The sequence below is a fragment of the Podarcis melisellensis genome, assembly GCF_964234715.1.
Source record: "Podarcis melisellensis genome assembly, chromosome: 2".
NCBI lineage: Eukaryota > Metazoa > Chordata > Lepidosauria > Squamata > Lacertidae > Podarcis > Podarcis melisellensis.
In genome coordinates this window covers 71,480,562-71,624,740 of record NC_138529.1, presented here as the reverse complement: position 1 = coordinate 71,624,740, position 144,179 = coordinate 71,480,562, and the positions used below count along the sequence as shown (strand labels likewise).

At 42.0% G+C, this 144,179-nt stretch overlaps 2 protein-coding genes and 2 long non-coding RNA genes across 12 annotated transcripts in view; 2 read left to right on the top strand and 2 right to left on the bottom strand.

Moving 5' to 3' along the window:
- Positions 1-661, bottom strand: part of DOCK3 (dedicator of cytokinesis 3) — a 147,936-nt gene extending 147,275 nt beyond the window's left edge. For 8 of the 9 annotated variants that reach the window (XM_081900195.1, XM_081900191.1, XM_081900196.1 and 5 more), the window contains exon 1: positions 306-410. In XM_081900195.1, the coding sequence (XP_081756321.1) occupies positions 306-342 (37 nt within the window). In that variant the 5' untranslated portion in view covers positions 343-410. Of the gene's footprint in view, positions 1-305 lie in introns of all 9 variants that reach the window. The other variant, XM_081900198.1, reaches the window with a different exon arrangement.
- A 55,547-nt stretch (positions 662-56,208) lies between these two features.
- Positions 56,209-129,015, bottom strand: MAPKAPK3 (MAPK activated protein kinase 3). The gene is made up of 11 exons (XM_081900345.1): positions 128,841-129,015; positions 124,276-124,657; positions 75,729-75,868; positions 72,629-72,693; positions 71,357-71,436; positions 70,814-70,940; positions 70,056-70,131; positions 69,622-69,746; positions 66,753-66,838; positions 61,451-61,531; positions 56,209-58,619 (listed from the first exon to the last, which is right to left on the bottom strand). The coding sequence occupies exons 2-11, from the start codon at positions 124,498-124,500 to the stop codon at positions 58,461-58,463; spliced, it is 1,164 nt and encodes a 387-aa protein (XP_081756471.1). The 5' UTR covers positions 124,501-124,657; positions 128,841-129,015; the 3' UTR covers positions 56,209-58,460.
- LOC309363899 lies at positions 62,480-70,786 on the top strand. Its single transcript, XR_014165630.1, has 3 exons — positions 62,480-62,873; positions 70,058-70,170; positions 70,369-70,786. It is a non-coding gene; the product is annotated as an uncharacterized lncRNA (long non-coding RNA).
- LOC309363915 lies at positions 82,255-103,176 on the top strand. Its single transcript, XR_014165650.1, has 3 exons — positions 82,255-83,218; positions 97,039-97,288; positions 101,711-103,176. It is a non-coding gene; the product is annotated as an uncharacterized lncRNA (long non-coding RNA).
- Positions 129,016-144,179: the final 15,164 nt, after the last annotated feature.

Here is a 144,179-nt window from a genome sequence, read left to right as displayed (position 1 = left end):
TCCTCCGACACCATCCCCAAAACGCCATTTTCTGACAAAGAATCAAGTTGGGCTCGCCGAGAGCCACATACACACACACAGAGAGATAGAGCGCCTCAAAAGTGCAAGGCGGAGGCAAGGCGCGCAACAGGGAATACGCATCAACGCCGCCAACTACCCCGCCCCCGCACTGGGAATTGTCATTATTCTACCTCGGGAGAGGCAACATCCCCTCCCCACCGACCATCCCAGCGCGCCGCGGGGCGGGGGGGGGTAGGGAAGAGAAGGAGCGGGGGCCGAAGGAGAAGTGCCCCGGCGGCACCTACCCACGCCGTATTTTTCCTCCTCCGTCGGGGTCCACATGCTGCCGCCCCCGCCGGGTGCGCTCCTGCAGCCGGCTGCCCCCTGCCAGAGCGGCGGCGGCGGCGCTCCGGAGCCGCGGTGCTCATGGGCGAGCGGAGGCGGCTTCTCCTGGTGTGCCCGGGGACGCTGCTCCGCACAGCCCCCCGGGCACCGCGGCTGGGGCGGCGGCGACGTCTTCCCGTCTTCCCACAGGCCAGGCAGGTGCGCGGGGCGGCTGCAGGCGGAGGAGGGCGAGGAGAAGCAGAAGCGCCTCTTCTTCCCTGGAGAGGCAGCGGCAGATTCCTCAGCGCAGGGCTCTCTCTCTCTCCCCCACCCCGCTCTCAGGTCGGCTCTCCTCCGCCTTTAATCCAGGGGGGCCCTTTCCCTTCTCCCGGCCTCCCCTTCAGAATAAGGCACCGGCAGTCCCTCCGCCGCCTCCTCAGCTGCCTCCGCCGCCGCTGCTGTTGTTGTCGCCACCGCCGCCGTAGCTGCTGAAGGGCTCGCGCGCCCACCCACTTGCCAGGCGGGCGCATGCGCGGATGCTTTCGGTGCCAGCCTTCCCGCGCGGCCTCGGCCAGCCTCTCCTCAGGTACCTGCTGGCGAGGAGAGGAGCGGGAGGGAGGGCGCGCGAGGGCGCCTTCCCCGAAGAAGCGCTTCTGCCTCGGAGGCACCGACGACGACGCCACCGTGAGGTAAGCTGGCGGCCGGGTGAACCGTTAAAAATCTATGCCCTCCCTTCACAGACATCATATGCACAAGACTTCGTCTCCTTATGAGAGAGCCAATGGAACACAGATTTGGGGAGGCGGGGGAGGAAAGAGAAATTAATTCAGGACATTTGTTTGTCGTGGCAAATCCTTAGATTGCAAAAGTTCCTTAAATGTCACTCTACGTGATAGCAATGCATCTTTTAAACCCTTGTGGGGAAATGCTGCGCAGCACAATTACCTGAATTTCCAGGCTGGCCCTAAGAGGAATAAAAGGAAAAGGGTCTCTTCGACAGGGCGGGAAGGCGTAAAACTACTTGCCTGAGGTGCTGTGGCAGCACAGGTGCCACTGGCATAGCGAGTGAAAACACCCTCTGTGTGTGATAGAGCGAAACTAACTCACCAACCAATGTCTAGAGAGAAACTGGGCACCCACAGTGGACTGCCACTGAACAGAGTGCCAGCACAGCGCTTAGTGTCTGGCATAAGAGCATAGCTGCTGGCATAGCAATGAACAGAGTATGGTTTGGAATAGCAGCATCTGGAATATATGGACAGAACAACAGCAGGCGCAACAAGAAGAGTTCATAATACAGTGTGTGGAATGACAAGGTCAGATGTGAAAGAATGGCTAATCTAGAATAAAATTGTAGGAACTGATGAAGAATGCATGAGTAGTATTAAGTGTAATGAAAGCATTTGGAGTGGAACTTCAGTGTAGTTGAGGGAATATGAGGAGCAATGATGGTTTGTAGAGTGACTCATAGGATTTTCAATGGTGCTGCCATGGTAAAGCTTATCTAGAAAACCATTATATTGGAGTTCTGAAATGGAATCCGACATAATAGCAGGGTGGACTAACATTTGAATGGTAATTTCCAGTGTGATATGATTGTTGAATGTCAGTGTTTGTAGAGTGGTGATGCCTATGAAATAATGGACATCTTTTTTGGAAGAATGACATCTGGGCTTATAACAACATAATGAAATGTCAGGATCCAGAAGAGGGTGACAATAGAGTGGTAGGCTGTAGAGTGGAAGAGCAGGGATATGACTGGATGTAGAATAAGGCAAATGATGACAGGATCTACAGTGGATTAATAAATTATAGTGTAGAAACAGTGTCATCAAGGGTGAAATTCTATGGCACCAAGTGGGATAACAGTGGAATAATAATAGCATCTGTAATTGAAATTACAGGCATTCTGTAGTATCCTACCATACAAGAAGAATTGGGGTTCAGGATTCCTTAATCTGTGTTTTTAGATTATGGATTGTGTTTTTCTAATAATAAATGTGTTGGTTTTTTTTAAAAAAAAGTAGTGGCAACATGCTGATATATAATGACATGCTCTCATCTCCAGCTTTCTGATTCCAAAAACTTGCCAAATTGGTCTGCTGGAATATCTATACTGCCTGCCATCCAATCTACACACAGTTATTATGACTGTACATAAAGCTTGACTTTATGAGGAAAATCTGCAGTTCTGTAAATCAATAGCCATAGTCATAAATAAAATAAAATATACAGTATTTAAACATCAAATAAACGGGGTCAGGAAGCCTTAATTCCTTGTCACCAAAATATCTTTGTTCCTGTTACCGCTTCCTACCTTGCCAATACAGCTCTCTCATATAATGCACATTATTTTTCAAGCTCCATACATTGTGCACCATCTAACTAGAAATACTGTAAAACAAAAACAGGTGCAGTGGAAGAAGGAACACCTAGAATTTTCCATTGACACTCATATATTTTATAAATGCCTGGCACTGAACTGGCCCAGGCCCAGTCAGTAGTCTGTTCCACTAACAGTGGACCTTTAATAGAATAAAACAGCAATAGTAGACTCCTACCCTGTTTTTCAGAGTACTCTAAATGTTGAAGGATGACATCCATTAAGCCTGAGCCTTTGAATGCTTTCTTTATCAAAAGTAAGGCCTACTGAGTTCAGTGGAATTTACTCCCTTATAACAGTTCTTCGGATTGCAGCCTTAATCTTTTGGAAGCTGTGTCAAGCTCTAACAGTGATTTCTGAGTGCAATGCCACCAGCACCAGAGTTATTTTCTCTGCAGATGTGTATGTTTCAGAAACATAAGGAGTGGCCTAGCAAAGGAGCTAGAGGACCTTTAACTGTGGTCATCAGTCAGTCAAGATAAGGCTTGTTGTTTGCATTAATAACTGCACAAATGTGATTAAGGTGGCCAAGTCTGCTGATGATACTAAATTGTTTAGGCTCATTAAAACAAAGAGAGATTGTGAAGAGCTCCAAAAGGACATCTCAAAAATGAGTGACTGCGCAGTAGATAGAATGGCAAATGCAATTCATTGTTAACAAGTGTAAACAATGCATGTCAGGGCAAAAAAATCTGTTTCACATATACACACATGGGATCTCAAAGGATGGTGATTGACCAGGTATGAGACCTTGGGATCATAATGGATAGCTTGATGAAGATGTTGATCTTGTGTATGGCAACTGTGGAAAAAAAGTAAATTCCATGCTAAGGATCATTACGAAAGGGATTGAAATAAAACTGTTGATATCATAATGCCATTATACACATCTATGGTGGGAACACATTTGTAATACTGTGTACCATTCTGGTAATCTCACCTCAAAAAGAATATTGTAGAGTTGGAAAAGGTTCAGAAAAGAGGAACCAAAATGATCAAGGAGATAGAGCAACTCCCCTTTGAGGAAAAGTTGCAGCATTTGGAACTTTGTAGAAAGAGGTGACATGACAAGATAGAAGTTTATTTCATTGTGTGTGCCATGGAGAAGATGGATAGAGAAAAGTTTATATCCTCATAACTGTGATGGTTCAGAATTTATCTGGTTAAATTCCCCTGGTGTGTGTCACCTGCTTACGTCAGCTTACAGAAGCTGGGCGGAGACAGAAGCTTTTAGAAGCTCAGGAGGAGGAGTTTTTCCCTGTACTTTCACTTCTTCCCTCTGTGTATCTGAGAGGGAGACATGTTTGCAGCAATGGCTGCCTGCAGTGACGGACCTTTGTTTGCTGTAATGTTTTAATAAAGAGCTGTAAATAGACGAACCTGTCTATGTGTGCTTACAAGAAGCAAGACTGCTTTACACGCTGCGTGTTTCTACTCTGCTAAAAAGCCGTGACTGAGAGAAGACAGCAGGGCTCCTTGGGAGTTGTTGCGCAGCTCTGGAGGAAGCGTGCCGGACCCGCTGTAAGTGATTGATGCGGATCGTAAAGCTGTCTGAGCTACGGCTCCTTCGGTCTAGCCCAGAGATCGATTTCCCCAGAATAACTCTAGAACTTGTTGAAATGCTGAATGTTGAAAGATTCAGGGCAGGTAAAAAAAGTGCTTCTTCGCACAGCATAGAGTTAAACTATGGAACTCACTCCCACGGGAGGTAGTGGTGGCCACTAAATTGAATGACTTTAAAAGAGGAATGGACAAATTAATTGATGTTAAATCTATCACTGGCTGCTAGCCATGATGACTATGCTCTGCCTCCACAGTCAGAGGTGGTATGCTTCTGAACTAGTTGCTAGAAACAGCAGGAGGTGAGAGTGCTCTTGTGCTCAGCTCTTGCTAGTGGGTTTCCCACAGGTATCTGGTTGATTACTGTGAGAACAGGATGCTGGATTTGTTGGGGCTGGTGCCTGATCCAGAAAGGCTCTTCTTGCGTTAACTTTTTTTGGTGTTATCTATAATCTTTAGAGCTTTCACATTATTACACTTGTTATGTGGTGTGGTGCTAGTGTGGTGTAGTGGTTAAGAGTGGTAGTCTCATAATCTGGGGAACCGGGTTCGCATCTCCGCTCCTTCACATGCAGCTGCTGGGTGACCTTGGGCTAGTCACACTTCTCTGAAGTCTCTCAGCCCCACTCACCTCACAGAGTGTTTGTTGTGGGGGAGGAAGGGAAAGGAGAATGTTAGCCGCTTTGAGACTCCTTCGGGTAGTGATAAAGCGGGATATCAAATCCAAACTCCTCTTCTTCTTCTAGTCTGCTTCTGCGCTCTAGTACATGCAGTTCTTAAATTATGAGAGAAAGGGTATGGGTCCCTTTAATGAAATCCAAAAGGCCAGATCCTACACCACCCCTGCCACCCCTGTATTTTAGCCACTGATTAGAGTCAAAGCTTTTGATGAATAATTGGTTTGGGTCTGATCCAAAGATCTTCTATCATTGATCAGTTGTTGAGAGGGGATGTGTGGATCCATTCTTCTGTCCCTGATTATCAACACTTCCAGAGCTGAAAGTGCTGATAGTCAGTTCAGAGCAGCTCTCAAAGTTTGGCATAAAATCACCATCACCATTATCATCTAGTTGCTCTCATCATGGGTCAGATTTGCTGAGAATTTTTACTAGGTCAGCAGCAATATTTTTGGCCTCCTAGTGTGCCATCTTTTAACAGCAACAAAAAAAATAAAGTCTTGCATACCGAAGGAGAATTATAAAGGATGCCAATATCAGAAAAAAATGATGGAGATGGAAAAACATAGCATGCTAGTGAAGCAAGGGGAAAGCATTGTTCCTGAGAATGGCTTTCATCCCACACAAAGGCAGGTGTGAAGATGGGCCTCCCATCTGTCCCGGACACAACATAAAGAGGAGTATGAAGTGGATCTCAAAGTTCAGGTAATGTTTATGTAGTTATTGAAATAATATTAAACTGCATAATCCAGATGTTGTGTAAAAGACCACACAGTGGCCTGCTCAGAGGTTAAGTGTGGGCAGCAGGTCAGACAGTAAGACAAATCCTTGAAGCTCCCTGATGGTTCTTCATGTGCAGACCAATACAGTCAAATAATAACAAACCCACAGCCATTCAGTACTGCTGATAGAAACAAGAAAATAAGAAAAATATGATTTCAGCCAATGCCTGCTGGTTTCAGACTAGCAACCAGCAGGGTTGTTTGTTTGTTTTGCACTGTAGCTTCTGAGCTAACTCATTGTGAATAAAAAAGATGCATGCAAAGTTTATTTAAGTAAATGGAATTTCAGCAGCAGAGTCCATATAGCTTTATTATAAGTATAATTGTGTAAATGTGTTTAGGTTTGACTAAGGCACATAACTGTTTTTACTCACTCCAGATTTTACCACTTTCACACCTTTGGGTGCAATCCAGGGTCTGAAGAAAGTTAGGCAAAGAAATAGGAGTCTGTCCTAAGTATAGAAATAACTAATTGTGGCTAGACACCATTATTCCCTGTGCCTTTTACTGCTGCTGCTGTTCTCCTAGGTGACTTCAGCATCAACTGAATCACACTGGATGCTTGATAGATCAAAGTGACCTCCAACAAGGACTTGACATCTTCCTTCTCTTTATCCCTGCCAGGGTTGCTATTTGCAACCATGGTGTTAAATCTACATTTGTCAAGATACTCTAACTTGTTGAATAGAACTCCAATAACACCCAGAATAGTTATTGATCCTTGAGCTTACTCAAGAATACAAGGCTATTCATACATAGAGCGCTACTCACGAACAATGTTTTTGTCAATCTTGCTTACGATTTTCTTCCATTTGCAACTAATACCAAATATGAAATAAGCATATTTGAATTCTATTACAAAACTTCTATTAAACGGTGTTATTTCTCAGCTATGCCTGTACTTTCTGAAATATAAAAGCTTTTTTGCAGTATTACATTGGATACAGAGGGCAGAAATAGAATCATCTGGAGGCTGTTTTGCCCATCCCACCAATTAGGCACTCATTTGAGAGCTATTTTGTCCAGAGGCTGATGTGGGGAGGACAGAAGTGGAATCACCTGGAAAATACATTATTTCAAACATGTAAAATGCAAATAAGAATTGCAACGAGACTTTTTGCTACATTGATCATTAAGCAATATGAACCAGATGTGGAAAAATTTCAATCCCCTAACTTTGGTATTCTGATACCAGTCGTTAACACCAATCATGAAAGTGCTTAACCATGCACTTATTGATTTAACTGGGCTTGTGCAATAAAGGATGGGGTGTGTGTTATAATGTTGGCTTTTAAATTCTCCTTATTACAGAAAAGACCAATTATGCATTCTCTAATAAGTGTTTTATTTTAATGCTAATTCTAGTTTCACCTTTGACCCCTTTATACCAGATAACATATTGATAGATATAGATTAGATACTTTGTTATTTAGATTTAATTAAGTTGCATTTAATGCTGTACCACAACAGTATATTCTCTAATTTATTGTATAAGGATTATACTCATTATATATCTACTTTTAACATTTTTTTTCCATTTTGAATACTGTAAAATTTGCTCAGTAGTTATTTTAGAAACCCAATTTAGGTACATATACTATATCCCCCCCAGCATATATGTTCTGCATTTATATAATGAACAGAATGAAGGGTACAGAGCTCAATGAGGTTGCTGTGGAAACCTATTCTGAATCTTTGTGCTGTGCTATGTCCTATATCATTTAGATTGGAAATGCAGTCCAGTTTAATAGATCTGCTGAAAAGTGCAAGATCCCATATTTGCGCAGAATTGACTTTAATTAATATGGTTCTACTGTAATCAACCAAAGTTCCTAAGACTCTGAATTTTAAAAAATATTTTGTTGCTATTGCCAAGTTTGAGCAAAGTAGTACTTATTTCTTAATTAAAGAAAGATTTGGATATTAATAACTTTCCGCCATTCTGTAAAGATACTTCATGCTCTGGCAAGCCTCTGGTATTTTGCTCATTCCTTCATTTCAGCTAACAAGGTACAGAATTGACAAAAGAATATTTGTTTTGGTTTTCTCACCACCCACTATTTGTTCTCATCAGCTGTTTTGCCCCAGCCTTCATGGAGTTCAGTCTTACCGTCAGCCTGATGAAGACACTCCATGTAGCACCATTGGTGCCCACATGCTTGAGGTGATAGGCAATTTTGTTTTCCTGGACTCCTCCATAACCAGCAACCTCCCCACAACTCTGAGATGGACAGGCATATTGGCAAGGGAGCTATGGCTTGCCTCTCTGAAAGGGTATGGGATAATGTTATGCTAATGACCAATACCAAGATGAAGGTCAGGCTTGCGGGTGAGATGTGAGGAAGTTACACCTGCCAGGAGCAACACCTCAATGCCTTCCACATGCACAGCATCAAGAAGATTTTGGGCATCACGTGGCAGGACAACATCTCAAAGATGTGCTCTCCCAAGCCCACATCCCCAGCATGTTCACACTTTATTGGTGATGCCTTCCTTGGTCATGTCCACATAATGGAAGATGGTAGGATCCCAAAGATGTGATCTATGAGGCCCTGGCTTCAGGCACCAGGCCCATTGGTGGACTGACTCTGCATTACAAAGATGTCTGCAAACATGACATGAATCTTGGCAACATTAACCTCACTGTGTGGGAATCTCTTGCAGATGACCGCAGTGCCTGGAGACAGTCAGTCAAGTTGTGTATCCACAGCAGTGACCAGAGGAGGAATGATTGCTGGGAGGATCGCAGAGAGAAGAAACACCATGGTCCACCTGCGTCAGCACAACTAGACACCTTCATCTGCCCCAGTTGCAACGAAGCATGACTCTCCCATATTGGTGTCTACAGCCACAGTAGGCACTGTAACTCTCCAACAGTTTTACCCAAAGGCACACTCTTCCTGAGACAGACATATGCCAGTCAACTCTTTGTTCTTCTGAAAGGCTGCACTTCCTTAATATTTATTTAATTTAAAATAAGAATTTTGGGATTGATTTCAGATTTCTGAGAATACAAACAAACTTGAGTTCCAGAATGTCCTTTGCTTATAGTTCCAACACTACCTTCTACCACTTAAAATAGTGTGTATTGTAAAGATGCCACCACCAATGCAATTTCCATGTCTCAGAGGGCTGGGTCACATCAGTATCGGTGCCACTGAATTTATTCCACATTGATTTAGTAGTGTGCCACACATGTGAATCATAGCAGGGAATACAGAAAATAAAGTTTATTTTCAGCACAAAATCAAGCAATCTCCAGGCACTAGTAGCTGTGTAATATAGGATTTTGCTATTTAGAGACATGGTGTTGAACTGTACTGTAAAGATGCAGCAGGTGTATTGAATTTTGCAGTGGATGCAAAGGTCATATAAAAATATTTTCTCATTTTTGTGCTGTCACTTGTGCCGCTCTCTTTCACATGTTAGTCACAGCAGTCTTGCTCCTAAATTAAATATTCCATGGTAGTTATTTTTAGATAAATTCTTCATTATCCTGGCTAGTACCCTGAATGTAGAAGCAAAACCATTCTCTAAGACCCTAGACTACCAAAATAAAACTGTTAGCTGTATAAATAATTTGTGTACCAATTTCACCAGCTCTCACAGAAATTAAAGAAAAGAAAAGCAGCATACGAGCTCTTTGCAATAATTATTTTCAGGGTAAAAAGATAAGCCACAAGGAGCTGTCCCTGGTGCTGGTGTGCACTAAGTTACTAGTGACTTCACCGAATATGTAACAAACCAATGCTGTGTATGTTAATTCTGCTACTTTGATGGAAATGGAACAAACAAACAAATAAGAGCAACGCATAATCTAATTGGGCAGAACCTTTAGGAAATTCTTATGTATTCCTGGGATCAGATATAGGCCTTCTGTGTTGCTACATACAAAATATTAATAAATGAGCAAAAACATATTTTCCTGCAATAGTAAAAAAACCATGTTATTGTTATTTGAAAAAGGCGTGTCTTTATATTATGTGAAATGTGGCTGATTTTTAAAAAAGAAGCTTACCATTATCTTGATACAATAATTGGCTCCTTCAAAATTTATTGATTGGCTTGATTGATCAAGAGCACTGATTTAAGCAGCATGTGGCCACCATTGGATCCAACCTTCCTTTTTGAATCCTGCACATAGTGACTAATAGGAATTAAAATATATTTAAAGCATCCAAGGCCAAGATAAAGCCCGTTCTAATTTCATGGAATATAATTAATGGCATCCAATTAACCCATCATACTTAGTCATGACTGACTTAAGTATTGATTTCTACTTTGATTAGGCCAGATGTGGAGGTTAAATGATTATGTCCATTTTAAAAATTTGTTAATATTGTATTTAGTGGATGGTGAAGAAAATGAGGTGGGGTTGTTGTTGTTTTTACATATTTTCTAAAATTCAAAATTAAGGGTTGTCCTGTTCCTGCCAGAAGGTTTGCTTGCACAACAGAACTTCCACTGCCTCTCTCCTCTTTCCCCATTCATCCCTTGAGCCCCCTCCCTAAACATGCTTCAGAAGGTTGGAGAAACCCCCAGAACAGATTTGGGGTGTGCCTGGGGGAGGAAAGGGAAGTTCCATTTCATCAGAGCAAATTCTTGTGTGAAAAACAAAACCCAAAACTTCCACTGCTGCAGTAGATTGTATTTGAGTGAAATCTTTATTATCAAAGATATCTACAATTTGATTCAGATGCACCTATAGTAAATAACTACTCTATCAACAGAAGGGGATAGTATGTCACAACAGTGCAGCCTCAACAGTAATTAGGCATCAAAACATTTAGATGACCCCTGAACTAAAAACTGGAAATTTGGTATAGACCTATAATCAGCTAATCTGTAGTCTTGAAATAAGAAAGTTCTGTAAGAATTAAAGACATTTCTGCTGTGGAACAGCAAGAATTCCCAAATATTCTGAATCACTTGATGATTCTATTGAGGGAATACAACCCGGATTGAAAATGACTACTACAGAATAATAATTCTGCACTTTGAAGTTGAAACAGATGTTGTGAATGAATGTAACAATACCTCCTGCAGGGCCATTTTACACTTAGATCCCACTATCTGAACGCAATATGATCTCAGCAAATCATTAGTTAGGTGAGCATTTGCATTACAAGTCAACAATTTCCATTGAATCCTACAGGGAAATTTCTAATGTGTTCCTGACCACAGAGTTTTGACAGGCTTGAAAGAAGCATTCTATTGTAGTAAGTAGAATGGGTTGTGTTTGGTTGTAGGATGTGTGTGGTGCCCACAACAGTTTATCGTGGTTGCATATGTGCCTATGGGCCCAAAATATTTCCAACCCCAGGTCTAGGATGTTGAAATAAATTCAAATAAGGAAAGAATGCATTCAATTTTTTGCATAGTAATTCAAGAGAGGGGAATTAGTTTGATAATTTTTGTGCACCTTTGTTTTACCTCTAGTGTTAAAACTTGACAGAAAGCTATAACACTGGAAGCTGACTTACAGAAGGTCAGGCTATTTGGCCATCTAGCCCAGTACTGTCTACTCTAACTAGCAGTAGCTAGTTTATAGATTGGGTGAGGGTGGGGAACCATAGGTATGAAATAATTGAATTTAAGAACTTATTAATATATCATATCATGTAGTTATATCATGCCCTTCTGCCAGTGAGTGTAAGATAGTATACATAGTTCCACACATGAAATTTTGACCTTATAACAAGCTGTAAGGTAGGTTAGGCTGAAAGATAGTGACAGGCCCAAAGTAACCCAGAGTGCTTTTTGGCCAAATGGGGATTTTGGAGAAAGGAATAACTGGAGGGCACCAAACACAAAGGAAGAAAGGAGCAGACCTCCAGTTATACCCAAGTGAGTTTGACTGAGCCCAGATCATTTCAAATAGAACTCTTTGAAGGCCTTCTTAGACCCCAGTTAGTTGTATTCTCCAAATTTTGTTGCACAAGAAACAGATGACAAGACTAGATTTAAATCTAAATTCAAAGCTATATACACCATGTAGCCCCAGACTAATGGTAATTTCCAAAGCAATTGGTGATATTTTAAGTGGAATGTAACAAATTTCCACAGAGCTGTGCAAGCTTCCCATGTGAACCTAAGTAGTTCTTTGGATTCTGGCCAAAATTTCTAGTAATAATTCCCTGCACATTTATTAAAAACCTTTAAGTACAAATTAATTCCAGTATCCAACACTTCTTGGGACACAAGAACAATGTTAAAGTCTTATGCAAAGTAGCTCTCTCCATATGCTTTCCTTGATTATTCACAAGTGTCATTGATAGCTCTTTTAGCTATCGATTATTCCCAGTATGTGAAATGGAAGTCACACATATCTAGCAGGATGGAATCCGAAACCAATATTCTGTCTCAGAGTGCAAGGTAACTTGAACTGAGCCATGGTGGTGGAAGTTGACAGTTCTATGTTTCTGAAACTGGTGGTAGAGTCAGGTTCAGGGAAACTCCTGTTGGCTTGGGCTGGTGGTACTACTTTGCCTACACTGCCTGCCTGTGGACTTTCTTGCTTTCTTCTTGCTTAACCAGTGTCATATACAGTATATAAACATGTGGGGGGAGGGGGTAAATTTAAACAGTTGTAACAAAAGTGACAAACGTTTTGCATACTCTCTGCTCCAAATGAATCCAAATGAAAATGACCCTTAAATACATATGCAGAAGTCCAGCTGCTTTCAACTGTGAATTATTTTTGCGTAACTGTACATTAGATTGCAGCCTAGAAATACTATATAAATTGTTGATTACAACAAAAGGAATGAGAACAAAACTGAAAATAAACAGTTTTACACTTTTGACCCTTTCAATTTGTATTATATCTGAGAAACACCATGAAGAATTTAGAGAAACATGACATACCAGCACATATTTATTGCTTAGAAAGATTTTCTTGTTAATGTATGGGTTTTATTTCTGTCTAAAGTTGGTTTTCCCTGGAGCAAGGTCAATATGTCAATTTGCTGTGAGATTGCTTGACCTTATTAGCCTGAGTTCACTCATAACAGCTGTTCCTTGTTACCTTCTAGAGAATACCATCTACAATTACAGTATTAAAGGAAAATGTAAGGATTGAAACTCATGTAGGGGCTGATTGGGAGCAGTTGCAAAGAGTATTTTAGTTAATAGGTCATCTTTTACTATCCTTAACCATATTTCATCCTGTCAAACTCTTAATTTCCTTCAGGAGAATCTGGTTGTCCTTAGGGAATAGTTTAGCATATGTGCCACTTGTCATATTTGCAGGTAATAGTGGCTGTGCACTTTTTCTGCAGTGAAGAAAGAGGGTGTAGTTAATGGTTCCTTTGAAGATGGAGTGATTGGCCTTTGCAAAACTCAGACAGATAAACCTAAAGTAATGCCATTATTTGATTAAATCTGATCATTACTTATGGACTTAAATGACTTCTTTATATGGGAAGTTATCCTAAGGTAGCAGTTCCTTAATTTCTTTAGGTATAAAGGCCATTATAGCTAGTGGCTAGAGAATTCAACCTGAGGAACCCGAGTTCAAATTCTGCCTCTGCTGTTGAAATTGGTGAAGACGAGCTGTAGCTCTGTGATAGAACATCTGCCTTGCCTGCAGAAGGTCCCAGCTTCAACCCCAGACATCTCCAAGCAGGGCTAAGAGACACACACACACACACACCCCTGTCTGAAACCCTGATGATCAGTGTAGACAGTTTTGAGCTAAATAGGCCAATGGTCTGACTTGGTATAAGGCAGCTTCTTATGGTCCAGTGTATGGTTTCGGGTCTATCACTATCTCACTGCCTCATTAGTTCTCCATCTATAAAATGGGAATAAAAGCCACTTACCTCAGAATGAAATGTATTTGATTTTTTTGTGGGAGAATAAAGTGAGTTACAGGATAAAGCTAGCTGGAAGTTAAGAACCTGGGCCTTTTATTCATTAGGCAAAGCAAAGTGTCCCCAAATGACATACATGGCAGAAATGGAAGCTGATGGCATTTTAAGCCCACAGTGGCCTTCTGAGTACTAGAATTCTGGCTTGACCGCTAAAATAGAGAAATGGTTGGTTTCTTTTCTGGATGAATTGTCATCTATTCCCTTCCACTCACACAGCACTATGAGTTGTATTCATGGAAGGGCACTCCATATGAAGTGTACTGAGCTCTTTCCCTTAACCCTCAGGTGGGTACATGGGTGTCAGGTTAAATGTAATCCACTTTGCCATCACCATGAAGGGATGTGTCCTAGAGGCCTGGAAAGGAGTGGAACCCCTGAATATGTCTATGTGAGGCCTGGAAAGGGCTTGCATTAGTGATAGTCATATTAATGGTAGCACCTAGCCACATTGTATATACCACAATATGTGTACAGTGGGGGGAAGTGGAAAGGGAAGTAAAGAATTGTACACAAAGTTCGAAGCTGAATGAACAGAGATTTTAAAAGGATTTTTGTGTGAGTATAGATATATAAAATATGTATAATTAAGAGGCTGACAGCATTAGAGTGACATACTTTACCACTAAATTATGACTTTCAGTTATGTTTGGGGAAGGTATACATTGGATTGGTCTCTTAGAGATTTGTGTTCTATTTCTAAGGGAAGCTTTCTGTGGCACAACTCTCCAGTCAAATATGGGGTGGGGAATTACTTAAACTCTTTCACAGTTGCTCACTTGCCAGTGTGTGTGTGTGTGTGTGTGTGTTTCACCACTTTTTTGGCTGATAGGTCCCCAAAGCAGTAAGTGACAGATTATTGCATTTAGTGATGTTAAATTATCGGGAATAATCTTTTGGAGAATATTCTCGAGAATATTCTCGATTAATGAGAATATTACAGAATTTTCATCTAAAATAGGAGAATATTCATTTTAATACATTGAAAATGATATAATTAGTTAATATACATGTTTATTCATGGGTAAACATGTTCAGATGGCAACCAAAAACTTCACAGATACTTTTATTCAATGGGACAATGCAGTGAATTCACATTCTTTGATTTTTTGCACCAAACTTGAAATTGAAAATTCAACGTGAATGATTCATGTTAATCAGTAAGCCTGCCACTAACCGTATATTTACCATCAACTTTGAATTCTAATTATGTTTTATATGCATGAAATGTAGCTTTTAAAGTAAAAGGAATATAAAAAACCCCTCAGGTCTGCTACATGAGTACGTTCTTTAATAAGCATATCTACATGGTACAGTATTTTCAGTGCAACACTTATAAAATCAATATAAAGTTTAAAATAAATGCTATTATTTCCAGAAAACACAAATAATCAGTAATGGCAAGTAACATAACATCAGAAATGCAAATTACTATCTGCTTAGACAAGTAAGGCAACACACAACATATTTATCGTTATCACTGATAAATTGTCACATGAAATAAATTTATTTTAAAAATAGGCTTTAAGGCCACTTCACATGCGGTTGGTTACACATAATTGTATAAAGCGTTAAAGCTACTTTCTGTAAAAAAAATCACACCGTATGGCCAAGGGTATAGAATTGCTAAGAATAAGGTCACACCAAAATAAAAAAAAGACTATTACATATAGCTGAAATACATATGAATTCAAATGTTCATCAAATTAAATGAATAGCATTTTTTAAACTAAAAAAAAAAGTTTTCTGTAGCTCACATTTCAGAACCGCCAATTGTTAATGACACAATGCCCAGTAATGTAACTGGATCAAAAAAAATTCATTATTCATTACTTACACTGGTTGACTTATTATTTACTAGATTTTTTAAAATGTGGGTTGTAAAACTTGTTCTTACATTAGAATTTACAGTTTGTGGAGAATATTCTCCAGATAATTTTCTAGCAGAGAATATTCTCACCTCACCTCACTTCACTAATTGCATTAAAGATATATGATAAAATACAGTAAGCCTGCAATTTACACAGGGGTTACATTCTGGGGATCATACGTAAAGGCAAAATTGTGTATAGTCAACACACACACTGGGTGCAATAGCAGGTGGGTTTGCCAAAGTCTTTTTTCCCAAGATACCTCCTTTCCGCCCCCATTTTATTTTTATTTTATTTTATTGCGAAGCCTGTGAAGCTGAATGTGTACATTAAATGTATGTAATTTCGGGCTTACTGTACAATCAAGCAATCTTCAAACAAAAAGAAAACAAGCTACTCAATAGTGGCATACCTATACAGTGAACTGTCAAAAATTTGATGGTCATTGAAAAAATTAGCCCTACTTTTCAACCCAATCACCATATTTCACCTGAACCTACAACTCTGTAGTTTCTAGTCCCCTCTCTCATTGCATTAGGGAAACCAGCAGACTCACTCATGATTCAAGCCCGTATCTGACTGGGGTTCTTGTCCTAACCCAAAGAAGCCATCACATAAAGACTGCTACTCCTAGAAGTTTCTGTGTTACAGGGCAGGGCTCAATGTTCCTGAGACCTCTAATATTTCTCAGAAACTCTCATATGCCTCTGGGCACAGCAAGCCTTTGCCCTGATCCATTTTATTTTATTGCACATGTTTAACTTGAAAGCCTAAATAAATAAATAAATCAAGAATGTGAATGTGAAATTATTTATCTGCATTAGGTTGTGGCATAATACTATTTGACGGGTGTATTTAGCACACAACACAAAACAGGTAAAATACTGATTTGTAATTAGATCAAAATCAGGTTAGAGATAAAAATATCATGCTAATTGGCTTGCTGAATGGCGCATAGCAGGAGAGCCCTGTAGGATACCTAGAGCATTGTCTTCCTGTGGATTTGCTGCTTGACAGTGAGCAAGTCATTTATTTGAAATGTAGCACTTGTGATTCTGATACAAAATAGGGAGTAGAGATATAGAAAGCAATCAAGAATAGAAAGCAATCTGATCTTTACAGCAAATGTCAATATAAGAATTACTCTCCTTTTTGATTTTATTTAAAAAAGAATCCTCCACAAATAATAAACAATACTTTTTAAACTAAGAAACAATTGAACAATGCAGACACATGTTTTCAGTTATATATAGGCTGAAATCAAAAGACTAATAATTAAGTGCTCACTTGCCTCTAGCTACTTATTATTCTTTTTAAAAAAAAAATAATAGATTTTTAATTTCAAGTAATGAAATACTTATGCAAGGAAAACAGAGCTTAGTGGTTGTATAGAAAAGAAAGAAAAATAGCGGCTGATAGTTGTAGTTTTAGACATTCCAAGATAGGCATTCAATTGAAAGTGCCTCTTCATAAGGTGCGATGAATTGGTGGAGGGTGAAAGCCATGTTCCAATTGTCTTAACAAAGTCAAAGTTTACCACTACAAATCAATATTCCTTTTGTGAAATGGTTAATTTGTCCATAAGCACAATGTCCCATACTTGTGAAATCTAGGCTTCAAAAAGATTTGCATTTAAAATTTCCGATTTTTCGGCAATCACTAATCTAGTTGCAGTTAATAAATGAGGATGAGGTCTTTATTGGTTATGTCCTATCTGAAGAGTAAAATAAGATAGTATGGCTAATTTGGGGTCTGGTTGTGGTGAGTGTTCCATCATTTGATTAAGTGTTTGAAAACTTTTTCTGAAAAGGGTATAATTTGGGGGCAAAACTAGCAAATGTGTACTAGAGAGCCTGGTAAACTGCATTCCCACCAGCAAAGGTTGGATGTGTTATGATTAATTCTATGTAGTCTGGCTGGGCACTTGTACTAGCAAAATGCTATCTTTAAAGTACAGTATTCAGCACAAAATAAAGATGCTCTGGATTCTGAAAGGGGTTAACTTCAACATTCAAACTCCTAGCTCCCTTATCCCTCCCCCCCAACCTTCCCAATGGAATAGCCCACACCTGTGGTTGAGAACAGAATAGTCTGTATTTTTCTTCATGAGCCAAATGCTCATGAGCTAAGGTTAAATTGGGGAACATAAACATTAACCCCCACGCCCCAGAAGCAGAAAATGTTCTACATGATTATATTGCAAACAAAAATAATAGAATAACAGCCCGATTCCTGTCTGTTTTGGTTATAGAGCTCATTGTTCTTGGCCAAACTTAGCGTTGGTAATTTCAGCGGGACCTCAGGCAGAGAAGAAGCTATCTGTGTGTTGTTTTTGCTGCTGTTGGGGTTTTTTGTAGGTGTATTTTTCGCCTTATTTTTCTTCCCTTTTCTTTTGTTTGCTGCCAGTTTCCTTCTTCAAGTTCTGTCTCTTCCTCTCTCCCCTGCTTGCTTATTTCAGATGTTTGCCTTCATTTGGTTTGCATCCCAGTTGATTTAATAATTTTTTAGCATTCAATTTTGTGGAGGCAACTTTAGTTACTCCTTCATAAGTTATTAGGATTTTGAATGGGTAACCCCATTGGAAACGTATGCCTGCTTCACAGACTGCTGCTGTGTAATTTTAAGTTCACATCTGCGTTGCAGCTTTCCTATGCAGAGATCCTGGTAGATTGTATTTTCCATTATTATTTTTTCCAGTGGTCTGAACTTTTTAAATAAGTCATGTTTAATTATGAAGGAGCTAAAACTCACAGTTTATTTGCTTTGGTCAGAGTGCATCCTGTTGATACGGCCTTCTTGTATAATGGCATCAGGAAGTATTTCCTTTATCCAGGACACAAAAGCTTCAGATAGGTTGGTGTCTCCAAAGCTCTCTGCAGCCTCTCAAGAGCATAGATTTTGGCAGCAGTCCCAACCTTGCACATCCTTGATCTGCAATCTGATGTCAGATTGAGCTTTGTAACAATTAGTCTTATGAGCAGTGGTTTTCATTTCTATATACCAGGTTCAAGGCACACACACAAAAGTATTGGGAAGAAGTTCCTACAAAATAAATCATTTCTGTAGACCTTAGCCTTGTGCTAAGTTAAGATATAAAAGATTAAAGAAAAGCAAGGGCACTAGAATTTTCTTCACATCTAGAGATGGATGCGCATGGCTGAGTATTTGAATGTTTTGACATCTAACCTCAACTGCATTAAAATGTCAAAATTGCTTTCTTTTTCATATGTTAAAACTATTTAAAATCGCACTGTTTTGCTGCTTTTGAATTTTAAATTGTGGTTGTGAACACATTGCAGGCAGATATTTCAGGCATCCTAAGTACTGTATTAGCAGCTTTGACTTGCTGTGTCAGTTCTCTCCTAATGATGTGTATGTGGTGTAGTGATTAAAGAGTTGGAATAGGGCCTGGGAGACCAGGGTTCAAATCCCCACTCAGCCACAAAGCTCTCTGTGTGATGTTGGACCAGGGTGATGTTGCACCTAGGGGTAATAAAGCCTTATTAACTATATTTCAATCTGCCACAGTTGGGGCAGATTTGTTTTTTTTTTTTTTAAGAATGAGCCATAGTAAATAACAACTGTCCAATACTCAGTTTTGCAGTGCTAGGAGTCTGAATGCTTTGAAATATTGGGCAATCACCCAAGCATTATTAATGTGCATCCTTGATTCATCCTCAATGGGCTTGTGCATGAGCAGCACTTGATGGATTGCACCTATAATATACTGAACTCATGGAATAGTTGTATGGAACTGTTAAAATGGAAATGATATTTAACCAACTTGGTGAGGGTAAAAGAAGGAAGACAGCAATTCGATACGTCTGTCAGCTCTTAGTCTCTTTTCATTAGAAACTGAGAAAATATAGTATTTGACACTAATTAATTTATGTTTATATTTGTAAGACTTGTATACTTGTAAATTGTTGATAAAAAATTTTTTTGCTAGAAAAATGAAATAAATTATAATAGAAATATTAACGATGGAAAATATGCGCCAGATGAAGGAATAATTTTCCAGTTTAAAAATACCTTATAGATAAATGCGGGGATGAGAAACCTGTAGCCATCTGGGTCTTGTTGAATTACAAACTCCCATCATCCTTTACTTGCCCGTTGAACTTAATTGGACCTCTGTATAGACACACACAGAATTGCTCTTTTGGAGGAGACAGAAGGTTATCAAATCTGCCAGTTGCAGAGAAAGTGGATAAAAAGAAATTATTATTTAGGGTTCAAAAAGTAATTCACATAACTACTATATGGGATTCAGTTCAACAGACAAACAGAACAAATTTTGATATTGCATACCATAGGAAAAAGTGCTTGTGTTAAATGTATATAATGTTGCCTGTACCCTAATACCCAGCAGCAAGACATTCCAGGATGCCAGCTGCCTATTTCAGTTCACACTAAAACAAAACCTAGCTCTGTGGCCTATTGAGCTCCTTCCTACAATATTACAGGAAACCTTCTGATGGAGACTTAAAATGTTTTGCAATATTTGAATTTATTTACAAGTACACCTGTAGAACACAGGTGGAAACAAGCAGGATAACACTTCTACAACCAGCAGATCCACAGACTCTAATCAGATGGCCAAAAAGTGATATCTGCACTCCCAAAGGTACCTTCCAGGGCTCAAAATGCCCCCCACCCACCCATCCACTCACTCTCTGTCTCATACTGCAGTTCCTTTTTGTGTCTCTGCTAAAAACCTTCCCATTGTTCACTTTACACAAAGATCTATCTTGCATCATCACTAGCTGGGAGAGGGGGAAGTATGAGTCACTTTCTCCAAAAGTATCTCACATTCCAGGGGAATCTCCATTTATTTTCTAGCCTATTTCCCCATTAAAAAATATGGCTGAAGCAATTTGGCCACAGACTACTGTTTGCCTGACCAAAGGTATGGTCAGGCCAACATCCATAACAGCATGGCAGACCTGGAAATGCTGCAAACAAGATGATAAGGTGTCAGAACACCTTTTTTTTAACAAGAAAAGTTGCACCCTTTATTTATTTACTTGGGACATAGCATAGAATTGTAGAGTTGGAAGGAATCCTAAGGATCATCTAGACCTAACCCCTGGGTGGGCTTGAACCAAGGTTAACAGCCAAACACACCGACCCATTATGCTGCCTGAAGTGATTTCTAGCTCACTTTTCCTTAAAAATAATTCCAGAGTGGATTCATGGTATCTTTGACATCAGTGGCATAGCGTGGGTTGTCAGCACCTGGGGCAAGGCAAGTAATTTGCACCCCCTAACCCGTGGATTTGCGTCCCCTAACCCTAACCCCCAGATGTTGCACCCAGTGCGGCCGGCCCCCCCTGCACCCCCCATGCTACGCCACTGTTTGACATTCCTTCACATGCAGAATATTCTGGCATTAAAAAACTGGACACACAATAAAAATGTACAGTATAGGTCGCAGTTTGTCAGTGCAACTTGGTAGTGATAAAGCAGACTTCTATTACTAGATATGATTATGCAGCAGGATCCTGTGTTATAGCCTCCTTCCTTTCTCTTTCCTTAATAGCTCTGGACAGAAGCCTCACTATAGTAGACACAACTAAACCTTGACAAATTACTCCCTTGAACTGCCAGCTACTCTGGATTCATCTTCACAGGCTGCAAGTGCACAGAGATTACTGAGCTGCTGCAGTACAAAAATGTGTTCCATTGGCCTTTTAGTGATCTAATTTAATCTGTCTGAAGCTTCAATAGAAATGAGGATAATCTTTGCAAATAGCCCAGAGACCCCAGAATACCCTACAGTGTTTGAAAACAAACCGTCTGTCATCTTCCCCTTGAAGCTATAACTTTCAGTGTTCCAGATTAGCACCGCTTTTAGAGCCTCACATAGCAATACTCTTTGTGCAGCACAGGTTTATTTCAGTTGCTGACACCTTGTAAAAATGACTAAATGCACAGCAGAAGGACAATGTTTCATTTTGTTTCCTCTTCCCTGTGAAAGCCAGAGGAATATTTTCTATCTCTCCTGTACATTGTCCCTATATACCATAGAGATGTCATGCAGTCCACTCAAGGGCTTCTCAAATTGCATGTTCCTGTGTCAGAACAATGCTTGGTTTAGGTTCAAAAGCAGAAGCAGGAGGATTATTTCCTCCTCATAGCTGATAAAGCAGGGACAGAATATTTCAGTTGCTGCTAGAGTTTGGACTAGTGCCATCAGTTACTAGCTCTGATCACAGCAAATTAAATCCAATATTTATTTATTTATTTATACTTGAGTAATTTATTAGTTGCTGTTCAGTAGGTTTCTCAAAGCAGCTTATAAAATTAAACAATAAGACAATTAAATAGTACACAATAAAATCGAAGTAAACAAGCAGAATAAAATGCATGCATAAAACAACAAATAGATTAAATACAGCAACTAAAAGGCTGGGCAAATAAATAGGTTTTCAAGAAAATGAAAACAAAAATAGTACCAGACAAGCACCCTGGGAAGTGAATTCCAGAGCTCACAACTGTGAAGACTTGTCTTCGGCCACTATCTACCTTACTTCAGAAAGCTGAGGGATCAGAGCAGGGCTGCAAAAGCTTATGCCAATATCTGAGCAGTTTCGATGTGGGAAAAGGTGGCTCTTCAGATTCACTGGTCTCAAGCTATTTAGGGTTTTATAAACCAATTCTGCATTTTGAATTGTGCTTAGGAATGGACCAGAAGCCAGTGTAGTTGGCAATGTATTCTCCATAGATTATTTACCTTTTAATTAGTGTACTGCTATATTTTGCAATGGCTGTCATTTCTGAACAGTCCTCTAGAAGAATCAAATGTGCTGCCCTTCAGATCTCCAGAGATAGATACCTGTACCAGCAGAGAGGACTTCAGGATCTCAAAACTCTCTCATCTCTTTGTCAAACTCCCAATTTCTGTTTTTCTCTCTGCTAAAAAAAATAAATAAATCCAGAACAGGTTGATCACCACCACCCCTGGTCCAGACAAACCACCAGCCTACAGCGCCTCCATCTTATCTAGACTAAGCTTCTATTTGCTGGCTGCTCTCCAGTCCATTACTGATTGCAGACAATGATTCAGCACCTCCACAGCTTCACCTCAATTTAATGAAAAAGAGAAACGAAGCTGTGCAATGACACCTCACTCCAGTTGACATAACTCATTGAATTCATGTAGATGTTAAATGGCAAGGGGCACAAAATAGTCATGGCGGAAGGTTAAAGCATAATTGCTATGAAGCAGAGTAATAGTCCTCCAGCACCACTCTCTGAAACAGATATCTAGGTAGGACAGCTCCAGATAGTCCAGAAGGATACCATGCTTGATAGTATCAAAGACCACTGAAAGACTTAGGTGACTCAACAGGATTGCATTCCTTCAGCATAGATCAGCTGTTTCCATGTCAAGCCCCAGCCTGAAAGTGGATAGAAGTAGATGTCAGAGTAGATGTCATCCAAGGGTCTCTGAAGTTGTCCAGCCATGACCTTGCCCCCAAAGTGCATCTGGATGACTGGTAAGTAAGTTGCAAATCCAGAGTGTTCAGTGTGGATTTCTTCAGAGTGGCTTGACAACTACCAATCTGAGTTGAGCCAGGATCACTACTACCCCATGTTACTTACACTTTGGAACTCCCTGCCTATTGATATCAAGCAGGTGCCTTCACTTTACTATTTTCGGCAAATGCTAAAAGCATTCTAGTTTAGAAAAGCCTATGCAGATGTTTAGATAGGTGAGGCAATTTTAAGCTGTTTCAGTATTTTAGCTTTTGTATATATTAAAATTTATTTTATTGTTTTATCTTTTGAAAACGCTTTGATATATTTTTTACAATCAAGCAGTGTATAAATTTTATGGAGTACATAATAAATAAATGTCAGGAGGCAACTGGTCACTCATACAAGCCAAGACGGTCAAGGGTTGAGCATCAAAGAGGAAGGCTGTATTCCTCATACTTTATCAATGTCCACATGTTTCAATAGCTGAAATTTACCCAGCAGTGCTAGACCAGACAGTGCTCAGAACACATCAAGGTAATCTGCAAAAGTGGTAGAGTTCATGATGCCACAGCTACAATAAATTTTATCCTCAATGTACTTGGCAATTGACTCATAATGGGATTCTGAGGGTTATGAATATCTTCCTGACAGCTGATAAAATTCTCAATTAATGCCCCCTCCATAAAAAACAACCTTTTGGATGGCACTGGGTGAGAAGGGCCATAGCTCAGTGGGACAGCATCTGTTTTGCATGCAGAAGGTTCCAAAATCAATTCCTAGCAACTCCAAGTAAGACTGGGAATTGCCCCTGCCTGAAACCCTGGTGAGTCACTTCCTTTCAGTGTAGAAAATAGCTGAGCTAGATGGAGCTATGGTCTGGCTTGATATAAGGCAGCTTCCTATGATGTGATAGTAGTAGGGTAAAGATTGCTTCATCACTACCATTTTTGTCATGGAGTAGGTCCGAAGATATGGGACGCAGGTGGCGCTGTGGGTTAAAGCCTCAGCGCCTAGGACTTGCCGATCGAAAGGTCGGCGGTTTGAATCCCTGCGGCGGGGTGCGCTCCTGCTGCTCGGTCCCAGCGCCTGCCAACCTAGCAGTTCGAAAGCACCTCCGGGTGCAAGTAGATAAATAGGGACCGCTTACCAGCGGGAAGGTAAACGGCGTTTCCGTGTGCGGCTCTGGCTCGCCAGAGCAGCAATGTCACGCTGGCCACGTGACCCGGAAGTGTCTCCGGACAGCGCTGGCCCCTGGCCTCTTAAGTGAGATGGGCGCACAACCCCAGAGTCTGTCAAGACTGGCCCGTACGGGCAGGGGTACCTTTACCTTTAGGTCCGAAGATGAACTCATATCTTTGTCCAGTTGTACTTACTTCAAGTTTTCCTCCTCTTACCAGTTTTCCAAGTTTCATTGCCTCATGCTCCCGAGTATACGAGGCAGCCAATTCAACAAAAGCACTAGCCATGCTGACAGGAAACTTCCCAAGAGCTTTTACAAAACCTTCTTTTTTAAAACACTTAAAAAGAACCCTGATCTCTCCTTCCCTTTATGTCTGTTTTGATCTGTTGTGATCCATTCCTAATCTGCACATTTTCAACTAGTTTGCTGACGAGTTGATATTGTAATTCTAAGTATGTTGTAGGATGCCTCGACTTTGATTTTAAAATGGAAGTGTGCAATATAAGCATTTTAACAGAAGATAATTATTGGCCCTCTATCCCTGAATACAGCAGCTATAGCAAGTTGAAACCGTACCGGAAAGTGCTCTGACTACTACAAAGGAGTAAAGAAAAACTCCCCCACCTCTGAATCACCATCCTTCTGCCCAACTGTAAATACTAAGTTAAGAGTGTGGCCTGCCACTTGACTTTGAGAAACCCCCATGTTTGACATGGTGGTCATGAGGTCCCAAACCCTGATGAGGCAACCTGGCCAGGCATATTGACGTTCCCATGATTAGGTTCAGTTTGTTTTGGAGGAAGCTAAAGAGGTGTTGCACAAATGAAAACCTGTGTAAAGATTGTTGGACCTTTTATGTATGTTCATTAAGCACAGTGGGTTTTCTGGTGATCATTTCTTCTCACTGGTAAATCAAATATGACAACTGAGTATGGAGAAAATGAATACATTTAAGAAATAAATCTTGGCAAAAAATTTACCCTGTATTCATTCTCTTCCATCTGTCAAAACTGTTTTAGTGCCTTTTCTCATTTCTTTGCTTTGATGATCTCTGCAAAACCTACAGTTCCATCAAGATCTACCTTTAATTCTTCTTCATGAATTCTGTTTGCCCTGCTTCCAAGGGATCTGTGGCTGCTACATCAAAGTATTATCCAACATGCTGTATTAGCAATCACATTCAAGTGGGTGAGCTGATGAATAATATAATAATAATGCATAGTGACATCATTGCTTAATGACGGCACAGCATCTCTTTGGAAAACAGTAAAATAACCATCAAAAAGGATGATAAATGGAATATGAAACAAACAAAAAACAATTATGGTTTTGGTATGGTGGCAAACCTAAAGCAAAGTGTTGGGGACAGTTTCTAAGATGGGTTCTGATTAAATCCACAGGCATTGAGCAAGCTCTAGCCAATCTCTTTTGTATTACTAACTTGACCAAGATTTCCAGGATGCCCAAAAGAATTACGCATTTAATCCAACAGAAATACACAAAACATGCCTAAATTATAGAAATCCACTGAAGTCTCACCCTTAATTAAAGAAAGCTAATGTGAACAGAAGCATGAACTAACCTTCTGTTCTGAAGAAAAAGGTAAAGGTAAAGGACCCCTGACAGTTAAGTCCAGTCGCGAACAACTCTGGGGCTGCGGCGCTCATCTCGCTTTACTGGCCGAGTGAGCCAATGTCTGTCCGCAGACAAGTACTCCCCTCTAAATTTTGGTCTGCACTTGCTAGTTGAATGCAAGAAAGAACCAACCAAAAAGGGAAGAATACTAAACAAAATATAGGCCAAAACCAGCCCCAATGATCACTATATTGGAAATCCTCAATTGAAAAGTTAATCAATGTAACTTTTCCATTAGGTATTGAAATTTTGTATTGATGTACATCAGAAACGAGCTTGCTTGGAAGGTTAGCACTGGGAGGTTTTTGGAATCGCACTGTTTATTCAAAAGTGTTTCTGTAATTATATTTGTTTCGTTACTATAGTCTACAAACCTGAGATTGTACAGTGATTGAAATTTATCCATATTTGACCATTATGGGGATGCCATATAATAAATGCACAACTGACAGGAAGAGGGTAGGAAAGTACGAAGAACAAGCACTTTAAAGCCCAGAACAGTGAGATCAATGTTCCTTAAGAGCAGGATTAGGTATTTAATGCAGCAGCATAAAAGGCAAAATGGCATATTACTGAATCTGTTTCTGAATATTTAATGGCAATTATTTCAGCTAATTCTTTTTATAGACCTGCATCTTTTTATGGTCCTGACTAATGAATAACATTTAGTTATTACTTACATTTGTTATCACCATTTAAAAAAACCAGTTACTGAGTTTTATAAGATACCCTCAGTGTTTGTTAAAATATTTATAGTTTTGTAATTTTAAACAGATTCCCAATATAGTTATTGAAAAACTGTATCTGATGCTCATTTATGAAAAATCAGAGAAATTGTTCATTAAATTACATTAATGGAAGAAAGTTTTTTTTTAATGAACAAGAAACTAAAGCACACATACATATTAAATGACACTAGTATAATTAAGGCAATAAGTTTCTTTTTATTATAAAAGCTCATTTCAACCATATAGAGAAAACCATAAATACATAGTGGGAGTTGGTATATACACAGGCAGTTTATCTATCACATTTAACTTCTGTGTTCCCTGCAAATGTGTAGCAGAATTGCAGAAATGCCAGTTTAGGGGGTGGGGAATGTTTAAATTGGGATGCATGCACATCTGAAAAATGAAGAGGCCAGAAAGGAAGCAAACAAATCTCAAATTGAATGTTGTTATTGTTGTTCATTTCACTTCTATACCGCATTATATTTTTAAGAAAAAATGTTTGGCACACGTTTAGATGGGTGCAAGCCTCAGTTGGTGGAATAGAATTTAATTAGGTTTCAGCTGTTGCAACTTAATCCTAAAAATGTAAGCATGCTTTAAATTCTATTTCAAAGTGATGGAGTTGAGCCCTCCTCTTTGTGCTCAATTCCCTCCATGCTTAAACCCTACCCTGCTGAACTGCAGCCTTAGATTGCTTATAAAGTTGATAAACATCAGCACCAAGCTGCTGGGTTTTTACTGATCCTTCGATGGGGGGCTGAAACACTTATTAGGGAAAACATGCATTGTTTAATGTCTCACTGTGACCACTTTTTATTGTTACAGTTTATAAATTGAGAATTCAATTAGCAAGTGATAAACTGTCACTTTTACACTATGATCATAACTATTTAGGCTGGTGTACCTCCTTGTCACATCATCACAACGTTTGCTATGCTAACATAGAGCAATGACAGGTGACACTGCACTCAAGGGCCACTTTATCCTCTTTGTTTATTTCCTGGCATAACAAGTATTAATACTACACTGCTAGTCTCTCCCCCCAAACCCCCCACATACAGTACTAGATATAGCAACATTTCCCACAAAGAAAACAGACACATAGAATTCATTCTGCTTCACATGGGTCTCCTTATCCCAATGACTCAACTGTCTCCATAGCTCGTTTACTTACTCTGTTGCATTTAAATAATGGTTTTATTGTTTGTCTTAATGTTTTAAGCAACATGCTCCTCATTTTTTCATCCCTAATTGTTCTCTTGTATTTTTCTTGTGTGTTCACTTTTGTTCTCATATGAGCAAGAGTTCTACATTCTGAAGGAATCCTACTTCCCTCCAACAGTTTCCTTGATTCTTCTAATTACCCATGTTCAAATGCTCTTGGACAAGATGGCACATTTCCTATTCAGTATACATTCTAGCTGAATTTTCATTACTGTAGTTTGAATAACTCCCAAATGTTCAACAGAAATGTGACGCTCTTAATTTTTTCTTTCCTTTTTACCAGTCTCTTCATTGTTAAGAAATTTCTTCTTTTGAAGTCAAATGTTGGTGGAAGAGCAAACAAATGGCCTTTTCCTTGAGTGAAAGAAACACAAGTCTCCAAGCTGTGATTAGTGTAAAGATCTGTTCCAGACTCTCTTTATTAAGAGAAGGTAGTTGTGTTGGAGAAGACCCACATCAGTCAGAATTTCTTCTGAACTAATCAATAGGGAGTTCTTACATACAGAGCAAACAGCTTCTTATTGGGATGACAAACTTGTTGCAACCTGGTTAGTAAGAAACCACAAGAAACTAGATTTACAGGGAAAACCTCTGAAGTTCCATACTTCTTTCATTCTTTCACTTTCTCTCCTACCATCATACTAACTTTATTTTTTACCCTCTAAGAGAGACGTGGTCTTAAGATCTTAGCAGGCTCAGGTCTGTTACTGACCCAGTCCTCTACATTCTGCTTTCACACTTGGTTCTTCTTTAGAGTGTGCATCCAAATTAAGTTGAAAAAATGGTATGTATTTTGATGTTTTAAAGCACTGTATTTTGTCCTTGAACATTTTTGAGTGCTGATGGTTGATTCGGTACTGTTTATTGGCCATTTGAAAACTAAAATAGATACTGGCCATTAAAACTAGCAAGTAAAAAAAAAAATAGCAACCTTGTACATTCATTTTGCTTATATGTCTTCTTCCTTTTTACCATATATGACAGCCACTGTCAGGGACAGCACATACACAAATTATATCAGGGTAAAATGTGCTCACTTTCCATATTGAAAACAAACTGCCCCAAACCATATTAAAACACCACCTTCTTTTTGGCAAGAACCTCCTCTTCTCCACCTTCATCTTTGGGCAGGTAATGCTTCATCACATCCTTGCAAATACCTGTAAAATACTCCCTTTTTCTTGTCTGTTACTCACTGGGCTAAGGCAGACTCATAAGTGAATTATCACAGTACAGTAAATAAGAGCTACTGACTCCTTCTGAGAAGCTGTCAGAGTTGCAGGGTGTAAGCAAGGACCAAAGCATGCTTTATGTTTGTTTGGCTATTGTTTGATGCTTGTGACAATAACCCTCACAGAACAAACACAGCCATTCAGATTGGTTATAAGTTTCACAATATATTAATTTCACTGAAAATTGGTAAAGTCACTAAAAGCATCCCTATTTTGCATTTTGTTTTATGGAGTTTTTGCATAAAAGACTAGTGCTTTCTGCCTGCTGGCTGCTATGTCAGGTTTGTCCTCTGAAACCTAAGATAGGCAGCTCTGGGCCTAGACTTCCAAGCCTCTGCTTTTCCCAGCTACACATATTTCTCATGGCACCTGATATCAATGCTGGCCCAACTGTCATGTTTCTTTATTGTGTACATATTTATTGTGTAGAACATGGGTAGGCAAACAGCAGCCTGGGGGCTAGATCTGGCTCAATCGCCTTCTAAATCCGGTCCATGGGCGGTCCAGGAATCAATGTGTTTTTACATGAGTAGAATGTGTCCTTTTATTTAAAATGCATCTCTGGGTTATTTGTGGGGCATAGGAATTCGTTCATTCCCCCCCCAAAAAAATAGTCTGGCCCCCACATGGTCTGAGGGACAGTGGGCCAGCCCCCTGCTGAAAAAGTTTGCTGATCCCTGGTGTAGAAGATGTGGTGTAACAAAATGACCACTAGAGTATTTGCATATACATACGGTAGTACCATTCACATGTGCAACAGCATAAGGAAAGATGGAAAGTCTAGACTCAACACATTATGTGGCAGGTCCCTGGCATAGTGGGTGGGAGCAGACTGGCTGCCTCATTGGTTACTGCTGCACAGCATCCCATGAGCACATCATTGGGCTTGGTTGGCTCCCTGGGGGATACACCTGCAGCACAGACAAGACGGTAAACCCGCTCCTATGGTCCACATCTGGGTTATACATTCAAGCCATTCAATATATAAAAGCCATTAAGTATTGGAAATGGGTAGAGGAATTAAACAGCCTATGGGGAGGGTCCTGGCTCATCATGCCTCTCTCATTTTATTTTTACATTTACATCCCACCTTTCCTCCAAGGAGTTAAAGTTCTCTTCTCTCCATTTTATCCTCACAACAACTCTGTGAATTAGGTCAGGTAAGAGACTGTGACTGACCCCAGTGAACTTGATGCCTGAATGGGGAAAACCTAGTCTAATGCACCACTCTGGTTCTCTTTCAGATCTTCATTTGGACCTTCATTTAGAATAATTAGTACAGCTGAGTCAGCCCTTAAGAAGCCCACTGCCATGCTAAGGACTTTTTGGGAGAGTAGGAGTCAGGCCTCATATATTCTCCAAGGTGTGCCCCCCATCTCATTGGCAGCTAAAAGTCCAAGCTGTGTGTGTACTTCAGCTCACACTGAGATTGGGCTAGCCTTGTCCCATGTAAAAACTGGTTCCTTGTTCTTGTAAATAGAGAAATTAAAACCTAGACATAATTTTCCCTCCAAAAGAACAGGGAAGTAATTTCACAATACTTTAAAGTCTGTTATAGACATAGTTCTCAAAAATTGGCAAGAGCATGGCATGTCATTACTGTATTAATCTTAAACTATTCACTAGTGGTCCTTGGACTTCACACATGTCCGTACTAACCTTAAAAGGGACATGTAGCATATGAGCAAGGTTCTTTTTTGTTTTGTTTTGCCAAAAGATTTTCTTGTAAAATGCAGGTGTTTGTAATAAAACAAGGAGAGATAGGAAAATTAATTAAAAATGTGAATTTCTTCTTTTTTTTCAGTTCACCCCTCTATGGATATGTCTTTTGAGTTTTTCCTTTACATAACTATTCCAAAAGGCTGGTTAAAGGACCATGAATCTTTCATTCCCTTTTTGGCTGCTGCTACTAGACCTTTATCCTGTTGGTTTTCTAGATTCACAATGCAGCTTCATTTTTCAGAGGAATCTTCAACCCTTTTATCTCTGCTGGATAAGAGCTAATGATACCTAACTATTTTGGTTTCAACAGTGACTTAAACAGATTCAGATTATATTTGTACCTCTGCTTTTACTTTGATTAGGATTTTCCTAAAGAATGAAAACCATTCAGAGAAAAGAGGGAGATATTTAAGTCAATATATACGATGAGAACTATCATTTTTATTTGATCAATTTCTGTAGATAAGAGTTAAGAAGATTTTACACCTCAAATGTCTTTAAGGAAAATGAGAAACTAAAATAGTTCCTCATTTCACATATAGAGCAAGATTGGTTAACTGTGCTTGTTATACAATATTTATAACCTGTCCTTGCCCTGAAGAGGTCATAAAAGCCTTAATATGATTTCCAGGTGGTCTCCCACCTCTCTCTTACTGCTTCTGGCTATTTAGGCATTGCAAATACCATCAGTATGCCGGGTATTTATTTAAAGGCATTTATATATCACCCTATAACCAAGGTCTCATTGTTTTCTTAAAACAATATAAATGGCATCAGCTAAATTGTATTCTAAGGGACAGTCATTGACATTGCACACTTATTTCAGGTTAATTAACCTAGAATATTCACACAAGTCTTTTCCTCTCTCACACTAACTTAAATTTATCTCACTATTCCACAAACAAATATGCACTTAAAATGAGAAACATCTATCCTTCTGTCATACTGGTTATACAGTATTAAGTATTTTAACTCCAGCAGAGTTATACATTTTAGTCCCAAGTAAGTATTTTCAAGAATCTGACAGATGAAATAGTCATATTGCCAGACACACTTGCTAGTGAGTGATTATTCTCATCAACAATGATTCCTGCTTGCAGTTTAATTCACAGTACTTTAGATATTGTTATGAGGGTCATTATATGGCAGTTATAGAATACTAATCTATCAATATTCTTTCCCAGCATTTGTATACTTAGGGGGCTGTTCTGAATGTGCTATATGGTTTTACCACTGATAGCCCTATTAATATGAGAAAACATGGTTAATAGACAAAAGCTACCAATCTGCATTTTGCTATTTCCTAAGAGAACACAGACCTAAGAAGTACTTAATAGCATCATTAATGCTGCAGTGCTATGCATCCTTACCTGGAAGTAAGTCCTGTTGAACTTGCTGAAATTTACTTCCAGTTAGACAGGTTTGCGCTGCACCTCTTTGGGCACATCCAGACAGCACTTATGAAATACATCCCCCTGCACTTATTTCCTGACAGCCCATATAAGGCAAGCAAGTGCACATGATGTAGCAGTGAACACAAACTGGATAGATTAGCAATAGGGAAAGGAAGAGATAGGACATACAGCCTGATTCTGTGCATCTCAGGCATTTAACACCCACCCACTCCAAGAATCCTGGAAACTAATTTACCCCTTGCAGAGCTACAATCTCCAGTCCAGCAAACTTAACAAACTACAGTTCCCAGGATTTCTTGGGAGAGGGAGTATAGGCATGCAATTGGGGCATGACAGGTGTGCCCAGGCACAGCTTAGTGTTTTGTTGTTGTTTGTTGTTGAAAAACAGGGATCATAGAGAGAAGGTGAGAGTGTGGAATAGCAACCTGGCTCCTTCAGCTGTCACAAGATGTGGAGAAGTGACGGTGGGGGAGAGGCAAAGGTGGAAAGGAGGAGGATGGAAGCAGACAGAGAGAGATGCAGGCAAAAGAAAAAGGTTAGAGTGGATTTGCTCTGCAGCCTCTGCCTGTGTCTGTCTCTGGAAGCGAGGGTTGTGTGATGGACTCCCATGGAGGCAGTAAGGGTTCCCTGGGACATTCCCTGGGAAGAGGGGTTGACTGTTAAGCCACTCTGAGAGGGGAGTAAGGGTCTCCCAACAACTCTCCATACCCTTAACAAAATACAGTTCATAGGATTTCCGGTTTTGTGACTTTCTTCAGAGAAAGGCTAGAGGTTGGTGCGCCGAGGGAGCAGCAAGTCAAAAGTACCAGGTTTGAGCAATGGAGGCAATGCTAGGTTTAGGGACCTTATCCTGATAAGTGAATTCTGCCAGTTTGAGCTTTCCTCTTCTTTTCAAAAATATAAACTTTAAACATGATTAACATACTTGGTAAATTGATTTATGCCTATAATGCATTTAATACAATTAGGCTAGAAAATTACATTTAGAAAAGAGAACATTAGAGTTATACATTACAAAAATGAAGACACAGTAAACATAATTAAAGGTAAAGGGACCCCTGACCATTAGGTCCAGTCGTGACCGACTCTGGGGTTGCGGCGCTCATCTCGCTTTATTGGCCGAGGGAGCCGGCATACAGCTTCCAGGTCATGTGGCCAGCATGACTAAGCCACTTCTGGCAAACCAGAGCAGCGCACGGAAACATAATTAAAACCTCTTTAAAACATTACTCATCATTCTACAAAAAGCCTTAAAACAAACATGGAAGGCATTTGTGGCTTCTGCTGGTAGCTCAGGTAGCATGGTGACCTGGCAGTTCTACAGGGGCCAAGAAACTGCGTGGTGGAACTCAATTTGATTTACTGGTTTGAATTAAACAATTAATTTACTGGATGTAGGCTTGTACTTAAGCAACAAAGAAAGATGAAGGGGGCGAGATCCTAAGAAAGATTATATGGATGATATTTTATCATTATTAATGAGAATGGGAGATGGTGGAAGAAGAGTGGGAAGCAAAAGAGGAAGCAGTGTTTTATTTCAAAGTCTGAAGATCAGATATATTTGATTTCAGTTCTAATCCGTGGCTCTCACATCAGTTTTTCTGCTGAGGCAAACACTTTGATTTCCTCTTACGTATTATTTTCTATGGGCCTGTTAAACACTGAGCTTTTGTGAAGGACTTTGGAAGGAAGATGTTTTTCTAAAGTGCTCTATCAATATAAATGGGAGAATAATGCTCTACCTTTGCGGTCAGAGGCAGCAATGCTTCTGAATACCAGTTGCTCAAAACTACTGGAGGGGAGTGTGTTCTTGTACTCAGATCCTGCTTGCAGGTTTCCCACAGGCATATATGGTTGGCCACTTTAAGAGCAGGATGCTGGTTGAGATGAGCCTGCTGGATCAGGCCAATGACTCATCTTAAAATCTCACCTTCTTAAGAAAAGGAAAAGACTTAGTAACTGAACAGATTTGTGAGTTATGAAGCAATAAGAATACATAAACTGCTGGGGAATTGTAATCCACATCAGGAGGGCACCATGTTGGCAACCCCTGCTCTAGTTGTTGGTGCAGCTATCACCAGAAGTGTGATTCATGCAGCATGGGCTCTTACTTTGCTGAGATGAGTTCGCATAGTATTGATTTGTCTTATACAAAATCCTTCCACAGTTTTTAGTGGGTACAGTATACTTGCTGAACAAATTCCAGAATTTGATTAAGCCCTCTAAAAGCTCAATAAATAGTTCTGTTTAAAAAGTATTTTAAAAATTGCAGTCTTAGGTTGTCTCAGGAAACAGTGAAAGACTCTGCTTTGTGGGTGGTGGGGAGTCAAAGCATTGGAGAGCCCCTGCTGTGGCTGTAGAGACTGACATGGGAGAGACATGTTTTGTTGCAGCTGTGGCAAGTGAAGGGGTCCAGTGTGCTGATGCAGCTGTACCATGACATTTCTTCTTTCTGTGCTCCTCCCAGAAGTCATTCCTCCTCTGGTCACTGCTGTGGATACATGACCTGACTGATTGTCTCCAAGCACTGCAGTCGTCTGCAAGGGATTCCCACACAGCGGGGTTAATGTTGCCAGCCCTCATGTCATGTTTGCAGACGTCTTTGTAACACAGAGTTGGTCTACCAGCAGGCCTGGTGTCTGAAGTCAGCTCCCCATAGAGCACATCCTTGAGATTCTGCCATTTCCATTCTGTGGACACGACCAAGCTGGTGTAGACATCACTGAGGGAGGACTGTAAACATGCTGGGGCTGCGGGCATAGAATAGCACATCTTTGTTTGAGATTCTGTCCTGCAATGTGATGCCCAAAATCTTCCTGATGCAGCACCTGTGGAAGGTGTTGAGGCATCACTCCTGGCAGATGTAAGTTGCCCACAACTCACTTCCATTCAAGCCTGGTGGACCTTCATCTTGGTATTCATCAAAAGTATTGTAAAAATTGCACTTCAGTATCCTAGAATTTCAGTGATGTTACTGCCAAACAAATTTTTATGTATAAAGATAGTGGCTTTGTTTCAGAGAAAAGAAGCAAGTATCAATGTTTAGAATAGCCTTCCTCAAGGGGGTTTATAAGCATTATCTATAAACCATTAATTTTGGTTGAAAGCTCTCTGGATATGGTTGATGCTCAATAGGGCAGAACTGTACTATTTCTAATGAAGCACTTACAAACAAGTTTCAAGACACAGGAGGGAAAAGTTATTAGGTGTACATGAGCAAAACAGCACTTCCTTTCTTGAGTGAATTCATATTGAAGATTCATTATTGTGATTGTTTCAGAGATCCATGTTAACACACACGTAATGGTTCTTGACTACTTCAAATCTTTTGCATCATTAACTAAACATACCATTAGCAGAGGATTTACAGCTTGCCTTACAGAAAAAAAGGAGTGTCAGTTTATTCATAAAAATTTATTGTGTGTTTTATTAGTATCACCTCTAAAAACAAATCTGTAACAAGTGCCTGACTTTAGTAACCTGAGAGGCTGCAGAGCCACTACATACTGTGAGCAGTTTGTTTCTGAACTGACCCAACTGTGATAAATGCTAACTTGACAGTAATTGGTGTTCTTTCCCCTTGTGCAATTGGATTGCAGTGTTGATACCAGAACAGATTCTTAAGTATGTTTATGCTGGATACTGACTTCATGTGCTTTCTAGGACCATGGTTCACAAAGAAACATTTAATCTTACTTTCATATCAACCTCAGAAGCAATGCTTTTCAAAGAAGTAAATTCATATTTTCAGGTTCAAATCATCTTGTGTCGATAATGGATGACATGGAACTTCTGTGCCCCCGGTTTAGATATAAACATTAGGGATTTGAGACACCTATCTCAAAATGGGAGGCAAATCTTCTAGCCTTGCATTTCCTTTTCATATTTGAATTAAAATAGTAGCACTTTGAAAGTGAATTCTGCACACTTGCCTATTTGTGCCACCCTTCTGCCCCTGCACCCCAAAATCAGCTGCGCTATTTCAGTTCCCTAAACCATTCCCCCTCTCTTTCCCTTGTTTCTGTAGGGGCACAGGAGCAACAGAGTTGGTGTTGGAAGATTCTGGTTACAGGTAGATCTGCTGTAATCGAAACAAAATAAAAAAATTCCTTCCAGTAGCACCTTAGAGACCAACTAAGTTTGTTATTGGTATGAGTTTTCATGTGCATGCACACTTCGTCAGATTGTATCTGAAGAAGTGTGCATGCACACGAAAGCTCATTCCAGTAACAAACTTAGTTGGTCTCTAAGGTGCTACTGGAAGGAATTTTTTTATTTTGTTTCTGTTTTGGAAGAGGGACGAATGGGTTTTTATCCCCTCCTACAACTCTTTCCCCCTACAAGAACATGCTAAAAGTGTGTTTCACATATGTGAAATTTTTCAGATTCATTTTTAGCACATCAGGGTCTCGCTCTCTCTGTGTGTATAAATATACAAAGAGACAGAAAGAGAGAGAGAGAACAGGTGGGCACTGACCATAGTATATTCTTCAGATATATATCTGCCCGTTCAAGAAGCAGTCCAATCTGTTCTGAGTTGCTCTGTCTGATTCAACTAGTCTTTTGGTTCTGAGGCACCTTTGTTAAAAACAAAGCTCTGTTTCATATCGTTCACTATTATGGGGAATCGAAAAGATGTGTTTTCTTTTTTGATCAATGTGGATGAAATTTGCAGGCATAAAGTGGATTAAGCTTGCCAACTCACAGAAAATACATCAAGGGATTTGGAAGCTCAATATGTTGACTTTTGGGGGGGGGGTCATCTCTAACTTTTTTAATCTTTATTTTGGGGAAGAAATGGAACTGAAATCCACAGCCATAGGCTCCTCTTCTGAGGGCAAGAACGCTACCAAGTTTCAGAAAGATAGCTGCAGTGACTTCCTGCCTCAAGGGCAGCCATTACAGTTGTAGACATGTAAAAAATGAATAATTTAACCTCATTATGTTTTGTGGGCTATTGGTCTGAAAACTGCTGATATGAGAGTTACTACTGGATAACTTGTTGGCACCCATCTATCTCGAAAGACAATGGAATGCACCTCAGGGTGTGTCAAACCACTGCATTAGGAACATAAAATGAGCTGCCTGGGGCATAAGACCCCACTTCTGGCAGCTGGAGACAGAGGAGCACATCTGCTTTGTGCTGGACCCAAGGCTGTGAGCTTGGGGCTTCCCTGGAAACCTATGGAGAAGCAAAATTTGATGGTGTGTTAATGCTGTGAGTTCCCTCATCCTATGCTTAAGCTGTATATATGTGTAAACAAACCCATATATCCTAAAGACACCGCAGTATCAATTGACCTTCATTCCAAGGAAGCTGAACCCTGAGTAAGTGCAGGAACCCCTGGACTTCACCACTCAGAGGCTGGGGTTCTGCACAACAACATAGTTATTCATACACGTAGAGGTTCTTCATTGTTTGCTATCATAGCCACCGGGTTCTGCCCAACTTTTGGAGTTCCTGGTGTGTGTGTGTGATGTCACATGCTCGATACACATGTGATGTCACATGGCGGGTGGAGGCCATGAAACCCACCGCAGCTGCAGGGAGGCCTAACGGGGCACATCACAGCCACAGGGAGGCCCAGCTGAGCCCGCTGCAGTTGCAGAGAGGCCCAAGGGATCCACTACAGCTGCGGAGAGGCCCAGCGCAGGCACAAGAATACAGTGGTACTTCAGGTTAAGTACTTAATTCGTTCTTAACCTGAAACTGTTCTTAACCTGAAGCACCACTTTAGCTAATGGGGCCTCCTGCTGCTTCCACGCTGTCGGAGCACGATTTCTGTTCTCATCCTGAAGCAAAGTTCTTAACCTGAAGCACTATTTCTGGGTTAGCGGAGTCTGTAACCTGAAGCATCTGTAACCTGAAGCGTATGTAGCCCGAGGTACCACTGTATAGAGGAGGGCCAGCCCCCTCCTTCAAATTTTTGGGGAAGCCCATAGCCCCTCAAACCCCCCCCCCCGTGGTGCATCTCTTTACTATGTAAACTCATGGTACCACAATTACTCTGATGTTGGGCCTGTGTCTTCTGCTGTAAATATGTGAAGTATGAAGGGGCACCATGCATTTTCAAACACTCATAGACACAATAGACGTGTTCCAGAGGTGTTTTGATATGCTTCTCTTTCATACATGTCAAACAGTGGTGTGCCTGCTATGTCACACAAACTTGTCCTTAGTTTTCTTTAGGGTTTCATCTTTTTCTCAGTTTTTCTCTGCTATCCAGCAGAAATGCACCTTGTACTTAAGTATTAGGAAGATGTAAGGAAATTACCTTTTGTTTACTGCTGTCAAGTGGGAAATGGAAGGGGAGATTTTCAGGAAGAGGAAACAAGCACCCATCCTTAACAGGAAAAAGAATGGTCTTGTATTATTCATATACAAAGTCATAAACATGATGTACAGGGGTATGTAATATTTTTTTTTCTTCTGTAGGGTTTGCTATTTGTTTTGTTTGAGCTTATTGGTACTATCACAGTGTAATTACTAAGATCAGAGGTAGGCAACGTAAGGCTCGGGGGCAGGATGTGGCCCAATCGCCTTCTCAATCTGGCCCACAGACAGTCTGGGAATCAGTGTGTTTTTACATGAGTAGAATGTGTCCTTTTATTTAAAATGCATCTCTGGGTTATTTGTGGAGCATAGGAATTCGTTCATATTCCCCCCCCCCCAAATATAGTCTGGCCCACCACATGGTCTGAGGGATGGTGGACCGGCCCACGGCTAAAAAAGGTTGCTGACCCCTGACTTAGATGGTTCCCAGACCGAACCAGAAGACATCATCAAAGAAAAGGCTGCTGAATTCCATAATAATCACCTCGAGGAAAAGAAAATATCTTTAGTTGCCATGGGTTGATTTCCTGCATACAGTTAGGCTGTTTCAGTCTCATTTAAGACAACTAAGGGAGCCCAACTAAATGTGACATTTATCATGTAGTTTTCACTTTCGTGTTGGATTTTTCTTTAATAAGTAGCTGACACAGGAAAGCCCAAGCTGGACTGGACCTATGGCATGGTGGTAGGGGTTTAACCCTTTGTCCCCAGTTTAGTCCCAGTTGGAATTTGCCCCCCCCCCATCTTCTGTTCACAATGAGGTGAATGCTCCCAAGGGAAACGTCTCACTGGAACCAATGGGGGTCTTCCTCTCATAGCTATTAGCAGGTACTGGGGGTGATTCCAATTGGAACTGCAGTGGGGGCAGAGGATTAAAGCCCCCCCCCAACTACACTACAGTCTTGATTCAGCTCCCTGCACAAGTTTTTATTCTATTTTAAAAATCAAACATGTGAGAGCAAACTGACAAATGGCATATTTACTTTGCTTTTGAGCCCACATATTAACTGTGTGCAGGTTTGCCCCTTTAGTGCTCGTTGGACTCTGCTGTCTGTTTAAGATGGATATTTGTGTCCTACACTCATTATTTCATTCATTATGTCAATTATTTGTTTAGTTTGAGGTTTTAATAACCTGATCTCTTTTACTTAGGCTTATTTTTCTGTTCCTAGAAATGCATTTAGATTAAAAAAATATTGCATTCACAAAAGCTCAGGGTTGGTAATGACCTTATAAAACAAGAACCAACTGACATTCACAAATATTGATTGTAAAACAAAGAGATTTGGAAGACTAAATATGTAAGTAAAGCCTATTACTTTTCTCAATAAAATAATCACCTGGTTATCTCTAGCAATTTAATGTTTGCCGAAATAAAAATAAAATAAAATTCTACATCTCCTCTGTCCTGAAAATATTACCTACCTAGTGAATTAAAATTCAATAAGTCTCTGTCAGGAGAATGAAAAGTAATTTAAAACCTGCTGGATTTGCATTTAGACTGACAGTTCAAATACACTTCTGGTAGAAATTGGTCATTATGTGATATTGTCTGATAACAGTGATGCATGTGGGAAATAGTTTGTCTTTGTTCACTACCCAGCGTCAGCCATCAACCCCATTAACACCTTTTTGGAACGATGGTAAAAGATTTAATGGAGTACTGAGATTGTACTTTCTTCTTGGTTTTCCCCCTTCGTTTATTTTGATGATTAACAATGCAATCCTGTGTCTGCCTGCTCAAGAGTAGACTCCACTGACTTAGATGGACTTCCAGGAAAGTATATATACGAATGGTGCCTAATTTATCAACATAGTCATCCTGAGCTAGTGCTTATTTGCTTGTGTGGCAGGAGCCAAAACAGATCTTCCACACATTCAAACAATGTAGTGTTGAATAAAGATGAGGGGAGGAGGGAATTATTCTCCTTTTATGCAGATAATGTTGTGGTTACTCTGGTGGGTCCTTTATATTCTATGAGAAGGTTGTTTCAATTAATTGATGAAGTAGTGGTGCATCATATTGTTGGAACACAATCAGCACACATGGCCCTGTATTCATTTTGCATATACAGCCAGGACTCCTGGGGCCACAGACGACTGGTGGTGTTAATAAAGGCCTGTGCAAAAAGTAGGCATAGCAGAATGAAACACATATTTATGTAATTGCTTTGCCAGAGTCTGTGGTCAGTGTCTCTTGTAAATTGGGCTTTAGGTGTTACATTGTAGGTTTCGTGAGTGACAACAAAACATCTAGTTCTAAACATCTTAGTTTCTAACTATATCAATTTTTGGACTGTACCCCTTGACCTCTTCTGTTATTGCTTTTACCAAACAGGAAATGACTGACTAGGGTGGAACCAATACACATATAAAAACGTTCTGGAAATGCTTTTTTAAAAAGCATTTTAAATGAATTTTCCATAAGGCTCACCATCACCATCTAGTGTCACATTGTATATTGTACTTAAAACACACTTAAAACATTTTATTTGCAGCTGTATAGCTGAGTCCCAGGTGCTATACAATACCAATTTTGTTATTGCCAGTTATTGCAACCATGACACTCTTTAAAAAACAACTTAAAAACCAGCAGCTTCCTGTCTTTTCCATTACAGTGTTTGTAGGGCAGTACTAACAAATGCTCTGCTCCGTAAGCTTCTGGGATCCTGGATTATTATTTTTGCAGCATTTTATTTCAGATCTGACTTTGTGATTGGGATACATCCATGGCTAATTTTAGAATCTGTCATTTGGTCTATTGATTTGAAAAGATAACATTGCATTATTCAGGCCCATACCTCTATAATGTCAAATTTTGATATGTCTGTTTATACTTCTGAATAACTTATGAATCAGCCCCAATGTTTTTCTGGCAGCATTTTGGATCACCGTTGTTTCCTGTAATTTTCCTGTTCGTTTACCATTTCTGCATTAATTTAATTCCTCCTTCTCTTTCTCTGGGCACTTCTGTTCTCCAAATACCCTCAAAATTGATGTGTATCCACAAGTCATTAATTTTGTTTTGTTTTGTCCAGTCAAAATAGCAAACACACTTGGGGGGGGCACATGCTCAAATCTTATAGGGTTTCATGCAAAATCACTGCAGAGGTAGAATGGCTTCTATGGATGCAACAGATAATCTCCTGCCTGTTCTCTCCTTTTGTGCCTCCCCTCAGGAAGGAGGAGAGGGAGGGGAACTTTAGTTGTGATTCCTGCACTGCTGAGAGTTGGGCTAGATGATCCTTGAGGTCCCTTCCAGCTCTACAATTCTATTATTTTTTTGTGCTCGCAGAAGTCATTCCACATGCACAATTTAGTTGGATACAACTGGTGGGTTTTTGTGATAATGCATGTTGTTGCCGACATCAGCCATTTTGCATTGTTCATTAAAAACCTCCCTATAATTGCATAGGCCATATACTGATCCCTTATTTTTGGCCACAGTCCTACAGAACAGGAAAGTATGCCTCCCCTCCGCCAAATAAATCTGTGTGTATCTGAATACACCACTGATTACACTGCGCTCCCAAGAACAGCTCTTACAGAAATCCTCCAGGTTGAATAGAGCCCTGATTTTGAAGTAAAAAAGCACAGAAACAAGAACACTCTGGTATCCAGGAATAGTCTACTCCTATGCCACGGGACAGAGAGAATGAGAAAACATCACTTGTTGTCACTTACAGCTCCCAACTAAAACCAGTAAAATGTATCATCATTGAGCCTGGACAGTTACTCTTCCCTCTCACAGTATCATACAACTATAAAGAAATTTTTAATGAACACTACATTGCTTCCAGTATTCTAAATCACACAGGGAACTTCCACGAGTATGGGAGACTCCCTGTTTCAGGAGATTTCCCCCCAGCTCATGTTCTTGCTTACAAAGAGCCGCAAACTAAAGCAACTACTCACCGGGTAGGGTTGCCATACTTTGAAGAGCAAAAAGGAGAACACATTTGCTGACTTCTACTCTTAACTATGGATCACTATGACAACTCTACCCATGATAAAGAGGACGTGCCCTGGAAAAAGAGGACATATGGCAACCCTACCATAGCAGGCCACATAACATAGATTACATGGGGACCAGAACAGAGGCAGATTTAGGGCAGCACAACCAGGGTGCAGGGGCCAAGGGGACACTTCCCACCACCTTCCCAAAGCCTAATTTCTGCTTGCCCAGCTTTGAGAAGGAGGCAGGAGGGCTCTAGGACCTTGCCAAAGCCTCACAGGTCCTTCCCAAAGCCCTGTGCTTCCCTTACCCAGCTATGGGAAGGCAGCTTTGGGCTGGGGGGCGTCCACCGCCAGATGCCAACTTTGTCATCTTATCTACTTGGGCAAGAAGGACACATCAGAGGACCCAGTGATGTCATCCATATTATGGGTTTATTCACCTGCTCACTTTTCAATGACATATATGCCATTGTATGCCAGCAAAGCCCTTCTGAATTCTACATAGATTAAATCATTCAGTATCTCGGGGTGGGGAATAAATGAGCAGAAATCTAATATTAGAAATAAGACTATCCAGAAACCAGCAGGGGAACTTTTCAGCCTACCAGGCCTTGGCGAAACTGATCTTAAGGTTGCCATTCTTGAACAAAGGAACTTCAGAGGGAGACTGCAGTGGGAAACCGCTGAAGTGCATTTTTCTCAAGAAATTCAAATCTATGATCTGTGACTTGAATCCAGATTGCATATTTTTTTTATCATGCTCCATATGTTAGTATTGCCAGGATGTTTGTGTTGTCGCCAGCTAGCTGCCACCCTAGTTCACTTTTACATAATTATCACTTCTGATCTTTTTGCATTTTGTTTTCCTCTGACCTCACTCTCCATCCATCTCCCCCTCAGCCATGTGTGTATGTAATGCCTGCCAATTTGGGATTATACTTCATGGATCTGATGAAGTGGCCTGTAGCCCACAAAAGCTTATACCCTAATAAACTCTGTTGTTTTTACTGCAATAGACCAACACAGCTAGCACTCTGAAAATCTAACCTCCTGCATTTACTGTTACGAGTAACAGTCACATGATGTGTGGATGTGATTGGAAGCAGAGAGGGGGGTTATTTTGGCAAAAACAATGCCTTCAATATGTATCCCACCTCCAGCTTTTTGCATCTCATAATTATGCAGATGAGTCATTTCATTAATCCAGAAAGGAGAAAAAAGAAGTTAATAAAATCCCTATTTCACAGCATTCTGTCTGCAGTAAAGTTGTCTCCACTGCTAGTTCCCCTGCTATTTTTTTAAAAAATAAATCAACCACATGGAATTTGTCAAGCACCACTACCTCAAATGAACTTCAATAACTGACTCCGAGGTCATCAGGTTCAACCTGTTGCCATTGCAGGAAGCCCACTACTACAGAACCGCTGAAAGGTGTCCAGCCTCTCCTTAAAAGCAGGGCTAGAGAGCCAGATGTTGTTGGACTCCAATTTCTGTCAGCCTTAGCCAGCATGGCCAATGGGCAGTGATGATGGGATCTGTCATTCAACAGCATCTGGAGGGTCTCAGATCCCCTAGGCCTACTTAAAAACTTCTAGCAAAGTCCACTAGGCAAAAGGTAACGTAAAGGACCCCTGGACGGTTAAGTCCAGTCAAAAAGACTGATCCATTGTCAAGCACCTTGCACCTCCCTAACATTTAGCCTAATACGTTTTTCTTCTAATTCAAATCCATTGACTTGGCTTCTACTCTCTGGAGCAAAAGAAAATAAATTTGGGCCACCATCTAGGTGACAACACTTCAAATGTTTGAAGATGACCATCAAATTGCCAATATTCACTATTGCCAGTAATACACTAAAAAGGCAATGCAGATGAAATATACAAGGAGAAAGTACTAGGAGAGAAATCATCCTAATCAGGAGCACAATGCAACTATGGAACATCTTCCTACAGTAATAACTGCAGGACTGGAAATGATTGCAAAAGTCACCCTAGTTCTTCGCCCAGAAAGCTGCTAACATTCAAAAATGGGACACTCACATGGGTCACTTCCTGGGTCTGAAATTATCTTCTCAGAATTGTTAAGGAAATTACCGTAATCGGCTTGGCAAACAGGAATGCATATGGGTTTACAAACTGAATAGTGACTTAGATATGATTCCTAGGTTGCTTTTAGCACCTTTAGATGATGACTATTGTCATAATCGGGACGCGGGTGGTGCTGGGACGTGGGTGGCACTGTGGGTAAAAGCCTCAGCGCCTAGGGCTTGCCGATCGAAAGGTCGGCGGTTTGAATCCCCGCGGCGGGGTGTGCTCCCGTTGCTCGGTCCCAGCGCCTGCCAACCTAGCAGTTCGAAAGCACCCCCGGGTGCAAGTAGATAAATAGGGACCGCTTACTGGCGGGAAGGTAAACGGTGTTTCCGAGTGCTGCGCTGGCTCGCCAGATACAGCTTGTCACGCTGACCACGTGACCCGGAAGTGTCTTCGGACAGCGCTGGCCCCTGGCCTCTTAAGTGAGATGGGCGCACAACCCTAGAGTCTGTCAAGACTGGCCCGTACAGGCCGGGGTACCTTTACCTTATTGTCATAATCAACATTTGTACAGTATAGCGCTTTCAGTTGTTCAAAGTTATTCACATGTAATCCTTGTAATCTTTACCAGAACCCTCATAATGCAGAATTAAGTCTGAAGCTCAGAGAGAGAGGGCAGCTTGTCTAAGGCCAACCAGTAAGTTCATGGCAGAGGTGAAATTTGAACTTCCTGATCCCAGCTCAGTCTCTTAGACTTCACCTTCCCATCCAGATGAACTATATTGTACACATCTATCATTTCATATAAGAAAAAGACACAATCCCTCTGTCAGCCTGGTGCTGAAGTGTGGTAATCAAACTGCATAGTAAGTGGAACTGATGGAAAAGCATGGAAAATATTGCAGTAGTCTAAAACCAGCTGTAAGAGATTATAAGTAATGCAATGATATGTAAGGGAGCATTTCAGCTTTGGAATCTATTGATGTCCTTTTAAAAAAAGTAATGAGTTTCTTTGCTAAAAGTGTCTGAAAGAAAAATAAAAGATTAAGCACTAAAATATGTAAGAAGGGCTCACATTTTAAATGCTTTTAGCTTATAACTTAATTAAAAGATTTACTTGAAATTTCATTCTGCACTCAGAGAAAATGCTTTAAGCCTGGATAGCAGACAGACACTATACATAACAAGTGGTTTAATCCCTGCTTAAAGTGCAAATCTTGCCATTAGCTATGGAGCTGCTATGGCACCTCTAGAATGCATGCAGCGAGTTGACTAAAGCTACTTCTCCAATTTTTAAATTTAAATTTTTATTTATACCCCGCCCTTCCTGGTTCAGAAAACTGAGCTCAGTGTAGCTAACAACAAATTTAAAACACTTAATTGTAATATAACATAGAAACAGCATAAAATACAGTATAAAAGCATGAATAACAATAAAATTCAAAGTTCAAAAATCAATTTGGGGGAAAGCCATCCAATAAACATTAGATAATCCCAGGGCTAGCTGGCTGAATTAGTCCTACTTAGGCCAGCAAGGAGGCCAAGGGAGAATTAGCTCTGGGGTCTCAGAGCGGGTAATCTTCATAAAAGGGAAGGGGGAGGGAAGGGAAGGGAAATAAAAGATCAGGCTTGGATTCAGATTAAAGGCCAGGCAGAATAGCTATGTCTTACAGGTCCAGCAGAAGGAGGTTAAATCCTGAAGGGCCCTAGTTTCATGGGACAGAGCATTCCACCAGGTCAGAGCCATCCCTGAAAAGGCCCTGGCCCTGGTGGAGGATAGTCTGACTTCCTTAGGGCCTGGGACCTCTAAACTATGGTTATTCATGGACCTTAAGGTCCTCTGCAGGGCATACCAGGAGAGGCGGTCCCGTAAATACAAATACAACCCTCAATTAAGTTGGGTTCAGTACAGCTTTAGCAGCAATGCAGTACCTGAACCCTGGTTATCAGGGCAGCTCTTGTAGAAGCCATCCTGTCCAACATTTGAGAGTTTTGTATTGGCTCTGTTTGCAGTATTAATATCCCGCCTTTCTATTAAAACTCTGATTACCGTGGCTGACAAGGACCTCATTGGTTAATATTTATATGATAATATCAGGGCTTTTTTTCAGCTGGAACTCACCAGAACTTAGTTCCGGCACCTCTCAGGTGGGTGCCATTGTTATTATAAGAGTACAAGAGTTCATGGTTAGTTCCAGGATCTCTTTTTCTAGAAAAATAGCACTGGATAAAATGATAAAACATACTGCAGACACCAAGGGATGAACATGCACATGTGACATACTCCACAGCATTGGTTACTTCTAGCCAATTATTTTTGTGTTCTGTATCTGTCAATTACATTTGCCTAGTAACCAATCACAATGTACTGCTAGGAAAATCAACTCCTTTCCGGAATAAATTAAGCAACAAATGATTAAAAGCATGTGAAGACAAATATCATTTAGTCTACTGCAGCCTTTGTTCAATAAATGAATGAATCCATTTGTCATTCAGAGTGCTTCACATCAAGTGAAAATGATGATAATGGTGATGATTATACACTAATAAAGCATCTAATATTTTAAAGTGCTGAACAGATATTAAAGGATAAGGCCCACAGGCTCACAATCTACTAGACACAATATGAAAGGGAAAAAAGAAGGGGGAAGGAAGAGAAAAGTAAGCACTGGAGCAGCTGTTCCTTATCTTGCCAATGGACGGAGTCAGACTGGTCTTTACCATGCCATTACATTCTTTCTGAGTCTGTTTGTACTTGTTTCATTTGTGTGCACAACAAGGTGAAAGGTATATAATATATAAATATTTGTATAAATATTTCTGCGAGGTGTGGCTGCCCAGTGGTCTTGATCCCCTGACCAATGGATGGGTCTGTGGTGTACCTTACTATGTGGTTGACTGTACTCAGTGGCGTAGCGTGGGTTGTCAGGACCCAGGGCAAGGCAAGTAATTTGCACCCCCTAACCCATGGATTTGCACCTCCTAACCCTAACCCCCAGATGTTGCGCCCGGTGCGGCCGGCCCCCCCTGCACCCCCCACGCTACGCCACTGGCTGTACTGCAAAGCACAGTGTTATCTTAATTTGCACAGAGGCAAATTTGTGTCGTGGGTCTGTGCCCCAGTACTCTTAAGAATGCCCTCTCAGAAGGGAGAAGCAAATACGTTTCAGCTTTTGCTTTTATGTGTCTCATTATTAGATTCTCTCTCGCTCTTTTCAGTCACTTCTGAAAATATTCTGAAATCAGAATTTTTACATATTACAGGACAGAGAAATGAAAATTAGAACAGACTATAAGGCAATTGATATAATAGCCTGTGCCCAGTTCCTGTTATATTTAATAAGGGGGAAACCTGAATGATGGAACCAGGACACATTTATGGGAACCTTTTAAAACTAACTACATTTTTATCTCATAAGTGTACATATATACACTTGCTGAGGAATTCATTCGAAGTCACATTTTAACCTTGCTATGGTAAAAAAATAAAAATCAGCCCAGTGGCTTCTGTTATCCTGGCTTCATTCCTTCAGAGCCACCGTGCAGGCCAGAAGCACATTAGAAATCTGCCTCAGCACTGAACAGCACATGTTTGCACAAGAGGCTGTTTAGCATGCCAAACAAAGCCTGTAATTCAGCTGCCTGGATGGAGTAACAGATTTTGCCACATTTCTTTTCCAACATGTTTAATCAAGTGTTGTGTGCAAATCAAATTTCTACGTAACCACAAGGCGGGGAATTTTTTTATCATATGGCTGAAGAAATGCTATTTCGAATGCTTTCAGCACAAGCGGGGGAAGTGGGGGTGGGTGGGTTAGTTGTGTTGTTACAGAGGATTTGCTTCATAATAGTCAATAGCAACTTGGTCCTCCAGGAATTTATTTGAATGTGGGAAGAAGAGTCCGAATCAATGAAATGTCATGCCGTGCCGTACTGCAACAGCTTCCTATGATTACCCTGACACTCCTGTCAGTTTAACACATATTTGTTCCACAATGTGAGAGGAGGCAGGTCTCCAGATGCCTCTTGACATGAAGGCATTTGCCTAGAGTGCACCAGCTCTGTGAGGTAGTTGTGTCCTCTTGAGGGGGAGCTTTAGGAATTGAGAGTGAACAAGAATGACGAATTAATGACAGTGGGTCTCTGAAGAAGAGCCAGCTAAGGGTGCATGGAGGGGGGCAGGGAGCCAGTGTATTATATAACAAGGCTATAGGTGCAGCTGTGACTATTTCAATCCAGAAATCAAAGTCCCTGACTCCTGTTTCCAATGTACATAAATATTTTAGGTCAGCCTTTTTCTCTCTCTTTCTGTCTTCTTAGAAACCTTCCTCTTTTTTTTCTTTTAAAAAAACATGAGCCCTGAAAGAGAAAACAAGTGTAATTATTTCTGACGTACAGATCTTTATTTAGTAAAGTAATGCTTAGGGGCTTCATTCAAACTGGGATACATTTTAAACACACACACACACATCTCTCTGCCTGTATGCTGGTCAAAAAATTGGTGGTTTAATGTCTGATGCTTCCTCAGATGCAATGCAGCAAATGTGAAGATCTAATTAGGTAAAAGCATAGCAGGGTTAGATGAAATGGACCCAAGAGGATGATGAGAAACTAAGAGGAAAAATGAAAAATCCTAGTGAGAAAAATAAATTCATTTCCTTTCTATTGCACCAACCATTCCCCTATTATGGAATGGGGTCAAGATGCAGGTTCATCATACACCTTCTTGCTCTGCTTTCAGTTGCCTCTTCTTCTACAGGAAAACTGTGACGGTGAAAGAAATGGGTACTGTGCATGTCATAAAACATAAAATTTAGAGTGTTAACAGTGCTGATTTCCAATTTACTTTTTAATTTATTTTATTTTTTAGGTAAGTCATCGTCTAACAGTCATAATCAAACAAGGCAGCAAATGATCACCTAAAGATTGTTGCCAAATAAAAGATTGTTTTTATCAAAATTAGAGTTACTATCAGATTTCACCTGAAGCAATATGGTTGAAGTGAATTTGAACAGTCACACAAGGCATTCATCGGAGTTTTCAGCAACACAATTTTTTAAAAATGAGATTAGTAATATTTCTGACGTGTGTTCACATACCTCACCTTAGAATTCCTGTTTGTTTTGTACTAGAATGATGAAGTCTTGCAGTGTATTTTTCCCTTCACAAATCTCCCCTTAGGACCAGTACATTAACATCTTAGCTTGAAAAAGTGAGCTTTCTTCAGCTTTATTTTCCCACCAACACATTCTGGTCTAATTTTAGCCTCAGAAGAAGCTTCTCTCCCAGGTCTACCCACCCCTTTTCACATTTAAATTATGTTCCAGGTTTTAAGAATGCAGGCATTTTGGTCGCTAAGCAATAAAGAGCAACACCCCCTCCAAGAACAGTCTCCCAAGCCTCCCAGAGGCATAAGAAAGGGAATTTCAGGAGAGCTGTTGTGAACTAAATACTCATTGCATTTAATTGCATGGACCTGAATAAAACTGATCAGCCAGAGAAACAACTGGGGAGCACTGATGACCTGTATTAAGATATATAAAGAGATGGTTTCCACATAGTTTGTAATGGTAATTATTTTAACAGAAATAACTTTTTAAAAATCTCATTAGTCTTAACATAGTGAAATTCAGCAGAAATCCATTTCACAGCCACTCAGATTACAAGATAGCTTTTTGAGCTGCTATTGATTTTTATTTTTTTTCAACCTCTGATCCCCCTCTAATTTTCAGTCCTTGGACAAGTGCCACAAGAGAAGAGTGAAAAGGAGATGCCTTGACTCCACCAAATACATTACTAAACATTAGGCAGAGTTCAGCTGGACTTGGCTGCCAGCCTAGGAAGAGAAAGGCCCTGCTTGTTTTGCTATAATTTAATTTTTCATCCCACATGGGATCAATTAGGTGCAATTCTTGGCCCTTGGAGTGTTTTGCAGCCATTCACAATTGTACCTAAAGCTAGGGGATCCCTGAAAGAGAAAGTGAAGGTGTCCTTCTTCGGCATCATCAGTACTGTTTCAATGTGAGGTACCTCAGAAGGCAAATACGGCCAATGCAGCCTCCATGTCATGCAGGGATTCCACATTTTGAGGGCGAAAGGCCTAGCCAGTTGCTTAAACTGGGTTTATGGCATCTTTGTACCAGGTGAGCAGCCAAATCAGATTAATATGCAAGACTGCAGCCTGGATGTTTTCTTCTGTTTGCCCCCTTTGCTATGCCTAGCCCAAATATTTTGTCATGAAAAGCTGCTTCTCTCGGTCATTTTGGGCAACTGCTAGTCAATATTGCCATGGAATTTAAAGTGCTTGATAATCCCTTCTTATTTTGCAACTACTTTACTTAAGGACTGGAGACAGATCTAGGTAATAGCATCTGCTCCTTTTTATATTTAAAGTTACACAGGGCAGAATTCCTGAAGGGGCAAAAAAGTTCTCTCTCTCTCTCTCTCTCACACACACACACAGAAAATCTTCCCCTTTTCAAAAGGTAACATATAGAGTTCAAATTTCCTTTGGGACTCTTAACCAATAAGGTGTGGGAACCGGAATTTAGTGTCAGTTGCAAAATTGGAACCAACCAAACAGGCCTTCCCGTGTGTCATCAGTGATTAAAAGGCTAATGATGCAGAACAGGATTGTCTATGTAGGTGATTTTGCAGCAGAGCTACAAGGGTTTCAAACTCCCCATTGTTTAATAATAGCCATTTTAGGGCCTAAATCGGACAGTTAGAATCTCTGATCTGTAGTAACTCAGATGCAGAGTTGTATTTGTGTCTGCAGGTCATCCCAGTGTAATGCTCATGGAGAAATGTAGGTAATTGGTTCCATTCCCAGCACGACCATTTTGCAGCCAGCTTCAGCTGGCGGATCTCAGGCTTCTACTTGAATACAAAGTAAATATTGCATACCTAAAGTTTGCCCACACCTCCCTCAAGATTACCATTAAGCCAGGGATCAGCAAACGTTTTCAGCAGGGGGCCGGTCCACTGTCCCTCAGACCTTGTGGGGGGCCGGACTATAAGCCACCCTCCACGACTCTCCCCTCCCTTTCTCCACAGCACCGGATGAGCCCTGGTGGTTGCTTACCTGTGCCTTGCGAGTGGCAGGGGCTGGCGGCAGCAGGATGATGAACAGCACACGAAAGGGCTCCGGAGAGGGGCTGCTTAAAATGTTGGCCGCTCAAGCGCTGCTGCTGCTGGCACCAACAAAGTCCAGCCCCCTTCCTCCTCTAGGCAGGGCTGGGAGAAGCCAGGATGAGGGAGGGAGGAGGCGGCGCCACCATGTGAGATCCAGAAGGCAATTGGGCCTGATCTGGCCCGTGGACCTTAGTTTGCCGACCCATGCATTAAGCTATAACTTACATTTCCAGAAATAAGCATATTGTGATTTAAGGCATAGTGGATGTGAGATAGCTCTCAGGCAAGTCAGGCCACTGGTGTTTCCTATAAGGTGACTCATCTGCCTAGTCTCATGGAAATGTCAGGTCTATTTTGTTTTTTATTTAAAGATATCCAAGGTCTCACAGTGTAACCACAAGGGGGGTCTTTTCATCACAGCATATGGAACTTTGATAAAAGACTGTGCTCAGCTTACAAATGACAAGTTTCTTCCCAGATATATAAAAGTAGGTCCCACAAAGGCTAACATTATTATTGGTAAATCACTAATGGGCAAATTCTAAATAGGCTACCTACCCAGCCTCCATGAACTTGACACATTCCATAGATATGTTTCAATCAAAGGTCAGTTGTATCTCTAGATTTAAAAAGAAATGGAAAATTGTTCTGAAATGAGGACAGGATGTTAACCTAACAGAGAACAGGCAGGATGATCATCCTATTATTTCAGTCTCTGGGCAAATCAGGAGCTGCTCTTTAATTGGACAGCCGACCCTGGGGCAACAAGGAGTTAAGAGAAATCCAGTCCCAGGACTGCATGCTGTGCTTCCTCAATTAGGAAATGAAGCAGCAAGACAGCGGTTTATAATTAAAAGTAGGTTTGAAGTGTAGCATGTCAAGAGAAAGGTTTGTCACACTGTATTTTTCACAGAAGTGAGGTATGGAAAGAAAATTGGGGAAGTAAGGAACTGTGACCATGCTAGAGGCCTCACATAAGAGAGATTGGGGTGTGTGTGTGTTGCAGAGCATCTTAGGAGGGGCATAAGCTGCCTCTAAGCAACAATTAAATAAGACAGTAGAAAGAAAGGCATGTAAGCAGTTGTACTTTTCTGCTGCTAAGAAAAATAAGGAATCCCAATGGAATGCCTACATATTTTGATACTGAGTCATTGACCACAAAATTGCTCTTCAAATGTGGGAGATTTGAACCCGAAACAGAAGACAAGGTAGACATACCTGGCTAAGGGCCATGTACAAGATGACACGATTCAGGGCATTTGGTGTAACTAAACTGGCAGTCTGAAGCAAGGGTGGCCAACATGGGGTGCTCCAGCTGTTGCTGGACCACAACTCCCATCAACTTTCATCACTGTAGGCAAATGCTTTCCATTTAAAAGGTAGTGCCTTACGTACCTTGGATAGAAGAATGTTCAAGGAAAGGGTAGACAAGACATGGCAGTTCCCAGTGTTCAGACGCTAGAAATAATCCCACGTAGCCTATCTTTACAGAATCAAGATGAAAGGAACAAACCTCATTCAGTTAATTATGGTGTATGTTGCTGCTTACTCATTCGAAGTTCCTTTACCACTTTCTTTAGTTGATATCCCCTGTGATCACCCAAGATGCATGTGCACACCCAGCAGTCTTAGCTTTCCCAAGCATTCTGTGCTTTGCACATCCAGTCCTTTCTAGGGTGGTTACATGCTGCTCTACTGTGTTAACAGTTAACTTTTGTCATAATATCCTCAAACCACGGTAGATTTAAATAAACAGCAGTGAGATCTCCTGGTTTTACTGCTGTTATTTTCAATTTACAATCTTTATTGTATTCAGTGAAGATTTCCAAATTGAAAGCAGGGGAACAGAGATCAGGGACTGCAGTCTTCTAGAGTGTCTTGAGTCCTGGGACTAGGATGAGCAGTTGGAGGAGTTGCCAGCTGACAACCCCAAGGAGGAGTCCAGTAGATTGGGACAGGAGGTGTCCAGGCTTCAAGAGGATTCGCTTTGGATTCACAGATGAGGAGTCAGGTATCGGGAAGGGTTCCAGCAGTGTTTCACCCCAGCATTCTGCCTCATCCCCTCTCACTTCAGCCAAGCACTCTGTGTCCCCAGTGCCCTTAGTTCTCATGCCAGCCTCACCTCCAAGCCTGGTACCACCTCCAGCACTGAGATTGTCCCAAGCCATTCTCTCATGAGTCTACTGCTCAGCCTGGTTCAGAGCTGATGCTGATGCCTCTTCCATTGCCTAGGTCACAGAGGCACCAGTGTAGCTGAGAGCATATAACAAATAACATATAATGGGACACAAAGTAGTGTGTTGCTCGTTGGATCAACTTCTTAGCTTACTCAGCCGTGCATAGCACTTGTACCTTTGAACTCTACTTTGCCTATGCACTGAGCATTAAAGATTTTGCCAGAAATCAAACTATCGAGTACTTCATTCTCTAGTGAGACCTAGTACACAGAGGCCACATAATGATCGGATAGCAGAAACTAGGTCTTCCAAGAGCAAATCTTTGTCCACTATACAGAGAATTTCCCTTTTGTAATTAATTCCTCTAACACAGCTAATTTTAGCTTGAAGAAATATAATATGTCCCCTTCTTTCTCAAAGGAGGTAGTTGTACAATTTCTCTCAACTGTTTAATTTATTCCTGTCCTTTAATAAAATTGTTGGGTGCTTCATCAGATGTTCCCAGATGTCTCTGTATAGTGTATGACAGTTTCAACATGATTTGCATAGCATCAGTTCTTTAGTCTAATGTCTACAGATGCAACTTCTAACAAAAAAGATTAATGTCCTTCAGACTAAATTGCTCAGGCTTTTAGTTTTAATGCAGAGGGTGGCAGAATCTGATCCGGAAGAGTTCTAGTGTTTCTGTTGCATAAGGCATAGGGAGACTATTGCAATGACATCATGCAAATTATGGCACATATTGCTCAACCAGTGAATTCCAAAGGTTTCCAGTAGAAAAGGATATTCATTTATTTGCAGAATTGCCTGAATGGCAACAACCATGAAAATCTCAGAATAAATGTGGAATTTGGGCAGCAGAGTGGCGCAAACATGTATCTTTGCATGGGGGGGAAAACACAGCTTAAAAGTATGGAACAGGAGAAAGTGAAAAGAAGGAGTGAGTGACAGGCTTTGTATGGCCAGAGCTACTATGGTGTAATGTAGTGCAGTGTTACATTAGGCTTTAGGGACCTGGTTTCAAATCCCTGCTCAGTCATCAACATCACTGGCTGACCATGGCTTTACCTACCTGCAGGATTTGGGGAGGATAAAATGGGCTAACCACACATGGATTGCCCTGAGCTCATTGGAACCGGGATGGCATACCAATGGGATAAATAAACAAGTTCCCTTACTACCCTGGTTTTACATTCTCTCTCTGACCCTTATGGCAATGTGCGAAGAGAGAGCCTGGCAGTGATAGGAAAACAGAAATATAGGTAAATTAGACATTTCCCTTTCCAATCTGTCCTCACACCCCAGGCTTAAGGAAAACTGAATCAAAGCCAAAAACAATGCTGTAATTGTTTTGCTGCATCTGGATGCTTTGAGACGGACACGTTGGGCGCTGCGGTAAAAACTGAACAGGACTTGTTCTCCCTCCTTCCCTGGCATGTCCAGTGTTTGTGCTGCTCAAGGGTAAAAGCCTTTTTACTTTGTGGCAGGATTTATCCATTGGCGACTACAGTGGTACCTCAGGTTACATACGCTTCAGGTTACAAACTCCACTAACCCAGAAATAGTGCTTCAGGTTAAGAACTTTGCTTCAGGATGAGAACAGAAATTGTGCTCCGGCGGCACAGCGGCAGTGGGAGGCCCCATTAGCTAAAGTGGTGCTTCAGGTTAAGAACAGTTTCAGGTTAAGTACGGACCTCCAGAACGAATTAAGTACTTAACCCGAGGTACCACTGTATGTCCCAGAGGACTGAAAAATTCTGCCAGTAATCAGGATTGACCCAATAAACCCCCAATCCCATTGGGAACCTCTGAATACCAAATAAGAGGCATAAGTGATTCTGAATACCAATTGCTTGGAAGCACAAGTAGGGAGACTGTTGTATTTGGGTCCTTCAGGCTTCCCATGGACATCTGGTTGGCCACTGTGAGAATAGGATGTTGAACTAGATGGGCTTTTGGCCTGACCCAGCTGGTTCTTCTTGTTTTCAGATCTTTTTTCTGTGTAGCTTAATAGTGTTTATACTGGCAGTGACTCTCCTGGGGTTTTCATATCTTACCTGGAGATATGGAGTTGTTCCTTGAAGATTCTGCATGCAAAATACATCTTCTACCACTAAGCTATTGCCCTTCCACAACTCTTGGGAAATTTGTACCTTCACATTTATGGAGTCTGTCTGACATACAAACCAGTTAGAAAGTCATCCTTTTATGCCTTTTGGTTTGGGCTCCTTCTTGTTCAGTTACTACTACTAACATGCTGCTTCTAAAGTTTAGTTAATTAGTAGATGGAAATAGCATTCTTATCTATATAGAAGTCCTACTGGGCAGAAACAATTCCTTCAGAATTCAAATTACATTTCTGTTCTCAAATGCAGCTTCTTTTATGGCATGGCAGAGGTGAACATTTACTTCCTATAGCTGAAGCTGGTGCAGGACCCCAATACTAATATAGATTAATCACAGTGAGGAAGCAGGGTCCACTTAAAAAAAATGGTAAAGCACCATTTATTAACATATGCAAAATGTTAATATTTCACAAAGAGTCAAGAGTTCATAGGTTTATCCAGTGTGTCTTAATAACAGTTTAATGTCTACCTGTACATCAAAGAGAGGCACTGAGTGAGGAATAGAGAGGTTGTGCACTGCAGATTCACAAAGCCAGTAATCCTTGTAATTCCGGAATGAAATTATTACGCGGAGATCTGCAAATATTGGCTTGGCTTGCCTCAGTAGCCACAAATCCCCTCCTGTGAAGTCTTCTAGCATGTGGAGAAGGCTTAGGGGAGATGATGGGTTTTATCTCATTTGTGCTGCAGTTTGCAAAAGGAACAGTAGGAGTCACCTGCCACTGTTTTTACCTTTCCCAAATTGCACTAGAAGCCTCTACCTCTTCCTTGAGCCCACTGACAGAAGCAGAGGCTTTGAGGCAGATCGGGGATCTCCCTCCCCTGTGAGAAGGTTTGGAAAAGTTAACAGCAACGTGTAGGAATCCTTGATATTTCTTACCCTCTCCAAACCACATAGCACATCTGAGAGCTCAAGCAAAGGGCTGGAAGTGGAGATAGATGGGCTTGCATTTGTAGACATCTGCACCTTGTTTTTGGAAATAGCTGATGAATGATGGAATGGTTGACTAAGGATAGATGGCATGTGACCAGCATGTCATATGACCAGTCTATCATGAGATATTGTATGAGAAGATGAAGAATCTTCCTTGGTTTGAGACACTGAGGAGTGTTTGGCACAACTGCTGTTCCAGATGGATTTTGCTACCATCTTGTAATAAGTGTTTATTCAAATAACTTGAGTGCCTTTTTTTTTTTTTACATTTCACCATGTCCACTCTAACACAAAACATACTGAAAAAGAAAGTGCTTGATCATAAATTTCATCAGTCAAGTAAGCCTCATATATATGTTGAAAATTTGTGATAATGTGCATCTTGATGCAGTGATTATGAGTAGTTATTTGAATTTTGGAGCATTCTCACCAACTTTGTTAACTTTTACACTGCTTACAGGTTGCTCGCAAGGTCTAACATGTGATTGCTATTAATTCAGTGCACAGAATGGTAGATGTTAGAAACAAGCACTCTACATTAAGTACAAGCCCCACCTGTGACAATGGAACTGGAAGGCTTTGTTCTGGACTACATAGGATCCTCTTTGAACTGAAGTCTTGTATGTTATTCATGCAAGTGTGTTCACTTTGGATTTCAACACTGCAGAAGTTTCAATAATGACTGCTGCAGTGTAATATTTGATCCTTAATTTTTTAAAAAAATATCAGTCTTATTAAACACTGATTGAGATAATTATGTACCCAGAACAATTGTAGCATACACACAAAATAAGAAAAGGGAACAGCTGAGTCATACTGATGTACAGTCCCCGAAGGAAGCCATGGTCAGTTGCAGCTTCCCAGTGTACATGGCTCTAGCGAAACAGAAATGGATGTTTACCAACACCTATGAACCCCCCATGTTTCAGAGAAAGTGGAAACACAACTTAAGAAATTATTAAGATGTAAACATTTTTCTCTTAAAGTCAGGAGCAATGCTTCCTTGCTCAGGTGGGCATTGTGCGAGTTGACAGCATGAACCCTAGAAGTAAAATAAAATACAGCAAAAGCGTCAAGACCAAGCAGGAATACACACATGGAAAGCTTACACGCCTAATTCATTTCTGTGTGCTTCCTTACCAGACTCTTGAACTTTCTGTCCATGAGGCTTATGCCACAGGAGATGGCACAAATTCATTTCTCTTAGAAATGCTAGACATAAATCCAGCCAAATTTAAGCAGGTTTATGTCCTATTGAATCCAACTGGAGAAAATTGAGCACAGCCTTAAATATATTTTTGGCTGAAATCAAGGGGACTTAAACATCCTTAATCTTGGCTGGACTGTGCTCATTGTGAATAAGTATGGAACGTGCACTGCCTCTAGTTGGTAGACTACACATCTTAAGCTTCCACTGGAATTCTAGGGTTTTCTGGAACTCTAGGGAGAAAACAAAACAATGCTAAAAACAAAACAAAACAAATCCCTTATAAAAACCCACAGTGCTCGCATAAAAAGTTCCAGAACATTGCATTTTGGATGCCACAGTGCAGTTTCTCTGTAGGTCAACTCACTTAAAGCTTCAGTGATGTACACCCTTTGTTCTTGGTGTAAAAGCTGAGCTGAACCCATTTGAATTAATAGTTCTTTTTTATATTTATCTTCCACTCTTCTCTTTATTGGTTGTTACATCCTGGAGATGCTGAAGAGGTGCCTCCTTGCTTTTGTTTCTTGCGCCTTTTGTTGAGGAGACGGTTGTTGGATGTTTTCAAATCTTTAATCTTTACCTGGTCGTAGTCCACCCTCATGGTCGCTAAAGCACTAGTCATCTCCTCCTAAAACCCACATGAGGCAATAGTTAGGTCTTAAGAAGTGGAGGCCACTTTCCTACCATGTTCAGGTGAAAACAGAACCCTCTGGTCACAGATCTCCATTGACCTCCCCCAGCCAAGACTAAGAGTTGTGCCCTTTCCCATAAGAGAGCTCATATTCTACCCAAGTGGACTGTGCAGCTAAATGACAAGGAACACATATGCAGAATTATACTGAACATTTCTGACAAAGAGATTAGAAGGACCAAGGTGAAATAAGTAACACAACGCTACAGGAATCCTTACTGAAAGCACTATATTTTAACGCTAACAATATTTTAATACTTTAGAACAGTGTTTCCCAACTGGGGGCAAGGATATTACAAGGGGGTCACAGGTGAAAAAATGCATAAATGGGGGGCACAGCATTAGGCTAGGGGGTCATAGAAGGAAGTGAGAAGCGAAGGGGGAAAAATCATTTTTAAAAATCCTGATTGGACAATCGCAAGCAGGTAAGGGGGTGGCCAACCAGGGCCTAGTACTCCTTTTTGCCACGTGCATTTTCTTGGAGCAGTCTTAGTTTGTTTCTGGCAGGAGGGGGCAATCACTGAGGCTCCTGTTTTGACCAGGAGAGCCCACAATCCAGAACGCCTCAGGTCAGGTAAGTGTGGTGGTGGGATGGCAATGGATAGGGCTGGTTGAGAGGGAGCTGTTTTGTTGCTGCCGCCAGTGCTGGGCCTGGTGGCAGCCTGGACCTGACGGTGCAGGGTGCAATCCACCCCAGCACCTAGTGGATCAGGGCCTTTGGATGTTGCTGAGGGGCACAGGGCCGGTCACCAGTGTTAGCCCAGTTCTGCAAGGCGTGGGGTGAAATCCACCCCAGTGCCTAGCCGAGTAGGGGCGTCTGGTGCTGCTGACTTGCATCTAGTAAATAACTAAGTGTCTACTCAGAAGAAAGGCACATTGAGTTCAGTGGGTCTTATTCCCAGGTAAGCGTGTGTGGGGCTATAGTGTTTTATCCAGGCAGCCAGGGCTCCTCCTGATGACGATCTTTTTGCACCGGGTCAGTGAAGACCACTTGCTTTTTAAAATTCTCCCTGTGCGCCTTTGGGACTATATCTGAAGGTTTCCCACTCTCTGTCACATTACTTGGGTCAAATAAGTGTTGTTTACTTTTTATAATACATGGAAGATGGCTCTCCCTCAGGAGGTTCTGGACTCTCCTTCCTTGGAGGTTTCTAAGCAGAGGTTGGATGGCCTTCTGTCATGGATGCTTTAGCTGAGTTTCCTACGATGCAGGGGATTGCAGTAGAAAGATAACCCTCGGGGTCTCTTCCAGCTCCATGATACTATGTTTTCCTGCTTTAACAATATTTCATTATGCTCCTATCATTTTGTGTAATTGTATTTTGGATAAATTATATATAAAAAAATTACGAATAAAACATGTTCTATTTGCAAACAAAACATTTAAATAGCTACCTTTCTACTGATTGGAGGGGGGCATAGGCATAGCCAGAATTTTTGTTGAGGATGTAATGGAAAATGCACAAGAAAAATAGAGGAGGTGTAAGTTTGGCCTTACACAGCCAAACCTTCCTGTGAGTCCTTGCAGGACTACTGTCCTTAAGGGTGGCCCAACTCGGGCTTGATTGCCCTGATTAGAAGCCCTCATTGCTATGGGTGGCGGCGGTGGAGATATCTAGCCCCACCTGGTTGAGGCAGGTACAAATAGCGCAGGGCAATGTGGTCAGGAGGACGAGGATGGACCAAACACTGCTGAAGTAGCCCACAGTTTGATCTGGTGTTGTATGTGGGTGAAGGTCTGTTGGGGGGAATTGTTGCTTTGGAATTGTTCCTTTGGGGTTCTTTCTTGATGGTAGAGGGTTTTGTATTGCTGTGTAAGAAGGTTTAAGGAGGTTTACCATTTGGGATTTCGGTTTTGTTATTGTTTCAGGAGTTCTGTTGAAATAAAAAATATATTTCCCCTCATATATTGACTACCAAAGATCATTTAAAGAACCTGCCAAGTTAGTTGGCAAAACAGGGGGGCAGGTTTTTGTTACTAGGGGCAGAATCTCAAATTTGTATTGATTTTTACTTAAGGGGGGGCAGCTGCTCCCCTGCCCCCCAGCTATGCCCATGGGGGGCCACAGGAAGGAAGCAATGTCAGAAGGGGGGCTATAGTTGGGAAAAGGTTGGGAAACACTGTTTTAAAACATGTTTTGCTATGTGTAGGGCTAGAAAGTGTTTTGCCTCTGAGGGTCACATGCAGAAGTGGGTAGTCACTCAGAGGCTGAATACCAGTAAGCAGGGTCAGGGCACAAAGTGGCATGGCCTGGGTATGCATGTGCACACACTCAATGCCTCTCCCTATGGATCAGGAAATGGCAGACTTCTGTCCACCCCACCAGGGAGAGATGACGCTCCTGCTTGCCTGTCAAAGGGTTGTTTAGTAAGTTGGAGAACCACTGTGCTCCCCAAGACCAGTAAACAGCTATTGGCATGTTGGAAGGAGTGTGGTTTGCATGGAAGTTGCACAGAGAAATACTCTTTCCGTGCACCTTCCTCCCCATCACTGTGCAAAAAAATCAGTATCGAGAAGGTAGACTGGGCATCCATGTGGAGGGGATGGGCAGCATGCAACCCGCAGCTCATGGTTTACTGACATGTGTGCTAGAGTCTGTCCTTGGTTGAATATAGACAACATCTCAATCAGTTATTTCTGTATAGTTGGGCAATCGTTATGAAAATGCTGGTAATGAGCTGGTAAAAGATGTTCAGAAAGAAAAGCAAGCAAACTATCTCTGACTGAATTTGCGAATGCCCAGCATACTAATATATGTGATCATTACCTTCACTTCATCCCAGTGATCTTTATCCTCTTGCAGAACCCGGGCAGTATGAAGAGGGGTAGGTGGCACCACCATGGATTGCTAAGGAAACCAAAGAAGCAGCTATTCAGAAACAGTAATTCTGACAATAACACACTCACACATTACCACTCATCGTCCTTGCTGATGAAGTAATTACAAGTCTTGAGAAAATTGTATAAATATGTCTCCTAAGCAACAGGAGGGAGAGAGAAAAACATACTTAGCTGCAATGCTAAGCACAGCACAGTTGCGTTTTCAATATGACTGGAATATGTGTCATTTCCATAGGATTGCTGCTATGGAATAAGACTGAGGGGCAAACACACATCTGAAAACCCAGAGTGAAAAGCTGCCAGGGAAGAGTAAATCCGGAGCAGGAAAATAGCAGGAGGGTAAAGGGTGATATGCTCCCTCTGTTCCTGTGCTTCTCAAATTGCACTCCTCTCCAACTCAGTAATAGGGCTCTAATAAATGTATTTCTACATAATGTGAAAATGATCAACCCCGTGCTTCAGCACATAAGCATGGAGGTCATGACTTCCAGGCCCTCTTGCTTTCATATCAGCTTGTGCCAGCGATAGCCAATATTGCTGGACTACAACTCCCATCATTCTTGACACTTGGTCATGCTGCCTGGGGCTGCCCCCTGGGCTTATGCAATATGGGCTAATTGCATGGAAGCAATTGTGCAACAGGAAGGTCCTTACAGAGGAGAGCAGCATAACCCAGCCAAGCCATGCACCATAGGAAAAGGTCCATTTTAAAGGAATGGAAGATTTAGGTATTCTACAGCACCTTGGGGTCAAAATGAAACAGAAACAGTCTAATAGTGAAAAGGAGTGCAGGCTGCCACACTTCAGGCACAAAGGAGATTTTCTTTTTCCTACACGTAACTTGCAACTCACACTTATTTAATACGCTCACAACTTTATGCTCATTGCTGAATAATATTTTCTTAAAGACTGATGCAAAAATTGCATGCACGGTGGGGAGGGGGGGATAAGAAAATAGCAGGGGAGGGGGAAAGGGAGTGGGAGAGCAGGAAAACTCTTAAAAGCACACAAATGATCTGATTGGAGAGTTTGACCCCACCATGGAACACAGCCTCAAGATCATCCGTGGGATTACAGACACTCTGAGACTTTACAAGGAAATGTTTGATGAGTGCAAGAAACAGCTGCAGCTGCCAATCACAATGTTTCTGACAAAGAAACCATCACCATCAGCCGATGTGCACAGGCAACCCTCCTCTGGATCTTAACCACAGCCAAAAACATCTTCTGGCTACCTGTCAATCCCCACCTCTCTCCCCGGTCCTCATAACATTTGCAGCAAGTATCCAGTGGGGGAGAGAAGGAGGAAAACTAAGAGGAAGACTGAGGGCTGCATTTGCCCCACACTGGTAAGTGCAGCTTTTTTTTTTTTTAATGGTGTTTTCCTGCTTTTCTAGGGGGTGTTTTGGCTTTACGCGATTTTGCTTATACACGCGATGGCCAGGAACCTATATTGTGAGTTATCTGTACTGCCTCTTTGTTTATTAGTATCACTGCCACAAAGTGCTTTCAAATCAGATTCTGCTGCCATGGATCCTACTCTGCAGCCAGAACACTGGGAACCGCAGCTTATAATGTGGCTGCTGAGAACAGTATGTTCAGCAATCCCTAGCTCCTTTGCAGTTCCCAGGTTCCCTTGAGGGAAGGACTAACTTTGACAGGTAAACCACTGGACATACTTCTGCAGTAAGCTGTACCCTTGGCATCCTGCTTATGGATCCTTCCAGGAAATCCACAAAGACGGCCCATTTTGACTCCATGTTTCTATTCATGGAGATACCTCATGAGAATCCTTCCACAAGCATAGACCCGGAGGGAAATGTTACATCCAGTGGCCCCTATACCGGAGATGTACCAACAAAGAGAACTGGCAATATATAAAGGTAATTAGTTAGGTAACACAAATGTGTCTAAATGAATGTGGTTGGGAATTATCAGCAAGAAACATGAGACAATCCCTTTTGTGTTTTATCCTGAGCCTTGCCAACTGTATGGAATGTTGGTCAAATCAGTATTCTACTTTCTTCCTAGGTTATTTAAATATAGAAAAAGAAACAAATGTTTCAGGGAGGACTGCAAAGATAAATTAGTGTTTATAAAGTGCTTTGAGAAAATAATGACAGATGGAGAGTATGCATGTACATTCATCGCCCCTGCAACTCCATTCGTTCTTTCCATTGCAAGATGGCTCCTAGCAGCAAGGGCCTGCTTAACTACTGTTGCATTTGTTATCTGCCAAGGGAAAAGGGAAAGGAGAGAGACTAAAACTGCATTGGTGGGATGTTAAGAGGCCCTGCCAGGCTCTGTGCTGCTGAGTGTTCCCTTTATGCTTTTGCCATTCCTTTCTATGTAAACTTTAACAAAAGGGCATGCTCTGTCACTTCTTTGATATTAAGTTCTGGAGGCAATCTAGCTCATCTGAGATTTGGAAGCACCAGGTCTCTGAGCTGAACAATATTTAAGGCTGAATTTTTTATTTTATTAGGTTGTGTGCAGGGAGAACCTGACTTCCCCCAACAACTTACCAGAATCTGTTAACCTCACTTGCAGTGTGTTCAGCCTTGTGTTTTGCAGCCATAACACATGATTGTCATGCACGGAAGGTGGTGAATAATACACTTCAATATTGTTGTATTATATTTAACAGCCCCACCTGTGTTCTATATTGTGATGGCTTATAAGCAGTAAATCTGAATTGACTGAAGACCAACAGACGGATAATATTTTGGTTTAAGCAGAGCCCATCCCTTTATATGGATCTGGCTTTGTTCCTCAGAATGCTCCCTAACAAATCTACGTCCTCTTCCTGATAGCACCATTTCATCTATGCATGGAAACCCTTCAGCTCTGCCTATTTAGGTGGCCCTGAACATGAGATGAATAGCATTTCAGGTGAAGCTAACTTGGATGACCAGGATTTCAACTTCTTATTGTGCTCATTCACAACTTCACTTACTTATATACTCCTGGCTAATTTCCTCTAACTTCTACTTCAACCAATTAGTTTAGAAGAACATTTTTGCATGTACACTTAACTTGTCCACCTGCTTAACTATTTACCTTGACACATTGTCACTGAGGCTGAGATGATGCATCAATTGGGACTTTACTTGTTCTCATAGAGATGGCATCTAGATGTCTATTTAACCACTGTCTCTATGTAGCACACAATCCCAGGAGCTTTCAAGGCATTTCTCTTTTCAACCACATTTTTGTTTAGATGTCAGCACATGGTAGAGCTGCTTCTCACTTACAGTGGTGCCCCGCAAGACGAACGCCTCGCAAGACGGAAAACCCGCTAGACGAAAGGGTTTTCCGTTTTGGAGGCGCTTCGCAAAACGAATTTCCCTATGGGCTTGCTTCACAAGACGAAAAAGTCTTGCGTCCCCCCGCGGGGTTTTTTTCCGCTTTTCCCGCCCTTTTCCTAAGCCGCTAAGCCACTTAACAGCTGATCGCTAGAAGCCGCTAGACCGCTGTAGCGCTAATCCGCTAAGCTGTCAATGGGCTTGCTTGCTTCGCAAGACGAAAAAACCGCTAGACGAAGAGAATCGCGGAACGGATTCTTTTCGTCTAGTGAGGCACCACTGTACTTTAAACACCTCCTTTTCACTTTAGATTTGCATCAAGTATAGCATCCAATCTGTGTGACCCCATCAAGCAATTTACATTTATTACTGCTTCATTTTCCAGACCAGTTACAAATGACTTTTAGTAAGGCCAAAATCCTTTGCATATAATAAATTTTGGGATCTATGAATGAAGGCATGTGCAGTGTAGGTTAATTAACTTTTCTGACTTTAGTATAGTCATGCATGAAGTAAAAGCAGTCCATAGAACAGCAGCACCGAGTTTGCCTTGAATTTGGGGCTGGGGGCAGGGTCATGAGAGAAATTACTTCAGTGTGGAGGTTTGCCTGGTCCACTAAGTGGCCAAATGATCAACAGCTGTTAGGAGGTTGCATGCTATCGCTTAGAGCAGCAGTTGCCAGTGTGGCACTGCGGGTGAAGTGGTACCCTTGAGGTCTTCCCCTGGCACCCTCAAACTTTCGGCACACCCAGTCACTGCGCCTTGGTCACAAGGGTGGCTACTTTTTGTCCCCTGAAAAGCTCATCACATTTGAAGGAGGGAGAGTGATACTCTTCCCCACTTCCTCTTGTTTTCACTGCACAGATTAATAATCTTTTCCCCAGAACCCTGAGAAAAGTGAAGTGTGTGTGCCTGCATGTGTGCTTCCTCTCTTTCTGCCCGACTGTGGTGGAGAATGACTGTGGTGGAGAACGACTGTGGCTGCTCTGGGGAATGAGAAGGATCAGAGCGGGTGGTGCCCACATCACTTACTCAAAAATCCAGATCTCCCCACAGGTCTAAAAATGTTAGCCACCCCCGACAACTGCATGCCAGCTGCTCTTTGGGGCAATACATGTATTATTTAGGGACATTTAATTTCTTTGTGTTCTTTCCCTTCCTTTTTATTTGTTTTATATTTTTATATAGACACATATATAGAGGGATATAACCTTAATGGCAGAAGGGAATAGAAATCTAATGAAGAAACAATAAATGCACAAAACTCCAGTAAGTCCTGCCTAGCAATAGACAGAAAAGCTGCCCTGAAACTGCTCAGATTTGTAGCCTTAGCAGCGGCTTGTTTCTTGCTGGAGGCAAAGAATTCTATGACATGAGAGCCTGCCATGGCCTTTTAGTTAGCATCACCCATTAAAATCAGCTTCTGGTGTTGTTTTCTTAGAGTGCTGCACATAAACCTCCACTATCGCCCCACTCAATAACCCCAACGTTTCCAGATCTGTGCCAAAGACCAAGAACGCCCTTAAAGCAGGAGGCTCTCTATTCATATCAATAGAGAGCAGTTCAGCATGACGGTGCCTTGAATGTCTAATAATAGTCCTCCATAAATCCTACACTGATGAGGTAACATGGCTTTTTTTATAAGTGAGGGAAGGAGGGCGTGTGCATGGCGCACTGAACAGAAAATGCTAGCCGGGAGCAGTTGGGATGGGGGTGTAGTGTCCTTGACTGCCACTGACAGGGAAATTTTACCCCACCCCCAAGAGTTCTCTCACACTGCAGAGTGGAAATTATATCCCTTTTATACAGGGCAGACTCCTGGTTAAATAAGTTATACTCCCTCTTACCACAGCAGGCAGCCTCGTGTCCAAATTAAAACAACAACAACAACACACACACACAAGTGTTCGTGCAGGACTTACATTAATCCAGGGGTGATTCATAAACTGAGAAATTGTCATCCTCTCTGTTGGGTCTGTCTTCAGCAGCAGACGAATTAGCTGCTTAACTGAAAAGCAAAAAGACAAACATCGATGACAAGATCCTACAAAATTCAAACTATTAAGAACCCTTGAACTCTTGTCACTTTTCCTCTGCTATCAAGTCAGAAGAAAGTCTGACACTTACAAATGACTGTATAAAACATGGGAAACTGCCTTATACCAAGTCCATCCATTTGGATTCTCCCATCCAGCTCCATATTGTCTACAATGATTGGCAGCAGCTCTCTGGAGCTTGAGACAGAGGGCATTCCCAGCCCTACCTGGAATCATCAGGGATCAAACCTGGGGCCTTCTGTATGCAAAGTGCATGCTCTACCACGTATATACTATTTATTTAATGATAGGCCAGGTGAAGAAGTTACCGCTGCCTGCTCCAGCTGGCCACCATAAGGCCAACTACCAGTTACTCCATGGAAAGGATTCACAGAGAGTGTGATTGCCTGATCCTGTGCTGAGAGGAGCCTGGACTGGCTTGTCTCTTCACAAAGCCATCTGTCACCAGCTGCCAGTAAGAAGGATCCTTATGACGTGCTAAATGTTGTAATTCCTTACGGTGTGTTTTTAAATTGCATTGATGTTACTTGGAAGGATTTGCATCCTGAAACATGGGGTAGAAATAATTGCAATAAATATATAGCTGCAAAGAGAGAGCGAAAGAGATGAAAGGTGTGAAGCAGGAGAAAGAACAAAATTACAGAGTTAAACAGTTTCATAAGCTGAGCTATAAAAATTACTCTTTGCTGCAGGTGTTTAGATCCACATTTGATTGCCCAATCCTAATCAGATTTATACAGAAGTTCTACCAAGTTAAAAAGAACTTGCTTCCATATAGGCCTGGTTAGGACTGCAGGCAAAACATCTGTACTATATTATACAAAGTTTCTACAGTTGGTTTAGTCCCATGATATGTAGGCATTGGTCACATGTTCATCCTTGTGGAAATAAACGTGAAGAAGCAGGCCCCGCCCCCTACACTTTCATCCAAACCTGTGAACACAGCCTGCCTGCACAACTGTTATAAACACATAGGCTCCATTCACAGGTTCAGCTGGAAGTGCATGTCTGTGTGCCCACAGATTCACTTTTCACATGGGGCCATGGTCTTATGTTGTGTCCAGAAAATGTTTAGAATCCATGACATTTTCCGAGCCTGGAGCACAGTGAAGTCTGATTTTGACATAACAGATCAGCAGAATTTTAAATGCAGGAACGGCTTAGGCTTCTAAGTTTCTGCTAAACAAATAACGTGTGGAGTACTGATCCATGCTTTTGAAATAAACCCTTGGAGCGCATGGGTCTGACTTTGGATACCTCACATCTGCACTCCGACTAATGCGTACCTGAATCAGCCCTTCAATTCTGACTTAGGAACACTGGTAAAGTGAGTTTCATTCCTAACAATGACTGTAGTGACCAACAACTTAGGTTTGAGGTTCTGATTGATCACGGGTGTCTCAGGGTGGCAGGAGGGGGAGGCATTTCCCACACATTTCCCCGCTCACTCAACTCACTTTCTTAATGAGGTGCTCATATCCAAGACTACACAGGAGTCCTGTAAACCTCCTTCTGCTGGCCAAGCAGGACACAACATTTCCCTGCAGCTATCCCTAGGGCAGCTCAGAAAGGAGCTGGAGTTTCTAACAGGAAACAGGATTTGGGGGTGTGCAGGATTTCTTGTGTTAGATGGATGACAGGGCTTTCTATTACTGCTAAACATAGTTGTGACAGTACAGTGTGACCTGCATCAAGGTAATTGCTGCAGCTTCTCTGTGAACTAAGGATGGCTCACCCATTATGTACATCAGCTGCAACTATCAGATGCCTATGATTGTACCAACAAAGCCGGTCCGGAGGTGGCAAAATGACTCTACTGTGGTGCATCAGTAGGCTACTCACGATGCCATACACATGCTGCCTCATCCCTCTGCTACAAAATCTGCTTAGGGAGCATCATGCCTGCAAGCAGTAGGTGTTACTCAAGTTGTAGCACACGTCAACAAGGCACTAGCGCAGCCAGTTCAATAGACAAGGAAAATACCACAGACGTCATGATGGTGCCCTGTTGTTGTTACTGGGATCCCATTCCTGCCCACTTTTTTTTGCTGGTGCAGCACTTTTTTATCCCCACTCTAATGTAAGTGTTGGGTTTGAAGGAATGGTATTTGAGAAGCAGAGTTAATTTAATGGTATTTTGCGTTTCTGAAACTTCTTTACATAATGTGTAAGAGGCAGATGTTTACTTTTCTTAAACTCTGGGAGGTTTAACAAAACCTTTTAGGAAGTTACCATCTATCATGTTAGTTCATTGGCACATCTAGTTCAGTACTATCTACAACAGGATTTCCCAAAGTGTGGCTCATGGACCCTTGGTAGTTCATAAGCATCATTTCGGTGGTCCGCAATAGCAACATTAGCATCTAGCGCACAAATTACAATTGCTAGGTGGCAGAAGTGGCCCACCAAGATCCTCAGCAATCTTCAAGTGGTTCAGGGGTAAAAAAAAGTTTGGGAACCACTGGTCTGTATTATGATCCACTGGCAGCAGCAGCTCCACAAAATTTCAGACTGGGGTCTCTCCCAATCCTATGTGGAGTTGCCAGGTATTGAATCTGGGACCTTCTGCATGCATGCAAGGTGGACACTCTACCACTGAGCTACATTCCTTTTATTTTAGAGATCTCCAAGTAGCATATATGCTGGGCCAGTCTCACCACAGAATATTTAAAACATTAAACACATACACCATTGATGCACAAGTACTAGAAAGTACACAGAGGAATTCATTTACCTTCATCAGATACCTCTGACCATTCAGGATTTGGAAATCCATACTGCCCCATCCGAATTCTTCTCTTCATTCCAGGAGAAATGGCCTGGCCAGTGTTGGAGTAGAAAGGAGGGAATCCACACAAGCTACAAAAGAGTGGGATGTAGAGAAGAAATTGTACTGTCTGGGAGATGACCACATCTTTGTCTCCTCCCTGACCTTCCCCACATCTTCAGCAGTCCCATGCACAGTCCCAGATGTCTGTCGATTCTTCTGATGGAATGAGTAATATCCCAGTGACTAATTATCTGAGTGTGGCATAAAAGGAAACATCATTTTAAAACACCATTGACTGGGGATGGGTGTAGTTTGGGATAGAAGGGAAGTGTTTATTCATACTTGACATGTTAAGGGCTCTACTTCATTAATCTATTTCTCCCCCACTTCACACTTACAGAATGTACATGATGACACCAAGAGACCACATATCGCAGGATTTGTCATACTTCTCAGGACCAAGGACTTCTGGGGCTGAGTGGGATGGGGAAGAGAACCAAAAGAACTGTGAATGTCAGTTTCTCTTATTTTGATCACAAACTACAAATATTTGCATTTGTTTAAATTAAAAAAGCTGTTACTGGTTGAAAGAATACTTTTAAGTATTTGTACCTGAACCCCATGGGTGCTGGTGAAGCTTGACAAATATTTCATGGTATTTTACATCTTGTGCAAGTGTGTGTGTTCTGAATTGGTGTTCCCCATGGTCAGGCTTTGACTCCTGATTTCCTGAGCCATCAGTGCTCTCATTCTATGTTGGGAAGACTGAGCACTGTGCTTTGATGGTGCCATCTAAAATGCCCACCTGAGTCATCAGACACCTGGGTCAATTTCTGCTCATTCTGCCCTGCGAAGCCCTAGCCTCATAACATGTTCCTCAGTTCCTGATCAACTTGCTTCTTGGGTAAGGACATGGCTGCCTAAGCTCCAGCCCGCTACCCTACCTGTTTTGAACCATGTACGAGATCTGGCCCACTTGAACTGGCAAGGAAGATCCTAACCCTGGTTCTGGTACCTGACGGCCTGGAGCCTGACCGTTGCAGAGATCTGAAAGTGGGAGGTGGGGAGGTTTTTTTTCTAAAGCACAATCATGTTCTGCCCCCTGGACTTAACAACTAAAGAGAAAAGTGGGGGGAAAGGGGACATGCAGACTCACCTACGTAATAGGGAGTATAACAGGGGGTCTGCAGCGCATTCTGCACCGTCGTCTCTTTGGCAAATCCAAAGTCTGTAAGCTTCAGTACTGCATCCTTCGCTTTAGATGTGTAAAGCAGGTTTTCTGGCTGTGATGGTGTCAAGAGAGAAACATAAAATGAGGCTGAACAGGAGAGGTTTCTGGGGGGAAGTTCTATTCAACTGTAGGCTTTGTTCTGTTCCTCTAGGTTGATAGGTGGTGTAGTGCCCAGCATCAAGTTTGTATTTTATTATCAATAGATTGCAATGTGGTGATGCGGATTTTAAATAAACACCAGGACTTCTTCAATAAATCTTTTAAAAATGAACTGAGCTTCTGGACAACTGTATACTTAGAAGATACTTGGGATCCTGACCAAGATGGTTCTTCTTCGCACAATTAAAAACTGGGACACACTAGTTCCTCTCAATGTAGTAACATGGCCTGTGTCAAGTCACCACTGTCCATTTTCTTGTTATGGTTTGGGCATTTCTCTTCTCTGCCAAGGCACTTTTCAAGCCTCACCTTGACATCTCTGTGGGCGATGTTCATCCCATGTAGATACTGAATGGCTGTTCCAATGTCTCTCATTATTTCAGAGGCCTCTAGAAATAAAAATTCATGAGAAAGGTCACATTAACATTCCCTCCATACTTCAGAGATATGCAGCTAGGCAATGCTTCTGACTAGCAACTAGCTTGTTTGTTTGCAGGGCTAGTGTCAAGACAGGGGGAAAACTAAAATTAGCCCTAACAGCTGTGTTTTGGGTTTTGCAAATGACTATGCCTCCACACATCTTAAACTCTCCTGCTCTGCAGCACCCTTCCTAGAAGGCAACATAAAAATGACCAGAAAGTCATGTATGGTGCATACGTACAGTATACACTACTTGTTCCTATGGTATGACTAACCAATTCACACCTAAACTGATAGCAAGGTTCTGAATGCCCTTTGAGCCCTCAGACTTGAGCAGAGAGACGTAAAATGCAAAGCAGAAAGGATAAACACCTACCATCTACTACTCAGTGATCTAAAGATCTCATTGCACTTTCTATGTTTGAACGTATAGTTTATAATCGTCAGTCTGCTTTGGATACCGGTTTGGACATATGGGGCATGTGTCACCTAAAGCCTGTTGGCAGAAACCGTGCACGAGGACTTCTGTTTGTGCAATGGGGCTTCCTCTCTCATAATTGGCTCTTGGAGATCCAATTGGCAGGCCCCCAACAGTGCTTAGGAGAGGGGGTGGGGAATCATTGTTCTATATGGCTAGCTGACATGCATATGCAGACAGAACGTTCAACACAGTGTGATGCTGAATTCTACCCATGGACTGCCTATATTAAATTATGTGTTTAAGTCAGGATCAGTGGAATATTCTCATTGTTACGCTTGACTGACAACATTCCCCCCCCCCCATTACCTGTTATATTTCCAATGATACTTTTAAAAAAATTGTAAAAAAATCTTTGGTGAAGTTTTAAGTCCCTTCCCATTTCCTCAAAGTGCCTGGGGAAGAAGCTGCTGCTGAGAGTTCCTGGGCAAAGCACAGTAAGGCCTCCCTTTCATGTGAATGGCTTGGCTCCACACTGCTTAGCCATTGCAGCTTGACAGAGGAGGGAGTTGTACACCTCCCCTCCAAATTATATGATCCAGACTGATCTGGGTTTTCTTTCTGACAAAAAGCCACTAGCCCCCCACCTGATCTACAAGCTCTTTACACACACACACACACACACACACACACACACAGAGAGAGAGAGAGAGAGAGAGAGAGAACACAATTTAATGCTGTACCTTTTTCTGTGAAAGCTTGGTCGCCTCGTTCCTGGATCCTGCTGAACAGCTCCCCTCCCTCCATGCTGTGAACAAAGTGCAAACACACAGAGGATTCATAATGCAAGCACAAAGGGGGTCCCATCTCAGTAGCTTGTTTTTTTTATATATGAATACTGCTGTTTCCACTTCCTATCTGCTGTGTGCATTTCTAATATTAGCTTTATTATCCTTAAAAGGCAGCCAAGACATTGTTACTATGGCCTTATGACATAGATGAAGGCCTCAGTAACTATTTTGCCTCACAGTTGCTCAAATGCCTAAAACAACCCTGATATAAAGAAACTATTATTCTTGTTCTGTAGCTGTTGCTGATTGGATTCAAAGTGTCCTGCTTGCTTTGGGGTGCTTTCTAGGACCATTCAGATACAGTGGTACCTCGGGTTAAGTACTTAATTCATTCTGGAGGTCCGTTCTTAACCTGAAACACCACTTTAGCTAAATGGGCCTCCTGCTGCTGCCGCGCCGTTGCTGCACGATTTCTGTTCTCATCCTGAAGCAAAGTTCTTAACCTGAAGCACTATTTCTGGGTTAGCGGAGTCTGTAACGGAGTTACAGCAGAGTCTGTAACCTGAAGCGTATATAACCTGAAGCATATGTAACCCGAGGTACCTCTGTACTTGGAAAGCAAGGCTGCAAAAGTACATGGGAGGAAAGGCAGCAATCTTCCCTTTGCCTACTCCTCAGATACAGGCATAGCAATATCTCTGTAAACTTCAGTTCAGCCACTTGTTACATTATATTTCATATATACAGTATTGTTGTTTTAAAAAAAATGTTTAGGGGTACTCTCATTTTCCTACTCATATTGAAATACTGCCCCTCAATGAGGCCAAACTTAGTTTCACAAAATGTTTAGGGGTATGCATCCCCCCAGAAAAAAAGCACTGCATATATATTTCCTACCACATTGCTTCTTGACCAGGTTGCAATCTTGCACACAGGCTACTTTAATCACACTAACTTCAATAGGATTTAATCTACTTTAAAGCACACAGGATCACAGCTTAAATCCTATTGAAATTAATGGGCTTTAAGGTAGCCCGTGTGCAGAATGGAACCTACATATGAATGAGCAGGAAGAAAACAAACAAAAAAAGCCTGCGGTTTTAATATAGAGGCAGGCTCTTCAGAGAAAGCTGAATCACTGCTCTTTGTTGACCCTACTGGAAATGAGCACATCAGACAGTACTGCAGGAAGGCAAAGAGTAATCCCTGTTGTTCTGATGCCATCAAAATTCTGAAAAGTATGAGAAAAACAACAGAGGCAGCAAAAGGAGGGGAAGATAACACACAAATGAAAGATAGAGTCAAAGCCAGCCCTATCAAAACTCTGCATAAGAAACCACATAATGAGAAAGAGGGGAAATGTGATCTGAGCAAACATTTTTTGGGCCAAGATGTGAAATGGAACCCTTAGAACAAAGATATGGGAAGCTAGGCTTGCCTATATCTCCACTGATTTTGATGCAAGTCAGACAGTTTCCTATGTACCTACTCAGTGTTACAAATTTGGCTCTGAACAATATATTGCAGGGAGGGAGGGGGGTTTCAACACACCAGCACTGGCTCCACCCTCTGCATCTCCTCCAGGTTTTTGAGAGCTTGCCAAAACAGCAATTCAACTACATTCATTTATTCACCATCTCAGATCATGTCTGCACAGGATCATCATGTCTTTACAGGAGCTTTCACAAACATAAAACTCCGAAAAGCCTGTCCTGGCAACACAAGGGGAATATCAACATTATTTATTCAGGAAATTGGTTGGTATTCTTCAAAACAGAGTTCTTTGTTAACAGCAGAATTTTTAGCCTCCTAGTATGTCTGGAGAAAGTTGGTCCAAACAAACAAGAGCCAGAGTGTGGCCTAGTGGCTGGGGTGTTGGTTTGATCCCCGTACACCAAGGTTCAATCTCCATATGGGACAGCTGCAAATTCCTGCATTGTAAGGGGTTGGACTAGATGATCCTCAGAGTCTCTTCCAATTCTACAATTCTATGATTCTAAGCTATCCTGTTTCCAGCACAGCTAAGACCTCACCTTCTATTTTCTCTGACAATTTGTTGCCTCTCTCTGACCTATGGCAACTGGGCATTAGTGCCTCCTTCAAGCTTAACTCCTCTCCTCTCTCTCCTCTTGCAAGCCTGATTAACCACCCTGGAAATGTATGAACTGAATGGCAATATGCAGTTCAACCAGATCAGACACCAGCATCAACCACAGAGCAGGGAGAGCTATGCCCTTCAAATTCTGCCTTGTTGGGTTTTCTGGTTGGCCACTGTAGGAAACCAGATGCTGAACTAGACAGGCTTTTGGTCTGATCCTACAGGGATGTTCTTATATCTGCTTCCTACTACGTTAGGTAAGGTTGAGCTCAATGCAAACTTCTGAAAGGGAGTGGATCGCCACAAGGTGCTGCTATTGTTTCTTCAGGGCCAGCATGGACTCTGCTCTCACGCGAACATGTGCCATCACGGATCAAAGTCAATGCAGTGAATGGTTTGGACTGGACTAGCATTCTGTGTGTGGAACAATAGTCACTCACAGAGAATAATGAAAGAAAAGACAAACGAAGAATAGTGCATATTCTTGCCTTCCCCAAGGTTCTGTGTTGTTGTTTTTTAAAAAGATTTTGGGCCCCCCATCCCCCATAATTCCAGAAAACTCCGTAAAGCCACATTCCACTGGAGAACCATTTATGTCCATGTGGAGATGGCAGTATTGAATCAGTAGCTTATGTACTGCTAGTTTTGAGGAGTGAGGTTATTACCCCTCTACTACTATCCATACCAGGTCGCTCAACCATTGCTACCTGTCTTTTCTTCTGGCAGATCAAGATAACTAGGTGACAGCAAAAACTGCAAAAAAATTAGCAGGGGCAATTAGAATAAGATCTATTATTTGATTAATTTTCTAGCATTCCTCAGCTTAAAAAAACCCCCCCAAAAAGAAAGCCTATTGGCTCACATGTTTATCTGTGGCTAAATTTTGTCATTTGTATTGATGTAAATCTCCAGAATGTATTTAGTATAGCTAACTATTTAGATCTATCTTCATACCATTCCATGATTATCAGGATGCACCTCTTCCCATGATGTATGTTCTCATAAACATCCAGGATGTGGACGATGTGTGGACAGCCTGAAGCCCGCCAATGATGATCCACTTCCTGTCGTGCTTTTGGGCTATCATACAAGAGCTGTAAAGGAAAAAGAAACAGGAATAATGGTCACATTTGTCTTCCTGGACCACCATACTTAGAATTCTGATGGACATGGAACTGAGCAAATATCTCACTGAGCTGGACAACTGCTAGAGGGGCAGCCACATATTTGTTCCCAGAACAAACACAGGGACCTGACTGTGAAGTTGCTCTGTGCCTCGGAAAAAGCAATTTCACAAAATAGCGCCTACCCTGTTGGACTAGAGAAACCTTAAAGCTACTAGCTCTATGATATCAATCCTGACCCAAATATCAATTAGTTTCTAGGCCCAATTCAAAGTGCTGGTTTTGACCTATAAAGCCTTAAACAGCTTAGGACCACAATACCTCAAGAACTGCCTCTCCCCATATGAACCAACCTGGACCCTACAATCATCATCTGAGACCTGTTTTTGTGTGCCTTCCATGAGAGATCTGGAGGGTGGCAACACGAGAACAGGCCTTTTCTGCAGTGGCTCCCTGCTTGCAGAATGCTCTCCCTAGGGAGGCTTGCCTGGTGTCTTGGTTGCAGATCTGTAGGCACCAGGGAAAAATTAGCCTAGGCCTTGGGCAAATTTAATCAATTAATTAAAAAGGAATTAGCCTAGGCCTTTGGCTAATTAAACAATCTATGACTGTGTATGGGGGTATTATTTTTGTTTTCTGTTTTTATATTGGAAACCACCCTGTGATCTTTGGATGGGCAGGCATAGAAATTTTAAGAACAACAATAAATGTTAACCAGAGAGACTGCCTTGGGGACTCTCAGCCACCCTAACTCATCCTGCAAGGGCTGAATTCTGCTGACACCTCTCTGTAGTCAGGTGCCTATTGCATAGAGGCCAACGGGCTTGCCTGCAAAAGTAGATTAGTGCGAGGATGTGGAGCAGAGCTTTAACAATGGGCAGGAAAAGCAAAGGTTTTCATCTCTTCTTCCCCACTCAGGTAGGCACAAAATAACCCTTTCTCAGTATCGCACTCAGACTCTGAAATGTAAGCACTAGCAAGGAAGAATGGGGACAGAGAGAGGACTTCTTCCTGACAGCAGCAACACCTGGTTTGAATGGAGTTAGATGTTTCAGCTCTCCAGACAAAGTAAGGATATGGTTTGCTTCTCTTTCTCTCTACTCCAGCCAGCACAGAAATGGGCTATTGCAAAAAGCACTTGGGGGCCTTCCAGCAACCAAGGATTGTTAAATACACAGTGACTGTATGAATATGCTTCCTGAATGTTAAACCAACCTCATGCATTCCAAGGGTCACTGACTGCGTTCTTATGCTTCAGTCCCTGCTATAAGCTGAAACAACTTTATTTTGAAGCATCCACTAACACTCCCCATTAGGGCAGAGATTTGCTTCAACCCTCACAACAGATTTATATCTAAGTATCTATCCCCAAAGATCACACTGGAAAATACTCCAAGCAGCACCAGCTTTTTTCCCTAATGTGACTGTTTGGCTTCTCATGCCTCACAATCTGACCAGAGAAATCCAAACTCTGTGCCGAGAAAAGCAGGGTTCTGCAACATGTGCACACATTAAACCAACATCTGGAAATGTTTATAACTAGTCATGGGGTAGAGCAAAGATATGAAGCACATGAAATTCGACCCCTTTGAAATACAAGATGTCTTATTCAGCCATCCCTCTGTGTTCTGAAATTTCACGATGCATCATCTCACACCCTCTGCAGTTGCAGAGATGTTGCATTTTTTAAAAAAATGAAAGTTAAAGTTCTCATGACACAGACTCCTACATCCAATACTCCTGTTCATGTTTATTCTCTACTTGGGAGGTTTACTCAGGAGCAGGCCTATTGAAATTAATGAACTCTGAATAAAACTGAATTGAATACCACTCCTGGAATTCTTATACCCCTAGACACAACTGCTGAAGCAGAATTCTAGGGAGGTATCACAACAGCTTCTTTTCCTATGCAGAGCTAATGCCCAGGTAAGGAAAGACACACACATACACAGTTACCGATTCAGTTATTGGCTTGAGCTTATTTTGCTATAAATACCTCTTATTGATTGTTGACATAAATAAGGCACATTCCTCTATTTAAGTAATATATTTATTTAACCTACTGTAAAACATACTGTTTTTGTTATCTGAGAGTAATGCAGTGTGTGGTGTGGCCATCTTACATATTTTTCCTAGTACTGGTGACGCTCCTTGTTGTTATTAGACGGCGACAGCATCCTATCATGGGTGGGTGGGTGTTTGTGTGCATAATTTTCACAATCAGAACTAGCTGGATGCACCCGACTTCCCATGAGGTTGGGGGGGGGGGAGCAGCAATGACTGTACTCCCTAATCTTTTATGTGATTCTTCCCATGGCAGCCATTTTTTTGATCGGCACCCACAGCACTTTCTTTTTTTAAGATTTCTTTTTAATTTTATTGATTTGTTAGCAACAAGTACAAACACAACAACAATAAAAAGAATTTTAAAAGGAATGCAGCTATTAGACTTACAAATTTTCCCACCCCTGACATAGAGCATACAAACCACACATGTACATAGCACCCACACAAGAAATGCACACACTACAATAGAGGATGTGATACGCACAGGGCATGCCCTGCTCTCTGCAAGCCTTCTTGTCTGTGGTGCACCACCTTTTAGTGATCTTCCTAGGGAGGCTTGCTTGGTTCCCATACTCTCCTCAGGCTTTTAAACTTTTAAACCTTTTACTGCACCTGTTTTATTTGCTTTCCCTTGGAAATTTCCATTTTTCATGTTTTTACCTGCAGTTCCCTTCCCGTAATTGTATTGTTTTTATTTTGCATTGGTTTTTTATTCTTTTTCTTAGCCCCACTTGTGTGCTGGGGGTGCCGGGTAAAAATATGGTTAAATAAAACAAATGAATGCCTGAAAAGAAAACAGGAACCTGCATAATTCCTTGGTCAGACTCGTGCAGTGCCAGGGGGGCCTGGTCCCTCACAAAGGGAGGTGACAACATCATCTGTTTGCTGCCTTTGCATCACGGTAAAGTGGACAGAGACAAGGTAATATCCACACAAACAAGGAGCTCTACATGCTTAGTTATTGTGTTGCAAGCCTAGAAGAACTAGCACCAAGACTGATGACAACTGGGAGATGTTCCTCAGCTGCATTCCTCCAACCAAAAGCAGAGAGCAGCAGGTTGCCAGTGTTCTCTGTGGTACTAAGTAAGAAGGTCTTCTCTTTGTTACCTTGAACCTGCTTTCCCCAGAATTGCTCTGTGACCTACTCAGACCTCCACTTCTGCAATTCAGCGCTTTGTGTAGATTCCTGCCAAACCCGACACTCAATTTCTCCAGTTGCCTTCTCACAATCTTGTCACCCATCTTGTCTCACCTGACCATCCCACTGTCATTGCCCTGAGTTCAGCAGGGACAAGGATACAGAGCTGGAAGCTACACTGACATGGACTTAGGAGCCATGTAATTGGGGGAGTGAGCTACTGAACTTGAAGCTGGCAAGCAGGAGCTCGCCAAACCAAACAAGAGCATCCAGGCCTGTAGAACTGGAGCCATGGTCCTTACAGGGACATTCTCTGCAGCCTAAGGAACCAAGTGCCTCCTATAGTCTGTTGCTAGTCCAACAGCACAGGGAGGCACCAGGCAGCACACCGCAGAATGCAAGAGAAGTGCCTGTATTCAGGGGAGAGAGCTGGCTGTTCTCTAATTCTCCCAAAGCAGTATAGCTTGGTAGACGGTAGAGAGTTCCAGACCTTCTCAGAGCAGGTTGCTCACTGCAGGCTCCTTCTTCAGATCAAAACAAGACACCTACCCATCATACTCTACCAACCAGATGTCAACAACTTTGCTGTGCATAGCTTTCCCCCATTCCCACTGAAAATAGGCTGAAATTATGGCTTCTCAGCAGTTATTAAAGGTAAAAAGTAAAGGGACCCCTGACCATTAGGTCCAGTCGTGACCGACTCTGGGGTTGTGGTGCTCATCTCACTTTATTGGCCGAGGCAGCCGGCATACAGCTTCTGGGTCATGTGGCCAGCATGACTAAGCCGCTTCTGGCGAACCAGAGCAGCGCACGGAAATGCCGCTTACCTTCCCGCCGGAGCGGTACCTATTTATCTACTTGCACTTTGACGTGCTTTCGAACTGCTAGGTTGGCAGGAGTTATTACCTTGTAATAATATATGAAATGGATTTTTAAATTTTATGTCAATTTTAAAATATTTTAAGTTATTCAATTCATTAAGATTTATTTCTGTTTGATTAAATAGTTAAAGGATCCAATGGAGGGGAATGTAAACTTGTCAAATAAATGGCTTTTGCTCAACTGAGATCTTTCCTTCTGCTCCTCAGAAAGCTCTGGGATAACTCTGGGTAAAAGCTTAAGAAATCTAATTCCTGTGAGGAAAAGTGTTATTGACCTACTTCCTCCATAGGTTCCTCCTGACAATTCTTTCTCCTCTATATAAATAAGAACAATGACACTTTGATGATAACAATGATTACTGGCACAAGATTCTCAATGTCTCTTACATTTGTGAAAATGGTATCCAGCTTGTTGTTTACATTGCTACAAAACAATTGTTTTCTCCTTTAAGAACATAAGAAGAGCCTGCTGGATCAGGCCGGTGGTCCGTCTAGTCCAGCATCCTGTTCTCACAGTGGCTGAACAGTTGCCTGTGGGAAACCAGCAAGCAGGATTTGAACACAAGAGCAGTCTCGCCTCCTGTAGTTCCCAGCAACTGGCATTCAGAGGTACTTTCTTTTCCATCCTGAATCTTCTAATACTCATCTTTATTAAAAGTAAAGCCCTGCCCGTACGGGCCAGTCTTGACAGACTCTAGGGTTGTGCGCTCATCTCACTTAAGAGGCCGGGAGCCAGCGCTGTCCGCAGACACCTCCGGGTCAAGTGGCCAGCGTGACTTAGCTGCTCCGGCGAACCAGCACCAGAGCAGCACACGGAAACGCTGTTTACCTTCCCGCTATAAAGCGGTACCTATTTATCTACTTGCACTTAAGGGTGCTTTCGAACTGCTAGGTGGGCAGGAGCTGGGACTGAACGACGGGAGCTCACCCCGTCGCTGGGATTCGAACCGCCGACCATGCGATCGGCAAGTCCTAGGCGCTGAGGTTTTACCCACAGCGCCACCCGCGTCCCTTTCATCTTTATTGGATGTCCACAAATTCTAGTGTTATGAGGAAGGGATATACGTAATCTTTCACTATCCACTTTCTCCATGCATCATTTTATAAACCTCTATCATGTCACCTCTTACCCACCTTTTCTCTAAACTACAAGGTCTCAAACGTGGCAACCTTTCTTCAAAGGGAAGCTGCTCCACAGAGAGCATTACCAAAATACGGGGCTTTGTCATTTTGAAACACTGACTCCTTTGCACTATTGCCTCTCTCATCTTCTGGCCACAAGCCCAGATTATTATTATTTTTTTCAAGTGACAAGCATTGCCTGTTGCGAAGTGGCGGTGGCAGCTGCCTAAAGGAAAGAAGCCAAGCAGACAGAAAACTCTTGAGATTCACCAGGAAATGCTTGATTTAATTTAAATCACCTTGTTATACTGAATTCATTACCGATAATATGCTGCATATTTTTTTGTAAAATTGAAAAGCAGAAAATGCACCTCGGAACAGTACGTGAGACTCATCAGTTTGCCAGGGGTAAAAATAAATAAATCCAAAACTACGCACAATGTACAGAGCCTAACAACAACATTTTTTTTTTGCATGATACGGGCCTCCATTTAAGGTTTGCTTATATAATTTGTGTTGCAACCCATTTAGGTTTATACAAGGAAGAAGGATGTACAATTACCAGGCATCTAATAGAATTAAGATGTACATGAAGGAAAACCTCAGAATGACTGATACAAACTGTATTGGCATCATAATCCTGCAGATAGATGCCACTGCTTCAGCCTAAGACATTAAATGGGAACCCAGTGTGAAGAGACAAGGAAAAGAACCAATACTTTTAGAACTAATCAGTGCAAGCAAAACCACAGATCAGTCACATTAAGAAGGTAACCACTGTGAGCTACCTATCTTGGTATTGCTGGATCATGTAAACAAGCTCTTGAAATAAAATTCATCTCCTTTGATACTTAGAAGAAGAAGAGGAGGAGTTTGGATTTGATATCCCGCTTTATCACTACCCGAAGGAGTCTCAAAGCAGCTAACATTCTCCTTTCCCTTCCTCCCCCACAACAAACACTCTGTGAGGTGAGTGGGGCTGAGAGACTTCAGAGAAGTGTGACTAACCCAAGGTCACCCAGCAGCTGCATGTGGAGGAGCGGAGACGTGAACCCGGTTCCCCAGATTACGAGACTACTGCTCTTAACCACTACACCACACTGGCTCTCCAGGACCTACCTATTTATTTTTTTCATATTTGTGGGTAATTTCCATGGACTGAAACATTCATGGTAGCTGTCAATGCTTGGAGCGTTAGAAATAGGGTTTCCTGACCAATGAGTATGCAGATAAATAGAACCCGCAGATTCAGCTTTGTTCAAAAAAGCTTCCTCTGAGCATCTAACTTTTTGTCTAGCTATCCCCTTTCCCCTCACTGTCACATTCCAATGTGACCAAGAAACAAGAGTTATGCAGGAATAGAACTGCTTCTCAGTGGCCGGAGTCACCAGAGAGAGGAAACGGGCTTCGCCTCCCCCATAATGGTGTCCCTGAGAATACTGCTTTACTATGTCCTATACTTTAATGGATTCCGTTCATCCCTATGGGGGAAAAGAACATTCAGCACTGAGGGATTAACACTGTTGCAGGAAGAAGACCTGCTTGCAACAGGGGCACAACAGAGAACAGCAATCCTCTTCCCCTTTCTGAAGGAATGTCCAGAATTGCAGGGAAGGTGGCAACAGGCCTGTTCAGGCATTTGTCTGAAAGCACAGGGAGCGTGGGATTGTGCCCATTGATGCTGCTGGCCCCTCTCTTGCCTCCTACCAGATTCCCCCGCCCCCATGAGAATTCAGGGGCTGGGGAGTCTGAACAGGTGATCTATTACCTTTCCAAAGCCTCTTGCACCTCTAAAATTTCTGGGGGATATATTTTGTGAGAGGTTGCCCTAGGATTGCCCTCTTGTGAGGAGAAAGTCACATTTGAAACACACACAAACACACCCTTTATAACAATGCTATGATATCTGTACCAATGTACAAAACATTTCCTATATCTACCCTGTCAAAGTGCAGCTGGGAGGAAATTGCTGTTTCTGTCATCACAGGATTTGGCTGTTTCTGCAGTATCTAGCGACAACAACAGAAGTTATTGGATTTAATGGCCACCTCCAACGAGAGAGCTTCGGGCGGTCTTGTTTGGCTGCACATTACTTAAGAACAGCAGCAGCATGTAAGTGGCTTGTATTCTCTGCACTCTTCGCCACAAGGCTTCTGCAAGCGCTGCGTCTTCGGGCTGAAGTAGGACAGTATGCCTTAATCTAAATTCTCCAGGTATACCAAATCTGAACTAGAGCAGATTAATGATGGATTTCAGTAATGCAGTTTGAGCTGCCCAGCAGTATCTGCCTGCCTTCCAGCAGGGGAGACACAGAAACACACCCACCCACCCGTACCTATATTTATACATTATTTTACAGCAGCTTCACTGGTTCCTTATGTTTACCAAATGCAATTCGGTTTGTTAATGAACTGGGATCCAAATATTGTGTCTAGCAAATGCAATTCAGATTGTAAATGAACTGGGATCCAAATATTTGAAAGAGCCCACCTCTATATCAGCCAACCTATACACAAATATCAACAGCGAAGGCTCTGCTTACTTTCCTGCTCAGTGAGCAATAGTGACACAAGACATGGGCTTCTCTGTGGTGGTACTCAATCTACAGAATTCCCGCTCCTCAGATATGTGGTTGGTGTCAACATTAACTTTTCAATGCAAACCAAAAATGTACCGAAGGCATTTGGTGATGACTGATGCATTAAGGTTAGAAATATTGTGGATTGTTTGCCTGCCAGTAGCCCAGTTTGCACGTAATGCTAAGTTAAACCATGGCTTAGCATGAATGTGCAGCTTCCCAAGGGAGGATTGTGGCTGCTTTGTTCTTCCTACACTGCAGCACTGCTGTGATCTAAGCCAAGGTTTGGTTTCGCATGTAGTCTGAACGAAGCTGCATTGTGTTTTGTATGATATTTTTTAATACTATTAAAAATCTGCAGTGTGAATCTTGTTTTAATATAGAGATTTCAGTTTGTAAGCTGTCTTGGGATCATTAGATAAAGGCTGGTTTAGAAACTAATTAATGTAATAACATATGTTAGGGGTGATGTAAATTGAGCAGTTAATGTGCATAACAACCGGCCATTGTGCACATTCATCAGGCTCATACAGAATGCGCACGTAATTTGCCCACAAAGTGAGAAAAAGTTGATTTTTATATGGAGCCCCACCACTTCTTCATGCTGCTCAGATGCTCAGCCCATGGGCATGTTGGAAACTACATAAGATAAATCGATAGCCAGAAGCAACCCAGAGGGTGCAGATTTCACATTTTTGAACCGGAGATAAAAAAACAAGAACATGCTTCTTGCAGACTATGCATACTGACAAACAAAATGCAGTTGAGATATGCACATTCTCCAAAGCTTACTGGGGGCTATGCACACTGGCCAGAGAGTTTACAATACGCAGTTGAGATATATACATTCCCTAAGTCCTGCTGGAGGTTATGCGCAGTGATTGGAGAATGTTCAAAATCCAATTGCTATATGACTATTCCCCAACGCCTGTTGAATATTATGTATATTAGCCATGAAATATGTGAAATTCCCTCTTCACCGATAGATTACATGCACATTCTTCATGTGGCCTGGTGAATGTGCACAATGGCTGGTTAATGCACATTAACAACTCAATTAGCATTACCTCTACCTCACACATATATCAAAATCCCACTCCTCCCTCTTGCTTACCTCCCTTTTCCAGAAGGGAAATTTTGAGGGCATTTCCTTCAACGGCAAAGTGTCGAAGTAGCATGCTAAGCATCCATGTAACAACTCACCCACTCCAAAACAGCCAAGGATGAAACCAGGGGTTGCCTAGAAACCACAATGTACTACCTACAAGGAGCAGCTAGCATTGACTCCAAACCAGCCAGGAGTGCACTGCTGCAGTCTTTGTACACACACATTTGATCTAATAAGGAGATCAAGAGACACTCCTTCATCCTGCTATCTGTTCTGCACTGTCACAAGTAGCTAGTGTGGGCCTACAAGATTAATGAAGATTGGGTCTTGGCATTTCATCTTCCCACTGTTCCCACAAACAAAGCTTTAAATATCACCTATTTTAATACACATGCTGATTTTTCTGATGTGCCCTTTAAACTCCAAGCTACCTCTGCAAAGCTGCAATTCCTTTGATGGCACAACCAATACACACTTGCTGATAAAAACAAACTGTGTGCCACTGAAGAACAAAGAATACTTGGGGTAAGCTGAACCAGTGGAAGAACTATAGCACCACCATCATGCTTTTTGACATGTTCCCATCAATAACTAAGCTGCATTATATTTTGCTTACTCTAGGAGGGCTTGTTCTGAACTGAGATTTGGTCACTTCAGCTGCACAAAAATTTAAGGAAAGAAGAAGAGCCTGTCGATTTATTCTCAAAGTGCTGCAATTCCCAATAGGGGATCCTGTTTAGTATTTCTGCTTGCTTTGAACATTATAAATCTTTTGACCTTGAAAATAGGATCATCTGCTGAGAAGCTCAGGTATCAGATATATGATATTTCAATCATTCTGTTCTCAGGACTCTTCTCAAATGGGAGAGCAGAACAACATGCACAGTTACTGTATGTGAAAGATCTCATTTGCCTTGTACCTTCTTCCTGCAGATATGGAAACATTCTGGGGCAGGATAGAGATTTAGAGAAACGCATCAACATGGATTGGGAAGAAATCTATGGATGTCAGATACTTTGTGCACATTTCCCCCTTCTAAAAAAAACTTCTGATGATGGATAATTACTCCTACATAGATGAGTGATCAATTATAACATTTCAATAGAAACTGCAAGTTTACTGCAAGATCTAAACACATTTACCTGCAAGTGAATCTCACTGAGTTCAGATGGACTTCCTGTGCTTAGGGCCACAACCTTAAAAAATAATCATTAGCAATGCTGATGCATAAGGGAGGGGGGAATAATTCTAGTAGTGAAATTCATTAACTAATCACACTACATAAAGCAGATCAGGACAGACATGCAGCTTTCAGGATTAAAGGATCACATCTTCAGTCAGGAAGTCAACTACGAGGTAATAAAGAAAAAGAAGAGAGTTCACATTATCCAAGTTCCCACCCAAACCAGGATGCTTAAAAGTCAACAATTATGAATAAAGTAGACCTGGATGAAAGTTAAAATGCTTTTGCTCCCAGGTTCCCAAATGATTTTTAATGAGGGGATATTTGGACCTCATAATTTTTGCTGTGTGCTAATGGAAAAGGAGCTCATGCTCTGTTCCTGTTGTGGAGACATCCTTTGTAGTAAAGCAATCATCTTAATCTGCAAAGAAATCAAAAGGGCTAAGAAGGGATTTAGCAAGGTTAGTAATGAAGCATTCTAACTACCCTTGCCCCTAAACCGAGTGCCCTGTACTTTTGGGAAAGAGGGCTCTGCCTCCCAGGATGATGGTGACAACAACACCTTTAATAAACACTGTCTTTAGTTCACAGGAAGAGGGAGATTAAAACTAAATTCAAGGTGTTTCCTGACAGGCAACAGCGACATTAAGATGTATGCTCTCATAACATCCTAAAGCTGTTTATCACCTCTGTGCATAAATGGGAAAGCCTTCCCACTTACTATATTGTGTGGACACTTCCTTCGACCTCTAATAGGGTTAATCTCCTTAAAAAACAAAAAGCAATTTTGCTCTCTCGAGCCAGCAACTGGGCTCCCAGAGTAGACCCATTGAAATTAACTGGCCTAATTTATAATCATAGAATTGCAGAGTTGGAAGAGACCCCAAGGGTCATCTAGTCCAAGGGTCAGCAAACTTTTTCAGCAGGGGGCCGGTCCACTGTCCCTCAGACCTTGTGGGGGGCCGGACTATTTTTTTGGAGGGAGGGGGAATGAATGAATTCCTATGCCCCACAAATAACCCAGATTTGCATTTTAAATAAAAGCACACATTCTACTGATGTAAAAACACCAGGTAGGCCCCACAAATAACCCAGAGATGCATTTTAAATAAAAGGACACATTCTACTCATGTAAAAACATGCTGATTCCAAGACCATGTGTGGGCTGGATTTAGAAGGCGATTGGGCTGGATCTGGCCCCCAGGCCTTAGTTTGTCCACCCATGATCTAGTCCAACCCCCCACAATACAGGAATCTTAGCTGTAAAGGAAGCAGAGTCCACAACCTCCCGAGGGAGCCCATTCCACTGTTGAACAGCTCTTAACGTCAGAACGGTATCCCTGATGGTTGGTCAGAATCTCCTTTCTTGTAACTTGAAGCCGTTTGTTCAAGTCCTACCCTCCAGAGCAGTAGAAAACCAGCTTGTTCTCTCTTCCATGTGACAGCCCTTGAGATATTTGAAGATGACTATCATATATCTTCCCCATCTCCCCTTTTCCAGGCTAAACATACCCAACTACCTCAACCATTCCACACCCTTGATCATCTTGGTTGCCCTCCTCTACACACATTCCAGCTTGTCAACATCCTTCTTAAATTGTGGTGTCCAGAATTAGACACAGTATTCCAGGTGTGGTCTGACCCAGACACAATAGAGCAGTATTAATACTTCCCTTAATCTGGGCACTAGACTTCTGTTGAGACAGCCTAGAATAGCATAAGCTTTTCTTTTCTTTTCTTTTCTTTTTTTTTTTGCTGCTGCATCATTCTGCAGACTCATGTTAAGCTTGTGGTCCGCTAAGACCCATAGATCCTTTTCACATGTAATGCTAGTAAGCCACTTAGTTGTACCCATTCATTTCAATGAGTTTACTCTGAGTAGATCCAAAATTGGATGCAACCCCATTTTAACCGCTGAAACTGTTAACAGAATGATTGATTCAAACTTTGATAATGAGAATACAATAATAAATTGCAACCGAACCAGCACCCTACTTACATAAATGCAAGCATCAAGGTAAAGCAACTTACATTCTTTGAGTGGTAGGTACATATAAAACTGACCAAGCAGTTCCTGCCTTCAGTTGCCAGTATGAGAACCTTAATTGTCACTGTGACATGAAAGATTGAAAATCAGGCCTCTATAAATATTCTTGCCAGAGACAGATGCCCTGACACTCTGGTAAGGAGCTCACAGACACCTTCCCCCAACTTAGGAGAAGTCTCTTACACTGCACTAAGTGTTGGATTTCTGCAGGCTGCAGAGCTCAGCGTAAGAGATTGCACTCTGCATGTGCCAAAGGGCTTGAGAAAAAATGTCAGGGGAAGGGATATGTGCGTTGTCAGGGGAATGTCAGGGGAAGGGATATGTGCGTTGTACTGCACTGAGCTTCAGCAGGAGGAAGCCCAGTATGATGAGCGTATGGAGAGGGAACCAGCCATCTGGCTGACTGGTATGTGTGAGGGTGGGTGGGGGAGACCCGCTATGGAGCCCTCTAGTGGGAGGGAGGGAAGGTTCAGCACAGTTGCTACTGAGCACCAGGGCAGAAAGCGTCATGCTTGCAACAACAAGCAAAGCTGCAGGCTCCACTGATATCTGATGATGGTTGCAAAGGGCTTTGGCATGTGGAGAGCAAATAAGCTGGTGAGGGATGCCCTCTCATGTTCCTGAGAGACCAGGAGGTCTTGAAAGACGAGGGAATAAGCAGGTGCAGCTTGGAGGTTGCTTTGAAAAGCTCTGTCCAGTTAACTGTTCCACTGCAGCTGAGGTTTGATTCTGGGGCTGCTTCCCACTGTGCAGCAGTGAACTAAATTCAGCATTAAAGAATGGAAAACTCATTCTTTGGTCTCAGTTCCTGTGGCACACACAGAGGGCTTTGTAGGAAGGAGAAGGGCTGACCACTGAGTTGAACCAAGATTTGTGATTCCTGATCAAGTAACAGAGGGCTCCGCTCAATGGAGAAGGTCCCTTTGTTGTGGCCCAGAGTTTCTGACATGAGCTTTGTGGCACAGGAGCCACCACAAAGCATCCCCCTCCCATGAAAGTGAGATGGGGTCCTTGAAAGGAAAATAGGAAGTTATGTAACAAATGGCTGGGGGGGGGGCAGGGAGACTAATCTACTTCCAAGCTGAAGGAGTAGCATGGAAATGGACACATCAACCCAATGAGCGGCAGCTGTGAAAATAGAGAATTCCATGCTGGAAAACATTAGGACAGGGCCTGAAAATAAAACTGCCGATATCGTCATGCTTTTATACAAAGCTCTACGGTGCTATCACACTTGTAGTGACTCAGTGATGAACAGTATTCCATCTTATAAAGGAAATCATGGAACTGGAAAGGGTGCAGGAAATTATCAGGAAGCTGGGACCACTCTGCTGTGCGGAAAGGTCACAGTGTTTGGGGGCTTCTTAATTTAGGAAGGGGACGCGGGTGGCACTGTGGTGTAAACCACTGAGCCTTGGGCTTCCCAATCGGAAGGTTGGCGGTTCGAATCCCCGTGACAGGGTGAGCTCCTGTTGTTCCGTGCACTGCTCTGGTTTGGCCAGAAGCGGTTTAGTCATGCTGGCCACATGACCCGGAAAAACTGTCTGCAGACAAACGTCGGCTCCCTTGGCCAGTAAAACAAGATGAGTGCTGCAACCCCAGAGTCGTTCGCGACTGGACGTAACTGTCAGGGGTCCTTTACCTTTACCTTTTTTAATTTAGGAAAGATTCAAGTAAGCAGGGACATGATCCAGTGTCATAAAATGACACATGGTGTGAATAACATGTACGTTTTTCTCCTTCTCTCATTAGAACCTGGGGTTACCCAGTGAATCTGAATGGTGGAAGCTTTGGAACTGACAAAATCAAGTACTTCTTCACACACCGCGTGGTTAAAATTATGGAATTCATATCCATAAAATGCAGCAATGGTCAACAACTCAAGACAGCTTCAAAAGGGGGCTGGACAAATTCATGGAGAAAAAGACAAACAATAGCTACTAGTCAAGATGGCTATGTGCTACCTCAATCTTCTGCAACCTAGTGCCCTCCAAATGTTTTGGACTACAATCTCCCCTAGTTCAATCTAGTATGGTCAATGCTTGGGGATGATGGGAGTTGTAGTCTAAAACATCTGGAGGGCACCTAGTTGGGGGATGACTATTGCTCTTAAGTGCTGTTTGCTGGCTTCCTCCCACATCATACTAGGAGAAACAACATGGCAAACCAATTAAGTTTTTCAGTCTAATCTAGCAGGGCTCTTATGTGCTAACGACAGAGAGCCATTTCAGAGGCTGGAGATGGGTGAGACAATACTGACTAAAGTAGAAATAAAAGTTCAACAGGGGAGTTTCCAACAAACTGCAAAGGGAAAACACAGGAGTAAGGAAAGCCATCAATGAGAAGAATTCAGTAGGTTAGAAAAATACACGGGCACTGTGCTGACACAGTAGTTAAGAAAGCTGTGCAAAACATATTAGATATATATAAAGCACCATTTTCAAAACCCATTTATTTCCCTCTAAACTCTAGGCAAGATGTAAACATTCTTGGACCCCATCTTACATTCATAATTTTGTTTTCCAGGGAGACAGAATGAGTCGAAATTCTTCAGCTTTCGTAACAGAGGAGTTATGATACATTTTTGTAAATACAGTGGTGCCTCGCAAGACGAAATTAATTCGTTCCGCAAGTCTTTTCGTCTTGCGAGTTTTTCGTCTTGCGAAGCACGGTTTCCCATAGGAATGCATTAAAAATCAATTAATGCGTTCCTATGGAAACCGCCTTCAGACCAGGTCCGGGGACAGTCTGTCCCCCGACCTCTCCTGAAGGCTGGCGGGGGGCAAAAGTCTTTGCTCCCCCCGCCTGCCTTCAAAAGCCGTCCGGGGGCTTTTAAATTGCCCCGGGACAGTCCCGGGGCGATTTAAAAGCCCCCAGTTAGGCAGGCAGGGGGGACAAAGACTTTTGCCCCCCGCCTGCCTTCCCGGGAGAGCGGGAAGGCAGCGTTGCGTTTTCCGCTCTCCCGGGAAGAGGAGGTCCTGGACCTCTTCTGAAGGCTGGCGGGGGGCAAAAGTCTTTGCTCCCCCCCGCCTGCCTTCAAAAGCCGTCGAGGAGAGCGGAGAATCGCAGCGTGTTTTTCCGCTCTCCCGGGAAGGTCAGGCAGGGGGGAGCAAAGACTTTCGCCCCCCGCCAGCCTTAAGAAGAGGTCCAGGACAGTCCTGGGGCGATTTAAAAGCCCCCGGGAAGGCAGGCAGGGGGGAGAAAGACTTTTGCCCCCCGCCCGCCTTCGGAAGAGGTCCCGCTAGCCTTCGGAAGAGGTCCTGGAAGGCCGGCGGGGGCGAAAGGTCTTTGCTCCCCCCCCCGCCTGCCTTCAAAAGCCGTCTGGGATAGCGGGAAGCGCTTCCCTGCTATCCCGGACCACTTTTAAAATGCTGGCGGTGGGGAGCAAAGCCTTTCGCCCCCGCCGGCCTTCCTGGACCTCTTCTGAAGTCCGGAGGGGGGGGAAGGCTTTGCTCCCCACCGCCAGCATTTAAAAGAGGTCCCCAGAGATTTCCCTATGGGCTTTCGTCTTGCAAAGCAAGCCCATAGGGAAAATCGTCTAGCGAAGCGACGCAAAAACCGAAAAACCCTTTCATCTTGCGGGTTTTTCGTCTTGCGAGGCATTCGTCTTGCGGGGCACCACTGTAATATTTTGCATGCCTTTGGGGCTAGCTGCAAAATCTATTTCCTTCTCAACTATTTGGGTATGAGACCAGATATTAATGAGAAAACTATTGGCAATATATTCCTGCTACTGCATCTTGTGTAACTTCAGAAGGGGGGTGCGGGTGGGGTTGGTCTGCTTTTGCCAATTCTTGTGCATATGATCTACCCTCTCCTGTATCAGAGCTTCACTAGGTTTCTGGTCTAAGTGTGTGGGCAGGATTTGTTTACCATGCTTCTGAACAGACTTATTAAAATGAAAGGAATGCTTTCACAAGAGATGCTTTATGAGACGCTCACACAACACCGGAAATGCACAATCAAACAATAAACAAGCAAGATGAAAACAAAAGCCATGAACTAGGCTAGGGAGAGCATAAGGACATGATAGGCTCTGCCTACTCATATGAAAGGCAATGATGGTGGATATTATGCATTATTACTATGTATTATTTTGGAGTATTCTATTCTAGGCACGTCACACACTTTTATTTCATCAGCCTAGTTCAGCCTGCTCCTCTGTTTCCATCAGTATTTTAACATGTTAGGACAGAACTATCAGTATCAAGAGAACATATCGCAAATGGATCACACATTATTAATTTCTTTTGTCAGTAATGAGCCACCATCAAAATCAGGCTGAGTTTTTTAAATTCACCATTACTGGGGAAAGAGAAAGGTTAACACACCAAAAGTTCACCTTAAAGGCTGAGAAAATGCACACATGTAGATAACATGCAAAATTAGCACCAACTCAATTAAAGACCAAAGTGAAATCAGCTGCAGTTTCCACGCAGGTTGGAGCACACCCTTGAAGATGTCCATATGCCCTGTAATACTGCACCTGCTATAGGCAGTCTGTCATCTGTTTCCTAGGTGGTATTATCTGACAGTCTTTCTTCCCCATGGCCACATGCCATTTGGAGTAGACAGTTCAAAACATAAAATTGTTGGTATTACTACTAAAATTGGTGCCTCTCTCAGCTTCTAAAAATACCAAGACTCGGCCAAACTACAATGTACTACAATAACTTCTTATTCATATTCCATAGCTCTTGATGGACCAAATACTGTCGAGATTTCAAAATGAACTATTCTATCACCTCTGACATGTCCTTGGCTGGCTTCCCTCACATTCTTAGCTAACAGAAAGAAGCTCAGAAATGATCTGAGTTCTACTAACTGCAAATGACATTTAGCGTTTGCTGTAACTGATAGCACCTGAGAGCAAATAGCAGGAATCATTTTTAAGACATGGTGGCTTTCTTTGGACTTTGCGGTTTTCCTTCATTACCGGTAATTAGACTATAAAACTAAGGGTTTCTAGGTCCCATCGACATTAATGTGACTTAGTAGTGCACAACTTGTGTTAGATTATGACCAGTTAAACAGCATCCTAAAGAGAGTAGAGAAAATATAGATACGCAACACACTGCATTGATCTCTTCAGCTGTTCAGGGATATATAAACACACACGCACACTCTCTTCTACAATCACTGCATGGACCACTTGGAATGTGAACATTTACAAAGAGTGCTGGCATCCCAAACAGGAAAGTGACATAGTGATGCTTCAAAACTGCTCAGATTTACTGAGATTAGAAATCCCAAGTAAAATATTTCAGAAGCTTTTCCTCTTTCCTCCAGAATGTGGCAACGACAAACAGGAAAATATGGAAAACTGAAAACACATTCTCTAAGAATGAAGAGTACAAGTTAAAGCAGAAGTAGCTGCCATTAAGAAAGTTGTTTCAAAGCAAGTAGTACAGAGTATCAGAAGCAGATTGTGTGATTACACAAGGAAAAGAGGATATACAAATTCAGGGAGAAGAAACCTATCGAAGGCTACTACCCATGATGGCTATGCTCTGTCTCCAAAGTTGGAGGCAGCAGGGCTTCCGAATACCAGTTAATGGAAACCACGGGAGGGAGAAATGCTCTTATGCTCTGTTCTGCTCCCTGGTTTCCCACAAGCGTCTAGATGGCCACTGTGAGAACAGTGTGCTGGATGCCATTGGCCTGATGATACAGCATGCTATTCTTATGCCTCCCTAGAACAAGGCATAAATACCTGAGCCTCCTTAAGTGTAACAGCAACAAAACAGGGGGGCTGAGCAGGTAGAACTCTCCCTTCTGCCAAGGTTTGGAGTAGACAGACAGGAGAGAAAAATGAACAATCCAAGACATGTGGCCTCCTAAGAGGTACAATACAGAAGCAAAAGGTACTGCAAGCCAAAAAAGAGGGTTGCCTTACGATTAACCTGAAAGATTAATAGAGGAGGTGGAAGCCTTTGATCCCCAGTTCCAGGAAGATCCCCTAAAGGAGTCCAGACCCACATCTGAAAGCGGGCTGGTGCACAGCAATGATCAAGAACAATGTTCTCCTTAAAGGCTTCGTGCCTTTGGGGCCCGCTATACTTCAAAATTGTACACAGGAAAGAAAATAGCAGAACAGCTTTTCACATAATTCAATTAAAAAATACTGAATGGAGAATTATGTAACCCAAGATTCTTTTAATTTTCTTTTAAATTTTCTTCCCGAGAAAGATACTACTTGCTTTTGGCGAACCATATCTGGTCTACTGGACCAGGAGCGTACTAATTCCATCTGTACAGTGGAACCAATGGAGTGGTTGCGCCATTTTCAATCTTTGTTCTATGACCAGGAAGCCCAACATTACAAACTATGCATTCAATTGGAGGACCTACCTCATTGGCCACCAGTAACTGCAAAGGAAGTTGAGAATTTAATCGCACAATTAAAGAACAACAAGGCCCCAGGGAATGATTACATCCCTGCCGAACTTCTGAAGTCCAACATTGGCTGGTGGGCCCCCCTGCTGGCGTCTTTATTTTCTTGGATCGACTCAACGGGTTTACTCCCAGATGGTTGGACTGAGGCAATAATTATCCCAATCTATAAAAAAGGACCCATGACAGACCCGGCGAGTTATAGACCAATCAGCCTTCTGCCTATACCCAGCAAACTATATGCCAAACATCTTTATATCAAGCTAACTAGCTGGCTGGAAACTGAAGCTATTCCAGTTACTTTTGACACATCCTATTCCCATCACATATAGGGGGGATGCCTTTTCGGCATTTCAAGCGTGTGATTGAATAATTTTAATTACTCTTCTGTATCTGGTCTGGAGTGATATATCTTGGAACATTTCCCCCTTATTCTCATATTTAAGGAGAACTTGTGTGGCTCTTGCAAAAACTTTCCCCAGATATCTAATTGTATGTCTTCTCTAATACTTTGAACTTGTTTTATCATGTAACCTTTCATTTGTTCTGGCTCTGTATCATACCTATTAAGCAGATGATATATTTCTGTCATCATGTGTTTCATAGTTCTCATAATAAGCTGTTCAAGATCTGCCATATCTCCTACTTGCTGATTTAATCTTAAATATCACTGTACACAAGCTTTAATCTGGAAATACGCAAACCAAGGGGGATTTCTTCCCAGTAATCAATTCTGTATTGCAGTGCAAGAAATCATGGCACTATGTCAGATCTTCAATCTTGAAAAGATTATTATTACTCTACAGCTGAAGAACAGGACTTATGTCTCCTTTTATCTTATCCTGTATAGACTCCAAGGGAGAACAATCTGGGCTGTTGGTTTATAAAGCCCTGAACAGCTTGGGACCAACCAACTTAAAGGACTGCCTTTCTCTATACATTCCTATCCATTCTTGGAGATCTGATGGAGATGCATTGCTAACTTCCTCTTATGACATCTGTCCAGTCGCCACAAAGAATCAGATGTTTAGCACAACAGCACATATATCATGGAATTTATTGCCTTTGTATATTAGGCAAGCATCCTCCATGCTTAGTTTTATACACCAGCCGAAAACATTTTCATTTCCACAAGCTTATCTTGCCACACAACCCAGTTTTATGTTCTTCTCATCTTTGCCTTTTTATATTTTCACTTTTGATTTTATAGAGCTTTTTATGCATAGCATTTTGAGGAGATTTATTTTCTTGATTTAGCTGTATAGAAATTTATGTCTGTATGTATAAATATTGGTCCTATATTCCAGTATATCACAGTATATATATTCCAGGTGGGGTGACGACCATGTTACTCTTTGCTGCAAAAGCACCTTAAGAGCCTTGTAGAATCTTAAAACTAAAGACATCTCAAAGAATTACTAATTTATTATGGCACAAGCTTTTGTGGACTATAGGAATAAAAGTACAGTGGTACCTCGGTTTAAGAACAGTCAGGTTTAAGAACGATTTGGTTTACAAACTCTGCAAAACTGGAAATAGTGTCTTGGTTTAAGAACTTTACCTTGGTCTAAGAATGGAATCCGAACGGTGGAAGGGCACCGGCGGTGGCAGGCCTCATTAGGGAAAGTGTACCTCAGTTTAAGAACAGTTTTAGTTTAAGAACAGACTTCTAGAACAGATTAAGTTTGTAAACCAAGGTGCCACTGTATGTTCTACAGGAAACAGGGATTAGGAAACTGGCCTGTATCACTCTACTTCAAGGGCAGTCAATGTGGTCCCCTCTAGATGTTGCTGAATTGCCACAGGAATGGCTAACCTCTGGAGGGCCACAAGTCAGCTGCCCCTAGATTACAACTCACATAATCCCTGACAACTGGATATGGTCAGCAACATCTGAAGAGCAACACATTGGTTACCTCTGCTTTTGAGATTAGACTCATCAACTGTCTATCCACCTATCCACCATTCTAAATACAGTAAGCCCACACTTTTACTTACAAGACCACAACCTTTCATGAGTGGGGGGGGGGCAATAAATAAATGGAGAGCCAGGGAAGCCCACCACTCTCTGCTCTCCATTTATTTATTCCCCCACCCCACCCATGTACCCGCAGGCTTTTCTCACTTACCAGGCTTTAAGAAGGTAGTGGGAGGGTTCTGACAGCATCCCAGAGCCCTCGCATGGCCTTCCCAAAGCCCAGGAAGCATGGCACCTTCATTGCCAGCCTCTGGGAAAGAGGTGTGAGGGCTCCTGGGGCATCCCAAAGGCTGGTAAGGAAGGAGTCTCCTTGCCTATCTGGGCCTTGGAAGGTCACAGGAAGGCACTGGGAATCTCTAACACAGCCATTCCTCTGGAAAATATTTAAGGAACACTCTCATGGATCATTTTAGAGATTGTGATGGCCTATAGAACCAAGGTATTTCAAGGGAGGATATGAATGTGTTAAATGTCTCAACTTCTCAGCCTGCTGAGCATTGCCCATAAAACAGCAAAGTCAGCAGCAAAGATTCAGGAATCCTCATTATCTATTTTCTCTGAGCACCCACCCTGTTAAGAATTTTAAACCTACCATCTTTGTGACCTTGCTAAGATGTCTGTTTTCCTCCCCCATTCCATTCAAGGTTTTTCCATCTATGTGGAGGAGGGAAAAGACAAAAGCCATTTCCGCTTCTTCCAGGAGTCACAATTGATCCAATTTTCCAAGCATTAGTGGCAAGGCAATCTGCTTCCTTCCTCACATCTATTGGATTACAGGGGTACTGAAGGACATGCACAACATGTGGGAGGAAAGCATCAAAGCTTTTGTACAGGTGGAACAGTCCTTGTTCTGCATAAGAGAAATCATACTATAACCAAGCATTTCCTTAACAGGTAAGATACTGGAGAAAATCTAGTTATGTGAGGGATATGCGTGCACAGGAGAAGCCGATGCTTGCTTAAATATTGACTGAGAAACATCTGATTGAAAGCCGTCACTAAAGTCAATGTTTGAGATCAGTGGATTTTTATTAGAATTCAGATATCTTCAGCCTTCATTTTTTTAAAAAATAAACCCTGAACAATTCTAACCTTAATGGCTAAAGAGAAAAACTACATTTCTTATATTCCTACTATTCCTAACGAGAATACACACTTTTCACTGTAGTTGTTATTATGTAAAATATACATACAGTTATGAGTTTGAGGGTCTCAGACATACAACCCCACCCTCTAAACAGTACTTTTGCAGAAGATATCCCTAAACTTTAGGCTTCCAAAGCTAGCAGCATTAAATGGAAATGCGCCGTTAGCACCCTTATGCTGTTCTCCATTTCAGCTAAAGTCCCAAAACATGGACATGAGCTTATCACGAAAAAGATAATGGGCTAGCCAACTCCTGATGTGATTCAGCAAATGTATTCTTCCAAGTCTTGGAAAGCAAAGAGAGCATAACATATTTGCTTTCATCATTTCTAAGCATTTCCTGCCACCGAAAGGCTGACTCATCAGTTTTTCCAGCATTAGGGGCCATCAGTAAAAGAGCTTTCAGTTACGCCAGGAGGCTGGAATGCTCAACTGATGGAAGACTTATATTTCAGAAAAATGCCAGCACTTTCCATGCTAAAAATGAAATGCCACAGAAGCCAGAGAATCATATAGCCTTTAAGGAGAAAAAGCAACCCGGACGCTGATCATCCCCCGACATCCCACTGAGAATCGAATTGTGCCAATTTGATTCAAATGGTGTTAATTAAATAAAAATGAGAAGTAGCTGCAGGTCTCGGGCTCATGAGCTCAAAACCCATGTGAAATTTAGCACATCACAAAACTGATGCAACAATGCAAGGGTAGCCAACAGACGGCCATCCAGATGTTGTTGGATTACAAAGGTAAAGGTAAAGGGACCCCTGACCATTAGGTCCAGTCGTGGCCGACTCTGGGGTTGCGGCGCTCATCTCGCTTTATTGGCCGAGGGAGCCGGCGTACAGCTTCCAGGTCATGTGGCCAGCATGATTAAGCCACTTCTGGCAAACCAGAGCAGCTCACGGAAACGTCGTTTACCTTCCCGCCGGAGTGGTACCTATTTATCTACTTGCACTTTGACATGCTTTCAAACTGCTAGGTTGCCAGTTGTTGGATTACAACTGGCTGTTAATTATCTACCTGGCTAGGTTCAAGGTGCTGGTTTTGGTGGATAAAGCCCTATACAGCTTGGGACTAGAATACCTGAAACATCACCCCTCATATACCCAATCAATCACTGTGCTCTGCAGGTGAGGGCCTCCTGCAGTTACCATCTTATCAGGAAGTCCGTGCCCTTTGAAATTCTCTCGCTTTGAATATTAGACAGAGGCCATCTCTGTTATCTTTTGGGTGCTTACTGATGATGCCCTTCCTCTTTCAACAAACCCTTTAAGTAGATATCTTCCCCAGTCACAAGTGTCCATAGTAATCAATAAATTGTGAAGTTTCCCACTGGTCGAATCCTGAAAGAGAATTACAGCTGCATGGCTCCTTTTGGGTAAATATGAGTTAACATGGCAATGTTTCATAACATGCTATCTGTATTCTCAGGTCACAGCAACCGCTTTAACAATATGTTTTTGAATCTGCAAACTTCCACAGCTACAGAGTGACATACCATGCCACCTTTCATCATTGTTCAGAACATGATGTGCTACAGAACTGGTAAACACGTTTCCATGTTAACTTGTGCTTATACAAAGGAAGCTCGACCAAGCAATGCAGCTGCAGTTCTCTAGAGGGGTTCAGCTGCAATTTCAAGTGACAATAGCGATGGAGAAACGAAGTCCATAACATTATATTCTGTAACTGTGTAGAGAAGCAGTAGCCCATATGGTGCCCTCAAATCGTTGAGGACATCAACTATTACTTACTACTTAGCGACCCACATCCTACCGAAGTCACTGCTGGATTATGCTCCTGCTACTGACTACGAGTAAAACAAAAGCTTACCAAAGAGTATGATAGTGTGAAATCAGTACTTGCCAGCACACTGCATAATAGAGACTAATTCTGAATAGCAGAAGCAAGATATGGCTACGCAGCCTGTGTTCCAGCATTCTACTGTTATCTGTGTGAAAAATTTTTTTTTATTCAAGTGAATATCAACAGCTGAATCTAAAAGGGACCAACTATAACCTTAGATGGAGGCAGTTTCTCTTCCAGCTCTGTGGAGGGTACAAGGTTGATATGCCTTTTCTCCAGCCTCTGCCTTTTATTGCCTTTTAAATTAAATTTATACTCCCTGTAGTGACTATGCCCACCTACAGACTTCCATAAATATTAAGAACACACAGTGCCAATGTTAACAGTGCCATCATTATTACCTTTCTACCATCTCATCACTGCCAAACACACCTGGATTCAGGGTGTCTCTGAAACAAGCTTTGCTTTTTTGGAGTGGGGGAGGTACACATGCTATTATAGTTCTTTTGTTTTTTTAATTAGATTTTGAACTCCAGTTTACCCACTGCCAGGAAACATCTCTAGTAACTCAGGAGTTGAAAGGCCAAAGCTATTTTAATTCCAAAATAAGAAAAAAAACATAATCAACTCCTCAAAAATATCTTGAAAGAAGTCTGTCACAGAATAAAATGCATACTTTAAACCCCAGCTTTTGGTTAAATATTCCTCTGAAGTGGTAGAACTACAGAATTATTTTTCACTCTGCTCATTTTGTGGATTTGTATGGATTTATAGCAATTATTTTACAAACAAACACACACTTTCCTTTATGTCTCTTGGTTTTGTTTAACAACAACAACAAAACTCTGGTCATGCTTTCTGTTCAAAAGGCCACTCCATATCTTTGTTGTCTTACTGTTCTTTATACAAAATGGTTCCCATAATTGATGCTAAAATGTAAGTATAAGCATCCTTGGGCTGATTAGCTGCAATGAAAAATTGCATACAAACTCAACTAAGGCAGCAGTAGCATATGAAGCTAATTAAGTTTTTTACCCTGACTTGTCTAACTATACAGTGATTCTTACCACTGAATACATCATTAAAAAAACAAACAACAACAACCTTGTTCTAAATTTTATAACAAATGCAAAATGTGGTTTCACCAATGGCTTCACCACAATCCTGTACGTGTTTATTCAGAAGTATGTATCATTGAATTGAATGGGACTTCCTCCCTGTTAAATGTGTATCACAGCCCGAGTCTATGTATGTTAAAGATGTAAGAGCATAGGAACAGCCCAGTCACCATTTACTAGTCCAGCATCTTCTTCCTGGTGTGGCCAACCAAATGGAGTTAGGAGGGATGGTGGGAGTTGTAGCCCAACAACTCCTAGAGGGCTACAGTTTCCTCATCCCAAATGGTGGAGGTTCTAGGTGGAATTAAAGTTTTTAAAAAATCAAATATAATTTAAAAATGCTGCTATAATTAATATTTGCAATACTTATTTTATCTCATGTTGTAATATTGCTACTTATAGTCTTTATTTTCCAAACAGGTTTAAAGTTTAAGTTTATAATAAGCTTAAGAGATATGATGAACTAGATTTCTGTGGCACAATTTTATAAGCATTAATAGATAAGTATTTTTTATGTTTATGATTATCTGTTTATGTCAGCGTTTCTTTAGGAAACTTGAAGTATATGCCCATAGAAGTATATGTGTTGTGATCCAAATGACATAAGAAAACCAGCAAGGGAAAAAAGCTTGCTTCTCATCAAGATCAATTAGACACAAACTGAAAATAATCTGTTTTGATGACACTGATGTTTTCAGAAAATCCTGCCCAGAATTGCTAGCTCTGAATACTAACTGCTGGAAACTGCAGGAAGGAAGAATGCTTGTGTGCTCAGGTCTTGCTTGACGATTTCCCACAGACATTTAGTTGGTCACTGTGACAATAGGAATGCTGGACTAGATGGAGCCATTAGCCCAATCCAGTAGGCTTATGGTATGCATACTTAGGGATAGGCATTGAACTAGAAGTTGTGGCACCCTCTGAAAATGGTGGCCACGTGTCTAGTTTCCCCTCAACCATCATACCAAGCACAAGTAACCTCCTGCCTGCATTTCCTTCCCCCTCATCAATTAAAATGTGTAGTGCAGGTAGGAAAAGGGTACATAGTGATGCCACGACATGAGGTCAGTTGTACTAAGTTATGCATTTAGTGTATGTTTGGCCCTTATTTCAGAATATGTCCCACCCCAAGTAGGGCTTCCTGCAAAATAGACACACATGGAGTTAAGCTGTTAACTTGCTTCCACTTCAATAAAGGGAGGTTCAGGATCTAAAATTAGGGCTTTTGTTTTATTCCTCTATCTAGTATTTGAGATGAAAGAAATCTGAGCTCTCCAAAAGGTTGAAGAAAAATAGATTTTGGGAAAACAAGCAAATCAAGACAAGTACAAAAGGATGGTTCAGATGACTTGAAGCTGCTTCTTCCAAGCAATGATGTGTGGTGCTTACATGCAGGAATAAACATGGGGTGAAATACAATGTGAACTCTAATAACCTATGTTTAAAATACTGGAATACTGTAGTACACATTTGCTGTAACTATTATGTCCGTTTACATCAGCAGCACCATGTCTTGAGTTGTATTCACTTTCAAAGAATTATACTTCCTAGAACATCACTTTTTATTTTAAAAAGTCCAGTTATCCTACTCCTGTAGGATTGCTGATTCAAGACTTTTTCTACTTTATTAATCATGCATTTAATAAATTAAACCAATTTCTGTATCACCAAAAGCACATGTGCCTTTTTGAAAATGGTGGAATAAAGTCTATGTTAACATACAGCATTTTCTTTTTCAGTTTCCTATCACAGTTTGATGTTAGAGCCGAAATAGTTTAAACAAAGTATGCTTCTTTTCAATCTCCTCCCCATCCCCAGGTTTACATTTGTCTGAACTGATGAATCAACCCAAGCATTGGTTGATTAATCTACTGATCCACTGAAGAGTTCATCCTTAAATCATTACTAAATATGGTTGTTCCACCAAATGTGCTTCAGCTTCTCATAATGTGGAAACAGAGATGGCCGAGGTGCTCTGACTTCCAGATATACTCCTCTATAACTGTTCCCCCCACGACAAAGGAACAGTCTGACATATATGGCTGGCAATTCACAAAGACTGGGCACAGCATTGCACCGGAGCGAGCTTCAGGCTTATCTACCCTCTGTAGCCATACCTTAATTCTGGAATGAGAACCAGAGCCTAGGCAGATTTCAATTGGTCCTACTCACATTATATGTGTACACACAGAGAGGACTAAATATAATCCTTTTCTTGGCCATAATAACCACTTCGATATTGATTTCAAAATGTTCATTTTCATTTTGGTATGAATCTGTAGCAATACCCTCAGAGCATAATTTCCATTATTTTGCATTCGCCCCAAACAATTTTATTTCTCAGCACTAAAAATATCCCCCTCATTGAATGCATCCCTCATATTTCTATTCTCTCCCCCCCCCCGCCCCCACCCCACACGCTTTCAGCATTCTGTACAACAACTGCAGTGAACGCTTATTGATACCAGTCGGTTATCTGTATTGGAACTTGAAATTGTTTCCATGTGTGTGTATTTTTTAAAACTGTTGCTATATATGTAACTGTTCAAATCGCTTTTATATATGCAATGATGTTACATAAGTTTTGAGATTTTTGCAAAGATGCTTCCTAGGAAGTGTTTCATAAATAAAGAAACCTTTTAAAGAATGTAAACTTTTCTCAAATGAATACATGTTGACAACATGTAATTCTAAGGCATAAAGTTGAGTATGGGGGGGGGAAGAGTATTGCTACTAAAATATATAAAAAATAGAATTAAGCTTTAATCTTGTCACATATATAACCATACATACAGCATATAAATGATATTTCTAAAATGTCTTCATTGTGAACGGAACAATGCAAGGTACTGCCTAAACATCAAGCCCATGTGACCAACAATTAGAAAATGGATGCTGAAGACCAGATGCATTTCAACCCACCCATGGTCTTCCTGGGAGGTCAGTGAATCATGAAATTGTCACCAGAAGTAAACAGTATGGCCAATTAATATAGATAGGGTAAGCTAACCAAATCATATCCATAGCATTACTGTGCACAAATGGTAAGCCTGGATATGTATAGGTTAATACAGAAAGTGGTATTTTTCTAAGGTATTCTCCAGGTTTCTTCCCAAAAATCAACCATCCCGCTGGAGATGCCGTAAGTTTTGAATACGGGTGGTGACCATTTTGCATGCATCAAATTGACACACGACCACCAACATGCAGGTCATTTTGGATCCAGAAGAGGGTGAAACAGGGGAAGAATGGGATGGGACAGGCTTATGTGCACTCCACTGACATGCATGAATGCCCAGAACGCAACCCTTGTACAGAGAGTTGTCTGTACTTGAAATGTCCTAATTAAAACACGCCACACTGAGTTTCTTAGGGGATGTGAAGAACAAGAGTTGCACATTTGCTTATAAGCCTTTAATCAATAAAATCAGGTTATAATACTGAACTTTTTTTCCATTGGTGACAAGTCAGTTATGCTTCTCAGATATTCAACACAAAATGTTTTTAATAGTAATAGGCATGTAGCTTCAGGAGCATCTGTCAAATTCTGAAGCATAGCTGTCTTTCAAGCTACTCCAAATCTTTTCCTTGCTCATCCCACTCCTTTCACACTCAGTAAGCCACTGAGCACCTTAGCAACAAGAAGAAGATAATACAGCATTGAGACTGGAGGAAATTTCCACACCATATCAATCCATCATAATTGCAGCAGTTTCTAAATGAATTGACCTTCTCATCAATCCTTTTCTATCTATCTGTCTTTTCTCAGGCTGCTTTTGGAAATCCTGTGGGATGACATTTTGTCACTTTCCAAATTTAGCAAGCCTCCACTGAAACCCAACCCAGTTAATCCTTCAGCAAGCTTACCTGGTACAATAAATTTCAGAAGTACAGGCAGCTAACAGTTTTGTCCCTTTGTGCTTCACTAATTATTTGTGTACTGTAAATAATTGGAGGGCTCTGACAGAATGTAAGGCGCCTGTCTGAAGTGATTAACCAATACGCAGATAAATCCAACTTCAGAAGCGGCTGCCTTTCCAGAATCTGAAGCTCTTACAGCTGTTTATATTACTATGAAAAACTAAAAGGGGATTATTTTAATTGTGTGTACATGTGACAATGTTTTATGCGTCCGAAACAAATGATATAAAAAAGAGCGAACAGTTTCTCACAAGTTTAGAACTAGGATTGTTGAGTTAAGAGGGGGGAAAACATAGCAGGAACTGTATGCAAGTAGCTTCTTCTAAAAGCTCAGATCAATTGCACAAAGTGCTCCAATATCAAGATTTTCAATTAACAAGAGCAATTAGTACTATGTTGTGCCTGTCTTCAGAACAGATACTGGAACAGAAATGTACCAATACAGTCATACCTCGGGTTGAAGTAGCTTCAAGTTAAGTATTTTCGGGTTGCGCTCCATGGCGACCCGGAAGTAACGGAGCGTGTTACTTCTGGGTTTCGCCCCTCGCGCATGCGCAGATGCTCAAAATGATGTCACGTGCATGTGCGGAAGCGGCAAAACGCGACCTGCGCACTTGCGTGTTACGTTTACTTCAGGAACGGATCCCATTCATATCCAGAGGTACCACTGTGCTGGTAAGTCTTACATGGGAGAATCTTTGCTAAAAGGGACAAAGAATCACACAATTGTAGAGTTGAAAGGGACTTGTTACCTCTTACAGATAATCTATTAGATCAAGGGTCCAGTACCATGCACATGGTCACTGATGCCTAGACAACACTGCTGGAAACCTGAATACAAGTCTTGTTGCTACGATGTGGTGACCTTGAGAGAGCCTAAATCTCCAAATCTGTAAGAAGAGAGCAACAGTAATTTTTCTCCCAAGGCTGAGTCAACATATTCATGTTTGTACAGCTCTTGGAAATTAAAGCAAATACATTAAGTACTGCAGTACTCTATCTTACAACTGGAAAAGGCTTTCAACCAAAATATGAAATTATCTATCATCATGAATTTCTAGATTTAAATTGTATTTGAAAGGCATTATCCCAGTCTTTCTGAAGAGCTCAAGAAGAAAAGGTGATTCCCTAAATCTGGGTCATACTAATTTCAACCCAAACCTGTTTTTAATGAAATTAAACTCTGAAGCCATTGCTCTATTTTCTACCAGCAAACAGCTGTCTTCCCTCTTGTTTCTGATAGCTTTTTACATACTGTTAATGCTGTGATATACTTCTGTGCTGCTTCTTTTAAAAATGGTCAGTCTTTGTAATTTTCTTCCATGTGTCATCTTTACTAAATTTCTACCTGTTTTCTATACACATTGGGTTTAGATGCAATCTACTTTGCATTTTGTGAAATTTCCATTACTGAGACTTGTGCACAACACAAAACTATTAAAACCAAAAACCTTTAACACCGAAAACTTAAACAAGGGAAGCTGATGTTGGATTTGCAGGATTTCAGTCCATCCACATTTTTTACATGGGGCAAAGCTGAAGCAGGAGCAGAACCCACATTGAAGTCTAGGAAGGTTGAGCCTACAGTGATAGAGGACTGCAGCAAAAATGGCACAGGTGCAATAGACATGGAATGGCAAGACAAATTTACCCTGGAATTCAAAATGTTATGTGGGAAACAGCTAGCAAGCAAGCATCCAATAGCCTCCTCTTTTAGCTTTCCTGAAAAATCCCGGTGGGCTATTTCTTCTAGCAATTCTCTCCTCTAGAAATAAGGGGTTTTTTTTGGAAAGATATGCAAATTTTAAATGCCCAATTTCCCCTAATACTTCTTCCTGTACTTATAGAACAATTTCTAATTGTAATGCCTTTGGCATGTGTGCATGTGTTTGTGTGTCATAGATAGATACCGTATTTTTCGCCCCATAGGACGCACCGCCCCATAGGACGCACCTAGTTTTTTTGGGGGGGGGAGGAAATAAAGGGGAAAAATTATTTTCCCCCCCACAGCCCTGAGAAGAGCCTGCTATCCGCAAGCCTAGGGAGCCCGCCAGGAAGTCGCGCCGGTCTCCCCAGGCTTGGGGAGAGCTGCGCGAAGCCTGGGCGCGCTCTTCAGCACACCCCAGGCTTCAGAATGCAGGCAGCTCTGCGCAACCCTCGGGAGACCGGCGCGACTTCACGCCGGGCTCCCTAGCGTTGCACAGAGCTGCGTGAAGCCTGGGACTGCAGGCAGCTCTGTGCAGGCCTCGGGAGCCCGGCGCAAAGTCGCACCGGTCTCCCGAGGGTTGTACAGAACTTCCTGAAGCCTGGAGAGCGAGAAGGGTTGATGCGCACGACCCCTCTCACTCTCCAGGTTTCAGCGAAAGCCTGCATTCGCCCCATAGGACACACACACATAGGACACACCCCTTCATTTTGGGAGGGGAAAAAGTGCGTCCTATAGGGCGAAAAATATGGTATTCATGGAATTCCTTATGCTTTTATAGCAATGTATCCCCATCCTAATAATTTACATTCTCTCTTCTATTTCCTAAACATTGCATCGTCACATGACTACTATATAAATTTAGAACATGACAGAAGGATGTTCCATGAATATAATAGACTCCATGTTTTTTCCTTCCTTAAGCAAGTTAATTTAAGTGTAGCACATATATGCCTTAGACTACAGTCTTATTAGGGATGGGCAAATCTGTCAGTTTCAGTTTCTCATTTTTCTAATCCTCACTTCAGTTTGCCCAGTTTCTGAATCAATTTGATATGGGGGGGGGGGGGAAGTGCCGCAAAAATCATATTCATTCTTGCACACATTTCTCCTAATGTACACATTACTGCAAGCAGTTTTTCCTAAGATAACGCATTTGTGTATGCTTTTTTTCAAATACGTGATTTTTGTGTGAACTCCTAATACATGGTTTCTTCATATGTATTTTTTTCCTGTTTGGCCAGGAATGTGCACATTTCAAAAGACAGTTTGCATTCTGGCTTCCCTAATGCAAATTAATGCAAATTAAAAGCTTCATATTAAAATGCAAACCAAATTTCTGCCACGTGCATAAATTCTATACACAGAGACCTGTGAGTAAGTACAACTGATCTCAATGGAACTTATGTCTCAGTATATATTTATATAGGGCTACACTATTAGACAGTTGTGATCTCTTGTGACAGATGCACAATCACAGCCAGTCTTCATGGTTATGAAAAGTAGGAACTCCGATATGGAAAGAGAAATAAAAATTCATTCCTGCATTATTACTGCACGCTTTGGCAAAAGCACAACATAACTCTTAATAGTTTCAAAATATCAAACCTGCAGAATTTAATATGCTTCCAGAGGTGCATATTTATTACCTCTCATAAAATAATCCTTGCTGTGTAAAAATTCATTGTATTTTCTCAACTTCCTGCAGGAGTGAACACTACAGGTTTCTTATAAATTAGGTTTGTAGCTTGACATGTATTTTAAGACTGAAATCTTTAAAAAGTCTCTTTAAGGGATTTGTCTGCACAGCAGTTTGTCCTGTATAACTGGGAGAGGTTAGGAAAAGATCACTTTGTTTTTCCCTGCTGTGATACCCCTGTGACTTAATCAGAAATGAAGACAAAGTTCCTCATATGAATGACAATGAGGCCCTGCAATGAGGGACAGAAATTACCGTATTTTTTGCTCTATAAGACGCACCAGACCACAAGACAAACCTAGTTTTTGGAGGAGGAAAACAAGAAAAAAAATATTCTGAATCTCAGAAGCCAGAACAGCAAGAGGGATCGCTGCAGTGAAAGCAGCAATCCCTCTTGCTCTTCTGGCTTCTGGGATAGCTGTGCAGCCTGCATTCACTCCATAAGACGCACACACAATTCCCCTTACTTTTTAGGAAGGAAAAAGTGAGTATTATAGAGCAAAAAATACGGTACCATACAGTATATGTGATGAAAGCCATTTTGTCTCTTTAATAATATTTTAAATTATATTTGTTATATATTAAAATATTTTATGCTAAAAATTGTATCTGAACTGTTACTAACACATTAATTTCTTTAATTAACAAATCCTCCTCAAGTTTTATTTCACAGGTTTATAACATTGGGTATGAAATTTGAACTTCCTTTCTTTTCAACAATACTCTTCATTCCTAATACTCTTTATTCCAAATGTTTCCCCATTTTAGTAAGTTTCTTGAAACCTTATATTAACTTTACAAAAAATAATAATCCAATTTTCAAAAATATTGCTCAAAGTGGTTCATTGGGCCTTCTTCCTGACAATATGCATGGAACTGTAATGTAATGCACTATAGTTTCATTAGCGATCTTCAGAATACACCCACAAAAAGCACCAGTATAGATGGGCCCTTCTTCTGCCCCATTTTCTGCCAGATGTATGTGCTCAACAGGACAATCTTAACAATGTTTCCTCAAAAGTAAGTCCTATTGAATTCAATGGGGTTACTCTCAGGTAAGTAGGGTTACAATTACAGCCTATGCCCCTCCATATGTTGTTAGACTCCAACTCCCATGAGCCCTGCCCCCATGGCCAATGGTAGGGGGTGATGAGATTTGCAGTACAAGAACATCAGGAGGACGTCAGTTCAGCTATATCTTCCCTTGCTCCCACAATAAACCATTTGCTAACGAACTCTGAACAGGACTGGATTGTTCAACAATACAGCTGCAATCAGAAACATAGCTTCTTGAAAAGTGTCCCAGAAAAATACTTGTAATTTACTGCAGTTTAACCATTGTTAGGATTGTGCTTTGACTGAAGTCCTATACAATACATGTGAGAGTAAGCGCCCAATAAACCCACAGAATTGCAGAGTTGGAAGGTACCCCCAAAGGCCATCTAGTCCAACCCTTGAAACAAGAATCTCAACTAGTGTATCCATGGCAGAAGGCCATCCAGCCTCTGCTGAAAAACTTCCAAGGAAGTCCATTGTTCAAATATCTGTTCTAGGACATTTCCTGGTATTCATGACAAGCTCACCATGAGTAGTTAGTTGCCCATGGGATTTAAATATTCACAGGACTGGGCTGAAATTTTAAAGTATAAATTTATAATTCCCCCAACAATTCCTAAATATCACTGGTATATCTATATTTAATATCCCAATTACAAATACAACAACTTTCCTAAAAAGGCTATCTGCTTTGATTTTGGGGAGTTTTCAAATATTACTTCAAGCTCTTTAACACAATTTATATTTTCTCTGAGCCCTTCCTCCTGATGAATACCTTCATAGTATTCTCTTTTGGACTGTAATTAATTGCTGTAGACTTAAATTGAACATGCTTTAATCCTTCCCCATGGTTTACTGCCATCATTTATCTTCTGCACATATCTTCAGCGTTCCAAATACCGTCAACTTTATTTATCCCTCTATGCAAATTAAGAAATGTGGACATGTGAGCTCGTGAGTCCTTCCACCCCTCTCTCCTTTTTAAAAACCAACAAAGGATTTAGAAAATGTTGATCAGTTATAATCCATATAAGCTCAGGCTGCAATTCCTGGGGATGCTTTTCCTCTTATCCTGCATCTGCGTTCCTTGTGCCTGCCCACTGCCTTCAACTGCTGCTGCTTATTGTTCAGAATTCCCAAGGTGCAGCTGAACTTTCTTCTGTTGGAAGGGACACAGGTGATTGGGAGAAACAGCTTCCCAACCCCCCGCAAATCAAGAGGGGTTGCTCAATGTTCTTCTGATTGTCCCACCAACACAAGCATTTCAGCTTGTCAGGCAGAACAATCCCCCTTCTCTTTCCCTAGTGTGCTGTTCCGAGGTCTCTCCTGGTCCCTCCAGAGCCAACTTGGTGGGTGGCAGGGCTAGCGCAAATCCTTCTGCTGACAGGTGAATTCTGCCCAAGGTTTTCCTGCATATTCCTCCTTTGTCTCTGCACCCATTTCCCAACTCAACACATTGCCCTCCTCCCCATACAGCATACTTACTGGTAGTTAACTATCAGGAGGAAGTGCACATTTGACATCATACCCATTTTGGCCCTCGGTGCTAAAGCACATGCTTTGCAGGCAGAAGGACCCAGGTTCAATCCCTGGTAGCATCTCCAGCTAAAAGGAACAGGTAGCAGGTGATGGGAAGGACCTCTGCCTGAGACTACGAAGAAGAGTTTGGATTTGATATCCCGCTTTATCACTATCCTAAGGAATCTCAAAGTGGCTAACATTCTCCTTTCCCTTCCTCCCCCACAACAAACACTCTGTGAGGTGAGTAGGGCTGAGAGACTTCAGAGAAGTGTGACTAGCCCAAGGTCACCCAGCAGCTGCCTGTGGAGGAGCGGAGACGCGAACCCGGTTCCCCAGATTACGAGTCTACCTCTCTTAACCACTACACCACACTGGCCAAGCATAGCAGACGATAGTGGGCTAGATGGACAGGTAGTCTGGCCTGGTACAAAACGGCCTTCTATGTTCCTAAACCAGAAACTCATTCAGCTGATGTTGTGAACAAGTTCATCTAAGTAATAAGGCTTAAGACTGCCAGGGTCCTTGGCAGTCCCCCCTTGGCACTGACAGGTGGTGGTGGCAGCAACAGGAACTTGCCCAAGTGGCAGTGCTAGAAGTAGAGGAACAAGCAAAGTCGCCCCAAGGCAGCAGCTCTCATCCAGCTCTCCTTATCTTGAGGCAGGTGGCACCAGCCCAACAGCAGTTCTTAAAAGGGTGGCAATCTTTTAAGGTGCCACAAAATGCCCTGTTGTTTGGATTCTTGCCCGGTGAATTCATGGGTCAGGTAAACTTTGAACCAGGGACTCTCAGATTCACAGATCATTTTCCTGGTCACTACTCTAGTGTAAAGCAGCAAGGGGGGGCATAACCATAGCTGTTAACTTTCCCCTTTTCTTGCAAGGAATCCTTCGTAATAAGGGAATTTCCCTTTAAAAAGGGGGAAAGTTGACAGCTATGCCAATGACATTTGGGGTTATAGTCTACACACTACAAAGATTGCCAAGACAAACCCACTGGCTGCAGGTCAAGGCATTTGAGCGTCCTCTGCTTTACACACAAACTCCCCATTTGGTCAGAAAGCAGGCCTGGCGAAGAGAATAGGGAGCTTCACCAGATCAACCACCTCCCCAAGTGTCAAAGTGTGACTGTAACTAGATCTAAAAGGGAAAGGGGAGGAGGAGCATTATAAAAAGGCTTTTGCTCATCAGACACAATAGGGCCCTTGTACTCTAATGTGGCTGCAATAGGGGTTTCTGCTGTAGAGACACAGCTGAGCCAGAGAAACCCATCCCCCCTTCTCCCTACCTTCAAGCAATGACATCTTTAGTGTTAACAGCTCTGTTGCTGTGGCAACCAGACTGCTTTTGACAAAGCCACATTGACTGAAAGCAACATGTGGGAAACTGGAATCGCTAAAGCCCTGTGAGAAATGGATTCTAAAAGAAAAATTAGAATTGAAATTTTGGGGTGGTTAAAACACAAACACACAACAGCTCAGTCGGTAGAGCGTGAGGCTCTTAATCTCAGGGCCACAGGTTCGAGCCCCAACATTGGGCAAAAGACTTCTGCACTGCAGGGGGTTAGACTAGATGGCCCTTGTGGTCCCTTCCAACTCTATGATTCTTTGCAGAATGCATGAGAGGGGACCATCTGAGCATCATGTAGAAGATAGAATTAATCCTAGTAATATTTTGAACAAGTTCAGAACAGGCCCCACAGTGCCAGCACTAAGATGATCTCTTGCATCTTCTGGGTCTGTGTAGGTAGCATAGCACAAGTGTCTATCACTAGCTGCTTACTCCAAAACATCTTCTTGGGTCAGCTATGCCTGGGGGGGGGGATCATCACCTGGGAACTGGTGAGCTGGGATCATAATTCCTCTTGCCAGTAATAGCCAACCCACTGTTTTCCAGAGTTTAATGTGTCATTTGTTTCATTCATGCCGTTCATAATTTCACCATAACATGGGCTAAGACTCATTGGGATGATACAAGAACATTATCTGGTCAGCTGGATTTTAATTCCAAAAGATTACTGGATGACCAATATTTAATATTCTTATTCCAAATATAAGAAATTACCTACAAGAATATGGTTAGCCACAGAGTGATTTGTTTTGAGCCACTTTCCTTTTCATATTATTTTGGTAAAGAGCAATGAATTCAGCAGTGCACAGCATCATAGCTGCAAAGAAAAGGCTTGACTCACATTTCACCAGCGAGCAAAAAACAAACAAACCAGGAGCTTTTTTAGCTCCTCCAAGAGTAGTGTCCGTTCTTTTTTCGTATTTTAAACAGTACACACTAATGATCATCTTTATCCCTGGATAAATGTAAACCAAAGATTAAAAATGACTCAAATGTCAAGCCCAGCATTCTCTGTCATGAATATCTTGAAATATGGACTCAGAAGAAATCATATTTCTCAGGGGAAGCTTGAAACTATCAGGCAGAGTTTAAAGGGGATGACTATGAACTTGCTCCAGCTATCCTGGATTTGAATAAGCTCTCTGGAAGTTAGGAACCCCACCCCCTTCTATTTCTGAACTATAGATATATTCTGTGGATTAGTCAGACAATGAACAAGAGAGGCCCTCTTTAATTAGATATTCTTGCCTTGCTTCCATTCCAAGGTAACTAATTGTGTAAATTATAGCAGAGGTTTCATCTTGAATATGTAAGGTAGAAATTCATTGCAAGCAAACATCTTGGAATTGACTGAGGTAGCAAGCATGTGCTATTTAAAATGCTCAAGTATTGCATATCCATTTAAACAAGGGCTGTTAATTCTGTATAATCAACAACTGCAGATTGGAAACGTATCAGGTACGCCATGTTTATGGAAAGGGATTCAGAGGAGATATGGCTAGCTCGCATAATACTATTCATTGTTGCTTTAAATGTAACACTTTCAAATTGGTTTGTGGGCATTCTGCCACAGCAGTTTTTAAAAACAAATATTACATATATATTTGCCACTTCTTGTTATCTCTCCCTAAGAATAATTTGTTTAACATCCCTGCATGAGCTGCCACATTGTAAAGAGTCATATTATAGGAAGTGCAGAGCTAATTTGCATGCTGAACTACACTTCTTTCCCTCTGCATTTACAATGTATTAAAATGCAAGAGAGTTATAGCTTAATCTCATTGAGAAAGCTTTGAATCATCTTAAACACTTAGGGTGTCTTGTATAAAATACCACCAGCCAGATAATTTGTGTGCTTCCATAGAGAAAGGCAGCACCCCAGGTTTCTACTGATTACAAAAAGGAAGGAGTTCTCATTATTTTCCAACTCATTAAAGAGGCCATCTACTCTATTCCATCTTCATTGGATGGAACACAGCTTGCAGTGGATCTAGAACCAGGAAATGTAGCCAGTAAGGGCTGGTTGAAACATCCCATCCCAACACATTACTGCCAATGTTCCATGCATACTGCTTAAAATGATATTATCCGATATCTTATGTGTGAGGAGTGTCTGACCACAGGCATTTTACATCCCTGGCGGTTGTTACTTTGGTGTTCAGACAACGCACATATACAGGCTCTTTCAATGGTGGAGAGCATTCTACCACACTGAGATAGTTCAGTTAGTAGACTCATAATCTCAGAGTTGTGAGCTGCGCAAAAGATTCCTGCATTGCAGGGGATTGGACTAGATGGACCTCATGGTTCCTTCCAACTCTACAATTCTATGATTCATAACACTATAACCTGTGGCCATCCAATGATGCTGAATGGTGCAAAATTCAGGGAAGACAAAAGGAAGTAGCTTTTCAAACAGCACCTAATTGCTATGGAATTTGCTCCAGAAACTGACAACCACCAGTGTGAATGCCTTTTTATTTTTAAGGGGATTAGACAAATTCATGGAATATAAAGCCATCAATGGCTACTGGGCATGCTGCCACAGGCTTTCCACATGCATCTGGTTGGCCACTATGAAAACAGGATGCTGGATTAGATGTTCTTATGGTAGAGCTCTAACTGTGGTCACCCTCCTCATAGAAGTTTGGCTGGTGTCAGCATAAAATTTGCTTATTTTCCCAGGCATTGGCAGTTTACGGAAGTATCCACAGAATTGTTGGTTCTCCAACCTTATTTGCGTATTTGTTTTAATTTCACTTCCCATGTATTGCTATGATTTAATGCATAGAACATGGTGTTTTAATACATTTGTAAACCACCCCAGGGCCAAGAAAGACGATGGACGGAATAAAATGCTCCTTTAAAAATGCCCCATTTGGCTTCTTTTCCACTGTTAAGTATAATCATAAATACTTACAGCAAAACAAACATCATCTAGGCAGACAAGGAATCTTCTGTTGCTTATTGCAACAGATATGCCAACATGAACTCCATTTTCAGAGTGAAGATTCTTATGTAGCTAAAAGGGCACCATCTACAAACAAGAGGGAGGAATGAGCAGGTTCGGGGTATCCCCAAGGTTTGCAGAAGAACAGAAAGTCTTTATGGAAAACACACTAAAGGGGTGGGTTGAGGGAGAAGCAAAATGATCATGTTCTGTGGACATGAAATGCTGGAAATGGAATGGAAAACTCTGAACAAGGACCTTCCACATTGCAACACTTAGTTGCAAGTTCCACTTGTAACTTGCCCAAAAGTTGGTTGCCAACACCCAGTTATCAGTGATGATAATTTCAGGATTCCAGCTTGTGCATGTTACAGAGGAAGTATGATTCACTCAGGTTTCCTTTGCTGTTACTTGTCTATAATGTGTGGTGCTGCCTAAAGTCACCTTCTAAAAGTCATAAGTGGCCTGCTAGTTTGATAAGGGAAGTGGCAAAAGGGTTGAGGGTGTTCACTGGTGACTGGTTGCCACTGGGACTCATAGGCAAGCTGGTGGAACTATGGTCAATGATAGGCAGAGCCAACCAATCCTAGTTTTCTCCCCATCCTCTCTCCTGCTGTGTTCTAGAAAGGCAACACTAAGAAGGAGGAAGCTAACAATTACTACCTCCCTTGGGTTTCTTGTAAGTAAGAAGGCAGGTAAGTGAGGCTGGACTGCCAGAAGACAAAAGTTAGTGGGGCAGTGACCAAATGGGCCAACCTCCATAGGCCTGGTCTTTAACCTTCCCCACATACCATACCAAGAAAAACCACAAACATAATAAGGTGGAGGCGAGAATTAAAACACACCAGCTCTTGCAATTCTTCCCTGAATGAATTACCTTAGGTCAAACACATGAATGAATAATACACACCCAACACACACATAGTGTGGTGCGATAGTTCAACATCCTATGACTGATCTTCAAATGTGCTGAAGCTGTAGAAAGGTACCTTGATCTTCCTAAGGCTCCAGCTAAGCTGTAAATCTGGGTAAACTTGTTTCAGTTTGTTGGCAGAATGGAAGATAACATAATAAAGGGAGCAGCCGCATGGCCTGTTTGACAAAGACATGTTATGGTTTATACAGACTCTCCACCTCCCCCAATTCCTGCATTTCCACTTTGATGAATTAGAATCAACTTGCTTGAACTCTATTAAGCAATTCTTCTTTTCTTTTCTTTTTTACAAGGCAGCCAACGTTATAACTTTAAACATTTAACAATGCAAAACAGTTAATCAGTTAAACTGGGCTTATATCGAATGCTAGTCCTACTCACAGTCAACCCACTGAAATTAATGACCATGACCAACTTAGGTCCATTATTTTCAGTGTGTTTACTCTGAGTAGGACTAGCACCAGGCACAATCCTTCGACTCCGACTAACTATCTGGTTACTAATAGGATCAGATAGCTCCATTGGTTAGAGCACGGTTCTGATACCACCAAGGTTGCAGGTTCGATCTGCATATGGGACAGCTGCATATTCCTGTATTGCAGTGGGTTGCTCTAGATCAGCCTTTCTCAACCTGTGGGTCCCCAGATGTTGTTGAACTACAACTCCCATCACCCCTAGCTAGCAAGGCCAGAGCTCAGGGATGATGGGAGTTGTAGTCCAACAACATCTGGGGACCCACAGATTGAGAACCGCTGCTCTAGATGATCCTCAGGGTTCCTTACAATTCTATGATTCTAAGGTAATTTAACCCTCACACCACCATCTGCAAGCACCTACAGCATCAACAGAATGTAGCATAATTAATAACATATCAAAGCCACAGGTTTAGGTGCTGCACCAAAATCATAATGAACTGACATAAGAAATAAACTTTAACAGAAATGTATGTTGTCAGCCTTTGTAAGATACATTTTAAAAATACACCTAGGTAACTCCCCTGGAAGCCTTGTAAAGACTGGGATTTACTACATTAATCTCTCTACGGGAATTATCACCTAGCTGTAAGATACATATTTAGCATAATTAGAAATGAGGAGTGTTTTGCAAATCATACACTATAAGAAACATGCATTTCTTACACATATATTATTTCCTTGCAGCCAAACTCTAATGTGCATTTGTAGCCTTTAGTAGATTGTCTGGGATCTTGGACAGGGCATAGAAGAGTTCAGTCAATCAGGGTTAGTCACACTACACTTCCTCCGCCATTTAAACTGGATTTCACCATGTTCATACCCATATGAAAGCTGTGGGAAGTTTTGTACTGTTAAGCATTTGAAATGTTTCACTCTAGATTTGACTGTTATTCCTCTGGCAGGAGAGGCCATGCGGATCAGTATCAGACCAGCTATAACAAAATTTCTTGTTCTGCAACAAGTCATTAGCTCACAATATATTAGCTCCCTGAAAGGAAGAGTTTTGATCCCTCATAATCAAAGGAGACTTCAAATATTCCATGAAACTACTGTTGAACTCATTATCGAGGGGCTGACTTCACCTGTACTAATCATTATTATTGGCAAAATATAACCTTTTTTAAAGAAATGCTTATCCATATTTTATTTCTTAGGTGTCTAACCATCAATTACATATTGAGCAAAGCTAAATAAAAACATATGAATATATTCTTCAAAGGAGCTATTTCAAGATCTGCAATATAGCTTCCTGCAATACATATTGCTGAGTCTCTAACCTCTGCAATATGCTACTTCCATGTGTCCTGGAGTAATAGTTTGCATTTCATTGATAATTAAAAAGTGGATTGCCTATTATGTGTATGATTCAGTTTAATGATTTGTTTTCTTTCCTGCAAATCAAATCCTTTAATGTTGCTTTAGGGAACCACTGACGGGGCTAAAAATGAAACTGTTTGCTTGGTCCCAACAAATAATGTCATTTGGAGCAATAGAAAGACCCACTGCCCCAGCTTGCTAAATCTGGTTAATATGTCCCTTTGATTATTTATATTATTTTGTCAGAACCAATAAGGGGGACCCCCTGCACATCATGCAATGAAACACGCCTTACTCTAATGCATCTCTCTCTCAATCATTAAATACTGTGAATTATAATTCAGTGTATTCAATATCTGATAGACATTGTATTTTCCAAATAAGGAGAGAGTGGGAAAAGAAGATTTTATATGCACATGAAAGTGCTAGCAACACAAAAGCAGCCTGCTCTGAGCTGTCACTGAGTCATGTTAAAGCAATTAACAGGAAGAGGCCACATAAGAAGCAGTATGAGCCCCTGGCCATCATGTTGGCCTGGATGGCATGAACTAGCCATGCTTATCCTTCTGTCCTTTTAATTCCATGCATTCCTTCCACTTGGAAATGCTGCCCTTAAGTAGTTTGGCTTTCGAGCAAGAAAACCAGTTTGGGTTTTCTAGACTAAGCCAGCAGTGTGTGTGGCATTTCATTCGAAGGGAAACAAAGTTGACAGCACTTCTAAGAAGTGCATAGATAATTGCTATGCCAAGCGGGGCAAATCAAACCACTTAACACGTTAGGAAAATAACCAAAGCCACGGTTAAAGCTCCTGCAATGTCTTTGGGGAAGCCACATTTTATATTCCCAGACTAAAATTATTAGTGAGCATTTTGAAGCGGTTCCTCTAACAGGAACTATACGAAACAACATGGACCTCTCAATCACAATGTGCAGTGGTTGAGTGACATATGGCTCTGTGGTTGTGTGTTTCAGTCCATTAAAAACCTTTTGCATCAAGTACTTAAGTAAAAAAAAATCTTTCTATTGAGTAGTCTGTCCAGATACAGACTGTTCTGATTTGGTTCCCACAGTGAAAGAAAGCTTTTTGGCAAAGAGAAGCCATCTGCCAAGTCCAGAAAAGCCCTGATGGGGAGTGTTTGGTGATGTCGGAAGCCTACTGTGAAACAGCATTCCCAGCAACAGAAACCACCTTGGATCTCAGAGCATCGGTGCAGATTATCTGGGTTGTGTGCACCCATGTATCTCCACAAATAAATGGATTTTCCCCACCCCTACTTTCCAAATGCAAAGATGAAAATGCAAAATGAAAGCATTTATATTTTATTGTGTATTGACTGTTCCCTCCTACTTATAACTATCTGGGATTGTTAAGATTAGCTCAAAGGATAGCGCTGGGACTACAGTGGTACCTCGGGTTAAGTACTTAATTCATTCCGGAGGTCTGTTATTAACCTGAAACTATTCTTAACCTGAAGCACCACTTTAGCTACTGGGGCCTCCTGCTGTCGCCGTGCCGCCGGAGCACGATTTCTGTTCTTATCCTGAAGCAAAGAACTTAACCAGAAGCACTATTTCTGGATTAGCAGAGTCTGTAACCTGAAGCATATGTAACCTGAAGCGTATGTAACCTGAGGCACCACTGTATTTTAAAGTTGTGATTTTTTAAAAAAATTAATAATTGCATATATAATCCTTTCAAGAGAGTGTGAATAGGATATTGAGAAAGGCTCTCCCAGCAATGCCATTCTTCTTGGCTTCTCTTTTTAGTCATTAAAGATTGACATTTAGTAGGTCTAGACAAGTCATTTTGTGACCCTGGCCAGAACCCAAGGTCAGCAAGGTCCCACACCTGCTAAGGTGTCACATCCCAGCAGGGAGACCACCGACAACAGCCTGCTGCCCCTGTTTGTCCATCCACCTTTCACTCTGCCTCAGACAATAGTGGGGGTGAGAAAGTAGAACAGTAGATACCACACTGCCTGCTTGCTGGTCTCTGCCTGGCAGGCAAGCAAGCAGACAGAAGTTATGGTGAGAAAGAGGACCAGCAGCTGGTGCTAAGGGCAGTGAGGAGGCAGATTCACCAAGGAAGTGGGGGATGAGGTGTGTCTTATTTAGTTTAAAATATCTATCAAACACTCACATTATAAAGTATCAAACTAGTGCACAGAAAACCAAAGATAAGTGTAAAATATACACAAAAAGTTATAGTACAACACCAGAAGATGGTCACTGGGCAATAATCTAATATTTCATTCAGAAAAGCTTTAGGTAATTAAAAAGGCCTGGAGCATGCATCTGAAAGAGTAGATGGTTGGAATGTGCCTCATCTCAGATGGTAATGAATTCCACATTTAAGGGGCTACAATATTCGAAGCTCTACCAGTGGTGGACTGCAAAACGAACAGTAGGAACTCTTGGTGCCACCAGGAAGTCCTCTACCATGGAACATAGTGACTAGGGAGGGATGTAAGGGGAGAGGTGGCTTCTTAAGTAGCCTGGACCCAAGTTGTTCAGGGAGTTGAAAATAAGTAACAGCACCTTGAACCTGGCCTAGTAACATATAGGCAGCCAGTGCAGCTGGTTTGATAAAGGTGTACAGTGTTGATGATAGCATCCTTAAAACAATGTTTTGCACTAACTGCAGCTTCCAGACCAACTTCAAGGGCAGTCACACAGAAATTGCATTGGAGTCAAGCCTTGAGTAGACAAATGCATGGCCACTGTGGCCAGATTATCACTGTCCAAGAACAGCTACAGCTGGGGTTCCAGCTGGAACCAATGGAGCCTTTAGCAACAGAGATGAAACCGATGAGTACCCCCACACTATGAACCTGTGTCTTCAAAGGGAGTGCAATACTGTCCAGACAAGGCAAGTGCCAAATTTCCCAGACCCAGGAACCACCCAGTAAGGTCTGCATCTTGCCAGGATTCTGCCTCAGTTTATTGGCCCTTATCCAGCCTGCCACCACATCCAGGCACCAATTCAGGACTTATTCCCAATTCAATTGTTACAGAGAAATAGCGGTGAGTGTCAGCAGCATACTGAAGACATCATGCTTCATAGATGTTCAATAGGCACATTCCAACCATCTACTCTTTCAGATGCATGCTCCAGGCCTTTTGAACAAAATAGTGCCCTGTGACATCTCACAACTTAACAGTCAGGGTGCTGACACACAGTCACTCACACTACTCTCTACAACCAGCCCTACAGGTGAGAGAAGAACCACAGAAAAATGGTGCCTCCAACCCCCAACTCACAGAACTGATCCAGGAGAATACGATGGTCAACAGCATCTGAAGGGCCATACAAAACCTGGAGTGAACCCTGAATTTCAGCATTCTGTATACTCACACAGGGCCAGAGGAAACAACTACAATTAGGATATGGATTAACAGGATTGTCGTTTGCTCTCCCAACCCTGCCGCTAACTGTAGATATCAACATTGAGTTGGAGTTAGTGCTATGGAAGCACATTTCTCTTCCAATATTATTGTTGATACACAATTAGAATCAACATCAATATGTATAGACAAGGCTCCCAGGTGTGACAGAAATTGATCAGAAACAAGACCTTTGCTATGTCAAGACACAGTTTTCAAAAATCATGAGCATCTTAAGTTTTGAATATGCAAACTGAATGAAAAACCTACACTGACTAGAATACACATTTTGAAACAAATCTTCTTTTAACATAACCACTATTAAACACACCCAATTGACTTATTCCATGCTAAAGATGCTCTTAATGTCACTTGTGGAAAAATGTCCCCAAAATTCTAGTTTGTTTAATACAGATAGGGATCTATAACAACTAGTTAGGAGAATGAATGAATATGTGAATGTTTATGGTTAACGGCAAATAAACTGAGGCCAAATAAGAGTATGGGCAATCAACTTCTTACTGTAATAAACATAAAGAAAGTAATTGATCAGCATTTCTCTGTGAAAAATAATGATGCTATCACATTTTATATAATACAAAATATGGGAAGGAAGGAGAGGGAGAGAGGATTGCACTACAAATCACTGAAGGGTGCGTGGCAGAAGGAATGTGCTTTGCTTAACACTTAACACACTGTGTGCAGGGAATTGCTTTGTGTGTAGCATCCCATTGTGTAAAACCCTCCCCTCCAGTTGACAGTATGAAGTGGTACAGTTCAGGTACAGAGTTACCTCCTCATCTGCTGTTTTGAGAACCAGGCTTCCGCCTCTCTGTAGAGATCCAGCTCAACAGTCTCTCAACACTGCAATCTTACTCTCAAGGTCCACTGAGCAACAGTATTTATTCCAAATAAGTTTATATGCTACATGGGATCTCAGCCTAGATGTTACAGTTGCATGCAGAGCCTTGCAAACAGAGCAGCATTTCTAATTAGGAAACTGTGACTGAATGACCTTGCAAAGAGCCCAAAAATAAATATAGGGCAGGGGTAACCAACATGGCGCAAGAACATCTTGATGGCCTCACACTGGCGTATTCATTCAGGTGAAAATAATACTTGTGTCACCCATGCTTGTGTGTTCTTATGCATGTGCTTTCAGAAGAAAGCCCAACTGAGTTCAGCTTGACATGCTTCCTGGCGAAAGGTGTCTAAATGGCAATGTTAATGAACAGACTCACCTTATACATGTTTCCTCAAAAGCAAGACCCACTTTATTCAAAAGGTCTTATTCCCAAGTATACGATCAAAGCCTTAAATTTGCTTCTTTGGGTACAAAAGGGCAGATTATGTACTACAGATGCTTATACCAATCTGCAGTAGTATTTGTCTGAAGAATGAGGAGCTTTAAAAACATCATATGAAAAGGTGCCTCAGCACGCATGGAGACTTGGTTAACATCTTTCTTTGCACATAATCAGGTAACACAATATTGATGTGACATTCAATTGGATCAACATGCACGTACAATGGGCTAAGCACATATATAAAAAAAGCACATCCACACTACTACACTTGAGACAGATCTTAAGAGACTTACCCTACAAACCTATACATGTCAACTGAGAAAAATGTTTCATTTTTTCAGTGGTGCTTCCTTCCAGGTAGGTGTGCAAAAACCCAGCAGTTTCAGGCTGCAACCATATTCAAACCTACTAGAGAGTAAGCTGCATTGATCTCAAAGGTAATTCTGAGTAAGGATTGCACTGTGAATATATCCGCTACTTACTCTTGATTTAGCATAGACAAGGCAGTGCCAAGTATGATGGTGTCCTGGGCAAGATGCCCTCCAATGGCCCTTTGGTGGCCACCTGACCCAAGCTTACCAGTGGATGGATGGGGAGAAATGACAGAAGAGATGGCAGCCAGCAACAATGAGAGTAGCATAGCTCCTACCACCTGACAATCCCTTAACTCAGTGCTGTAAAGAGAAGCACTAGGCAAGGCAACTCCAGATGGTACTGCCACTGGCACCATCTTCCTAACAGCCAACAGGCTTCTTTCCCACCTCCTCATATCCTCCAAAACATTGCTCATGGAATATTGGGGACACCTGCAGAGGAGTGTACAATTTCATGCCTCCCCTCCAGGCCTAACTAAAAATGTAAGAAGAGTCTTATTTGATGAGGCCAATGTCCTACCTAGTCCAGCATTCAGTTCTCACAGCAGCCAACCAGATGGCAAGTGGAAGTCTACAAGCAAGACACAAGCACAACAGTGCTCTGCCACTCAGGGGCACTGTCCCACTCATGATCTGGTATTTAGAGGTATATTGCCTTGGATAAGGGAGAAAACATACAGCTATCATGCCTAGGAGCCATCTAGGCAAACCAGCATATTCCACTGCAGTTACACTTCTTGTTTGCTTGCTTACATATATATGGCAACTTAGCCATATAATTTATTCAAGGTTATATCAGGCTAGAGTATACGCCACCCTCTGATTTCATTCTCAGCATCCTTAACTGCCCAGAAGGTTCTGGCCTAGCCTGTTAGTCACGACCTTGTTTTGTCACCAGTGTCAGTTCCATAAGTATAATAAATGCACCATATAATTGGATGTTTACTCTTTCAATAATTAATGCAACTTAATTATTCTAACCATCATCTGTTGAAAACATTTTTGGCAAATTAAAAACAAAACAAAAAAACTCTGTTAAACATTCCAACAGTGCTCCCCTAAAAGTGCTTTAAAGTATAGAAGTGGATTAACACTTATCCCTGCAGTGGAAATTACCACAATATTAACTATGTATGAAATATATATAGTTATATATCTTGAAGCAGCATTTGTTACACTGCACCAATGAAAATGACTGTAAGTTCTAACAGAATAAAAACGTCACATGCTGTTAAATGAAACAGGGTGCCAATAGACAGGGGTCGTTGAGTCTCAGTACTATTGGTCTTGTTGTCAAATCCACATTAAAGTGTTGTTGGAAATGCATTTTTTGAGTTTCTATCTCAGATCTCTTGCACTGCTAAACTCAGTAACTCAGGCAATATTTTCCTGGTTCACCACAGTGTAGCATCATCAGCATTCAAATCACTATCTGACTCACCGGTCGGGCGGGGGGGGGGGGAGGGAATAGAGAGAGAAGAGAAGGAAGCATATTTCAGCCCACGCAAAGGAGCAAAAGAATTTTACAATTAGTAATTTAAAACACTAATCCAGGGACTACTTCGAAGAGCCTTAAAGGTTTGGAACAACTAGGCCCTCAATAACATAAGGTTTCCATGCAATTTAGAGAATTTCTAATTCAAATTCTTCAGGAGCATCTAGACCGCCGCAGCAGAGAGCACAACACTTGTCTTTAGCCTCCAAATAAGGAGGAACAACAGCTTCTTGTCGTTGTTTAGTTGTTTAGTCATGTCCGACTCTTCATGACCCCATGGACCAGAGCGTGCCAGGCACTCTTGTCTGGAAACAACAGCTACTTACCTTTAAAGCACATTTCCTCCCTGTCGCCTTGTGAAAGCACTCCATTACTTTGCCATTAATGCCAAGGCCCAGCACCCGCTTAGAGATTTTGTAGTCATCTGTGACTGCATGTTTCTTTATTTCCCCCTTGACAGGGACAGCTCCAGCAGGCAAAGGTCTTGTGTTGCTTTTGCTGTCCTCCTGGCCCTCGGGTGGGGGTCCCTGCTGACTCTCGCCTTGTTCCATGGTAGGCAGAAGTAACAAATTCAGAAAAAGAAGTGGCCAGCCCAGCCCAGTTCCGCCTCACATTCACAGTCTTCCGCAAGGCACCTCCATCAAGTAGGTCAAGACAAACATTTCAAGGAGCCTGGATCCATTTCCTGGGATTACACTAAGGGATCACCTTAAACAAAAGATGAACAGGCATTTTTGTTGATTATAAAAAGCATGGGAACATAAGCCCTGCTATGTTAGATCAAAGTCCCCTATAGTCCAGCATCCTGTTTCTCAGAGCGGCCAGCCAGACGTTTATGGGAAGCCCTCAGGGAGGACATGAGTACAGCAATACTCCCTCACTGTTATTCTCCACCAGCTGGTATCCAGAAACAAGTTGCTTCCAATCAAGAGTGGCCAGGAGTAGAAAAGGATAGGGCTCTTGCACCTTTAATCATAGCTGTCAACTTTTCCCTTTTCTTGCGAGGAATCCTACTTGGAATAAGGGAATTTCCCTTTAAAAAGGGGAAAAGCTGACAGCTATGCCTTTAATGGTTGTATAAAAGAGTGAAGTTTAGTATGTGTGGCTTACTGGACGAAGCTTCTGCTAAGCAAATAAGCTGCACTAACTGTAACCCTGGTGTGGCTTACTAGGCGTACCTTCTACTTACCAAATAAACTGCAGTAACCCTGCCCTCTTTTTCACCTTATCACCCTACACTGATCCTGGCGGTAGTTTGTATCAGGACTCGTAACCATCAATAGGAGAACAATGGACAGTTTTCCATACCAGTTCCTCTCTAGGTTCTGTAGTAGGCCATGTGGCTTATAGAAAGCAAGCAAAACAATTCACATAGTAACTTCATGGCATAACACGATTGCAGCAATCAGTTTGACTTGCAGCTGCCAACGTTTTACACTGGAAGGATGTGTGTGCTTTTAACAGTTGTACAACACACAAATTCAGCATGTGAAGCCCTAGCTTTCACTGCGTTCCATGCAAGAAACTATGCTATTGTTGAATTCCTAACTACTGTGCGTTTGCTAAACTTTTGTAAAATAAAAAGTAGCATTAGCAAAGTATGACTGCATTCCTTAACTTGCATTTAAAGCATAAGACGAAAGAAAGAAAGAAAGAAAGAAAGAAAGAAAGAAAGAAAGAAAGAAATTAGTTTACAGCGTTCAAACTTATAGAAAGGCTCATCTCAGACCTCCTGAATGTTGGGATATTTGAGTGCACCAATACTAAAAACTAGTGAATTTTCTCCATGAGGATAGAAAAACAAGGGAAGAGCCCACATGATACTGTTTTTAGACAGTGGTGCTTTGCAAACAACATATTGTGTTTTATTTTTGTTATATGCCATTGTTGTTAGTTACCATGGGTGTCTAAGGCAGGACATATACTTAGTAAACAGGACATTAACTTAGTAAACATCATATCTGCAAGTTAGATCAGAGTAATGTCGGTACTTGCACTGGGTAGCAAAATAATGGCATAACCAATCCAGCCACCATAGTACCAAATTAACATTTAAATACTTCCTGTTCAGCTTCCAATGTTGGTGCTATTCTGACTAGAGAAGATATTACCTGAGAATGCCCCAGCACCCCAGCAGACATGGGAAAACTGGGATGGGAAGCTGAATGAGATTCTTACATCTTGTGGAAATATCCCCATACTCTTACTTTTAACACATAAAAAAGGTAAAGGTACCCCTGCCCGTACGGGCCAGTCGTGACCGACTCTAGGGTTGTGCGCTCATCTCACTTAAGAGGCCATGAGCTGGCACCGTCCGAAGACACTTCCGGGTCAAGTGGCCAGCGTGACGAAGCTGCATTTAAATTTGGCTACAAGTATTCTGATGGGATGCGGGTGACACAGAGCCTAGGGCTTGCCGATCAGAAGGTTGGTGATTCGAATCCCCACAACGGGGTGAGCTCCCGTTGCTCGGTCCCTGCTCCTGCCAACCTAGCAGTTCGAAAGCACGTCAAAGTGCAAGCAGATAAATAGGTACTGCTCCGGCAGGAAGGTAAACGGCATTTCTGTGTGCTGCTCTGGTTCACCAGAAAGTGGCTTAGTCATGCTGGCCACATGACCCGGAAGCTGTACGCCGGCTCCCTTGGCCAGTAAAGCGAGATGACCGCCGCAACCCCAGAGTTGTCGGCGACTGGACCTAATGGTCAGGGGGGCCTTTTACAAGTATTCTGCATGAAAAAAACTGAAGGGCCATGGAAAGGTCTGGGCTTTAGTATTAAAGGTGACTGAACCCTCTCCTTTTTTTCACCCGGGCCACCCCAAACTGCTGTCTTTAAATACAGGGGTGGGGAACCTTGGGACCTCCAGATATTGTTGTGACTCCCAACTCCCATCAGCCAAAGCCAGCTTGGCCATTAGCCAGGAGTAGTGAGAGTTGTAGCCCAACAACTTCGGAAGGGCCCTAAGTTCCCCACACCTGGGCTAGACAACCCCAAATCCACCAACTCTCTGACAACAAACAAGGCAGAAGGTTACCTGTTTGTCTAAGTAAGCAAATGTGTAGTAGGCTTCAATAAGTTGCCAGGTTTAAAGCTGGAAAACTCTCCTCATCTCTTTTCAGAGATATGTACTGGAGAGTTTCCCCATGTGCTGCTTTCCATTATCTCAGATCACACTGATGGAAAAAGCTTCACTTGATTAATTTTTTTGTTTCTAGGCAGCTCCCATTTAAAGAAATGGAAACCCCTTCAAGGTCTAAACTGACAACACTCAACTTCACAGCTATACAGTAGGTGAATAATTCCAGTACAGGAACGGTAGCATGCCAAGCAGCTCACCTGTGCGTGAAGGAAGGTCAGGGAACAGTGCTGGCTCAACAAGGAGATGAGGGGAACCATCTGGATTAGTTAACACATTGAAAGAGTGGTGGGACAGGCAATAGCTTTCCTCGCCTATCCTCCTTCGAAGACAGAGCCAGGAAAGCTCATCACCGTGGCTGTGCTAGGGAGGTAGCACTGATGACAGTAGCAGCACAGTATACACACACACGTGTCACATATCCAGAGGAGGGCAACATGTTTGTGATCTGACTGTTCATTCATTTGCATGTCTTGGCTGGATAAGCTATTGGCAGCTGCTGAGATATCTATCTGCCTGCCCACCCCAGCATGCCAGCCACCTAGAGTGCCCACCCACCAGGAGGCAGCAGCAGAATAATGTGACTCCTAATCCAAATTGTTCCCCACATCGGATGGTCAAAGAGCATTGCTCTTTGACCTCTCTCTACCCACAGGTGAGCTACTTGGTATAGTACACCGCCTTTCCAGGGAGGCAGCGCTGAGGACTGCAACCCCACTGGGTCACCTTGGGCCAGTCATCCACAGTCTCTCAGCCTAACCTACTTCACAAGGGGATTAAATGGGAAGGGGGAAAGCCATGTATACTGCCATATACACCTTGGAGGAAAGGTGGGATACAAACGTCATAATTACACCTCAGTGGCCTTATCTACTGAGTTTGTTCTGGGCCTTGAAGCTACCTGAAGGAAAGCAGAAAGAAAAGTGGGGGGGGGGGGAGAGATTAAGGCTGCAAGCCTGACTCCACCTACCTGGGAGCAAGCACTTCTGATTAGTCATTGTTAGGACTGTAGCCTTAAATAGTAAAGTTTCTAGGACTAGATGATTAAAGTATATGAGAAGGAGTTATTTTAAAATTTTAGTTGGAGTTGAGACTGTGTTCAAAATTCTGCTCCTTCCTTGGGGTTTCTAAGTTAAATCTCTAGTGTGCGTGTATGTAAATGGGTGCAAACAGTTTAGGCACCATGCAATGAACAGGTGGCCATTTTACATCCTTACTTTGAGCTGCTTATAAAAATAATACCATTTACTATGTTGTTTATTTGTTCCTAGGGCCTTACATTTATTCCACACGAAACCCAAGGCAGTACACACGTGGTTCCCACACAGTCTTCCACCCGGGCAACGACCAGACCCAGCAAAGTTGTGTCCTCCTCACGTGCCCGGAGACCATACAGGAGAAAAAAACGCGGTGGTGGACAAGATTTCCCCAATTTTATTTCTCACAATATCCACACGAGGTTAAGTTAGGCTGAGAGGAGGCGGCCCGGTGGAGAAAGCGGGAGGGGACCATCTACTGGGAAGCCGCAGGTACAAATATGTCCTGGCCTGCCTGGCACTGCCAGGGAGAAAAGTAGTTCTCGAGGCAAAGAGTCCTCCAACCCACCGAAGTCGCAAAGCCCGAGGAAAGGAGGTTTCCTCAGGTGAGCGGCCAAGGTGGGGGCGGAGGAAGAGAGAACAAAAGCGTGGGAGCGGAGCAGTTGGAGAAGCGCAAGGCGAGAGATGCCGGTGGCGGGAGGGTGGGGGTGTTGTATTACCTGCGTTAAGCGCATGCTCCTCACAGGTGGTCGCTCTGTTGCTGCTCCATCAAACGAGCGGGACGGAAGGAGGGGCGGGGATGGGGGCCAGAAGCCGCGCAGCGCCTCGCCACCTCCGCGGCCCAGCCGAGGCTTTTCCTCGAGCCGCGTAGGGCAGACTTGGGCGGCCGCTCATGTGACTCCCCGGCCCAACCCGGTCCCGGCAGAGGCACCCGCCGGGGAGGAGGAAGGGAGGGGCATGCGGGAGTGGTGCGAGCGGGTGGGGGGGGGAGGAGAGCACGTGCTCCGGGACACCTGGCGGGGGCGGGCGGAGGGGGCTCCTCTGGTGGCGGCGGCGGCAGGTGGGCGGGAGGACGGAGCCCCGGCAGCGCGAGCCGGGGCAAGACCAATGTGGAAGGCAAGGAGCGGAGGAGAGCAACCTCGGCTCGGCTGCCGCTTCGCTCACTGCAAAAGGGGCAGCCGAGGAAACGGCGGCTCGGCCGGGGCTCGCCAGCTTCGTGGAAGCGACGCCCTGAAGCAAAGAGCCAGGAGTTCCCCGTCGACCCAAATGGACGGGGCGGCGGGGGGCGCTGCGTTCAAAAGAAGGCGCGCGAAATGGGGCCAATGCTGTTCCCGCCCCTTTTTTTCCTCCCTTTAAGCACATGTCTGCAAAGCGCTTGGCCTGGGAGAAAGCTCCCCTTTGCTCTTCACGCTGTCGTGGTGAATCGCGCTACTGTCTCCGGCGGCTTTGTTTCGCGGTGACGCTTCCTCTCCGTGGCGGAGTTTGCGCTGAGAACAAAGAGCCTGGCGGGAGGGAGAGGGAGCAGCGGCACCCTCGAGAGCAAAGTCTGCAACTGCATCGCCGCGCTCCGAGGGCTTATCTTTGTATTTGTTTTAAAGGGGACAACTGGAAAGCGGCGGCGGGGGGGGGGGAGAGAGAAAGCAACTGCGAAGCGATTTCATGGGCCATGAGACTGCTCAGCGAGGAAGAAGCAGGGGGCGGGCTATTTACAACAACCCTCTTATTATTCTGTAGCTTTGGGTTCACGCAAACAACACGATTGTCTACACAGCGCGCTGCGCCGATGGTAGTAGCAGAGCAGCACCTGCTGGTCGGAAGTGGGCACGGCCAGGAAGATGCCGGAAGGCAAGCATGCAAGATGGTGACACTTGCACATTTCAAAGCTGTGTCGACTGTGTGTCTTTCTCTTCCGCTATTTTGGAAAGCGAAAAAAAGAGCGGTGTGCTCTGGACGCAATAGTTGACATCCTACGGACGTCCAAGGTTGGCTTTCCTTAGCGCCCCCAGGGCTGGGGGTGGGGTGGGCTGGATGGTCATTTGCCCACTGCTGCTTCAAACTCAAAGGGAGCCTCAAATCCAGACACTTGTTTGGCGTTTGACAAGTTTCTCAGCTAGTTTTGATGTGCATGGAACTGAATTGTGAAAGACTTAGACAGGGGCAGCCTGGCCTAGTTCACTGCCAGTGGTGAAATGAGAAAATGATGCCTCACCCTACAGCTGCCACCTCCAACACCCCACCAGAGAAGGAAGGCGAAGCAGAGGTAGTGTCTACTTCCAGGTTCCAGCAAGATCAAACTAGAAGCTGCTTCTCCCTTGGTAGGGTGGGACTGCCACTTCTACTCACATCTCAGGGGGCAGGCGGGCAGGCGCCTGTGGTGGTGCCAGAGAGCATCTACAGCAACACTGCGGAGAAGTGAGAAGAGATGGCAGCACTGACTTTTGGGTTTTGCTGAGATGTCGCTGGAAGCCGCTTTTCTGGTGGTGGTGGCCTTGATGGCATTGCTTCTCCAGCAATGCAGGGCGGGGGGGGGGCATTCACAGTGGTGCCAGAGAAGTGGTGGCAGCAGCAAGAGCTCCCCAGGACCCCCTGCCACTGCTGCTTCTCTGGTCACAGTGCCAATGAGTGGAGCATCCATGGGGAGCTGCCCCAGTGGGGTTTCACTGCCTGATGCAGCTCCCTTAGTGGACCTCATGGATTTGCTGGCCCTGCACTCAGAGTGGCAAAGTTAACAATATATATATTCCTTCAAGTAGCACCTTAAAGACCAACTAAGTTAGTTCTTGGTATGAGCTTTCGTGTGCATGCACACTTCTTCAGATACCATCTGAAGAAGTGTGCATGCACACGAAAGCTCATACCAAGAACTAACTTAGTTGGTCTTTAAGGTGCTACTTGAAGGAATTTTTTTTGTTTTGACTATGGCAGACCAACACGGCTACCTATCTGTAACTGGAAATATATATATTGTTGTTATTAACTAATAAAGGCTTTGTCTTAATATCAGCTGTGACATTCTCCCTCAATAATTCGTGCATTTGATAACTAAATTAATAATCACATTATGTCTCATCTTTTCAGCAGGCAAATATAGACATGATTCACCTTCATGTAAAGTCCAAATGTTGCAGTTCTGAATGTCCTGCTTGTGTCCTATATTTTTTCACGATTTCAAACCTGCTCCCCTACCTCAGTTTCAAAATTTGGGATAAGCAGGTTTTGTGACTGGCCCAAGGCCACCCAGAATGCATAATGGCAGATTAGGGCTAATAATCCTCAATCTCCCAGCTCCTGGTATATTTTCATTTTATCCAAATTCTGGAAAGAAGGCATGGAAATGAATAAACTGGGAAGGAAATAAATCTTTTCACATAGGAAGTGTAGGGAGCGTTTGTTAACAGTCCTGTGTGACACGACTAACCAATTCAGGCTACAATTCTGTACACATCAGGGAACAATCCTTGTGGAATTCAGTGGGACTTGCTTCTGAGTTATTTATGGTTATTGTGGCATGAGCCCATGCTAGAAACTGTGACAGCAAGGACCCCTTAAGTATGAATAAAACTGCAATGTTAAAAGTTCCCACTACAGTCGTACCTCTGCTTACATATCCCTCTGGATACATAAACTTCGGGGTGCGAACGCAGCTAACCCGAAGTATTTTTCTGGGTTTCGCCAGAAGTGGCCCTCCAGTTGTGAATTCCTTGGGATGAGGCCAGACCTCCGGAATGGATCCCATTCACAACCAGAGGTACCACTATATTTCTTTGTAAAGGAAGAGGATGGGGAAAAAACCAGAACAGGTGGAGACCACACAATTTTTCTCCCAGCAGAAAAGCAACTTTGCCAGCAGGGACCACTTTTGAACCAAAGTGACACTTTTCAAATGCAGAACAACTTGTTCAAGCTCCTATGACCTCATTGGCTACATCCCTGTGAACTAGCAGCCGTACTGGCTAGGGGCCTTAAAAGCTGCAAGTGGCCTGAGAAGGCCTGAGCACAACAGCTAATCCCACTTGGGTTGGGATCACTTGTCAAGTTATGAGGTATGTTATTAACTCTCTGCTATGCTCAGTTGCTCTTTGCATTTGCAATACAAGATACAAATCTTGCTAAGCCCCAGCTTGTTTTGTATTGTGTTAGGGTACAAAATGTTTGTATCCTTATACTGTTATTTAAAAGCAACACTTCATCCGTTTAACTGACTTTTGGACCGGCTTGGCATGCTACTTGGTTAATGGAAAGGGACGGACAGATTTGAGATATTTAACTGTGCTCTGTCAACCAGTTGATCGAACCAGTAACTGATCCTAAAAGCCACTGTTGCAGAATATCAATACATCCCCAGAGAGCCTTTCTGTGCCTCCCCCACCCCAGAAGAATGCTCTCTGCTAGTCTAGACCTGCTGGTAACCTCTGCCCTGGAACCAAGTTCCTCCCTACATGCAGAAAAGGCCACTGGAGATTAATTGGAGTGTTGTTTTTCCTCTCTAACGAAGCCATTAACCAGTTAGTTATACTGATTAATCAAGACATGCTTTCCGTTTGAGGCAAAAATAATGTGCAGAAATTTGTTGGGGGGGGGGTTAAATGCTCAGTGAAGACATAAAAGTTACCGTTTCCACAGCAACTGTCCATCAGCGCTGATAAGATTTTTACATCGTAGTAAAATTTTCAGCTTCTAATGTTCAGCATGTTAACTTCACAAGGGAACAAATGATGCTACATTTTTATCAGAACAAGGAGGGCCAGCGAAGATGTTGTATGTAGTCTCATGCACATGAATGTGTGTTTATATTAGGGCATTTCCCCAGTACTCATAATTCCACTTCAATGGGGAGGAGATGAGAGGAAAAGCAAACTGTGTGTGACAGATGTTAATGTTGCTTAATGCACTAATGGGAGAGGCACTAAGACACTGATAATGAGAGCAGCATAAAACCCCATCGGGAATTCAATTAAATGCCTTGGGGATCAAACCGGATTTTGCATTCTGCACATCAGCAGCTATATGGGTTAGGACAGAAGTTACAAGTACTAATGAATCCTCTTTCCTTAAAATACAAGATGAGCACTCGCTTAGGTTACTAGAATCATTCTGTTAAAACTGGAAAAAAATAAAAACCCTGTACAGATGAAGGAAAGGTTGGCATGTCCAGGCTGTGAGAGGATCCCTATTATATCTGTAATCTTTGCACAAAAGGAAGAAAGTGAGATGTGGCTTTTTCTGTTGGAATACTCCAGCAGAAGGAGAAACTGAATGGTTGACTTATCTATCTCGAGGCAACTCTCGATACTAGAGCCTTCTCACATCATGAATATGAGGTGTTAATACTTAGGTCAGTGATTTACTTTGATCAATAATTCAAAATTATTAATAGCTTCATTTTTATACCGCTTTATATTTTTAAGAAAAAAATCTCATTGGTTTACAACACATTAAAACATCAAATAAAAAGATCCAGAATAAAACATTACTAAAGAAAATAAAATATAAAGTATACGTTGAAAACAACATAATTAACAGAAAACTAACATATGATCTTAAAGATTTCAAAACATTACAAAGGATGTAAACGACAGAATGCACATTTATCGCATGATGATGATGAACCATTAGTGAGCACGGTTTGGGTTTGATTAAGCAGCTACAAATCCACCTAACTATCCTCATCCAGCCCACATTTTACCAGTTTCTCCAGATAAATATGGGGAACTTTGTAAAGAAAAGAAAAAAAACTGATTGAAATCAAGATACACTACTCCCACAGCATTCCCCTGATCCACCAAGCTTATAACTTGAATCAAAAAAAGAAATAAGATTCATCTGGCCTGGCTTGCTTTTGAGAAACCCATCCTGGGCCTTAGTAATCACAGCATCCTTTTCTAAGTGCTCACAGATCAACTTTAATTATCTGTTCCATGACCTTTATTGGTATTGACATCAAGTTGACTGGTTAGTAGTTATCTGGGTCTTCTTTCCCCCCCTTTTGAAGATGGAGACAACATTTGCCAAGCTCCAGTCTGCAGGGACCTCACCTGTTCTTCAAGAATTCTCAAGGATTATAGACAGAGGCTCTGAGATTGCATCTGCAAACTTCTTTAGTACCCTTGGGTGCAGCTCATCAGACCCTGGAGATCTGAATTTATTTAAAGTAGCTAGGTGTTCCCTTACCACCTCTTTTCCTATCTTTGGCTGCTGCTCCCTCTTTCCATCATATATTCTGTGATCACCAGGTTGGTCACTCCTTTCCTTTTGGGTGAAGACAGGCAAAGGAAGTGTTAAGCAGTTCTGCCTTCTGTCTGTCGCCCAATAGCATTTCTCTGCCTTCTCCATACAGAGGACTTACTACTTGCTTATTCTTCCTCTTGCTTCAAACATAGCCAAATAAACATTATTATTATTTTTAACCTTTCTTGCAAGCCTGAGCTCATTCTGAGCTTTAGTCTGCCTGACCTGCAACTGTTAGCTAATGACTATAGTGTATTTAGGATATAAGGTTTTATTTACACACACACATATGTATATAAAACTTGATCATAGGATGGATGGGCTTACAGCATAAACATATTTGAAGCTCAATCAGAACAAATGGCAATCTGAAGAAAAACCAAATTGTCATTTGCTCCAATTGAGCTTTAAAGGGCGGGTTTTCGTGGGGAAAACTCAGACATGGAGCTTGAAAGCATGGACCTGTAACTGGAAAGAGCAAGGCAAAAGGCCAGAATGGATAAGCTCTTAGTTAAACTATGGAATTCACTTCCACCAGATGTGATGGCCGCCAGCTTAGACAGCTTTAAAAGAGGATTAGACAAATTCATGGAGAACAGGGTTCTCAATTCCCAGTCAAGATAGCTGTATATTCCACAATCAGAAGAACCATGTCTCTGAATACCAGTTGCTGGAGAGCAATAGAAGTAAAGAGCAATTGAACTGGTGTCCTGCTTGTGGTCTTCCCAAAGGCACCTGGTTAGCCACTGTGAGGAACAAGATGTTGGACTAAATAAGTCTTTGTTCTGATCCAACAGCACTCTTTTTATGTTAATATATTCATTTTAACATGGGATGAAGCCCAGATATTCCTGCTGTTGCTCTTGTACCAGAGAACTCACAGAAAAACCTTTGAGATAAATGTGAGATTGAAGTCAATTCTTCTCAGTAAAATATATTCCTCAGGTGAGCACAAAGTCCTTACAGCATATTGCAAGGGTAGTACATTTTTCTTATCTCTGTTAAGGTCAAAGATCCAGTTTCTAATACTTCACCTATTACTACTGGCTTTTTATACTGGTGAATAATATTGTACATTTAGTATATAATAAATAGGTGGTATACAAATGTAAATGAGTATTACCAGTTGCTTGTATAATTTTGGTCTGCTCATATGAAGTCCTGCCCCTTAAAACTGATGCTGTTAATTTTCTTTCCACTGCCATATTGAATTCAAACTTGCTTCTTATATGTCCCTTGCTGACTTCTTGCAGGGGGCGCGGGTGGGGAGTTCAATCTGCACATCAGGTTTCAAATGCAAGAGCATATAACAGGATCAGCTAACATGTGACTTACTAGATGTTGTTGGATTCTAGCCCCAATGATAAGGCAAGATGGGGCTGTAGTCCATTTAGTCCATTCCAGGATACATGGATGTTCTCAGTAGCCGAGTTGCAGACCTGCTTATTAAGCCCCCCCCCCCAGCTCTGCAGGGGGGAACTGCTGCAAAATCTTACCAGAAAACGGATAAACAGTGCTAACTTTGGATTTCAACCAGGGGAAGATTCTTTGGTGGTGTGGCCAACCTTCAGCCCTCCCCCTACATCATAGGAGCCAATTCCTAGGGACCAAAGTCCCTTCACCTCCCCTCTAAAATATTTGAGGGGCAGAGTTGATAGGCATTGCCATTCAAATGGTGTGTATGTGCTACATATTGTGATCGATTATGGGGGTGGGGCTTACCTGGTTTCCCCAATATTTTATCCAAGTTGGCACCTCCATCCCCAATCCATCTATCCATTGTTTTCTTTTGTGCAGATGCTCTATTCTCTGAGCCAGTTAACATTTTACCATTTTCCTGCCCAGCTTGTTCTTGCAGCAACAAAAGTGCTAGGTCATAAATTCCTTTGAGTTAGCAATGAACCATTGCCATTTGAGAACAGAGAGAAGACTAGCCTGGTTCCTTCGGCTGTATTTGTTTGCACCTCATAGGAGTATTCCCCAAATAGTGCTGTGACCTCAAATCCAGATCTCAGATCTTCCTTTAGATATATATTTATTGTGATAAAAATCAAACCCTTTGTAATTTCCTTTATGCTCATAGTGATTCAAAGAGCTAAGGATTCCTGTGAGACAGGGATGAAGGATATGTTGATGGGCTCGTAGGAGTTCTGAGTGCCATAGGATCTTTTCACTCATTTGAATTATATTTATTGATGTTCGCTTTTTATTTTTTTGAAGATTTGGAAAGTAGAAGTGCCCAGAAGGCGAAAGTTCCCTTTCTTCTTGAATCTTTCATGAGTCTGGAAATTAAATATTAATTTAAAGTTTATTTTGCTAAAGGCCCTTATTTGACAACTTCCAAACTTTAAATCAGTTCCTCTCAACTGTGTTAGTAGCTTATCACATTATAGCTTTTGTAGCATAGTTCTTTGAGTCTTGATTCACAGGTAACCATGATATGTAATCTGTTTGTTTGAATGTCTGGCCCTAGCCCAGCAGCCCACGGGTTGTTCCCTGGCAGCAAACCATGTTTTGAAGCCTTGGTTTGCTGTTGGCTAATGATCAAAGGCTTGTGTGAACTTTTGTCTGAACCCAACAGCCTTGCGTATCATTGGTTTGTTTGGCCAGCCCACTCCAGATGCATGCCAAGCTTCAAAGCTTGGTGGAACAAGCAGAAGACAGAATCAGGATTCAAGATGACCTTAACAGATTGGAGAACTGGTCCCATACTAACAAAATGAATTTCAGTAGGGACAATGTAAGGTTCTACACTTAGGCAGGAAGAACTAGCTGTACAAATATAAGATGGGGGAGGACACCTGGCTTGCTAGTAGTACATGTGAAAACGATCTAGGGGTCTTAGTGGACCACAAGCTTAACATGAGTCAACGCTGCAATGCAGCAACAGAAAAGCTAATGCTATTATAGGCTGCATCAACAGAGGTATATTACTTCAAGAGAAGTAATAGTACCACTGTATTCTGCCTTGCTTGGACCATACCTATAGTACTGTGTCCACTTCTGGGCACAACAATTTTAAAAGGATATTGCCAAGCTGGTATATGTGCAGAGGAGGGTAAACAAGATGATAAAGGGTCTGGAAACTGAGACTTATGAGGAATGGTTGAGGGATCTGGGTATGTTTAGCCTGGATAAGAGGAGACTGAGAGGCGATATGATAGCCATCTTCAAATATCTAAAGGGCCCTCATATGGAAGATGGAGCAAGCTTGTTTTCTCCTATTCTGGAGAAAACAATTGTTTAGAATGCTGGACTCGTTTGAACAGAAGCACACCTTCATGGGTGCCTGGCCTGTTGCAAAGTCTCTGCAGTTGCCACTTCCTCGTTTGTAAGGTGTGCAGCTTAAGGGGTGGAATGCCACTTCCTCACTTCATGTATGTGGCCTGGGGGTGGGCTGACTTGTATGCTGCTGCAGCAGTTGCCTTGCTTCTGTTGAGGCACAGAGTAGTGGATGGTTCATCACCTTGCTTCCTTGTTCAGGGAGTGCAGGGTGATGGATGGCTGTCAGGGGCTGGGCAGAGGAGGAGGAATGGTGGAGACCGCCTCTCCATCCTGACCCTTCCAGGGAGGAGGAAAGGGAAGACAATATAAATTTACAACAGGGATTTGCGGGAGGTCACAGCTCAGAGGCAGATGAGGGTGAAAGTTGGGAAATAATGGGAGATGAGGAGCAGGCAGAGCTGGAGCAGCTGGCTGACACATTACCACTAGAAAGCATTCCAGATCCACCATCCCCCAGTACACGGTGAGCCTTAAAAGTAGGAGAGTAAAGAGCTCAAAGACAGGGGGCACTTAGCAGCACCCATAGAGGAGGTGATGATGTTGACAAATGCGGAAGTGGGAAAGAAAGGGGGTGGAGGTTCATTCAGGAGAATGCCATTACCCAAGAGGCTGGGTTCTATAGCCACTCTCTGTAAAGTCTGAAATAAAGGAGGACTGTAATAAATTTTTGTCTTTATACTTTTCTGGGAGCCAGTGACAGCATCCTGACAATGACATGCACATTGCAGCAGCAGCCACCGACAAACCTGAAGCCCTGTAACTATTGGAGAACCTCGGACTTAACCCTCCACCAGAATGGCAACCATCAGTCCCACCGAACAACAACCAAGACGAAAATACAGCGAATGATCCCCAAAAAACATCGATCTGTTCCAAAACAATTATACCCCGGTGTGGAACGGAATCAAGAAGGACCTGGAAGTGTGGAATAGGCTAAAGTTATCTCTCTGGGGGAGAATCTCTATGATCAAGATGTTAGTGCTGCCAAAGATGCTGTTTTTATTCCAGATGTTACCAATACTAAAAGGAGTGGCGATTTTTAAGGAATGGCAAAGGACGATTTCCAGATACATATGGCAGGGCAAAAAGCCGAGAATCAAGTATAAATTACTAACAGATGCAAAGGAAAGGGGAGGCTTTGCCCTGCCAGATCTGAAGCTATACTACGAAGCATCGTGCCTTTGCTGGTTAAAAGAATGGATTAAACTTAAAAATACAAAACTCTTGGATTTGGAAGGATTTGACAACAGATTTGGGTGGCACGCGTACCTTTGGAAAGAAAAGAAGAAGGGATACAAAACTTTTGAAAATCACATCTTCCGGAAATCGCTATGGGAAGTTTGGGACAGATATAAAAACATATTGGAAGGGGGGGGGTGCCACATTGGCTATCACCACTAGAGGTTATGGGGGTCAAAAAAGTTAATATGAGAAGCGATTGGATTACCTATGGAGACTTAGTAGAGAAAGAAGGAGGAAAGTGGAGATTAAAACCATATGAACAAGTCAAAGAGCATGTTTTTGATTGGCTGCACTACCATCAAATAAATGAAATGTTCAAAAAGGATGTGAAAGAAAAGGGGTATAAAGAAAAAGATTCGAGATACCAAACAGAGATAGTGAACAGCGACTCCAAAACAATTTCCAAAATGTACAAAATTTTGCTGGAATGGCACACAATAGATGAGGAAGTGAAAGTAGTAATGACTCAGTGGGCCAAAGATCTAGGATACAATATAGATTTCGACAACTGGCAGAAAATATGGAATGAGAATTTGAAATTTACGGCATGTACCACACTAAAAGAAAATGTAATGAAGATGGTTTACAGGTGGTACATGACACCAGCAAAATTGGCAAAAATGTATAAAACCTGTAACAAATGCTGGAGGTGTAAGGAGAAGGAGGGTACGTTCATACATATGTGGTGGGACTGTAAAAAAGTAAGGGGGTTCTGGGAAACTATATACAACGAACTAAAGAAAATACTAAAATACAGTTTTGCTAAAAAACCAGAAACCTTCCTTCTGGGCATAACAAGAACGGATATAAGTAGGAGAGATCTTAAACTGTTTCAATATGCTATTGTTGCAGCAAGGACACTGCTAGCACAAAGGTGGAAACAAGAAATGGTTCCGACCTTAGAGGAATGGAGGTCAAAACTAATAGATTACGCAGAGTTAGACAAATTAACGGGGAAAATTAGATACAAAAGGGACCAGAATTTTATTGAGGACTGGGGGAAATTTACAGAGTATTTGGAAAGTATATGTGAGGATAGTACAACGCTAGCGTGCTTTAAAGAGGCTTTGTGAAAGTAGAAGGAGTATTGTCAAAAGGCAAGCAAAGATAGAAACATAATACTTAATGGCAATATAAAATAAGGAATGTGAAGAGAAGATTGGAAATACGAAAGATTGTCAGAAAGGTTGGGGGAGGTCCAAGTAAGGCTAAATATGTGATATATAAATGGATTTGTTTATTGCTTTTTATGGAAAACTTTAATAAAAATTTATATATAAAAAAAGAAAATACAGCGAATGATTGGACGACAGTCAACAAGAGAAAGAAGAAACAACATGACAATGCAAACCAAGACAGTCAAGTACCGCTCACAGAACAGCCCTGCCAAACACACAACACAAGATTATGAACTAACCTCAGCTAAAGCCACACATCACAGATTGACAACCCTGCAACATCAACTACTGCCAAAGAAAACACCCAGAAACTACCTCAAAGCAATGGACTGGTGAACCCCCCTTTTTTATTTCCTCTCCTCCCCCTTGCTATCCACAGAGACCCCTCCCACACCAACACCAACCCAGATGACACTCACTATTGCCACCCCTCCCACCCCATGCCTCCATAGGCCAACCCAGATGACACTCCTCCATTCTTTCCAACTCCACCCACCCCAACAACCCATCCCCCAAACCACACACACCCCTCGCTCCAATGACTATACACAAAAAATAAGCACACAAACAAAAATAGAGCCCACCTCTGCCCCCAACCTCTCCGTCCCCTTCCTCACACATGAAAAAGCCAAATAGACAGGTAAAAGAAGGAAAACAAAAATAGGTGAACTCATACTAACTAAATCAACACCTCAACCCCAATTAAACAACCAACAAACAGGCTAAAATCTGACAAATAACTAACATAATGGTGGCCCCTGAGCATGCCCATACTCACATCCCTAACCTAATACCCCAGCAAACCAATAATGTTGTTAACAATACTGACATTGTTTATAAACTTTATACCTAACACAAGCACCCCAAAGGAGCTTGGCACTGTCTCACTGATCCACCCCTATCACAAGCGAAAGGGAGGATGGCCTGTTCTCAGACAAGGCCATCCATGTCAGCTGAGACACAGGACCAACCGGCTGGGAGCCAAATGATCCAAGCTACCCCAAACAAACACCTAGACTAACCTATAGGCTAGTCTCTATAACCTACCCCCAATATTCATCCCATCCCTAATTTTAACCCCCCTTCTCCCACCCACCACACTATATGTCGGCACGACACACTAGGTTTGATAGACAATATAAGGTGAGAAACACAGGAGAACCCAGATGGGTTGGCAGGGAATCATCCTATAAAATAGACATACAAAATGGCTAGCTTAAAAGCAATTACACTAAATGTGAGGGGATTGATAAACCAAGACTACAAGATATTCACATCAATCCTTGCTAACTGCCTAAAAATCTTCCTAACTAATCACCCCAGATCAGGCAGGCTTTGTTCCTGGTCGCAACATAACAGACGCCATTAGGAAACTACTGAATCTGAGAGAACACAGCAAAACGACCAAACTCCCTCTGATGATCATGTCCCTAGACATCCTTAAAGCCTTTGATTGCTTAGGATGGAAAGGAGTATTACCTAACATGAAAATTGCCCCCAGCTTCTTACAAATCCTCAAACAAATTTACTCCCAAGCCTTGACAAAATGCAGAATTAACAATATGGACTCCAGTACCATAGCAATCCAAAGATGCACAAAACAAGGATGCCCACTGTCTCCCTTTCTATTAATCTTGGCCCTGGAACCCCTAGCAGTCCAACTCCAAGCAGCCCCAGATATCAAGGGTGTGGAAATAAAAGGTAAAACCTACAAACGAGGGCTCTTCACAGGTGACCTGATGGTCACAACACCAGACCCCATAAGCACAGCAACCAACCTAACTAAAGAACTCAACACATTTGCAATTGCGTCAGGCCTACAAGTAAACTTTGCAAAATCTGAGGCTATGTGCTTCAACAACCCCCACATACCCAAAAGGAATTCACCAACAATCACAAAGATAAAACTGCTGTACCAAATTCAGGTACCTAGCGGTTCAAATAACCAGAAACTTCAACAAACTATACTTCCACAATTACAAGCCCCTGTGGCGACAAATAACAGAGACTTGAGGAAATGGAACAACACCAACTTCACCCTCTCAGACAAAATAGCCATAATCAAAATGATCACCCAAAACTAACCTATTTATTCTAAACCCTCCCAATCTGGATTCCCTCAACCCAACTCCAGAAGTGGCAGATGGTATCAAATTGTATGGGAAACGCCCTTATTAGAAAAGCTAAGCAATAAACTGAAACTGACACAGGGACAAATAACAGAGGGCACCTGAAACCCAGTATGGCTCCCCTTTATCACATACACAGTTCAACAAGACAACAAGAAGAACCCACTGACAGCATACAAACCAATATGGCTTACCTGATCCAACAAACCCTCCCCCCTCACAAATGCAAACAAACCCCACTGCAGTCAACCACAGACAACCAACTGCACCCTGCTCCCCAATACCTCCCACTACCAAGGAAATGTAACAAATAGAAAGAGAACCTACCCAGTTGACACTGACCCAAAACCACACACGTACTCTATACAAAAGAATATAAATTCACCACCCCACCTCTCGTCTCCCCCATCCTCTTCCCCAGCCTTATCCTGTACTCAACACTAATGCCTCACAACAAATGTCACTGGTTTGTAAGAAAGACTGCACAACCTGAAAAAGAGACGAGGCATGTGCTTTTGCAAACCAATAAAATCTTTAATAAAAATAGTTTTTTTAAAAAAATAGTTATTGTGGAGCTGGAAAATGTCATCCAAGAAGAGTCAACCAAAATGATCAAGGGGCTGGAACAACTCCCTTATGAGGACAGGTTATATAGCATTTGGTGCTTTAGAGAAAAAGGCAAGTAAGCGGTGGGGGGACACAATAAGAGATATATAAAATTTGGTGCGTAGAAAGTGGGTAGACGATCATTATTCTCCCTCTCTTGTAATACTACAACCTGTGGTCATTCCATGAAGCTGAATGTCGAGAGATTCAGGGCAGACGAAAGAAAATACTTCACACAGTGCATAGTTAAACTATGGCATTCGTTCCCACAGGATGCAGTAATGGCCACCAACTTGGATAGCTTTACAAGGTAATTAGAAAAATTCATGGAGGGTATCAATGGCTACTAGTATTGATCCCTGCTGGGGATCACAAAAGGGGAAGGTGCTGTTGCACAGGCATCTGACTGGCCACTATGAAAATAGAATACTGGATTAGATGAGACTTTGGTCTTAGCCAGTAGGGCTGTTCTTATAGTTATTTCTGGCTGGATGCCTGACATTCCTAGACATTCCATGCGCTTTGGTGTCTCAGAACAAAACAATCTTTAAATGTTGTACTTAACCTAGGGTTGAAGCGTGTTCATCGATCAAAGCCTGCTCTACCAGAATTAGCTGGATGTTCCCTATTGACATCAATAGATGCCCACTAAATATCCTGCACTACACACATAAGTACTGCTAATATAAATGAAAGTTGACCATGCCATATATATTATCCATATGCCCTCACGTCCCAGCTGGTGTTCTAGTTCCCTAATACATATGTCCTGTTTGTTTTCACATTGAGATACTTTTACCAGCAGATGGTAGTATTGCAGTGTTGAAACCTAGAATGCAATGTGCAGGAATTATTTTTAGCTCTCTCTCTTTGGAACTTTCCAGTAATGTTGCTCCAAGATTTTCTCAGAATGTTTGTAATAGAGTTCTAAGTGTGTTTATCTGGTGAATCAACACATCTTTCATTCACGACCTTGTATGCAATTGGATTGTTCACCGATCATCTATGATGTCAGCAGCAATATACCAGCAGACATTTAACCTGGAGGTAATTTGCAGAGATTAGAAGCCTGATGCATTAAACATACATGTGGTACAAACAATATGACTGCAAGTAATTCCTAGAAAATAGTTTTCGAGGTATAAACTGTAGTTAAACATAATAGATACTGGACTAAAAACTAGAATCATGAAAATATGACAAGACAATCCTTTCATTATGTCTAACAAATGCAGAAGCTTTCATACTTTCCTCCAACCAACAGGCAGAGAAATAACATGTATTTCTGAACCAAATAGAGAACTAGTCTGTAAAAGCTACCCAACTTGAGTATACACACATACTGCTGTCACAATTCACTCCTTTAAAAGGTTAATCAAAGCTACTGAGC

What these genes read in the sequence shown, in the direction of transcription:
- MAPKAPK3 (XM_081900345.1), bottom strand. Translation starts at nt 124,500, where the DNA reads ATGGAACAAGGCGAGAGTCAGCAGGGACCCCCACCCGAGGGCCAGGAG. An exon ending in CCAAGCTTTCACAGAAAAAG is followed by an intron (nt 71,437 to 72,628) that starts GTACAGCATTAA and finishes TTTTATTTCTAG; the next exon opens with AGGCCTCTGAAATAATGAGA. An exon ending in TCGCCCACAGAGATGTCAAG is followed by an intron (nt 70,941 to 71,356) that starts GTGAGGCTTGAA and finishes ACACCATCACAG; the next exon opens with CCAGAAAACCTGCTTTACAC.